General features: G+C 41.8%; 1 protein-coding gene across 4 annotated transcripts; it reads left to right on the plus strand.

Annotated features, from left to right (window-relative positions):
• Positions 1-44,153: 44,153 nt before the first annotated feature.
• Ap1s3 (adaptor related protein complex 1 subunit sigma 3) lies at positions 44,154-99,984 on the plus strand. Of its 4 annotated transcripts, none has more exons than XR_002385410.2 (6): positions 44,154-44,279; positions 85,169-85,347; positions 86,600-86,708; positions 93,309-93,446; positions 94,496-94,690; positions 98,041-99,984. XR_002385410.2 is itself a non-coding variant. In XM_040753234.1 (5 exons), exons 1-5 carry the CDS (start codon positions 64,818-64,820, stop codon positions 98,074-98,076), a joined length of 543 nt encoding a protein of 180 aa, XP_040609168.1. In that variant the 5' UTR covers positions 64,803-64,817; the 3' UTR covers positions 98,077-99,984. The 4 variants fall into 4 exon arrangements, 1 of the variants encoding a protein (XP_040609168.1); XR_005879878.1 differs by lacking the exon at positions 44,154-44,279 and adding an exon at positions 64,803-64,898; XR_005879879.1 differs by lacking the exon at positions 44,154-44,279 and adding an exon at positions 64,803-64,898 and having other exon boundaries at positions 94,499-94,690.
• The last annotated feature ends 44,195 nt before the right edge of the window (positions 99,985-144,179 follow it).

The raw sequence follows: 144,179 nt of genomic DNA on the forward strand, positions 1-144,179 counted from the left end.
TGGAGGCCAACCTGCGTGAGACCCTGTCTCAAAAAGCAAACAATAAAATAAGGTTCTACTTAAGTGCTGTTCAGTCTACTCCTACCACTCAGAGAAAGTCCCATTAGACTTCCATTGTATGTCTTCCCAGCGTTTTTGATGCATTGCCGTTCTTCGTTGCTGTGTGTGTCAGGCTGTGTGTTTTCTCGGCTCTTGCTGCAACCGTGTTGTCTAACACCCTGAGATCTGCTTAGCAGTAGGGAAGAAGCTTCTCATTGTAGTCATGGGAGCACATGGAGAAAGGACAGTATGAGCCAACCGTAGAGCGCTGCTGCTCTGGGCCTAAGATGGACGCCATGAGCCAGAAATGTAGCTTGATTGTTTGCATTCATCGTGGTAGAGGTGTGCGGATTTGGGGCGGGGGAGGAGGCGTGGGTTTCAACAGCGGTGTGTTCTAGTTTGTACAGCAGTGTTCCGTTTTCACATCTTGAAATTCTATTTTCTCATTTCCAATATGCACCATAAAGCAGGAAGAACTGGGCCTGGGGAGATGGCTCTGCAGTTCAGGACAGATACCGCTCCGGCAGGGCCCTGAGTTTGGTTCTTAGCACCCGCATCAAGCTGCTCATAACAAACCGTGACTCTAAGGGTTCCTTGCCCTCCTCTGGCCTCCGAGTACCCCTGCACTCATGCATGCATACCCCTCTCGCTCTCACCCACATACACATAGTCAAAAATGAAATACATACTAGAAATAAAGAGGAGGCAGAGGCATTTTTAGAGAAGAGAGGATTTACTGACTCTGGGTTTTAGGGAATGCGTCATGATGGGGCAGCAGAAGCTTGTATTGCGCATGTTACATCTAGGCAATAGACCAGAAGCAGAGAAGTTGGCTGACACACTATTTTATTTTATTTTTTAATGTTACCATCATTAGCTCTTAGGGAAATACAAATTAAAACTGAGATTTTTCTGCCAGTCAGAAAGCCAAAGGATCACAAATGTTAGTGTCGCTGTGGGAAAGGGGGACACTTATTCACCGTGGGTGGCAATGCAAACTGGTGCAGCCACTATGGAAACCAATATGGAGGTTCCTCAGAAATCTAGGAATAGATCCTCACATGAGCCAGATGCCACAGGCTTGCTGTTGTTTGTTTGTTTTTGTTAGGTGCTAACACCGGAAGCCCAGAACATGCTAAGCACATGCTCTGCCACTAAACTAAACCCTAGTCTCTTACTGGATGCTTGAACTAATGACCTGAGACTAAGCACATGCATGATAACAAGTAGCACGCGCGCACACACACATACACACAAACACACATACACACACACGCGTGGGCACACACATGCTTCTTCCTTTGCATGAAAGCTTCTTGAAGTAGGAGCCAGCCTGTCTGTGTCTTCAATGGCCATCACACAAGACCTCTGCCCTGGAAGCCTTTAGCCCTTTGATTTCCTAGATCTCTTAGATGTCATCCGCTTATTCACAGAACTAAGCACCTTTCTTCCCATTCGTTGAGATGCTGAATCTGAAGAAAATCTTGTGCCGTTTTCCTCAAGCAGTTGGAGTCAGAGGAATTATTTTACACACTAAAAGAGTGAAAATTAGTGATGAATAAAGCTAGGCAGGCTTGCAGACACAAACCCAGCGCAAAGCCTGTCAGCTGTTCCTTCAAGAAATAGCTCAATAGCAGATACTTCTCACCCAACAGCTTCTGTCCCCATGTGCGGGCCACCCTCTCCATCAGTCTCCCTGCTCCTGTCAGCCTCCCATCTACACAGCTGGGGCAGCGTGTCTCCAATCATGGTGTCCTCTGTAAACCCACTCAGCCTGCCCCATTCCCAGTGGGCATTCTAAGATGGTCTCGTGTCCCTCCTTCTTCTCCAGCTATATCTTTGTCCTTGTCATCATCTCTCTAACTTGTAAAACAAAAAAGTTTTTACAATTATCTGTTGGAGGGGAGATGTGTGGATGCTAAGGCACACCCACTGAGACATCTTGGCAGCCCCTCTAACTATTAGTAGGGAATTTGTGGATAGCTTCATGAACATATTGTCAGGCTCAACAAAGAGATTTGAGTGGTGTTTCAAGGATGTTGTTCAGTGGTAAAGCACTTGCCTGAGAAGTTCAAAGCCCTGAGTTCAAGCCCAAGCCGAAGGGTGGGTGGGTGGAGGGGAACACGCTTGCCATTCACTGACCCTTAGCCTCTTTGTAAGTTGGTCGTTAAAGCACAGCAGCACATCTTGTTTAAAATAGTAGTGGTACTTGAGTTGTCTGCGTCAGGTGCTCTGTGGAGCAGTGAAAATAAGTGAGGTGAATTCTCTCAGGAAGTGAGCCCGACGTGGGGCAGTTGGGTGTGAATTCCTCAGAGCCGTCATCCGCACCACCCCCTTTCCCTGGCAAGCTGCTGGCACATCTGTCAAAGGCTTGAAGTGGCGGTCAGATGGCGGTACAGATGGGTTATAAAGGTGGGCCATGGGGGCTGTTCTGAGGTGTTTCTGGCCTTCCTAAAACAGCAGTCTGCTTTGGGAGTTCGGCTTGTCATGGGAACCCTAGGAACTCTACCCTCAGCTTCAAGATTGTGTGGGTGCTGTTGAGTTTCTCAAGCTATTTCCACAGAACTGCAGATCTTCCTCCTGTGAAGGCTTGGCATCTGTCTTTTTCCCCTTAAAACTGGACAACTTTCAGTGAACATGGTGACTCATTAGGCTAACCTTGGTAACTGTCTGGGAAACTGGTAAAAGAAACTATGCGATTCTGAGGCTAGGCCAGGAAAAATGTCACACAGTTCACGTCTGTCTTTGGGAAACCAGACAGTTCCATTTGGCAGCCAGTGCAAGCACCCAGCTTGAACATCCAGTGCAGCTATGTGGTTAGGTTGCTGCAGATACAGCCAACAACATCTGGGATGCCATGAGATACCAGAAACACGCCCTGCAGTGGGATCCTGCTCTCAGATTTCCGGACTCACAAAGCTATAGACAATCAAAAGATCTTTTAAAGTCAGAGTGTCCGGAACCTGGGGCTACCATCTCCCAAGTTCACACTACCAGCCTGCAGAGCTGTCTCCCCTAAGGAAAGAAAAGCTGTGCCACACAATGACAGAACACAGATGAGGGGCATCTGCAGAAGCCAGCTACTTTTCCACAGGGCCAATTGAGGCCAGCAGGCCAACGCCCTTGTCATTTTCTCCTTCAGATTTATTCCCTCTACCATCCCAAGATTTTGAAATTTTTTTTCTTTTAACCATATTGATGCCAGTTTTGAACCCAGCATAGGATTATCACACGTAGATTATTATACTAGCTAAATATAGAGGGACTGGATTTTCACAGTGTTTGTAAATTGTGCATCATGATTAGAACATTCAAAAATGTTTAGAGTTACTGAATTCTCTGTCGTGAAGCTATTGTCTACTACACATGATTTTTATCTTTTAAGCATTGTGGTTTTTTGTTGTTGGTTGTTTTGGTTTTGTTTGAGTGTTTGTTTTTCAAGACAGTGTAACCCTGACTGTCCTGGAACTCACTCTGTAGACCAGGCTGGTCTCGAACAGACAGCCCGCCTCTGCCTCCCTAGTGCTGGAATTAAAGGCGTGCGCCACCACTGCCCCACAGCATTGTTTCTGTTGACACCCAGTTCACTTGGTGAAGGGCTGAGCTCCCCGCTGTGGTGAACTTACATTGGTGCAGAGTGAAAACAGTGACCCAACAAACAAGTAATTTGTACAGTGTTCCAGGAAGTAATAAATGGAAGGAAGCAAAGAAAGGGACCTGGCTTCTGGAGATGGAAGGCAGATGGTGGGTGCGGTAAGAGGGCAACTTGCCAAATCAAACTGAGCAGAGTGACAAGTCTACAAGAATTCAGAGGAGGGTGAGGGAGATAGCAAAGCTGGAAATGAGGGAAGAGGAAATCGCTCCCGTGGGTGATTAAGCTGCGCCCCAGACAGCATGTGGCCAAGGAGCTAGGAATTAAGCCCAGCACAAAGTTGTAAACTTACTTGAATCGCTGAAGCTTTCTTTTCTCTCACAATTTAAAACACTTGGTTATAAAGTTCTCATGCATGAACAATGAATACAACAGCATTGTGATGTGCTGTCAATGGGGCTGGGCATGCCTGGGAAAGCAGGGGATCCAGGCCCTCACTGCATGCTCAATGTGTCTGGAGAAGAGCACTGACCTAGAGTGAGACAAGTGAAGGGGAGTCCCTCCAGAGCCTGTGAAAGCTCAGGCAGGGATGGGCTCATCATGCAGGAGCATTGCAAAGCCCGCTTTTCCTAAGCATAGTAACCTGGTGTTGGTCTTGGGTGCCAGACCAACATGGTTTGACTTGGGCATTGTGAGTAGGCCACGCTGGCAATACTCCACACAGTTTGTAAGGGGTAAGTATACAAACAGATGGTGCTGGAGAGGCTTCGTGGGTGGCCCAGGGGAATCAAGGATGGGGCAACAGGAAACACAGGGAGGGGGTAGAATCGTGTGTTGGGTGTATTTTGGTGGAAGCATGTGCATGACTTCCTGATGCCCTGGCTAAAAAGTCTGAGTGAAATCAGGAGTCATGACCTAAGGCTTGGCCTGAGAAATGGCAAGGTCTGAGCTGGCGAGCCACTGGAGGCACAGAGTTGAGCTGTAGCTTCCAGCCAATCTGCAGAGGACAGGACCACAGAGTCAGGCGTAAGGCCAGGTCTAGATGGAAGAAGGGGTGGACAGAAAACATGATTCATGGACCTGTTCAGGAACCTGCGATTATGCTAAAGTCAGTTCCTTGATGCACACATAGCACCATCACAGTGATAGGTGTCATCTTCATGGGAAAAGGGAGGTGGGTATTGCACTCTCCCTTGGTCTGGTATGTTTAATGATTTTGGGGGGCCTGGATTTTCATGTATAGTTTTAATAAACCCATGTGTTCTTATGGTCCCAGTCTACCTTGGTTTAGGAATAAACAGTCTATGCTTTGTGGGTGATGCTGGTCAGGTGCTAGTGTCTACATGCACAATGCAAAGTTATCTTGCACTTATCATGTATACTTAGAATGAAACCAAATGCTACTTCTTGTAAAACAGTCATCCAGGGTGTTGCTGAAGTTATTGGTTCAAGTCTGACCTCAGGTAGCCCTACGCATCCCTATTATACCAGTTAAAGAGACAAGTAACAGTGAAAAGAAGAGAAAGGATTCAATGGGCGTTAAAGCCAGGTGTGGTGGCATAGGCATACACAGTCGGATTTCCATGAGATTGAGACCAACCTGGTCTACAAAGCAAGTTTTAGGACAGCCTGGGCTGTTTTACACACACACACACATAGGCGGGGGGGGGGGCAGCTCCCCAAGTACAAATTTAACATGAGGTTTAGGTTTAAAGAGAGCACAAGAGGTATGCATAGCTAAGCAGTCCTGGCTGGGGTATGATCTGTCACTGATCCATCAGATCTGCTCCAATGTGTCTTGCAAGGTAGTCATCAGATAAGTTGTCAACCTGTGTGAAGTCTTCCTGGACAACAGGTTTATCATTTGCTGTCATGAGAGCTTCAGCCCTTTCTACTTTACCTTGTAGGAGATTACCTGGGAAATTGTAGTTCTTTAGGGTTCGTTGTTTCAACAGCTGGACAGCACAATTGTCTCTCTATAAAATGTCCTGCCTGCATGTGATAAGGTGGAAAGACATTACAACACAGGGAGTGGCTTGCTTCCCTGTTCCCAACAGAGCTCTTTTGTTGAGTTTGGGATGCCGCCATAGTTACAGTTCTGTTGCTGTGATGAAATCCTATGACTGGAAGTCATTTATGAAAGGATTTGCTGTAGAGAATCCATAATCACAGGGACTGCATGGCATGGTGGTGGGACTAGAAAGCTAGTTGATCCCTATTCTCAATCTCACACCAGGAGCAGAGACTCAAGAAGTGCAGCAATGCTGTAAACCCTCCAGTCCCGCCTCCAGTGACGTACTTCCTCTGGCAAGGCTCCACTCCTTTTTTTTTTTTTTTTTTTTTTTTTTACGAGACTGGGTTTCTCTGTATTGTTTTGGAGGCTGTCGGTCCAGCCTGGCCTCGAACTCACAGAGATCCGCCTGCCTCTGCCTTCCGAGTGCTGGGATTAAAGGCGTGTGCCACCACCACCCGGCTAAGGCTCCACTCCTAAAGGTCCAATAACTTCCACAAACAGCAGCACCAATGGAGACCCAGTGTTCAATGCTCCCTATGGGGACCATTTATTCAATACCTGTAGGTGTTTTCAAATAGTCCCATCCCTTACTCCTAAGTAAACTTTTGTCTCCTTAAAGCTTGGGTGTCAGTGTCATGGTTTTAATGAATTCAAGGTTTTTGGTGGGGTTTTTGTTGTTGTTGTTTTTGTTTGTTTTTGCTGTCATATTTCAAATATAACTTATGAAAGCCAACAAATGAAAATTATCAAATAAGAGCCGGGCGTTGGTGGCGCATGCCTTTAATCCTAGCACCCGGGAGGCAGAGGCAGGCGGATCTCTGTGAGTTCGAGACCAGCCTGGACTACCAAGTGAGTTCCAGGATAGCCTCCAAAGCCACAGAGAAACCCTGTCTCGAAAAACCAAAAAAAAACAAAACAAAACAAAAATTATCAAATAAGTATTCCAGCCAAGAATCATAGTGCCTATCTTTGTTTCTAGTATGCAAAACACCAAAGCAGGAAGATCATGTGTTCCTGTCTTAAGAAAGAAAAATTAAACAAACCAAAGATGTTTCAACTTAGTGGCTTTTCAACTCCTTATATACAATTATAAGTATAATTTAATTTTTTTCTTTTTCTTTTTTTAGGGGGCAGGATGGGGTTTCAAGACTGGGTTTCTCTGTGTAACAGTCATGGGTATCCTGGAACTCTTTTTGTAGACCAGGCTGGCTTCGAACTTACAGAGTTCTGCCTGCCTTTGCCTCCCAAGTACTGGGAATAAAGTCATGCACCACCGTTGCCTGGCTTTAAAATTTAAATTTCTAATTACACAATAATGTTTATGCCTGGTATCTAGAAATGTGAGACATATACCTTTCACAATGTTGGGGGAAAAAACATTAACAAATTCCAAGAAACTAATGAAAATGCAGCAGTTTTTAATACACAATTCTGCAGGAAGGGATGCCAAATAGAGAAAAGACAAAAATGCCTGGTGCAGTTGTTTTATGCAGGGTTGGTTTTTAAAGAGCCAGATGGTGAAAAATTCCTGTCCTCCCATAGGCTGAGACTTGCCCCTTTCCTAGATTTCAGGACCCAGATAATTATTGATTACTAAATGAATATCTGGAGCTTGAGACTGATATCCCTTTTCTGATTGTAGCTGTCACTTAGAAGACTACCTGTAACTTTCTGTTGTTCTGACTTCTGAGACAATCAAATGGCCACTGCTTCCAGCTAGGGGGAGGGGTCTACTGTGTTCTGTTTGTCTAACTCTGATGAACTCTGACCTCATATTGAAAATGGACCATCACAGTCTATCTCTTACAGTATGGATCCTTAGAAAAATTAAGAAAACATTTAATTGTTACAAGCTAATATTAAGCAGACTATAGTTGTGTAAATTTGAGTCGTTCACCCCATATTGGGGAGATGAGAAGAAATTTTCCTTTTCTGATTTTTAAAAGGCAGTAGAAGATAGCCTTCTGAGAAGTCTAATGTTTCCTGTGTTAACTGTATTTCATGAATGATAACATCTGACTGTGTAGAAAATGCAATTGCATATTGTCTACACATGTTTTTGCTAGTCACAAAGTTGCTTCCATGTTCCTGCAGTCCTTTCAGATATCCTTGGTTCTCATGATTTAAACTGCCTGCCATGTCCTCATGAGTGTGAGGCTCTAAATGTGCAGTGGTTGATTGATCTACACCTCATGAGTGTGAGGCTCTAAGTGTGCAGTGGTTGATTGATCTACACCTCTTTCCAGTATCTCAAAAACAAGACACAGCCAAATCCAAAGGTGAATGGCATTTAGAAGGCAAAATACCATTATAGATGTTACCTGGTGTTTGCCCCTAGTATTTGGAATTTGAAGCTTATTGGAACATAAAAGACAGTGCACCTATTTCTTGTAAGTCTTGAAGCGTAGCTACTTTCTTCTGAAACCAGGGCCTTATGAGTTAGGTCAATGAAATTAAACAAATATTCTTCTTAGGAATTTCTGGTGAAGTAAAGGAAATTATATATTACCTAAATTTGTTGGTGAATCTTGTTACTAAAGGCTTTAGTGTCAAAGTGTGATCCTGGCAGCCCCGACAAGCTAAGCTTGGTTGTTCATCCTCAACAAGTCAGTCATAGAGGTGAGTAATAGTGAAAATCAGAGAAAGGGGATTATTCAATGTGGTCGTGTTGAGGAGAACAAAAAGTGACCCCCTCAAGTCTTGGGTCCTGTCACAAGGTTAAGTTTTAAATAGAAGGCAAGAATATTTAACTAAGCAGTCAATGTCTCCTTTAGTCTGTTCACCACTGAGCCACCCTCCTCAACATCTCTCCTTCAAGGTGGTCTATAAGTTGACAACACTGTCTGAGATATCTTCCTGGGAGACAAGTTCCTCCTAAGACTGGTACCATGGTTTCAGCTTACCCCCTCCACCAGCAGGAGATTCCTCGGGAAGTTGCAATTCCATGTTCCAATGTGGAAGAAGTTTTTATAGTAACACAACAAATAAACTTAATTCAAGACCCTTTTCAGAGAACGTTGGTGGACACATCAGAGAGGCAGGGTGCATCAAAGTGGGAACCCTGATGCCACTCAACTTTTGGTTGGTAGATGTTAGCAGTCTGCTAAGTTAATTCTGTCCAGAGGAAAGCCAGCATTGCCTTTGTACATCCCAAGTGGCTTACCTAATGGTCACAAAGCTGTTAGGTCAGGTACAAAGGAGAGAAATCAATGGCTATGAAGAGGGCTAAAGATGGCCCAAGACAATTTGTCTCTGGTGTTGCAACATCTAAACTCTATACAATCATTAAGTTGTAATCGGTTAACCAGCCTTGCAGAAGGATCACCTTGGAGGTACAGCTTCTTCCGGGAAACATTTGTTCACACAAGCTAGGCTTCTTGGCTAGTCTCAATAGACCAAACTGCACCACATTGGGAAAAGGAACAAATTCAGAGGCCCAGTGACACCCCCTCTCCCAAACCCCTCTTCAGGGTTCTGAAATGAGGTTTAAGTTTAAAGAGAGGACAGGAAGTTTGCATAACTATGTAGACCTGGCTGAGGTGTGGTCCTGCTCATCATTATTGTCTAGGCTACTTGAGGGCTACAGTCCCCCATGTAAGACAGTCTGACCCGTTCTCGGAACTGTGTGAAGCCTCTTTAGGAGACAAGCTTCCCCCCTGGTTGGCACCAGTCTTCAGTCACAGCAGCCACATTAAAAATATAAGTTGTGAAAAATCAACAAATGCCCTGGAAATTCCAGTTCCTTAGGGGTTTAAACATTCCTTTAAGATACCTTCATTTGGGGGCGTTGGTGGCACACGCCTTTAATCCCAGCATTCGGGAGGCAGAGGCATGTGGATCTCTGTGATTTCCAGTCCAGACTGGTCTACAAAGTTAGTTCTAGGACAGCCAAGGCTGTTATACAGAGAAACCCTGTCTCAACAAAACAAAAACAAACAAAAAAAGCTATCTTCATTCCAATCCAGGTGTGGTGGGTCATGACAGTAATTATAGTACTGGAAGACAGAGGCAGGTAGATCTCTATGAGCTCCAGACAAGCCTGGTCTATATAGTGACTTCCAGACCAGCCAGAGATGCACTGTGAGACACTATCTCAAAACAAACAAACAAACCAAAAGCCAAACAAAAACAACTTTATTCATATTGCTAAAATCAAGGAATCTTTTCCTACTTGAGCAGTATTGGAATCCTATGAAGGGAAGAGAGGAGATAATGGCTATGGAGGGTCAGAGCATGACATCTGGCATACCTTGAACACCAGGAAACTATTTTTATTGTTAACTAATACTTAGGGACAGTTTGGATTTTTTGGATTTTTTTTCTCAACATGCTGAAGGATTGTCTTTTGGGTTCTCATACTGAAATAAAGAACTTAATTCCTTCTGATTCCTTTCCCTTATTTGATCTGTATCCTAGTTTGATTTCTATTGCTGTGATAAAGACTGACCGAAAGCAACCTGGGGAGAAAAGGGGATTCATTGTAATGAAAGACCTCGGCATCAAAGCGCCGGGCACTGAACAGAACCCTCTGCCCAAGAACCGGGGCCAGACCACTGGCTGCAAATGCAAGAGGTGATTTATTGAGTACCCAGGCGCCTGCAGATGCTACTGCAACTCGGGTGCAGAGCATACCTGGCGTGCAGGGAGCACAATATTTATAGAGTTTTAATGGTTACATAAGTAACAGGCATTTCATTGGCTCATCTTGGGGGCAGGGGTAGTTCCCACGGACTAAGTTTCCTGGTATTACTTTATGAAAGACCCTAGCACGCTTCAGCAATTATTATCTGGGTCCCATGACTACTATGGTGATCATAGACACAACTGGGGGTAAGGGTAGTTGCCACGGACTAGGTGTCCTGGTATTGCCACATAAAAGACCCTGGCACGCTTCAGCAATTATTATCCGGGTCCCATGACTGCTCTGGTGACCACAGATCCTGTTTGACATCCTGCCAGCTGGGTGAGGCACCTGGTCTGAGTTTCTTTCATTAGGCAACGGCCTGGCCTTGCTTTTCTTTTCCTAGGGGGTCCTGGGTAGGGGTCTTTCAGTAACTTACAGTTGCAGTCCACCATGAAAGAAGTCAGGGCTTGTACCATCCACCCACAGTGACCTGGGTCCTCATGTCAATCATTAAATCAAGAAAATGCCACACAGACTTGCCTACAGGCCAATTTGATGCAGGCAGTTCCTCTATTGAGATTCCGTCTTTGCTGATATTTCTAAGTTCGTGTCAAGCTGACAAAATAAAACAAAAAAAAATAAAACAACCCAACTAGCATGACTTTGTTTTATTATACACCGACTACCTCCTTAGTATTCTGAAACTGCTAAGGGAGTGTGTTCAGATGACTCTTCTTTTCCTCAGTGGATCCCCACAACCTGACGATTTATTTCTTTCAATTCTGGGAAACTTCCCTGAATTATTTCACGATGTCTCCAACGCATTCTCTTTGTTCTTTCTGTTCTTCTATCTTTGGTGGATCTTCCAGTTCCCCCTCATTTCCTGCTTTCCATCGCTCTGTCATCGGTCCTATTTTCTAGATGGTTTCTTAAGCTCTCTGTTACAATTTTCTATGGAATACATCATTTAAGGCTTTTAGACAGGCAGTTTCCTAGAACTCTTTGTTACTCTCTGAATGTTCAAAGCACCTTCATTTTACTGGCCTAGCTGCATAAATGCAAAGCCGCTGCTGAATCCAAGGGCGTCTTTTTTTCCTTTGCTTCTCTTTCTCAGGATCCCTGACTGTTTCTGCCTGTGATTCATGCTAAGAGCTTACCTGCAGTGTCTGGAGACCACTGGCTAGCTGCCCGTATTTCAAAACAGCTCTAAGAAGCTAATGTCACTGCACCTTTTGGGGACATGTGGCCAGGCTGCTTCCTGGGAACTGCCAGTGGTCCTGGCCCGTGGATCTGGAGTTTCCCAGTCTGCCTGGGGCTGTGTTACTGATGGGTGTAAGAAGGTGGCACCTCATTTTCCAGATACAGAAATGTACAAAAATCCCTGTTTTCTGGGTCCTGAGACAGAAAAGGGAGTTGGTAGGGCCAATTGCTTCTCATCTATCCCTGTAGTTAACTCCACCGACGCAGGCTCATAGGAGGCTTAGAGGAGAGTATCCACATTGTAGTGCTCTGGAGCAAAGTAGATAGACACACACACACATAGCACCTACTAAAGAGAGAGTTTAAGACAGAGTACACGTCCAGCATTTACCCTGGCCACACTCACTCTGTCCCACTCTATTGTCCACTAATGTAGTCACTTCTACCCTAGTTTTCAGAGATACCCCCAGCTCAGACTCCTGAGTCCTCAGAGAGACCCCAGCTCAGACTCCTGAGTCCTCAGAGAGACCCCCAGCTCAGACTCCTGAGTCCTCAGAGAGACCCCCAGCTCAGACTCCTGAGTCCTCAGAGAGACCCCCAGCTCAGACTCCTGAGTCCTCAGAGAGACCCCCAGCTCAGACTCCTGAGTCCTCTAGGGGTTCTGTTTGTAGATTTGATTGGTGTTGTTACCTTCCCTCTGAACTATGAAGTCAGCTAAACAACAGCTCTTAAGATTTTCTGTGGTCAATAGCGGTCCTTTTTTTTCTAATGTTTTTTAATTGTTTTAAGATTAATTTTTAAATATTAACTTTACATATAAAACAATAAGTTTCATTATAACATTCCCATACTTGTATGCCACTGTACATTGTTCATATTTCATACTTGGGGAATAAAACTTTGTTATTTGTAAGACCCCTTTTAGAAATTTCAGGAAAAAATCAAGAGGAGGTATGTGAAGGAAAATGAATATTTGGGCTACTTGACTGACACTCGTATTTACACACACAACCCTAAGAATACATTACAGATGCAGACATAAGGATGTGAGTTGGGAACCATGCAAACCACACTCTATGCCAGAGAGGCATTAGAAATGCAAATTTAAGCAAGTCTTTTATTTTAAATCTATAACCTTTCTTATATTAGTTCCTTGTAAATACAGTCTTAAAAGAACTTCAAGAAGAATGTTTCTTTCTAGTTGAAAGTTATATTTACATAAAACTAAAGTTGAAATTATATGCCTCCATAGAATTGTTTTTTATATCCCAAGAATAAAGGAACACATAGGATGCATCTCCTGGTGTGCTGTTTTTAACTCAGGTCTTGCACTTCAGCAGGGGAAAAGTTAGGACATTTATCTGGATACACAGTGTTTCTAGTGTTTTATATTCTTCCTAATTTACTGTTTTCTCCTTGCAATTCATCTGTTTGATTTTAGGCAATTCATTAAAAAAATTGAACAAGAACTGAACTAATTTCTCTATTCAAAACACATTTGCCGTCAGCCTATGGTTTTAGATTTTGTTCATTTGAGTCCACGCCTGTCTGGATACAAAGTTGTACAAATATTTGCTGTCAGCACATGAGTTGAGACTGCATATTTGAGGTCAGACCTGTGTGGACGGGGGCAGAGGTATGTACCATTTCTCCCTCAATGCTGCTGCTGCTGCCCCAGCATTTCTTGAATACCTTGATATTACCAATTCTTTTTTTTTTTTTTTTTTTTTTTTGTTATCAGCGAGCTCTCTGGTCTCTAGACTGAATCAAGACTCCATCTCCTGTTACGAACCTCCACAAGGTTTTGTTTTTTTTTTTTTAATTTTATTTTCCAATTTAAATTTAGATAAGAATCAAGGTTGCTTCACAAGTCAGTTCCAGGTCCCTCTCCCATTCCCTCCCTTCCTCCCGTGCCCTCCCCCCCCCCGTTATCCTCTCATTTCTCCAGGGAGGGTGAGGCCCTCCATGGGGGTGTCCATAGTGTGTCATTTCATATAGGGCAGGGCCTAGACCCTTTCCCAAGAGTTCTGGGTGAGAGTGCACCTCACATTGTTCTATTGGAGTCCAAAGTCCGTGTGTATACTTGGGATGGGTACTGATCTGCTGCCCAAGGCTCAATAGATTCCTTAGGCCTCTTCACTGACACCCAGATTCAGGGGGTCTTGATCAGTCCCATGCTGGCTTCCCAGGCTAATGCCTGGGATTCAAGAGTTAACCTTTGTCTGGTCAGCTGTTTCTGGGGGTTAAACCAGCCCAGTCTTAATCCCTTTGATCATCAGTCCTCCCTCTCTGTTACTGGCTTTCTTGAGTTCAGCTCAGTACTTAACCAAGGGAGTCTGCCTCTTCTTCGATCAGCCACTAAATAAAGTTTCTGTTTCCCAGACTCTCTGGCCATAGGATTGTAGGCTGGCACTCCCCAGATCTATGTCTAAAATCCATATATGAGAGAGTACATGCCATGTTTCTCTTTTTGTGACTGGGTTACCTCACTCAGGATGGTTTCTTCTAGTGTCATCCATTTGCCTGCGAATCTCATGATTCCATTATTTTTTTCTGCTGAATAGTACTCCATTGTGTAGATGTACCACATTTTCTCTATCCACTCTTCGGGTGAGGGACATCTAGGTTGCTTCCACGTTCTGGCAATTACAAATAAAGCTGCTATGAACATAGTGGAACAGACCTCTTTGTTGTATGAATGGGCATCTTTTGGATATATGCCTAAGAGTGGAGTTGCTGGGTCTTGTGGTAGGTTTATTCCCATTTTTCTGAGGAATCTCCACACTGATTTCCAAAGTGGCTGAACCAGTTGGCACTCCCACCAGCAATGGAGGAGTGTCCCCCTTTCACCACATCCTCTCCAGCATAAATTGTCATTGGTGTTTTTGATTTTAGCCATTCTGACAGGGGTGAGATGGTATCTGAGAGTTGTTTTGATTTGCATTTCCCGGATGGCTAAGGATGTTGAGCACTTTCTCAAGTGCCTCTCAGCCATTTTAGACTCCTCTATTGAAAACTCTCTATTTAGTTCTGCAGCCCACTTTTTAATAGGGTCCTTTGGTGTTTTGGAGACTTGCTTCTTGAGTTCTTTGTAAATTTTGGAGATCAACCCTCTGTCAGATGTGGGATTAGTGAATATTTTTTCCCATTCTGTGGGCTGCCTTTTTGTCTTGCTGACTGTGTCCTTTGCCTTACAGAAGCTTCTCAGTTTCAGTAGGTCCCATTTATTAATTGTTGATCTTACTGCCTGTGCTACTGGTGTTATGTTCAGGAAGCTGTCTCCTGTACCAATTCGTTCAAGGGTACCACCCACTTTCTCTTCTATGAGGTTCAGTGTAGCTGGATTTATGTTGAGGTCTTTGATCCATTTGGACTTAAGTTTTGTGCATGGCGATAGACATGGATCGATCTGCATTCTTCTACATGCCAGGCTCCAATTATGCCAGCACCATTTGTTGAAGATGCTTTCTTTATTCCATTGTATATTTTTAGCTTCTTTGTCAAAGATCAGATGTTCGTACGTATGTGGGTTAATACCCGGGTTTTCAATTCGATTCCATTGGTCTACCTGTCTATTTTTGTGCCAATACCAAGCTGTTTTCAGGACTATAGCTCTATAATAGAGCTTGAGGTCAGGGATGGTGATGCCTCCGGACGTTGCCTTGTTGAACAGGGTTGTTTTGGCTATCCTGGGTCTTTTGTTTTTCCATACAAAATTGATTATTGTTCTTTCAAGGTCTGTGAAGAACTGTGCTGGGATTTTAATGGGGATTGCATTGAATCTGTAGATTGCTTTTGGCAGGATTGCCATTTTTACTACATTGATCCTACCTATCCAAGAGCATGGGAGATCTTTCCATTTTCTGAGGGCTTCTTTAATTTCTTTCTTTAAAGATTCAAAGTTCTTACGATACAGGTCTTTCACTTGTTTGGTTAGCGTTACCCCAAGGTATTTTATGTTGTTTGTGGCAATTGTAAAGGGTGATGTTTCTCTGATTTCTCTTTCAGCCCTTTTATCATCTGTATATAGTAGGGCTACTGATTTTCTTGAGTTGATCTTGTAGCCTGCCACTTTGCTGAAGGTGTTAATCAGCTGTAAGAGTTCCCTGGTAGAGTTCTTTGGGTCATTGATGTAAACTATCATATTGTCTGCAAACAGTGAAAGTTTGACCTCTTCCTTCCCAATTTGTATCCCCTTGATCCCCCTTTGTTGTCGTATGGCAATAGCTAGGACTTCAAGTACCATGTTGAAAAGGTATGGAGAGAGTGCACAGCCTTGTTTTGTTCCTGATTTTAGAGGAATTGCATTGAGTTTCTGTCCATGTAGTTTGATGTTGGCTGTTGGTTTACTGTATATAGCTTTTATTATGTTTAAGTATGTCCCTGTTATCCCAGATCTCTCCAAGACCTTTATCATGAAGGGGTGTTGGATTTTGTCAAAGGCTTTTTCAGCATCTAGTGAGATGATCATGTGATTTTTGTTTTTCAGCTTGTTTATATGGTGGATTACGTTGATGGATTTTCGTATGTTGAACCATCCCTGCATTCCTGGGATGAAACCTACTTGATCGTGGTGAATGATTGTTTTGATGTGTTCTTGGATCCGATTTGCCAGTATTTTATTGAGTATTTTTGCATCAATGTTCATGAGGGATATTGGTCTGAAGTTCTCTTTCTTAGTTGTATCTTTGTGTGGCTTGGGGATCAAGGTTATTGAAGCCTCATAGAAAGAGTTTGGCAAAGACCCTTCTGCTTCTATTGTGTGGAACACTTTGAGAAGAATTGGTATAAGCTGTTCTTTGAATTTCTGGTAGAATTCTGCACTGAGGCCATCTGGACCTGGGCTTTTTTTGGTTGGGAGACTTTTGATGACAGCTTCTATTTCCATAGGGGTTATAGGTCTATTTAAATTGCTTATCTGTTCTTGATTTAGTTTTGGCAATTGATAGCTGTCCAGGAAGTCATCCATTTCCTTTAAATTTTCGAATTTTGTGGAGTACAGGTTTTCAAAGTATGACCTAATGATTCTCTGGATTTCCTCAGAGTCTGTTGTTATGTCCCCCTTTTCATTTCTAATTTTGTTAATTTGCGTGTTCACTCTCTGCTGTTTGGTAAGTTTGGACAAAGGTTTGTCTATCTTGTTGATTTTCTCAAAGAACCAACTCTTCGTTGCGTTGATTCTTTGTATTGTTTTCCTGGTTTCTACTTTATTGATTTCAGCCCTCAATTTGATTATTTCCTGGCGTCTACTCCTCCTGGGGGAGTGCGCTTCTTTGTGTTCTAGAGCTTTCAGCTGTGATGTTAATTCTCTGGTATAACTGTTCTCCTGTTTCTTCATGTGAGCATTTAGCGCTATGAACTTCCCCGTAGCACTGCTTTCAAAGTGTCCCATAGGTTTGGGTATGTTGTGTCTTCATTCTCATTGAATTTGAGGAAGTCTTTAATTTCTTTTTTTATTTCCTCTTTGACCCAGGGATGGTGCAGTTGAGCATTATTCAATTTCCATGAGTTTGTAGGTTTTCTGCAATTTGTGTTGTTGTTGAATTCTAATTTTAAAGCATGGTGGTCTGATAAGATGCATGGAGTTATTCCAATTTTTTTGTAGCTGCTGAGGTTTGATATGTTGCCAAGTATGTGGTCGATTTTTGAGAAGGTTCCATGTGGTGGTGAGAAGAAGGTATATTCTTTTTTATGTGGATGAAATGTTCTATAGATATCTGTTAATCCCAGTTGGGTCATTACTTCTATTAGCCCTTTTGCTTCTTTGTTGAGTTTCTGTTTGGTATTCCTGTCTAGTGGTGAGAGTGGTGTGTTGAAATCTCCCACTATAACTGTGTGGGGCTTTAGATGAGATTTAAGTTCTAATAATGTTTTTTTAACGAATGTGGATGCCTTTGTATTTGGGGCATAGATGTTCAGAATAGACACTTCCTCTTGGTGGGTTTCACCTGTGATGAGTATGTAATGACCTCCTTCATCTCTTTTGATTGATTTTATTTTAAAGTCTAGTTTGTTAGATATTAGGATTGCTACCCCGGCTTGTTTCTTGGGTCCATTCGATTGAAAAATTTTTTCCCAACCTTTAATTCTCAGGTAATGTCTGTCTTTAAGGGTGAGGTGTGTTTCCTGTATGCAGCAGAAGGAAGGGTTCTGTCTTCGAATCCAATCTGCTAGTCTGTGTCTTTTTATGGGTGAGTTAAGGCCATTAATATTGAGGGATATTAATGACCAATGATTGCTCATCCTTCTTCGATTTGCGATGGTTGTTGTTGGTGGAATTATGTGTGGAATTTCACCCCTTTGTTCTTTTGGCTGTTGGTAGAGAGAGATTCTCTAATGCTTATGTTTTTCTGGTTGTAGTTAGCTTCCTTGGGTTGGAGTTTTCCTTCCAAAATTTTCTGTAGGGCTGGGTTAGTGGACACATATTGCTTGAATCTAGTTTTGTCATGGAATATCTTGTTTTCTCCGTCTATAGTGATTGAGAGCTTTGCCGGGTATAGTAGTCTGGGCTGGCATCCGTGGTCTCTTAGTGTAGGTAGAATATCTATCCAGGACCTTCTGGCTTTCAGCGTTTCCATGGAGAAATCAGGTGTAATTCTGATAGGTCTGCCTTTATATGTTACTTGACCTTTTTCCTTAGCTGCTCTTAATATTCTTTCTTTATTCTGTATGTTTGGGGTCTTGATTATTATGTGGCGAGGGGATTTTTTTTGTGGTCCACTCTATTTGGTGTTCTGTAGGCTTCTTGTACCTTCATTGGCATGTCTTTCTTAAGGTTGGGAAAGTTTTCTTCTATGATTTTGTTGAATATGCCTTCTGCCCCTTTGAGCTGGATTTCTTCTCCTTCTTCTATACCTATTATTCTTAGGTTTGGTCTTTTCATGGTGTCCCATATTTCCTGGATGTTTTGTGTTAAGGATTTGTTGGATTTAAGGTTTTCTTTGGTTGATAAATCCATTTCTCCTAGCGTATCTTCAACACTTGAGATTCTCTCTTCCATCTCTTCTATTCTGTTGGTAATGCTTGTATTGGTAGTGCCTGTCTGTTTGTCCAGCTTTTCTATTTTCTGCCTTTCTTCAGATTGTGTTTTTTTTAATGACTCTATTTCAGTTTTCAACCCTTGCAGTGTTTGCATTGCTTCTTGCAATTTTCTGTTTATCTGTTCGTCCGTTTGTTGCCTTTTATGAATTTTTTGGTTTGTTCTTTCTTCCATTTCTTGCATTTTTTGGTTTGTTTTTTGTTCCATTTCTCGCATTTTGTGCTTTGTTTCTTCTTCCATTTCCTGCCTTTTTTGGTTTGTTTCTTCTTCCATTTTTTTCATTTTTTGCTTTGTTTTTTCTACCATTTCTTGCATTTTTTGCTTTGTTTCTTCTTCCATTTCCTGCCTTTTTTGGTATGATTCTTCTTCCAATTCTTGCATTTTTTGCTTTGTTTTTTCTTCCATTTCTTGCATTTTTTGCTTCATTTCTTCTTCCATTTTCTGCCTTTTTTGGTTTGTTTTTTCTTCCAATTCTTGCATTTTTTGGTTTGTTTTTTCTTCCATTTCTTTGAGGGATTTTCCAATATCCTCTTTTAGGGCCTCTATCATTTTCATGAAAGTGCTTTTAAGGTTGTTCTCTTCTGCTTCCTTCCCATTGGAATGTTGGGGTCTTGCTGGTGTGGAGTCTCTCGAATCTGGTGTCATATTTGTTTTTCTGTTGCTGACTGTGTTTTTGTATTGTCTCTTTTCCATCTCTTCTTCTAGTGGGTACAGAAAGAGCCCCTTACTGGTCTGGGGACCAGCGTTCCCTTTTGGTGGGTGCTAGCAAGTCCAATAATCTGGTGGTTCTTCTATTCCTTGTCCGAATGCTGGTCCCGTGGGTGGAGAAGAAGAACAGGAATCTGGGGCGCTTATCCTCTTACCTGGTCCCCTGGACCCTATGCTGGGTCCTGTTGTACTTGATCCCGAACAGCTACTCCCCTGGTCTCCCTGGGTCCTCTGGTTTCCTGGTCTCGTTGGTGGGAGAGAAGACCTGGGGTCTGGGTGCTTGGCTCCCGCCGGGATTGGGAGCTCTGTGCAGTTCCCAGGGGATCTGCAGGCACTGGAGCACAGGCCGGGAAGCCGGCCTGTTTACCTGATGCTGCTGGAAGAACCGCCGCCGCTTCCCTGGACTCCCAGCCTCCTCTCCTTTCCTGGTCTCGTTGGTGTGAGCGAAGATCCGGAGTCTGGGGTGCTTGGCTCCCGCCGGGATTGGGAGCTCTGTGCAGGTCCCAGGCGATCTGCAGGCACTCACCAATTCTTTTATGTGAGGCCCAGCATTGGGTCGCCCGAGTCCAGAATTGAAGGGGATGAGGCCAGGGATTGCTATTATGGCTTGTCATTCTTTTCCAACTCCAGTGCTAAATTATTTACCTGGGCTATTTTATTTAATCCTTTCAAGAAAGCTCAGAGTTGGCAATTATTTTTATTCCCATTTCCCAGATAGCAAAGCATTCCTCAGATTCTACTTTTTCTGACCCCCAAATGTACCCTCTCATTCTGTCTGGGGATTCTGGATGCACAATTATCCAAATAGCTTGAGCTTGGGCTTTGGCCCCAGATTCAACTGTCTTTAAATTCCATCTCTAGGTGTCCCTGGCAATGTTAACACTCTATGCAACCACTGTGGATGCTGGCCGTTCTCATCACCTGCAGAATATGTGCATAATGAGGAAGAAAGCACGCAGAGTAGCTGTAGCTGCCTTGGAATCTGATATGAAGAATGTGTACCAGTTTTCCCTCTCTCCCTTCTTTCCCTTGGAAGTGACAGAAATGGCTTGAGGCTTGAAGTTGCTTTGGGGAGGGGAGTTGGAAGAACACAGCACCCAGGATGGGAGACTGAGAGATCAAGCTCACTCTGTGTGTGTGTGGGGGGGTGCCCCATGCTGAATTCCTTGTTCACTGCCTAGAAAGAGCACAGGATGCTTTTACTTAAGGTCTATGGAGAGTGTCATGCATGGGTTTTCAGACCCAGCCCTTGAGAGTCCTGTTACCTAATTTCTTAGAAAAGGCACCTCATGAAGACTGAACAAGGCTGAGGTTTGAATGGGGCTGTTCTCCAAGGGTAGCCAAGAGTGCACAGTGGGAGAGAAACCCTCCAAGGACAGTGGAGGGACAATGGAGCCGTAAGGCTGAGGACTTCCATTGCCCAGATAGCAGAGCAAGGTGCTGGGGCCTTTTCTCAGTAGGGTCTTGGTGTGGGTTTCATCTTGATTCAGTCAGAATAAACGCACTGAGCACAGATGCTGCAGCTCGTGTAGGGCTTGGAGAAGGAGATGGAGGGCACAAAGAGTGGGTTTCTGGTTGCTTCCCCAGAGCATTGTGTCTTCTATCCTGTGTCTATCAGGTCGGGTGAAAACTTACCTGCAGGGGGTGCTGTAGCAAAAAAAAAAAAAAAAAAAAAAAGCAATGAGCTGTGGCCTGTGGGTGCTTTCAGCATTGTGGGCCACAGATCCCCTCTGAGGAAATCTTATCTACTTCTATGAGACAGAATGGGTCAGATCAGCAGTTTAAAGCCCGATTGCTCCAGTCAGATCAGGGCTTTGCTCCTCCGCAGCCGATCAAGGTCAGGACGGTGCTGAGTGGAGCGCAGTGGAGCGGGATGGAGTTTGAGAACCTCTCAGGGGTTCATATTTGAATCCTTCTCTGATTTCCCTGCTGACCTCTTTTCTTATGCCTTTTCATTTGAGGATAGCCCGCACTGTAATTGGAGGGATCCCTGCCTCACAACCAGGACTGCATCGGATCACAGACTTAGAGAAATCACAGTGATGAGATCTTGAAATTTTGACATTTACAAACTCTGACTTGCATCAGAAGTCCCCAGGAGATCACTAGATCCTGCTCCTTGTATTTGGAAAGGAGCCAACCGTATATACTGAATTGGTGAAGATATTTTTGAGTAGCTCTGGTACATAACGAATATTTATTTTCCCCCATAGAACGCTTTAGATAAAATGTGGGCTAGGGAGTAAGGGGTGGGGAGGAAGGGAAGAGGGAGGGAAAAAAAAAGCAAGAAAAATAGATTTTTACTGGCAGCTATTACTCATAATGAACACTAGATGGCCCCACTGCCATGTTTTGATCTAAAAGAAGCTTGGTCTTTAAATCTCCCAAGACAGAACCCAGTTTTTAAAGGTGACGACGACAAAACCAGAACACGATTCGTTTGATCAGACATCCATCTCTAAGCTAATATCCACATGGCATTTTGCCTGGAAGTGTAGGCTTGAAGCAGGGCCATCTAGGCCCATGTTGAATGATGGCTATAGGGCAGCAATGAAAACCGTGGGACATCCCCAGTAACCACCTCCCAAGAGAAAAGGGTTTCACTTGCAGCATACTGAGTTGTGGGCTGGGTTCCTGCTGACAAGGGCTGGGACCTCCCCCTCCCCATTTAGTTTGCAAATGAATTCAAAGAGAAATGGTAGGAGAGAGTGGTCCCAGCAATCAGTTTAGAAATGCTGTTCAGAAAGGGAAAAGGAGGTACTTTTTCTACACAACCCTGGCCTCTTACCAGAATCCATAAGACCAGGCTCACCTGAGACCAAGATCTTTTTTTTTTTTTTCTTTTGGTTTTTCGAGACAGGGTTTCTCTGTACTGTTTTGGAGGCTGCCCTGGAACTCGCTCTGTAGACCAAGCTGGCCTCGAACTCTAAGGGATCTGCCTGCCTCTGCCTCCCAAGTGCCGGGATTAAAGGCGTGTACCACCAACATCCGGCCTAGAGACCAAGATGTTGTACCACCTGCCTTCATTCAGGTACTCCTCCCAACACCCCACCTGGCTGCCCCCCTTCATATTTCAGGCTAAATTTCTCTTCTGCAGAGTCTCTTCATGAATTCCCAGTCTGGAATGTTTCCAGTTCTACCCTATCCCTGCCCCTGGCTCAGTCCTGGACCTTGCCAGCTTTTCAGATATTCTATTTCTGGTATGTACTGCCTGCCCGTCGACTCCAGCACTAGTTATAAATACCTGTGTGGCAGAAGGACCAGCCCCACCCTATACCTGGGCATGTGTGTCTTGCACCATGCTGGACCAAAGAAGAGACTTGAGAAAACTTCAGCAGGTTTAACAAGGAGATAAATAATGGGGGGTGGATTCCTATGAGCAAGGAAGCTACCTCTAGTAGTCTAATAATTAACTGTTCACTAACTAATAAATAATCCACAGCTTGTAGCCAGGCGTTGGTGGCACATGCCTTTAATCCCAGCACTTGGGAGGCAGAGGCAGGCGGATCTCTGTGAGTTGAGGCCAGCCTGATCTACAGAGGAGTTCCAGGACAGCCTCCAAAACAATACAGAGAAACCCTGTCTTGAAAAACAACAACAACAACAAAAAAAATCCAAAGCTTGCAATCATTATATTTAAAAAAAATGGAGCATGTTAATTAATGCAAATTCCTTATACTCTTTAATGCATAAGAGTGAAATGTGTCCTCTGCCTTCTTATCAGGGATTGACTGGAAGTCACTGAGTATTTGGGACAAAGTGAACTGGAAAGGAACTCACACTGGAGCTTGTGGAATGAGGTAGAAAGGGAAAGAACCTGAGTCCCACTGAGCAGACAGGATCCAAGGGAGAGTTACGCGCTGCTGCAGGACCGAGCTTTACCAACTGTGGTTCCAACCAGAGCTGTTCTCATCACTTTGGCTCAGGGCACTAGACACCTCCTGCCCCTTAGTAAGCACTTTCCAGCTATATCCTGGCTAGCTCTCACAGTGACACTGAGTCAGACACTGCTATCGCCTCCATGTACAGATAAGAAAGCACGGGAGACAAAACCGAAACCAGCTTTACAGTAGTCTGAGGCCACCGCCACCTCACCGGGAGTCTTTGGACTGACTGTACCTGTATTGCACTGGGCCGGTTGACTGGGCAGTGAAGCTGTGGAGTGAGGGAGAAACCCTCAGTGATTCTCTACAGGGCAAAGCTTGAGGCTCAGTGATCTGGGATCTCATGGTGTCTCCTAAGTCTTAGCAGGGTGTTTGAGCTCCATCTTGTAGCCACGGGGACTCTTACTTATTGATGCATGCGTTATCAACTCCAAGTCTCAAGATGGAGAAAGAAATATGGATTTAACATGCAGGCCTGGGAAACCTCTTCAGAATTGTCCCACAAGGGACTGGAGGTGTACTGTTGAGGCAGAGCACTTAACTAGCATGCCAAGGTTTGAATTCAATGCACACAGAAAAACAAAGTCCTCCTGCTATGACTGGCACATTGGATGTCCCTCAGAGACTTAAAGGCATAGTATATAGGGTGGGTCTATTGGGAGGAGCTACAATGTTTTGGAGATGGGGACCAGTCAAGCCCCTTAGTTCACCAGAGAAATGTCCTTGGAAGGGATTGTGGGACCCAGACTCTTTCAATTTTGCTCATACTCTGTGCCATGTGTCTCCTCAGAGGCCCAAAGTGATGGGACCATTGGATCATAGACTAGAACCTCCAAGGCAGTAAGAGTGTGTGTGTGTGTGTGTGTGTGTGTGTGTGGTTTTGTTTTGAGATAAGGTCACACTGAGTAACCCAGGCTCCTTTAAATCTGCCAATCCTCCTGCCTCAGCTTCCAGGGCATTGAATTACAGATGTGAGCTATCATACCCAAGCTATCAGAAAACTGTTGTTGTTGTTCATTTGTTTATTTGAGATAGGGTCTGACATGCTAGCCCAGGCTGTCCTTGAATGAACTACAAGACACAGTCTGGCTTTGAGTCTGTGACTGTCCCCGGCTTTGGCTTCCTGAGTGCTGGGATTATTGGCATGCATTTCATCATTCTGAGTCTCAGTTCCCCCAGGTGTAGGAATAGTGACCTACACAGAACATCTGGGGCATCCCAGCCTTGTAATGAGTAGTGTAAGAAGAAACAAGGGGGGGGGGTGAAGGATGTGGTTAGCAACTCGCTTCCTCATCAGCCTCACACTAATGGCAGTCTACTATTTATAGTAACAGCTGTAACTACTGCGTACAGACTAGTTAATGCTGCCAGCATCTTTAGGTATGTAGGAGTTGTTTTCTCTATTTTACACATGTGGAGACTCTCCTGGCTCGTCAGAGACACTGAATGATCACTGCAGTCCTGTGGCTACCTCTCCTCCTGGGAGGCCAGCTCAGAGCCAGGACATATCTGTGGCATTCTGTTATCGTGGACAGGGATTTGTTCTCTACCTTTCCCCTGCTTTAGGCTTAGAGACTGTGTTTGGCCTTTCTTCCAACTCTGGTTTAGATTTTGAACTACTGTCCTGCGGTTCACTTCATTGTCCTGCGCATGAATTTACCCACTGACTCTGCACTTCATGCTCAGCTGTCACAGGGCCATAAGAGTGCAAAGGGAGGTAATTTTTGTTTTTTTGGTTTTTCGAGATAGGGTTTCTCTGTGGCTTTGGAGGCTGTCCTGGAACTCGCACTGTAGACCAGGCTGGCCTCGAACTCACAGAGATCCGCCTGCCTCTGCCTCCTGAGTGCTGGGATTAAAGGCGTGCGCCACCAACGCCCGGCTTTTTTTTTTTTTTTTTTGGTTTTTTTGAGACAGGGTTTCTCTGTATTGTCCTGGAACTCGCTCTATAGACCAGGCTGGCCTCAAACGCACAGAGATCCACCTGCCTCTGCCTCCCAAGTGCTAGGATTAAAGGTGTGCCCCACAGAAGCCCAGCGGGAGTTGATCTTAAAGCTTCTGAAACATAGGGTGTTGCCATATTACCAGGACTGTGGCACTGACAGTTCTGCTTGCTGTTGAATCTAAATGTTACCAGCCTGTTATAGTGGCCCATGCCTGTAATCCCAGCTACTTGAACTGGACTGATGAAGAGGGTTTGTGAATTTGAAGCCAGCATGGTTGGCCATAAGACCTTGTGTCAAAAGAAACAACAAAACTCCAAACAAACAAAACATTCCATAGCATGGTGACAACGTGTAATGCGATTGTGGCAACAGGGTTGAGGTCAAACTTAAGTCCTTTATGTACATATGAGACTGTCTTCCCTACAGACTCCTAGTTCTGGCCCCAACATCTTCTAAGTCTTAACAAGACTCATCCAGAACACCTACAATTTTTTTTTTACATACCTATCCCAGTTCCCCCTCCTTCCCCTCCTCCAGCTCCCACCACCTTCTTTCACCCCACTCCTTATCTGGTCCCCAGAGAGGGTAAGGCCTTCTATATCAACAAAGTCTGTCCCATCACTTGAGGCAGGACCAAGGCCCTCCCGCCCTGTGTCTAGGCTAAGCAAGGCATCTCTCCATAGAAAATGAGGTCCGAAAAGGTAGTTCAAGCACTAGGGATAGATCTTGGTCCTACTACCAGGGGCCCCAAAAACTGCCCAAGCCATCCACTGTCACCTGCTGTCAGTCTTGAGTCAGTGAGCTCCCAATAACTTGGGTCAGCTGTTTCTGTGGGTTTCCCCATCATGGTCTTGACCCCTTTGCTCACATTATTGCTCCTCTCTCTCTTTGACTAGACTCCAGGAGCCCAGCCCAGTGGTTATTTGTGGATCTCTGCATCTGCTTCCTTCAGTTGCTGGATGAAGCACACCTTTAAATCTAACACTGGGAAGCAGAGGCAGGTGGGTCTCTGTGAGTTCAAGGCCATCCTGGTCTACAGAGTGAGTGCCAGGACAGGCTCCAAAGCTACTCTCGAAAAGCAAGCAAGCAAATAAACAAACAAGCAAATACATCCAACTTTGAATTGTAATCTTTACAACTTCCCAGTACCTGTGAGATGTTCTAGAGGGTAGCACTTGTTTGAATATTCAGAATTCCAAAGTGAGATGGCTGTGGGGGAGGAGGGAGTGGCAGCAGAAGTCAGAGCAGAGTGGGATACTGAAGGTAAGATGGAGGAAGGCCAGTCCCAGCACTGACTTGACAAATCAAAGCTGATTCTCTCACACAGATATGCATCAGTGGCTTTGGAGGCTTCACATCTTAGCATGCATGACCCAGGTATGCTACATCTTACTCTGAGGCTTTAGTTGCCAGCTGATTCCTGAGGTACCATGCACACCACGTAGTGTGTTCCTTTCAGTGTATCGGTGATAACCACCAGCATGCATTTCTGAGGAACTTCATAGTTAATAAGACCAAGCAGATGAGGAAGCCAGTAGCTGCTCCTTCGGAGGCCCACTTATCTTCACTTTAGTTAGCCTTTCACCAGACTCCCACAATAGCCTCTGTTTTAAAGCAAAGACCTGCTTTTTTTTTTCCCAACAAGTCCTGTTTGATAGGTCTGTTTGCAGATTCCAAAGATTGTTGCTAAGACTTCATTTGGCTTGAGGAATAGCCAGAAGACAGAGATACCTATCTGCCTTTGGCTGTGTACTCTTTGTCTGATCTACAGACAATCAAACATTTATAGTGTGATTAAAATACCACCAACCAGTATATAGTGATCAGCTAGATTAAGATACCACTAAACCTCTTATGCAAAGATAAAGGTAGTCATAGGATTGTTATGCCATTCCTTAATAATGTCACATTCTTACTGGCCTGCAATGTCTACACTTAAAAAATATGGGAAATCAGGTCACTGTCAGTGGTACGCATGAAGCTATGTTTTAAGACAGTTGGTGTTGTCTACACACGATAGACAATGCTAACTTATAAATGATCCAGTCTTGGTTTTTACCTGAAATGGATCCACCATGGAGAACAAGCTGGGTGATGATCTACCTGTGACATCTGTCTACCAACTCTGCCATCTTCCTCAAGGTCCTATCTCATCCCCCCTACAACTCTCCCTCTGGGGTTTAGACCCCTTTTCCTATAAAACCAGATTGTAGGGAAAGCATGTTGTAAATGCACTTGTGCACTCATGTAAAAATGAAAACAACTCAAGATTTTGTGTGCTATGTTCTTCGTTGATAAATTTCTAGGGACAATACAAGTATATTGCAAACTCTGTAGGATGCTGTAAACCTGTGTGTACTGTATACATAGATATACATATTTAGGCATTACGTTACACAAATATAATGAATCTCTGTTCCCAATTGATTACTAGGTACTTCTCAAATCTTAAAGATTCATCTAAATGTTCACCAGATATACACATGGTAGTTTGAATAGTTTCTCTACCATTGAGTCCCCATTTTCCATGCCAAATGTCTTCTCAAATTAACCTTCACAGCTTTGTTTCATTAGTACAAACCCCTTACCTACTCCCTCACTCTTTCCATCCTTATCTTGACTCAACACCCTTCCGTACATCCTGCTTGTCTAATGACTTGACTGGTCTCGTGTCCTTTAAAGACCCAAACACACTCTATCTGCTTTGGAACACCCCATTACCTTGCTGTGGTCTGAATCAAGCCAAGCAGACACATGCGGTTACTGCAAGGCACGATTTAATGCAGGACAGTGCAAAGAATAGGGGAAATGGAGGAGACAGATCAGTCAGTGCGGCAGAATGGACTTGGGAGCTGAACTGGGACCCGGAAAGCCAGTTGAAGCAAGTGTTTAAGCACAAAAACCATAAACACTCATTGCCAAGTTACAGTTATAATTTTCACCAATCAGAATTCAAAGATTAGGGCCTTTCCTTAAGTGCTCCATTATTGTCAATCATCATACAATGCAAACTTTGCAGTCCACACAATCGGATTCATTTATTCCTTCTGTTGTTAGGAACAGTCACGATGTGTCTAGAGAACTAAAGCTGCATAATGACGATTTCTGTGGTGTGAGGAGGAGGTGGGTCAACTATTGGAGGGTTTCCGGCTCCTCTAGGGCTTGGGAACCTGAACTTTATTTCACCCTGCAGGTAAAATGGAGTCTGAAGTCAAAATGGCAGTATTTAGGACACGTTTTTTGTTGTTGTTAGTTTTTTGTTTTGTTTTGCTTTGCTTTGCCAGTTTCCAGCATCGCAACATGCCGCGAAGGGGAAGGCAGGAGTAGGCCAGAGCCCCAGATGAAGCATAATACGGTTTACAAGTTTTCAGGGTAAGAGGACTTAGTAAAGGCAAAAGGACCAGAGCAACGAAGCAGGAGTCTGTGCCTGCAGGAGCATGGTGCTTGCTGGTGGGAGCAGAGAGCAGTTCAAACATAATGAAACCAAGAGTGGACACTGCCCATGAAGGAGGGGTGGGCACAGAATGGAAGCCCTCCTGGGAGGGCTTGAGCGGGATGATAGGTGAAGTGTTATACAGGGGAGCAGAAAATGAAGGTGCCCGTTAGAAGTTAAGATGAGGTCAAGGACCTCTTGTTTTCAGAAGATAAGAGGATTGCTGTGTGTTTGAGCAGTTCCCAAACAGGGGAAATGATGATGAAAGTGGAATTCGCCTAGTTAGATCTTTGTCTAAGTGAGGGAGAGAGCAACGCTGAGCTCAGTGGGGACCTCATGCAGATGCTGTTGATTATTGTGAGAGGGACAGTGTGTGAAAGTTCAGGGCAGGGTTGGGGTGCTGGGTGCTTTTGGAAGCAGGAAGTTCTGTTTTGATTGCTTCTGTTTTTTCTGGAATGTGAAGGAAGAGGGATGAGGAGATGCTGAAGCAGTTGCTCAGAGGAGGGAGAGTCGAACGGGAGAAGGAGTGAGGTTGCCAGAGAGCCTCGGGCCACTGAGTTTCATGGGCAGGAACTTAAAGTGAATCCTGCCAACACTGGGAATAGTCTCCTTAGTTTTGAAGGCATGGATACCAGGAATTACATAGCTTTTTTAGTTATAGTACTTGCATATAGCATTCATAAAACCAGGAAAAATCTTTGCTGAGCAATAAAACATACGATGGACTATTTTATATCCTTTAAATATTATTTTTCAAAGTAGAAATTGTTGACCACAGGAAATTCTCACAATGTAACAGTAAATGAAAAATGAAAAAAATCCATTACAGTCCCCTTCCAAAGCCACCACAGCACTTTTCAGTGGGAATCATTTAGAACTCTTAGCCAGGGGTCCGTGTCTTTTCTCATCCACCATTCCTTCTGTTCCCTATGTTCACCTTGTCATGCTACACCAAACAGAACAACTGCTAAATAATAATTTAGTGGCACTTCTAAACCTCTTTCCTCAGGCTTTTCCGTCATGTGAACTTTTGATAGCCTCTTTTTGCTTTGTTTCCTATTCTGAGTTACAGATAATACATTTCCGTCTCCTGAGTACCTTTTATGACCAGATCTTGTCCAGAACCAAATTAGTAACAAGCAATATACCAAACTGGTTCAAGTGACCAAAAAGTTTGGGGCCTGAACCAGGCCTCAGGAAATGCCAACAGGCTTGAACATTTTACTTACTCTTTCTCAATGACATATACATATATTGTGTAAGCATTGCCGTGGCTTGGATCGGATGGGATGGACAGAGATTCTGGACAGGGATTCTGGCACTTGGGATCCAAACAATACCACAGGTCACAGTAAGTGGAGCAGCTTACAGCCCTGCTCCAGGGAAAGGATTCCCCAGTGTAAGAGACTAGCGAAGTTGTTACAGTTCAGCTGCGTCCCCCTCATGTAACAACTCCCGCTTGGATAGGGGAAGGTTCCTCCAGTGAAAGTGTTACAGCCCTGCTCTGCTCTTCTCTCCTCCACTCCATTCCTGAGAAAAGTCTCACCCAAACCTCATTCAAGAGACTTATTGAGGGTGTGGGGGAGGATCCAGGGAAGTGGCTTCCTCTGCCAGGGTGGCAGAGGACAGCCAGACAACCACAAGCTGAACAGGCACATGGTTTATATAGGGCTTCTTAGGGGCAGAGTTTTTCCAGGGAGGAGATTTCCAGGGTGGTGATTAGTCAGATTTCAATTCCTGAACTCAGATTGGCTAGATCTCGTGCTCAGGTATTGGTTGGTTTTCTGCTCAGGTTCAGGATCAGATTTGGCCCTGGTTTCAGGGCCAAAGTGTATTTCTTTTTCTGGTCCTTTTAGCATTTTGGCTCTAATTGTAGGGTTAGGATGTGTTTCTTTGACTCTGCTCAGGGTGGGTTTCTTTGGCTGGCCCTTTTTCCTTACATAATGTATCTCATTCATCTATACCGCAAACTTCCCCTACTCTCCCCAGACACTCCCTAACACATCCTCCCTTTGTCACGTACTCTCCTGTTTTTTTCAGAGTGAATTTGATTCAGTATTTCCATCTCTGATGAATTCTCCTTTCATGTCTTGCATGGCCTTTTGTATTTCATCCAGTTCTTTGTGCCCTCAATCAGGAGCATATTTTATTCTTTGACTTCTTTGAACATACTTGTAATCATGCTTTTGCATTCTTTATCAGGGATTTCATCTAACTCACTCTCTAGATGCTATTTTGTAGGACTAGTAATTTTTGGAGGGGTCTTTTTGTTTTCCATGTTTCTTGTGCTACTGCACTGGTGTTTATGTACCTATTGGTATATCTCTGCCACTCTACCTGGTCTAGTACTCGTGATGGTAGCTCCTTTGAGAAGTGAATTCTTCCTCTGTTTGAATAGCTACAGGCGCACCAGCTTTTCCTTTCATATGCAGCCTAACAGGAAGAAATGGATGTTCTTCTTCCAGAGAAGTCCCCACATATCCCCGAGTTTAGTTTGGTTAGTTTGGGCTCCTTGAGTATGGACATGTGCCTATTTGAGTGTTAATAATTATTATGGTAGGTAATCAAATTTTTGATTGACACAGATTGGGTCACTTGTAACCTATAAAGTTCATGTGTGTGTTGGATCTCCAAACCCAAACTAGGAATTATAGGAGGATGAGGGACTGGTGGAGAAGATAAGTAGCAAGTATCTGGAAGGAATTTCATTATTATGTATCTTCATGGCACCTGGTCCTAGCTTTTCAGAGTATTTGAGTATATTCATGTAAGCCATTGTTTGCTGAATGTATGTCTTCTGCATCATGCTGCACAGTCATCTACAAAATGTATTATTTATTTATTTATTTATTTAGCTAAGTGGTGGGGCATGCACTTGTCATGGAAAGATTGTGATGGTCAGAAGATAACTTTCAGGTTCTTTCTCTCCATCCATCACTTAGATCCTGGAATCAAAGCAGTCATCAGCATCAGTAGAAAGTTTCCTTACCCCTGAGCTACCTCCCTGTCTTGGAACACTTACTTTCAGAGGGATCATGTCTCCTTTTAACACTTTTTTGTATCCTGCACTCATCACAGTTCTTAGTGTAGAGTAGATGTCCAATAAACATTTGTTCAATAACTGAAAAATAAAACAGTGGGATGCATGGCAGTGCATATGTGAGTTTCAATCCACTTGTGTTACTACAACAAATGATCCAAGACTACATAACGAATAAAAAAAATGGGAGTTTATTTCTCACAGTTCCAGAAGTACAGGGGCAAGATGTCAGTAGTTTTGATGTCTGGTGAGGGTTTGGTCTTTTTTCTGAGGTAAAGCTCTGAATGATTCTTACTGTAGAGGAGATTGATGTGATAGACTGGACAGAAGGTCAAAGGGGGGGCTAATCTAGTTCTCCCCAGCTCTTTTATAAGAGCTGAGCCTTTATGAATCAGTTATATCCCCAAAGATCCTACTTCTTCCTTGTCTTGGTGATATAGGATATTACTCTGTAGTCCTAGCCAGTCTGATACGCAATATGTAGCCCAAGCTGGACTTGAAGTCACGGCTATCCTACTGCTTCAGTCTCTTAAGTGCTAGCATTGCAGGTATACAGCCCAATGCCTGGCTTAAGACCCTGCCTCTTATGCACAGGGGAGTTAAGTTTCAACATAAGTTTGGGAGAGGACACATTTAAATCATAGCACCAGGCCCAAAGGGAACCTGAAAACACCAGTCTTGGTTCAGCTCCAGTGGACTACAGAAGGACTGTTGTTGGAGAGATACAAGCTCACAGAGGACTTTCCTTAGGAACCTATGAAATGGGCTTCTGTCTGCCAAAAAAAAGGCATGTCCCTTAGCTATGTCTGTGGTTAAAAATTAAAACCCATGCTAGCCTCTAGCCAATTCCGGTCCCTATTCACATATACATACCTGTTATGCATTTCAAAGTCCACACTAGCCTTTCCCGTCTCCTCCTCTACCCTAAACTCCCAGGCTGCTCTAGTTCAAAGGCATCACTTCCCCCATCTATTCAGGATCCTTATAACCTGCATTTTCCCACAAAAACCTTCTCCCTAACCATGGAGTGTCCAGTTTAGTGATTTCTTTACTGCACCTTTACTTACACATAGGGATATGATTTACATTTTTTATTAAAAAAAATGAAACCTCTTAGCTAGGCAGAGGGGCACTGCCTGTAATATCAGTATTTAAGAAGCCAAGGGAGGTGGGTTGATATTTTAAAGATGGCCTAAGCTATACAGGAAGGCCCTATCTCAAAAGTAAAACCTATTTAAAAATAAACTATTTTATTTTTTTTAATACTCAGTCTTCCTCTAAAGAACACAGATATGGCTGGGCAGTGGTGGCACGTGCCTTTAATCCCAGCATTTGGGAGGCAGAGGCAGGTGTATCTCTGTGAGTTCAAGGCCAGCTTGGTCTACAGATCAAGTTCCAGGACAGTCTCCTAATCTACAAAGAGAAACCCTGTCTAGGAAAACAAGAAAAACAAACAAACAAGAAACATAGACATGGGGGGAAAGGTAATAAATATAGTTGGTATTTCTCAGAGATGGAATTAAAGGTGGTGCTAACTAAAGAGCTGCAAGTATTTTCCAGTTTTACACAGAACCTCTAGAATCTTCTAACTAAACAGTTTCCGAACATGTTCTCGAAATATATTGGGTAGGGTTTTCCATTGACAACAACTGTCTTGTGCAAAGCTAAGAGCATCCCTAACGCACATAAGGCAAGAACAAGTTTCACAGTCACCAGATGAATTCCTTGATACCACAAAGAGACTTCTGTAGATGCTGATTGCCTGTGACATTAGTAGGAGGGCAGAAAAGAAGAACAGAAGCACTGGGCCCAATTAAACAGGCCCGTTGCTGCAGGAACTGCATAAGCTGACTTTGAAGTCGGCCTTCCCTTTGCTTCTCTTGCTGTTTAGCTTGATAGCCCTCAGTTTGTCAAATGTTAATACTTCAATTTACTGACTTTTATTTTGTTTCATTGTCACTCTCTAAGTTTTTTGTCTCTCCTACTGGGAACTCAGGGCTAGTTTACTGAGTTCTCTCTGTGTCTTTGATTACTCCTACATCAAGGTTTCTAAAGCCCTGACAAGGTGTTGAATCACATGCACAAGGCCAGAAATAACCTAAACTAAAACATAATGGCTTTAGGCTCATACTCCAGAGCCCCTTAGGGGTCTGATGAGGGACTCATCTCAGCCTTGAGACATCTCTAGCTACAGGATTTTTGAGTCTTCTTTAAGTAAACATGACAGTTGATGGTCTTGATATAAAACCAGGGATTAAAAAGGGAGTAAGACAGGCTAGGACACTGGAATTCAGGGGGCAGAAACAGGGTTCTGAGTTCAAGTCTTGCCTGAGCTATAGAGTGAATTCAAAGTAATCGTGAGCAAGCTAGTGTCCTAGTTAGATTTCCCTTGCTGTGAAAAACACCATCATCAAAAGCAACTTTGGAAGGCCATGTGTGTTTGTCTTACAGGTTACCGTCCATCGTTGGGGGAAACCAAGTTGGGAACTCGGGAAAGAAACTGGGAGGCAGGAACTGAAGGAGATGCTGCTTCTTCCCAGCTTGCACTTCCTGGCTTGCTCATTTGGCGTTTTCATACATCCCAGGACATATGAGGGATGGCACTGCCTACCGTGGTCTGGACCATTGTTCATCAATCATCAGTCAAGAACACACGTCACAGACTTGTCTACAGGTCACGCTGATGGGAGCGTCTACTCAGCTGAGGGCCCCACTTCCCAAATGACCCTAACTTGTGTCAATCTGACAAAAAACTAATTAGGACACTTTGTTGTTAGTACTCAAACCCTGGACAAATGGCTAATGGAGGTACCTATTTAACATATCAAAGCAGACCTGATTGCCATGTTCTCCAAGCATCTCTCAGTCCCTACATACAACAGCGTCCTTCTGGCTGGCATACCCTACCTTCTACCCCAAACTTCTCCAGCCAGGGGCTGGGCTACCCCTCCCTATATAATCCAGCCAATCAGAGTCATTTTGGCTATGCCAGTCTCTTCACCCAGTGGTTCCTCTCCTCACTCCTGTCCCTGCCTCCTCACATGGCCCAGCTCATGGTCATATTCAATCTGAACTCTCCCAGATGGCTCTGCTGCTGGCTATGCTCTCCTTTTTAATCTACCAAAATCCTTCTCCTCTACCATACCTAGAAGCAGTCATGTTCTTCCTTCTTTATGTTTTTCCCCCCATTCATCAATGAGATCATTTCTCAAAACAAAAAACAAAACAAACAAACAAAAAGTGAAAAGAATGCTGAGGATTTAGCTCAGTGTAGGGGCCTTGCTAGCATGGGTGAGGTCCTGGATTCAATCCCGAGTATTGACAGGAAGAGACGGAGGGAAGTTAAGATGCTGTGGGATATTCTGTCATCCAAGAGCACACTGTCCCTCTCCCATTGCTGGGTGCTGGGTGCAGGAGTCAGCCTGGCGTTTGATGCCTTTATCTCTGTTCACTTTTGTCTCTTACTAGCTGGATCAGCTTTGTCCTTGCCCTCCAGAGCCTTGGGCATTCATATGTACAGCACAGTGGGAACATTTCTCATTTTGATGGCCGATGAGATAACCTACATGAAGTGCTCAGCCCACACTGCAGGCCTTCCTCTTCAGGTGACTGGGTAAGCCGTGAGAATGGGGAGAGAAAGCCTTTAGATAGTAGAAGCCTAAGACACTGTCCACTGCCCATCTCAGCAGGGTCAGAGGGAAGGCAAAGAATGCTTCTCACCTTTAAGTTAATTTCTAATCCCACCCTTTCCACCATGGGCCACACACTCAGTGAACTTTCCCCTGTTTGAGTACTTAGCTTACATCTTAACTCACTGAGATTTCTTTAGCTTTAAAGGTCTTTCATATTCCCACCTCTTTCCCATTACAGATAAAACCTTCCGGGGGCTGCCCTGTTCTCGAAGTGAGTGTGGGCTCTTCTCGACATCCCCCTACTTCCATCTTCCTGGGCCTGCTCCATGCCCACATTGAACCTACCCTGCCAGAAAGGACCACCCTGAATCTGGCCACACCTCAGTCTTGGTCTCCCTCCGCTCTCCCCACCCCTGCACTTTGCTTGAGGTGAGTGTGGGCTCTGCTCAGGGCCCCAACTCCCCACATCCTCTGCTTTGATCTTTCTGGGCGTGCCCCTCACCTAGAGTGTCTCAGACCAACCTGCATCTATCATGAGACCCATCAGAGTACTGGACCTGCTTGACCCATGGGAAAAGAACCTTAGACCTGTATTCACCAGGAGAGGAAGAGACCCCATGAGCTCCCACTGAAAGAAGGGATGGGAAGACAGCAAAATGAAAACACAGTCAACAACAGAAAAACCAAAATGACCCCACCAGAGTCTAGGGACTTTACACCATTAAGAACTGAACATTCCAACACAAATGAAACAGAAAAGAATGACCTTCAAAACAATCTCATGAAAATGATAGAGGCCCTCAAAGAAGATATAAGAAAATCCCTTAAAGAAATAGAAGAAAAAACAAACCAAAAAGTGCAAGTAATAAATAAATCTCTTAAAGAAATCCAAGAAAAAGCAATCAAACAGATGAAGGAAACAATTCAAACAGTTCAAGACAGGAAAACTGAAATAGAGGCAATGAAGAAAACACAAGCTGAGGGATTGCTGGAATAGAAAATCTGAGTAAATGATCAGGAACTACAGGTGCAAGCATAACCAACAGAATACAAGAGATGGAAGTCAGAATCTCAGGCACTGAAGATAAACTAGAGGAAATAGATTCATCCACCAAAGAAAATCTTAAATCCAACAAATCCTTAACACAAAATATCTAGGAAATATGGGACACTATGAAAAGACCAAACCTAAGAATAATTGGTATAGAAGACAAAGAAGCCCAGCTCAAAAGTGCAGAAAACATATTCAACAAAATCATAGAAGAAAACTTTCCCAACCTGAAAAAGGACATGCCTATGAGAGTATAGGAAGCTTACCAAACACCAAATGGACTAGACTTAAAAAAGAAGTGCCCTCGCCACATAATAATCAAAACACCAAACATAAAGAACAAAGAAAGAATATTAAGAGCAGTGATGGAAAAAGACCAAATAACGTATAAAGGCAAATCTATTCAAATTACACCTGAGTTCTACATAGAAACTCTGAAAGACAGAAGGTCCTAGATAGATATTCTACAAACACTTGAGACCACAGACTTCAGCCCAGACTACTATACCCAGCAAAACTATCAATCACTATAGATGGAGAAAACAAGATATTCCATGGCAAAACAAGATTTATACAATACATATCCACAAATCTAGTCCTATAGAAAGTTCTGGAAAGAAAACTCCAACCCAAGGATGATGGGGGAAGTAGTTCTGTAAAAATGTTTGATTGGTATAAGTAAAGCACCATTGGCCAATAGGGAAGCAAGAGAGGTATGACTAGGAGTCTAGGAGGATTCTGGGAAATGTAGTGAGGAGAGTCATTGCCATGTGATCATGGGAAGAGGATGCATGGGACTGTCTCCTTGGAAAGATAAGTCCTTATAAAAATATATATTAGCGATTATGGGTTAATATTTAAGTCAGAGCTAGCTGATAAGAAACCAAGCAAATGGCAAGTAGCTTCATAATTAATACAGTGTCTTTTGTGTTATTTGGGGACTGAAAGCAGCAACAGGAACCAGGAGGTGGGCAGGAAGACCAAATGTTACACAAGGAAACTAACTCCAAAAAAAAAAAGGCAACAGATAATATCACTTTATCAAAATCCAGAAATAGGGCAAAAACTCACATACAATACATTCACCAATAACAAATCCAAAATGAGCAAGAATCAACAATCAGTGGTCATTAATATCCATCAATATAAATGGTCTTAACATACCTATAAAAAGACACAGGCTAATAAAAATGCTACAAAGACAAAAATCCATCCTTCTGCTACATGCAAGAAACACATCTCACTTTCAAAGACAGACATTACCTCAGAGTTAAGGGCTGGGAAAAGGTTTTCCAGTCAAATGGACCTAAGAAACAAGCAGGTATAGCCATCCTAATATCTAACAAATTAGATTTCAAACTAAAATTAATCAAAAGAGATGAAGAAGGTATTTTATATTCATCACAGGAAAATCCATCAGGATGAAGACTCAGTTCCAAACATCTGTGCCCCAAATACAAAGGTACCCACATTCGTAAAAGAAACATTACTAAAATTCAAATCACACATTAAACCCCACACACTTATAGTGGGAGACTTCAACACACAACTCTTACCACTGGACAGGACCACCTTTGCTTAACAAAGAAGCAAAGGAACTAACAGAAGTTATGACACAATAGGGTTAAGCAGATATCTATAGAACATTCCATCCAAACAAAAAAGAATACACCTTCTTCTCAGCACTACATGGAACAGCTCTAAAATCGACCACATACTTGGCAATAAAGCAATCCTCAACAGATACAAAAAAATTGGAATAGCCCCCTGTATCTTATTGGACCACCATGGCTTAAAATTAGAATTCAATAACAACACAAATTAAAGAAACCCCACAAACTCATGGAAATTGAACAAAGTTCAATTGCATCACTCCTGGGTAAAGGAAGAAATTAAGGAAATCAAAGACTTCCTAGAATCCAATGAAAATAAAGGCGCAACATACCTCTGGGGCACTCTTAAAGTAGTGCTAAGAGGAAAGTTCATAGCACTAAGTGCCCACATGAAGAAACTGGAGAGTAGTCACACTAGAACACCTGAAAGCTCTAGAACAAAAAGAAGCAAACTCACCCAGGAGGATTAGATACCAGGAAATGATCAAATTGAGAGCTGAAATCAATAAAGTAGAAACAAAGAAAACAATACAAAGAATCAATGAAACAAAGAGTTGGTTCTTTGAGAAAATCAGCAAGATAGACAAACCTTTATCCAACCTAACCAAAAGTCAGAGAGAGAAAATTAATTAAATAAGAAATGAAGAGGGGGACATCAAAATAGACACCGGGGAAATCCAGAGAATCATCAGGCCATACTTTGAAAACCTGTACTCCGCAAAACAGAAAAACTTAAAGGAAATGGGTGATTTTCTGGGTAGATATCACTTACCAAAATTAATTTAAGAACAAAAAAAAAACAATTTAAATAGACATATAACCCCTAAAAAAAAAGAAGCATCCATCAAAAGTCTCCCAACTAAAAAAAGTCCAGGGCCAGATGGTTTCAGTGCAGAATTCTACCAGAAATTCAAAAAGCTAATACCAATCCTCTTCAAATTGTTCCACACAATAGAAGCAGAAGGATCACTGCCAAACTCTTTTCATGAGGCTATAATCACCTTAGTACCTAAACCACAGAAAGACACAACTAAGATAAGGAACTACTGATCGATCTCTCTCATGAACATTGATGCAAAAATGCTCAATAAAATACTGGAAAATAGAATTCAAGAACACATCAGAAAAATAATCCACCAAGATCAAGTAGGCTTCATCCCAGGAATGCAGGAATGGTTTAACATTTGAAAATCTATCAATGTAATCCACCATAAAAACAATCTGAAAAAGAAAAACCACATGATCATCTCACTAGAAACTGAAAAAGCCTTTGACAAAATCCAACAGCCCTTCTTGATAAAGGTCTTGGAGAGATCAGGGATAACAGAAATATACCTAAACATAATAAAGGCAATATACAGCAAACTGACAGTTAACATCAAACTAAATGGATAGAAACTCAAGGCAATTCCTCTAAAATCAGAAACAAGACAATGTTGTCCACTCTCTCCATATCTCCTCAATATTGTACTTGAAGTTCTTGCTAGAGCAATAAGACAGCAAAAGGAGATCAAGGGGATACAAATTGGAAAGGAAGAAGTAAAACTTTCACTATTTGCAGAAGATATGATAGTCTATGTTTGTGACCCGAAGAATTCTAACAGGGAACTCTTGCAGGTGATAAACACCTTCAGCAAAGTGGCAGGATACAAGATGAATTCAAAAAATGAGTAGCCTTACTATTTTTAGACAATAAATGTGCTGAGAAAGAAATCAGAGAAACATAACTATTTACAATAGCCACGAACAACATAAAATATCTTGTGGCAACTCTGACCAACAGGTGAAAGACCTGTATGACAAGAACTTTGAGTCTTTTTTTTTTAAATTATGAAGCTGTTGTCCATTTGCTATGGCTTCTTAATGGATAGCTCTGACTTAGTTATTAACCCATAATTGCTAATATAAATTTTTATAAAGACTTGTCTTTCCGAGGACACCCTCCTGATGTGTCCTCTCTTCCTTGGGATCACATGGCGACTCCCTACCCTTGAATTCATTTCCCAGAATCCTCCTTGACTCTTAGTCCCACCTATCTTGCTTCCCTATTGGCCAACAGTGCTTTATTTATATATACACAGAAGGACTTCTCCCATTATCTCCTCTTTTCTGTGAACTTTGAGTCTTTAAAGAAAGAAATTAAAGAAGATACCAGAAAATGGAAAGATATCCCATGCTCTTGGATAGGCAGTATCAACACAGTAGAAATAGCAATCTTACCAAAAGCAATCGATAGATTCAATTAAATCCCTATCAAATCCCAGCACAATTCTTCACAGACCTTGAAGGGACAATTCTTAACTTTATATGGAAAAACAAAAGACCCAGGATAGCCAAAACAACCCTGTACAATAAAGGAACTTCAGGAGGCATCACGATCCCTGACTTTAAACTCTATCATAGAGCTATAGTAATGAAAACGGCTTGGTATTGGCATAAAAACAGATATTTAGACCTACGGAATTGAATTGAAGACCCTGATATTCACCCACACACCTATGAACACCCAATTCTTGACAAAGAAGCTAAAACTATCCAATGGAAAAACGAAAGCTTTTTCAACAGATGGTGCTAGGATAACTGAATGCTGGCATGTAGAAGAATGCAGATAGATCCATGTCTATCGCCATGTACAAAACTTAAGTCCAAATGAATCAAAGACCTCAACATAAATCCAGTTGCACTAAACGTCTTAGAAGAGAAAGTGGGAAGTGCCCTTGAATGAACTGGTACAGGAGACTGCTTCCTGAACATAACACCAGTAGCACAGACACTGAGATGGACAATTAATAAATGGAACCTCCAGAAACTGAGAAGCTTCTGTAAGGCAAAGGACACAGTCAACAAGACAAAAAGGCAATCCATAGAATGGAAAAAGATATTTACCAACCCCACATCTAACAGAGGGCTGATCTCCAAAATTTACAAAGAACTCAAGAAGCAAGTCTCCAAAACACCAAAATAATCCAGTTAAAAAGTGGGGTACAAAATTAAATAGAGAATTCTCAATGGAGGAGTCTAAGATGGCTGATAGACACTTAAGAAAGAGCTCAACATCCTTAGCCATCAAGGAAATGCAAATCAAAACAACTTTGAGATACCATCTTACTCCTGTCAGAATGGCTAAAATAAAAAATATTCTAATGACAGTTTATGCTGGAGAAAGGGGAACACTCCTCCACTTTTGGTGTGATCGCCAACTTGTACAGCCACTTTGGAAATCAGTATGGTGATTCCTTAGGAAAATGGAAATCAGTCTACCACAAGATCCAGCAATTATACTCTTAGGTATATACTCAAAAGATGCACATTCATACAATAAGGACATCTGTTCAACTATGTTCATAACAGCATTAATTGTAATATCCAGAACCTGGAAGCAACCAAGATGCCCCTCAACTGAAGAGTGGATAGAGAAAATGTCATACATTTTCACAATGGAGTACTTACTACTCAGCAGGAAAAAAAATGGAATCTTGAAATTGGCAGGCAAATGGATAACACTAGAAGAAACCATCCTGAGTGACATAATCCAGTCACAAAAAGACAAACATGGTATGTATTCACCCACATATGGATTTTAGACATGGAGCAGGGGAGTACCAACCTGCAATACCACTGCCAGAGAGTCTGGGAAAAAGGGAGGACCTTAAGGGAGATATGCATGGTACCCAGGAGAAGGGAAATGGGATGGGATCTCCTGAGGGGATTGGGAATATGGCGGGGAGAGTAGGGGAGAGGAAGCTGGGGGAAAAGGGGGGAGAAGAGGAGCAGAAAGGAGGACATGGGGGAGCAGAAGGTTGAGTCAAGGGAAGAATAGAGGGGAACAAGAAAAGAGACACCATAATAGAGGGAGCCATGATAGGTTTAAGAAGAGATCTGGCACTAGGGAGATTTTCAGAAATCTACAAGGATGACACCAACTGACAATCTAAGCAATTGTGGAGAGGCTACCTTAAACACCCTCCCCTAATAAATGAGATTGATGACTACCTTATAGACCATACTAGAGCCTTCATCCAGTGGCTGATGGAAGCAGAAGCAGACACCCACAGCTAAACACTGAACTGAACTCCTGGAACCCAGTTACAGAGAGGAAGGAGTGATGAGCTAAGGAGTCAAGACATGGATGGTGAAACCCACAGAGGCAGCTGAACTGAACAAGGGGGAGCTCATGGACCCCAGGCTGGTGACTGAGAGGTCAGCATGGGACTGATCCAGATCCCCTGAACATGGGTATCAGGGAGGAGACCTCTGCAATCTATGGGACCTTGGACAGTAGATCAGTATTTATTCCTGGTATACAAATGGACTTTGGGTGCCTATTCTACATGGAGGGATGCTGTCTCATCCTGTGCATCCCTGCCCGGGATGACATGACAGACTTTGAAGATTCTCCATGTAGGGCCTTACCCTCCCTGGTAGTGGAGGGGCATTGGGTGGGGGCTTGGGGGGTTGGGGAAGAGCGGAGGGTGAGGGAGCTGGGATTGACATGTCGAGTAATCTTGTTTCTAATTTAAATAAAATAAAATAAAATAAACCTTCCAGAACAGAAAGCTTTGGATGCTTTGCAATATGCTCGAAAGACAAGTGTGTACAGAACTGTGCCCTGCTCTGGAGTGAGCCATGATGGAAGCTGTCATGAAGGTTCCTACAGCTAGATGAAGTCAGAGCCAAAAGACAGAGCAATGCTGGAATTTAGAAAGCAAACTTTCTGAAGTTCTGCTATTTTTTGGCAGGCAAATCTACCCCATAAGCTGGTATTTAATTGTCAAATAATCCTCTTCCAAGTCCCTGCATGTGTCACAACATCACCTTTAAAAGGACTGTCAGAGTACTAAGCAACTGGAACCCTGGAGGCAGAGAACTTTGTGGGAACTTGAGGCTGGAGTGCCTTTAGCTTGGTCTCCATGCTCCTCCTCCCTGCCTCTCAGATCTCCCTGGCATTGAGCTCCATGCACAGAGGCTGACTTTGAGGTCTGTCTGGGCCAAATCTTTTTCTTCAGTGCTCTGGCTTCTCTATCTGGACCTTCAGCTCCCCAGGGGCAGTCTACCCAGGTTCCTGGTAATTTGCAGAAGCTAATCTGCACCCAGCTATCTCAGCATTTAGGTGCTTCTTAGCACTCCCTGGACTCCCCTACTTGTCTGTCACCTATTGTCCCCATAAGAGACTGTGAGAGCCAGCAAAAAGGGCCTGGCATGGGGGAAATACAATAAACATGTGTGGTAGGGATTCAGGAGCCCAGCAGGATTCTCTTTGTTTTCCTGTCTCTGGATGGGGTCTATATCCTGCAGATGGTTCAAAATGGGATCCTGGGAAGGACTTCTGTTTGAGAGACATCCAGACAAAGGTCAACCTTTTAAGGGTCATTGCCTCCCTTTGGGTTTATGGCAAAGCCTGTCTATTCTACCCAAATTATTTTGTGCTAAAAACTCTGAGACCAGGAAATCCTTAAGAGCATCAATTGAAACCTCACCAAATTGGTTATCCAACAAATGGTCATCTCTGAAACCATACACAGAAGAGTAACACTAAACAGACCTAGCCGGTTGCATTTAGTTAGTTAGGCAAGAATAACAACTAAAGAAAAAGAGGCCATTATTTCGAAAGAAGGCAAGGGAGGCATATATGGGAGGAGTTCGAGGGAGGGAAGGATGTAATTATGTTTTAATTTAAACAACACAAATAATCCTGGCTTAAAAATCAAGAGGAGGAAAAACAATTGGAGAGAAAAAGAAGTTTCAGTACTATAACGTCTTTGAGAACTTTAAGTGGAGAGGGCTATGTATGTTCTTGGATTGCAACTTTTGTAAAAGTGAAACAAAACTCAGATGTAGCGTGTGTGTGAAAAATTTCCATCTATTTGTAGCTCTGTGAACTTCTTCCTCTCTGAGGTGTAAGGCCAGACAGCTTTTTACACTTTTCTCAGGTGTAAATGGGGACACCTGTCAGTCCGACGAACGTTTGTCCAGTTCACGAAGTACACATCCCGACTGCAGAAGAAATAGACTGTGGACCAGGCGAGTAGCTGGGGCTGCAGGTGCAGCTGGAGCTGAAGGTGCGCGCGCAGGTGTAAGCACCGCCCTGGGCGGGGCTAGCGGTGATGAGGGGCGGGGCGAGCTGCGGGGTCCGGCCGGCGCGGGAGAGCAAAGGTGAGGAAAAGGTGAGTGAGAGGGAGTGAGAAAGGGAAGAAGGAGGCGCTGGAGCGGCAGCCTGTGTGAAGAGCAGAGAAGGAGTGAAGCGGGCGGAAGAAGCAGGGAAGAAGGTGAGTGGGAGGGGCGGAGGGGAGGGGCGGCCCGGCGCGGGGAGGAGTCTGCAAACTTTCATTTCAAGGGCATTGTGGGAAGTAGCCATGGTCTGAGGCTGGCGCCTCACCTGTCAGCCGGCCCGGCCGCTGAGCTCTCTTCTGGCTGTCGCATCCTTGGCGATTGCCGCTGTCGCGACCCGGACGGCTGCGGCCACCATGGTGAGTACAGGTGGAGCATCTTGGTGGAACTGGCCCGGGCGGTGCACGCTCCGGGTGACACCTGCGGCTCCAGGGCCGGACTTGCGGCGGGGAGGGGGTGCGCGCCGAGCCTGGCCCCGGGTACCTCCGAGACACACGCGCTGGTGGCCCGGCTGCTCCGGACAGTGCTAGTCTCCCCCGCCTGCGAGCCCCACGGACACCGGGTATCGCGGCTTCATTCATTTCAGTGTCTTTTGTTGATCGCTTGGTCCGAGCCAGGCGCTGGGGATGTCGCAGGGGACTAGGTGCTGACACTCTTAAGAGAGGATGCGGAGGGAAGAAGACTGTGATGGAATGGTGAACTGAAGATACCTTCTCAGAGTGAGGAGGCGCCTCAAGCAACCGGGCCGAGAGGCAACTTTTCAATCGGTGGCCCTTTTTGAGGAGGTGATAGTTGAGTTCTCCGAGATCCTAGAAGGGTGCTGCATTTGGAGGGATTAGCAAAGTGGAGAAACGAAACCCCAGCTTGTGGTTGGATAGGTGGGCGTGGTCCCATGTAGCATGTCTTCTTCATAAACTAGAGTTTTGCTTTTTGTTTCGCTGGAGTATGGACAAGAAAACCGACTTTACCAGTTCAACGCTTCGTGAACCCCTGGGCTGATGGCAAACAATGGACGAATGGACTGTGTGTGTGTGTGTGTGTGTGTGTGTGTGTGTGTGTGTGTGTGTGTGTGAAAGAGAGAGACAGACAGACAGACAGACAGACAGACAGAGACACACACACAGAGAGAGAGAGAGAGAGAGAGAGAGAGAGAGAGAGAGAGAGAGAGAGAGAGAGAGAGAGAGAGAGAGAGAGGAAAGTCAGAAGACCCGCTACACTCAGATCAGAAGTGGATTAAGAAAGATGACCTAGGAGGACAGAAGTCCAGTGCTTTGGCACCCGGACAGGAGCCCAGAGGATGTCCATGAGGTTCTCATCCTGCCCGTTTTTGTTTGTGGAGGGTTCTTGATACATACAGGGTAGTGCAAAAAGGCAGCTGTAAATAATGGAGCAGTTCTCTAGGCTCGCTCAAGTTTCCCAAGGAACAAGGTGACAGTGTGCCTAGGCAGCCAGCTCATTTGTCTAATCGAGGTGGAATGGGGGCCCCGAGTTTCTATGGAGCCCAAAGGACATTTCTCCAGTTTTCCCTCCAGTCCCTGTCACAGCATCCCTCCAACCCCCCCTATCCTCCAGCCCCCCAGCCTCTCCTATCCTCCACCCCAGGCACGCCTGCCTGCCAGGGGCAAATACTGTCACTAGCTCCTGTAATAAGCCAGCTCCTTCCCTCCATGACTCAGGCTACTCTTGCAACCTCCAAACCAGGTGGTCACACCTTCCTTTACCTACAACTGTGTAACCTCCCTCTGCCTGGGTTTGTTCATTTGTGTGTGTGGGGGATAGCAACTGCTCCTAAATGACAGGCGGGTGTTCATTTGTGGCCTGGATACTGAGAGGGGTTCCCAAGGCTTTCTTGGAGGGTCTGTTTCCATTAGGATGCTGAGATGTTATTGTATCCTTTTAAGTAACATTATTTCAAGACTGTAGTGAAGTTTACTTGAGTCCAGATGATCTGAAATATTAGTAACAACAAATCAATTGCAGTAGTTGACAGGGGAGTGAGTCTAACTCTTCTTTTGAGCCAGATTAGAAGGATTTGCCAAGCTCTAATATGTTGCTGCTCTTTTTATTCATTAACTTCATCCCTCTTCCCTCACCCCCTCTTTATTATTTCTAATTAAATTAGTAAATATATGATTTTTTCTGTTTTCTTTCTTTTTTGTTTTCCTGCTTTGTTTTCTAATGCAGTAACTATCAGTGGATATATAGCCCATGGAAACGAAAAGATCTTGGCCCCAGGACCATGAACAAGCAGGCACACAAAGAGCTGTGAGAAGCCCCACCCTTATATGTGCTCAGCAGCACTTCACCTCTCCTGCTCTCCTGTCAGGAGCAAGAGAAGATACGTGACACTGTTCCGTTGCTCACCAGCCCTAGTGTTCAGCCAGCCAGTGACAGCCAGCGACTCCTTCCTCATTCCTAGATCCTATCTCTTGCTGCCTCCTTTAGAAGATACTTTCCCAAAGTGGTCCATTCCACACTGGGCTTCATGTCATGAATGCAGGGGCTGACTAGGGTCAGTTTGTGTCTTGACCAAGCTGTTTGAATCAACTGTAACTTCATTTGCCTTTGTGTTAGAAATCCCTACTTTGGAGGACAATGCTAAGCCGATTGTGCTTAGGAATAGCCCTAACTCCTCCTCTGTGTTTTTAAAATATCAATAGGAACTTACTATTGAATGCTTGTTGATGGAGGAGCATTTTTGGTAATTGTTGCCTTATTTTTCCTTATAATAGCATGGGACAGCTAGAGAGACAGTTGAGAGGCTTTGGGGACACTGTTAGTAAAAAATGAAAGTGGGCCTTGATTATGAAGTCCTTCTAAAAAGTTGCCCTAACTCTGAAAGCCACCAAAGAACATCGTAGAAGAATCATCCCCACTGAAGAAACCCAAAGGAGGTCCCTTTGGAAATGTGAATAATTCTGTCATAAACTCGGTTCTTGCAATGTGTGGTACAGTATGAAGTGAGATAGATTTATAAGACTTATATTAGCCAGTTCAGAGCGATTTTGTGTTTGTAACTTCTTTTCAATTTTTTTAAAGATGAGGTTTCACTATTTGATCTTGAGTAGCTTGGAACTTGGTATGTTGACCACAGGGCTGTCTTCAGATTTGTAGTGATCCTCCTGCCTCTGAGGTATGTGCCACAACACCCAACTTGTGTTTGATTTTAAATACAAGAGAGAACTTGCCAACTGAATTGTGAAGCAAGTTCTCTATCAGACTGGTATCTATTTGAAGCAGTGTAAGTGAACCCTTCTCCAAATCTGATTATTAAAAACAAAACAAAACAAAAAAAACCTTGCTCCTGTGTTATAGGGCATGCAGATGGAGAAAGCAATCTCAAACTGTAGATCCTGTCACACTCCCTCTCCTTGGTATAGCAATGTTACTGTTTGAGACTTAGAGAAATTGAAGTAAGTCTAGAGATATTTTGGCAGTATTAAATTCCAGCTCCAGGAGAGCAGAGTCCATCAGAGTAATGAGTGCTTTCCTCCCTGAGGCTTGGTTTGGGCTATGGCCAGCAATTAGCCTGGGCCTGGGGGACTTGAGAGGAGCAGGGAGAATGCCTTTGGTGGGATCCAGTTGTCACAAGTTCTCACTTATGGCAAGCTCCTCCCCTGTGTCTCCCAACACTACCACTGAGTTTAGTACTGACCCCTGTTCACAATGGTGACTACTTCTTAGCTCCCATCATTTCTTTTTCGTTTTTGTGTTGAATATTGCCATCTTCTTGTAGATTTTGCATGGTGTTTTACTAGCAGACCTAGCGAGAAACAGTTGGTTCAGTGTGTATTTGCAATCTTGGGTGGTCAGTGCCTGTTTTTTGGGAGCTCTATGAATTTTGCCTTTATGAGCTAGGGTATAGCAACAAAAACTAACTCCCTTCTACACACACACACACACACATACATACACACACAGAGTTAAATTCCTTTGAGTCCCCAGAGACTCACACTTCTTGAGGTCCCCATGAATCACTTCTTCAGTTTTATCTTGTTGTCACCATAACTAGAAATTCTTGTTTTTGTTTTTCTGTTTTTCAACAGGGTTTCTCTGTGTAGCTTTGGAGCCTATCCTGGCACTCGATCTGTAGACCAGGGTGGCCTTGAATTAACAGAGATCCACCTGCCTCTGCTTCCCGAATCCTGGGATTAAAGGCGTGCACCACCAACGCCCAGTCATAACCCAAACTTCCTCCAGAGATCAGAACTCTCCTTTGGTGCTTCCCGTCTTGGGCTGGTCCTTGTCTTCCTCATAGCATTTTCCTTTCTGTATATCTTACTCTCCCTGTTAATTCTTCTTCCTGGAGTTCCCAGTTCTTCATGAAGCATGTTAGCCATTACCCAGAAAACTCTCCTTAAACAAAAGCTCTAAGATCTTGTGACTTAAAAGAGATGGCAGGAAGTGCCTTTGAATCATGCTTGTGAACTACCCAACAATCCGGAGAGGTGTGCTTAATAGACACCTTCTGGTAGCTTGATCAGTTAGGAATTCTAACAGCATATGGGAAATACTGCAGATGGTTCCTGCTGGGAATGGAATGCCTTAGGAAGCCAGCCTGCAAAACAATTGCCACTAAAATCCCGGTCTGGAAGCTTCCTGACAGGTAGAGCTGGCTCCCAAAATTGCTTTCTCTAAATAGTTGCTAAAAACTTCCCTGGGGGATAAAGATGGTCACTCATTAGTCATTCAGTGTAATCAGGCATGAACTTAAAGTACATTCAGGCAAGAAGAAGGGCATAAGGAAGTCTATGTTAATGACTTTGCTGGATCTCCTCGCACACGGTTTCTGCAGTGGAAAATAATGGCTTGTGTCAAAGTTCAGTAGACTCCTAAAGGCTAAGGGAGATTTCTAAAGTGAGTTTTTTAAAAGAGGAACCAAGACTGATTTGCAAACTGAGGTACCTGGTTCCTTTGAGTGCTTATTTATAGAGCAGTGGTTCTCAACCTTCCTAGTGCTGAGACCTCCAACCATAAATTATTTTTGTTGTTACTTCATAACTATAACTTTGCTTCTGTTATGAATGGCAATGTAAACATCTGATATGCAGGCTATCTGATATGTGACTCCTATGAAAGGGTCATTTGATCCCTAAAGGGTCATGACCCACAGGTTGAGAACCACCATTATAGAACATCAATGCTAAGGAATAGCCATGAGTCATCCTTGGCTCATTGTTTAGATTTGGAACAAAGTGTTTATATTAAAACACAAGCATGAATGAAAATAAGGATATAACCGCACCTAGGTATGGTTAGGAGGAGTTTTTTTTTTTTTTTTGTAGATATGAGGAAGAATTCAATTAGAGGTATCTGGAAGGATCCAGAGCAGGTAGAGAGAATACACTAGACATGGCCAACAGACTGAACCAGGCCATGAGAGGAGAGATACTGGGGGAGAGCAGGGAGAGCAGGAACGAAGAGAGAGGGAGTGAAGAGAGGAGACCAAGAGATGAAGAGGAGCCAAGAGAATAAGGACCAAGAGAGAAGAACCAAGAGAATCAAAGGAACACATGGAAGAGATAGCTGGGTTTTATAGGCACCAGAAGCTGGGGGAAGGAAAGCGAAGTTTAGAGGCTGGAGAGGTGTAGGGTAGAGGTGGGCCGAGACATGTGGAAAGGAGCCAGGACTCTATACCTTGCAATATTGGGAGAGCCTCGCAGCCAGCATCCACTTTGATATTTTAATAGGCACCTCAGCCATTTATCCTGCTCGTCTTTGGGACCTAACAATGCATATTTAGGTTCAAGATATAAAATCCATACATGTTTATAAAGTACCAAGGCAAAGATGTGGCTAGCTACTGAAGGCTAGACCTCCAGGTCTCACAAGCCTATCAGATTTTCCTTTTTTTTTTTTTTTTCAAGACAGGGTTTCCCTGTATTGCTTTGGAGGCTGTTCTAGAACTTGCTCTGTAGACCAGGTTGGCCTTGAACTCACAGAGATCCACCTGCCTCTGCCTCCCGAGTGCTAGGATTAAAGTCATCCCAGATCGGGACTTCAGAGACTTGAACAGGCCAGAAACTCTCTGGCCTCATGGAATGTATGTTCTTGGTATGGTGGTCACTAAGTTCTGCCAAGACTTGGCTCAGACAAGCAGAAGCGTAGTCTATTATTGTGTGCTGGGCAATGAGAGTGTTCTGTAGCCGATCTTGATGTTGCATACAAGGCACATTCTGGTGTTTCTGAGGCGTGTGCTGTGTTTGGAGCCCTGCTGTGGGACTTGGAATAGCAATGGCTTTCTTTGGAGGCCACTCCCTTCTTGGCCTAAAGGGGTGGGTCCATTCCTCCACCTGGCTTAGTTGCCTCTTGACTGTTTCTTGAGCTAGTTATGGTTGTGTAATAGCATCAGAAGCCATTTCCATCCCCTGGCATTTGGGTTCAGATCTGTGGATCCCTGCTGAAGGATTGGCATGCCACGTCTCTCTGGTGAGCCCTGGGTGTGGGTGCCAGGGCTTCTCCAGCCCTGCCTTGTTTGCTCTGTTGCTTGTAAATGGTATACTTTGTTTTCTTGGATACTCTCACAGTGTAAAACAGAGAGACTGTAAGGCGTGATTGTACATGTCTCTCATCCCAGCACTCAGGGGGCAGAGTCAGATGGACCTCTGTGAGTTCTAGGCCAGCCAGAGCACACAGTGAGACCTAATCTCATAAAAGAGAATAGAATAAAAAGGATACAAATACAACTATATTGGAACTGAAAAGTTCTCACAGGATATACAAGAAGGTGCTTGTTTCTGACAATTGGCTCTACGTGTCTGATGGTAAAAAACACACAAAAAACAAAAACAAAGTAAAACAAAAAAACTTTATTTTTTCAGTTTTTGAGCCTATCTCTTACATTTTCTCAAATTTTATCATCTTGTTAATATTTATGTCTAGTACACGGTGTAGTAAGTCTCATCACAGCATCTCCAAATATGTATGTCATTATACCATGTTCTTATTCTTTCTTTCCCAGACTCTGTAGCTGGGCTCCTTTCTTCCTTCAGTTGGCCCCATCACTTCCTCCCCATGTGGACTCTGTTACTCTCTATGCCCACCTTCTTTAAGATTTCTTCTTCCACTCCTATGAGTGCCCTTTAAGCATACATATTTAAATACACATATAATGTTAGATCTAAGCTTTGAATGAGAGAAAACATGGCAGTACTTGCCTTTCTGAGTTTGCCTTATTTTGTTTAATATTATGATTTTCACATTCATTTTAGAATATTTATTTTTAAAATTATATATTTTTATGCATTTCCTTTTTTATACATAAATAATACATTTTAAATTATATACAAATGAATTTAAGGTAATGTTATATTTTCAGAAAAACACTGTAATGTTTTTTCCCTTTCTTGGTGCTGGGCATGACTGGAGTTGAGATGTAATCAGAAAAGGCTACACAAAGTACATATGTATATATATATGCACACTCATGTATATATATATACATATGTGCATATGTACGTGTACATTTATGTGAACACACACATCCCATCTGTTATCTGCTCACTGGTCTATCTGTTTTGGTTTTGGCCAGACTTGCAGGACTCTTGCCTTCTATATGAGAAGAGAGAGAGAGAGAGAAATCAGAGGAGAGTGGAAAAAAATCTTACGCCTTGTTCCCTCTTACTGACCCATAAGAGACTTTTTGTAATGAGACATGCGTTTCTCGTCTGTTCTTAGGAATGACAGAGATGTTTGTCACACCTTCTGATGTTGGCCTCTGTGTTCAGAAGACACTGAACATGCCTGTAAGATTAAGATAATGTGGTGGTGTATGCTGATAATCTCAGAACTGTGGAGGATGTGGCAGGAGGATTGCTAATTAGAGGTTACCCTGAGCTGCACAGGGAGACCACATCTCAAAAACAAAACAAAATAAAAGGAAACAAAAATAAATCGTTCCCAGAAACAGTCAAAAGGAAGCTATTGGGCTGGGAAGACAGTTCAGCAAGCAACAGAGTTAGCCATGCAAGTTTGAAGAGCAAAGTTTTCATTAGTAGAACACACATAAAAAGCCAGTGCAGGGTGGGAAAGTTGCCTCTGTTCACCAGAAGTTGCATCACTTGGGAGAGCAGCTAGGCACCTCTCCTGCACAGCACAGTAGAGCCAGTTCTGTTGGCAGAGGAGTGGGTGAGCCAGCCCTGAAGTTGTGAGCATGGGAGAGCTCTCCCCATTACTCTTCTGTCATGTGGTGGCATGGGTGGGGGAGAGATGACCTACCTGCCGCCTCTACCCCCATCAATGCCTGAGGCAGGTGGAAGAGCTGTCCCCGCCCCTTATCAGCTGCAGCACTGGGGAGAGTGGTCCCTACATCATGCCTGGGCAACACAGTATAGCAGGCCCTGAAGGTGTAGGTGTGGGAGAACCGACCCTTGTTCAGCCATCACTGCAAAGGGCGAACTGGCCAGGACAATGCAGGACAGCTCATCCTGGTAGTGAAGACAAGGAGAGCTGGTGAGCCGACCAACCCTGAAACTACGCAAGCCCAGAACCAGGGATGTGTGTTGGCCTACAACATCCACCTCATCAGTGATCTGTTGGAGCACATGAAGGGACCTGACCTACAGACCCAAAGCTGCAGGATCTCCACAACATAGGGTAACAGCAGGATATCCAAGAGGAGTTCCAGAGAGGGCCCGGTATCCATGGTGTAGCAGAAACCAGAGGCCTTGAACCAGATCAATGACTCTTTGCAATGAACACTTGCAAGTAAAGATATGTGTATCAAATGGTTTACTACATGATTTACTCTGTCACAATACACCTTCATAATAAGATTTATTTTTCCTTCTCTCTTTTTTCCCCTCCTTTTTCTCTTAAATTTTATTGTATTTTTTGGGGGGAGGTTGCAAGGACAGAGGATAGATTCGAAGGAACAGGGAAATGAATAAGATGGAGATGTATGATATGAAAAACATAAAGAATAAATTAAAAGAAAGTTTAAAAGAATGCCAGTGCATAGCCAATACAACCTGCAATCCCAGTGCTCTTCTTATAAAGAATGTGAGAAGTAGAGACAGGAGAATCCCCAGAAGCTTGCAGATCAATTAGCCTGACACACAAAAGAAAAGCAGCCAGAGACCTTGGTGTCCTCTGACCTCCACACATGCTCCATGACACAGAGGCTCACAGTCATGAGCACACACACACACACACACACACACACACACACACACACGCACGCACGCACGCACGCACCCACGCACGCACGCACCCACGCACGCACGCACCCACCCACTCACGCACCAGTGAGGTCACAGATTCAGATTGTCACTGAATTACCTTTCTTCAGGTTTCATGTCTGCTGTTTAGCCTCCCCATCTATTGTCCCGTGTTCTTTTCCTCCACAACGAGTATAGAACATTTGATTTTGCAGGTGAAGCTATGAAAGGTGCATGAAATGAATGTTACTTAGACGTGTCAGAATCCTGTCTCATGACACAGCACGCTGTCGGAAAAGCTGCTTCTGCATGAACACACTTGGCTGTTTGTTCCCTGTGGAAGTGACACTCTGAGCATCTTTCCTGGCCCTTCAGGACACTCCTTCCTCCCTGTGCACTTCTAAAGGAAGGTGTGGACACCATGTGGTAGAGAGGGAGCTAGCTTGGCAGCTCTGTCCCTGTGTGTAAACCCAGGTTGATCTCACGTTCCTTGTTGACTCTGCTCCAGGTTACCCGAGCACTGGGTGAGATTATCCATTTCAGTTAGTACAGTGCCTGTCACCAGGAACACATTCCAAAGTGTCAGATAGGGTTATTGTGAAGAGGAATAGGGAAATATTTTAGAATGGCTTGTAAGAAAATTAGTTGAATAAACACAATAAATGAAATATCATAGGTGTGGAAAGGTATTATAAGAATACTGGGATGGAGAGATGGCTCAGTGGTTAAAAGCACTGACTGTCTTCCAGAGGTCCTGAGTTCAATTCCCAGCAATCACATAGTGGCTTACAACCATCTGCAATGAAATCTGGCACCCTCTTTTGGCCTACAGGATACATGCAGACACATCTCCCTAAGTTGCCCATACAGGCCTTGAACATTTGATCTGGCCGCCTGTGCCTCCTGAGTTATGGGATTACAGGCCTGAGTCACTTGTCCTGGCTCAGTTTCTTTACTATGCAGTCACATCCTCAGATCCAAATGCAGTGTGTGTAAAGCCTGACTCTCGAAACCTGCTTGATCTCATGGTTTCAGTGCCTTAAGAATGCAGCCAGGCATGATGGCTCATTCCTCTAATCCAAGCATTTGAGAGACAGAGGCTGGAGGGTTGCCATGCATTCCAGGCCAGCCTGGGTTAAGAGTGAGTACCAGGTCAGCCTGGAATAAGGAGGGAGATCCTGTCTCTAAAAACAAAACAAAGCAAAGCAAAACATAACATAACATAATGTCGTCCACATTGAAAAGTCCTTGTAAGGCAAACAGGTGCAGTTTGGGATGTCGCTAATAAGGTGACAGCTTGAATTCTGTTGGTGCCAAACTAGAGTGCAGGGATGGATATGCCACTGTCCACCTCTTCACATATTTTGTGTATAGCTGAAGAATCCCTGTCAAGGCATACATTTTTTTGATGAGTGTCGTAGTCTGAAGTAGGAATAAAATTAGTATTTTTTTTCACTTGCCCTGGCCATGCTGCATGAGTTCTCTCCAAAGCCACTTCCCCAGCCCTGGAGATCAAAGCTCTTAATAAACATTTAAATGTTCATTACTGTGTAGAGTGGTGGGTTTAGTCTATTAAGTGTGGTCTCCTGAACAAAGTTTAAAAATTTCATGTTAAGAATGATTAAATAAGAAGTTAAATAAAAAAAAATCAAACTGGGGGCTGGGGAGATGAGGCAGCTTTTGCAGAGGGCCTGAGTTCAGTTCCAAGGACGCAAGCTGGGTAGCTCACAACCATCTTTAAGTCTAGTTCTGTGGTTTTTTAAAAAATTTTTTTGCCTCTGTAGAAAAACACTCATAGGCACATACCACTCCCCTCCCAACAATTCAATTAAAAAATATATATCTCTAAAATAAGGAAATAACAAATAAGCATTGCTAAGAAATAGGAAAAGGGTCTCAGATTATTATTGTTTTTGTTTTGTTTTTCCAATTCATGTTGGCCTGAAAATTACCCTGGACTTCTAACTCATATTTCCAATGTCTTTCTCCTTTCTCCTTGAATGATTTGAAACAGGACAAAATACAAAGATGTCTAGCTTTTCATTGACCTCCAGAGAAAATCTAGTCAGACCATAAAAAACAGATCAAACAATAGGTGTTGACACAGTCAGAGTTGCTCACTTTGTCCAGGAGACATGGTAAATGGAGAATGATCGTGTTTATCATATGTCAGGGAATTTTCCACTTGTCCATCTTCAGTTCTCAACTGCTATTGTTGCTAGGATGAGGCCATAAGTATAAGATGGTCTCTCAGTTACCAGAAGCTCATCATGGTGTTCAGGAGAAATCACTCACATGCATTGCCAGGCTAGACTAGTACAGAGGTGGGAAATTAACCTCTGAAGTATGAAGCTCGTTTAATTATTACAGAGATTCAGGGAGGAGATGGGAAATTCAGACTTCGGCCTGAGCTCTGAAGGGAGAGGTGATCCTGCCTTCAGTTTTTCAGGAAAGAACATGTGTTAGAGAGTGTCTGCAATGTGGGTGAATAGGGATATAAAGCAGAGGAATGCTTATTAAGGAAATGTAAATCCAGACGAACCCGTATAAGAAGTCGGACTTGTGCCCTGAGCATCTCTAATCCCAGCTCTTTTAAAGATGAGAGGTGGAGGCAGACAAAGAAGCTCATAAGCTAGCTTGGCATGGCAGCAGGAAAACAACAAGGAAACCTTACTTCACATGAAGTAGAAGGTGAGGACCAACACCCAAGGTTGTTGTCTGACCTTTACATACATGCCATAGCTTGCATACTTACTTCACATAGACACACACACACACACACACACACACACACTAATTATATGTGTATAGTGTGAAGCTCTGAGTTCCATCTTATACTGCAAAACTGCCATCAATAAAAAGAATCGGAGCCGCCTTCTATGGGGAGGAAAAGCATCTGTGAATGGAGCAGCTTGGGTACCATCCTAAACTGTGGGTATCTTTAAATAATATCTTTAAATACAGGTATGGTCAGGGTCTTAAAAGTTGTTACAGGTTTGGACTGGTGAGGAGTGTATTTCAGACATAAAGGGGGACAGCTGAGCTGGGTAGCAAACTGGATTCTAGCAAGATGTGTCTTGGGGCCTGCAAGGAAGTTGGTGTGACTACACACAAGAGTTGTGTTTAGTAAACACTACCTTCTCTCCCTGAAAACAAAGCAACATGCCCAAATCCCTAGATGGTTAGAGCCCAAGAAAAAGTGTAGCCATTTGGATGTTGAATGAGAGTAAAATTTCAAAAGATCTGCCTAAAACATATTTTTAAATTTGACAGTCCTCATTTTGTAGGTATGGGATATAAGCAATGTGATAATCCTGATTGGGTCAAGTACTAAGCAGAGTCCTCGCCTACAGTTCCACTGTTTCTGATGGCAGAAATTATATAGGGAGTTATATATGGATGAATAGCTGTTCCTGATTTGAGGCTCCCAAAGTGTGATGTTTGCCTTCTGTTTTACTAGGTACATTGGACAACCACACCTACAACTTAGACAGACTTGAATTTATCTTTGCCTACAAGCCACTTTGAAAGAAAATGCAAGCAACAGATACTTACTGCATGGCTTTATATCAGTCAGTCTAGGATTATTGAATTCCAAACCATTAAACCTATTAAGCATAATAATAAAGTGAGATGTTTGGAAGCATCATGGGTGCAGTATGGAAGCTTCAGTTCTGGTGCCTTGTATAAACATTTGGAAAAGACAATGGACAGTGGTGCATGCCTTTAATCCCAGCACTGGGGAGGCAGAGAAAGATGGATCTCTGTGAGTTGGGGGCCAGCCTGGTCTACAGAGTGAGTTCTAGGACAGCCAAGGCTATATGAAAAAACCCTGTCTTGAACAAACGAAACAAAACAAAAACAGCAAAAACAAAACAAAACAACAAAAACAACCCCCTCCCCAAAAGAAAACCACATTTGGAAAAGACATTTATGGTGTATCAGTTGCAAGACGCCACTTTAGATCTAGGATAAAAACCTTTTTAAACTTGAAATATGGGGTAGTCTGACGTATTTGTAAATGGATATCACAAGTGCATTTTAAATCATGCGAGAAAGCAAATTATAGTGCAATTAGATTATCAAAATCATACAAATAAAACTTACACTGCTGCAATCTCTTCTGCCATAAACTAGTTACAGGGTTGAAAGTTTGGTCTTTTAAAGACCAAACCAAATCTAGCCAAAGTTACATAAGGCTTAAAAATCCCCCAATGGGAGGGCCTAGGTCCTGCCCTGAATGAAATGACAGACTCTGGAGATCCCCCATGGAAGGCCTCACCCTCTTTGGGGAATGGAGTGGGGATTGGGTGGGGGATTGGGAGGCTTGGTTGGGGGGGTGGGGGAGGAGGGGAGGGTGATGGAGCTGGGATTGACATGTGAAGCAAACTTGTTTCTAATTTAAATAAAAAAGGAAAAAAAAAAAGAATTACATATAAAAAATCCCTTAGTGTTTAAATTTTATTTTTTCTAAGCTTATTTAATTTATGCATTTATTTATTTACTTACTCCGTGTGTGTGTCTATTTATGTCTCCAGGCATGGTAGAAAGTGTCTTTGCCCAATGAACTATTTTTCCAACTTCTCAGTTATTTTTATAACTAGTGAAGATACTTATATTATTAATAAGAATTGAGAGACTGGAATAGACCAATTCTGTAGTAATTGTTGTGCTTATAGCAAATGTTTGTAGCAAATGTCCTATTCTAGAGTCTTGGATATAGAAGCAAAAAATTTAGGACTGTGAGCAAAAGTGACCTGACCAGGGGAGAACTCAAAATTCCTTTTTGTTAAATGTGGAAAAATGACATATTTTTAATACCGTGCATGATTGATAATTAAATGCCAGCTTTACTGCCAACTGCTAAAAATTAATTTCTTGGATGCCAATGACTTTATGATTTATTCTGCAATTACACATCACTAAAATTAGGTTAGGTTGCTGCATTTTAAGGTGGTTATTTAGAGTGTTTGGCAAGGGAGAGAACTGAGAAAATACTTTCTGTGGAGCGATGGAGGGAATGATCATTTCCAGAAAAAGGGGCTTGACAACATCTATGACTTTCTCCCAGAAAACACTTCATGAAGTTTGAGTATTTAACAGGTCTGATTAAGATACATACTGTACATGATAAGAGCAAAACAAGACCCTAGAGGGAATCAAATAATGGAATTTGGGTGTGAAACCTGCTGCACTACCAACTAGTTGGTCCTGGGATGACTTTAATGAAATTAAATTAGTTGAAAATAATCCCCCATGATGAAAGCTTATGCAAATGATTCTTAGGTAATGTCATCTTCAAGAAACCATTACTTCTCAGGGTTTTTGTAAGTTAAGAAAACTTTGAAAATACAGTGTTTAGGAGGCTGAGGCAGGAAGATCACTAATTCTAGGCAGCCTGGGCTATATAGTAAAACTTTATATTAATTAAAAAAAAGCCTACTGTAATTTCAGAGTCATTTCTCTACAGCAATGGTTATAATTATCCAGATTTTACATGTATTTTCAGAAAGTCCAGAAATGCCCCATTTCTTCCAGAGTACCCTTCATTGTTGTGTATATTTTATAAACATAAAAGAGTTAAATCTTGCTCAATAACTAGCCCTTCAGTGGCAGGCGGGGTGGAGTGGGGACAACCTCTTAATATCAGTATGTTTTTGTCCTCAGTGTCATATGTGGCATAGGCATGTGGATCTACCAGTATAACACATAAGAAAGTACCCAGCATTATACTGGCTACATGATGGGCTACTTCTTGGTGAATACACGGTTGTGTGGAACATGATGCTCCCATTGGTTGTTCTACATGTTTGAGTCTCTATGGGGAAGAGTCAGAACCTTTCTGGAGAGCAAGTAGAGTCAGAGTAGCAGTAATGGGAGGTTATTTCTAGCTCATTGGTTGCGTCTATCCTCACTCTAAGCAAACATGTCATTAGCAGCTAAATTTCATGTGAGGACACCCGTCGTTGTGGTTTGAGTAAGAATGCTTGTATATTTGAATGTTTAGTTCCCAGAGAGTGGAACTATTTGAAAGGATTATAAGGATTAGGAAGTGTGGCCTTGTTGGAGCAGGTGTGTCCTTGGAGGAAGTGTGTCCCTGGGGGTGGGCTTTGAGGTTTCAAAAGCACAAGCCAGTCTCTTTTTCTTTCTTGGCCTGTTGATTAGGATGTAGCTCTGAGCTACTTCTCACGCACCATGCCTGCATGCTGGCATACTCCCTGCCACCATGCTACCTGCCATGATGGACTGCCATCATAATGTACTAGGTCTCTGAAACTGAAATCAAGCTCCCAGTTACATATAAGAGTTGCTGGAGTTGTGGTGTCTCTTCACAGTAATAGAATACTGACTAAGACACATTTCTTTTGGAGATAATGTTCACAGATACTTCCAGGTAAGCCTCCTTTTCCAGCCATGAACACATCTGTCTTCGGGTAGGCTTTAGTAGACTCCATTCCGGGTCTGTTTTGTCTGATTATCATCCCAGCCCTGTCTTATTGTACTGTTTGGTGGTTTGAGTAGGTATGGTGGTGTTTTACCATTGGTTTAGCAGCTACACCTGAGTCTACTGATATTTTAACTACTGTCTGTGACCCTGCAGCTTCTCTATAAGCACTCCACTGCTCAGTCCTCAGCCTGCACTGGCTCTGTAGCTGCTGCCAAATATAGTTTTTAACTAACTCTTTATTGTTCTTTTTACCAATAAAGACTCAGGAACCAGATGTTGGGGTGAAAACCTGCTAGATAAGAGAGGTCAAAAAGCAACCTGCTTACTTCCCTTTTGGCTGTAGGCCCAGTAAGAGAACATTTCTCCAGCCAACCCAAACCAAACAGACTGCAAAGCTTTTAGTCTCTCTCTGCTCCTTCCTCTGTGTTTTTCTGTCTTCCTGGCTTCTCTGTACTCTCTATAGCTAAATCCTGTCAACTAGTTGCTGGCTCCACCCCCTGATCCAAGGTTGCTTTTTTATTAACGAAGTCCCAGGTTTCACAGTGCAATCAAGTATCCTGCAACAGTATGGCACTACAGAATGCTTGGCCCCTAGGGTGTGGCACTATTATGAAGTGTGGCCTCGTTGGAGGAAGTGTGTCACTGTGATGGTGGGCTTTGAGGTTAAGCCATACCCAGTGTGGGACAGTCTCCTTCTGTGGCCTGTGGATCAGCATGTAGACCTTTCAGCTCCTTCTGCAGCACCATGTCTGCCTACATGCTGCCATGCTTCCTGTCATGGTGATAATGGAGTAAGCCTCAGAAGCTGTAAGCCAGCCCCAATTAAATCTTTTCTCTTACAAGAGTTGCTGTGTCTCCTCACAGAAATAAAACCCTAAGACACACTGTGATCACACCATGTTCCTGTTGATTGAACCATTTCTTGTATAGGAGGTTAATCTCACTGCCTATCAGCTTCTTAAAATTCAATTTGAAATTCTGTGAGATTATGTGTAGTCTTTTGTGAACAATCTGTGGTGTGCTGATTCTGGGGTTCTGTATCTATATGACCATCACTCAAAGGCTTGTGTTGGTGATTAGCAGCCCCTTTCATATGACACAGATGTGATGACAACAGTAGATTGCTGGAAAGTATGAATACTAGGATGGTGGAAAGTCCTCAGGTCACAGTTAGGCATGTGGTGTTGGAATCTGCCACTTCCTAACCTTTAGCTCAGTCATGACACGGACTGTACCTACAGCCACTTGTCCATACACACTGACTGTTCCTTGCAATATTGCTGTGGTGATTTTAATGGCTGAGAGTAACCAATGACTCTTCTCTAAGTAGTGTTTTATGTTCATAATCTGGAACCTGGTTTTACTCAAAAAGGGATCTCCAGTGCATTGGTTTGTTTTTGAGAAATGTGCAAAGTAGTTTTTGTTAGTCTTCAAATGCACAAGGTTGGATGGAGCACCCGTCCACTCCCTGTCATAGAAACTTGCCATCAAGTGTGTTCCATTGCATTCCCTGCATTCTTCATGAAACCAATGGGCCCAGGGGTGATAAGGCTCACTCTGGTAGCATTACGCTGCATGGAATGCAGCGTAGTATGTGGAGGAATGGTTCACAGGCTTGAGTTATTGCCTGTGGAATTAGAAGTATTTAGATTTTATAGACAATCAGGACCCACCAACTTCAAATTTCTTAGAGGGTTCACATGTTGCGCTAGTTTTACACATCTATGCATGCATTCATTGTAGGATAGGACATAGTCCACAGGAATCTATAGACAGTTCATAAAGTTAGAAGAGGAACTGTTAGAATTTGGGAATTGGGTTAGACAACCACAACTTTAGTGTGCCTGGAATTAACTCTGTCCTTGTGCTTTTCTTGGACTGTTTCCAAAGTCAACCACTCTGATGGCTTCTGGAAGTAGCCCCTCCAGGCTTTGTCTCGCTCTGCAGACCAGCCTCTTCTTGATTAAAGACAACTAAGAGTTACTAGCTTTGGGAGAGGAGAATGTTTGGCAAATACAAATACTGTTCCCACAAACAGTAAAAGTCTATAAACTTATACACAGAGCCCCTCGAGATGGTTTACATTCTAAACTTTCAAGTATGTTTGTTTTCTAAGCTAGGTGATGTGTGAGGAGTGATAACGAGGGGTCAGGCAGGTGGCTTACAACAGGCGGATTGGGCTTGCTAAAAAGATCTGAGGGCAAACGAATCAGGTCATACACCTGTCATTCTTCTTATGGTTCTTTATTCTTCAAAAAATGTTCTTCCCAAAAGTTCTATCTCAAAAAGCTCACTTTAAGATTCCTCCTCAAAAATTCCTCCTCTAAGGGCTCTCTCTTAAGGTTTTTTTCTTTAGAAGTTCTTCTTAAAAATTCTCTAAAAGTTCTTTTTAAAAATTCTCCCTCAGAAGCTAACTCTGGTGGGTTGATACCTAGAGTATTAATTGCTACTTCTGCAGGAAATGGTACAGGCTCTCAGCAGAGTGAGAAGAACAGCCCATTAAAGTGTGGGCACTGTGAACTAGATAGGGCAGAGCAGAATGAGAAGTGGAGATCAGCCGCCACCCATGATTGACAAGGGAAACAAAGTGCAGGCCATGGCTCCCAGTGACGCCTGCTCTGCACTGGATCCTCTTCCTAGCAATTTTCCTCTATGTTGCTAAGCAACCTTACTCCTCACTACCAGATAAGGTCAAGACTTCTCGTACTTGGAGAGGCCAGGCCACTTACGTTTCTTGAAGCCTCTAGTATGTGGAAAATGAAGTGTTCAAGTAAGGCTGTACATAGTATATAGCACACTGTAGAGCCTTATGGTTAGAAAATTGGGGCATGATTTGTGCACAAAATGCTCGGTAGTTTCTTTTTGCTTTTTTGAAAAAATTTCAAGTGGATTTATAGAAATATATAGATCCACTGGGCATACCAGGAACTTGGGCTGGTGTATCAGCACACACTTATAGATGTGCAAGTGTGCAGAGTGTCTCTGAGTTTCAGCATCATTGGGAGTTCTTTAGGAGAGCCAGGATAATGCCTCTGTTCTAAACTGTAGACTTTTATGATGATGCAAGTGCGGCTTCTTCTCACTTTTTTTTTTTTTCATAAAGCAACTACTTCTCCTGCTGTGGACTTGTGTGCTGCCCCATATGTTGGTGCTCCTAGTGTCTGTATTTTGGAAAATAGTTTACAGAGGATGTTCTTGGTGGTATCACACTGGATCTAGTTCTATCCTCTAAACACCTACAGTGGAAAAAGGATTCAGAACTGGGGAATCTCCTGCCCTTCTGCCTGGCTGCCGTTTTATTGTTTACAGTTGGGTGACCTTAGCTGGATTATTTCATCTCTCAGCTCTAGTTACTGCTGTGGGAAATCCACCAGAGAAGATCCGCTTGAATAACTGAAAGTCGTTATTAGTCAGCCAGTGACTACACTGGGTGTTGGGGATCCCAGTGCGGCACTGGGCCTTCCTTGGGGTGAGCTTTTCAGCACAAAAACTGCATTTTGGGTGGACACACTTTAGGTAGCAAGAACAGTTAGCCAGAAGCGGAACTGTAGGAGACAAAGAACAAGGTTAGTGCACGGAAAGACATTCCCAGAACTATGGACTTTGATGGATTAGTTCTTTGTTTTCATTTTGGCAGATGGTACCAAGTATGTGCTGACTTTTATGGCTTGAATGGTACTTCCATCATGGGGTCAATTGTGCTAAGATCTGGGGACCTAAAGTCTGGGGCCCTGTTATGTTGCATGAATTCTAGTTGGTCTTAATAACAAACAAAGAGACAGATATTGGGGTTAAAGTTGAAGATCAGAAAAGCAAAGCAGCCAGCCACTAGAGAGTTCTCACCTCTGCCAGTTCTCAGACCAAAAGGGCAATCCTGTCCTCAGACTGCATCTCCGGACTGCATCTGTCTCCACCAAACCTCAGATTGCACTAAATTTCTATATCCTCCCATTGATGGGGGAAGTCCTGTGTATATGTGCTTGTCTTATTGGTTGATTAAATAAAGTACTGTTGGCCAATAGGGAAGCAAGATAGGTGGGACTAGGAGTCTAGGAGGATTTTGGGGAATGTAGTGAAGAGAGTCGTCGCCAGGAGGAAAGGACACATAGGAGGGCATCCTTGGAAATTTAAGTCCTTATAAAAATATATATTAGTAATTATAGGTCAATAATTAAGTCAGAGCTAGTGAATGAGAAACAATAGCAAATGGTCAACAGCTTCATAATTAATATAGTGTCTCGTGTGTTATTTGGGGGCTAAAGCGGCAACGGGACCAAGGCTGCTGGTGGGAAGAATGCACGTTATATATGGCACCCTACATCCTACTTTATATTCCTCTAGTATAAGGATTAAAGGCATGCCATTCCAAGTGTTGGGATCAAAGGTGTGAGCTCTGTTTCTCTTTTAGACTTAGTCACTCTCATGTAGCACAGGATGGCCTTGAACTCACAGAGGTCCATCTGCCTCTGCCTCTGTCTCCTGAGTGCTGGGATTAAAGATGTGACCACCACTGCCTGCCCTCTATGGCTAACTAGTGGCTTAGCTCTTTTTTTTTTTTTTTTTTTTTGGTTTTACGAGACAGGGTCTCTCTGTATTGTTTTGGAGGCTGTCGGTCCAGCCCGGCCTCGAACTCACAGAGATCCACCTGCCTCTGCCTCCTGAGTGCTGGGATTAAAGGCGTGCACCACCAACGCCCAGCGTGGCTTAGCTCTTAACTAGGTGTGTGACTAACTAGTGACTTAGCTCTGCACTCTTGTCTTCAAGCAAGCTTTATTAGGTCATAAACAAAATATCACCTCACTGTTACTGTTACCTCATTTTTGTTTCAGCACCGGTTAAACAAAACATGTATAGCCTCCTGTGGTCCTCTGGAGATGTCAGTCAACTTGTGTGACTTCATAGAAATGATTCTTGATAAACTCTGAACAGTTATGCCACGGTGCCTCCTTGTTGTCTGAAGCTGTAGGCTATTACTGTATTGACTCAAAGTGGGCAGAAAATAAACATATGCCACTATTTAAAGGATATCATGCTTAGAATTCATCGTATACTTCAACTTTCCGCATCTTATGTCCAAGAGGTCATAAGACATAAGTCCAAGTCTACATCCCAGATAACTATTGACACCAAGAAAGTCCGCAAATCTACAGATGGAGTGTTAAACTTTCCCCTGAAGAAAAGCAAATGGCTTAAGTAGCTGTTTCTCTGAAGACTATATACAAAGGAATGGTAAACTCATAAAAGATGTTCAACATTGAAGCCACCTTCAGGTGGTGTACCACAGGCCATGGATGATCGTGTTTAAGCAGAAAAGAAGAAATACTGACGAGAGTATGAGGGGCTTGGAACCCTTGTGCATTGTGGGCAAGCAGGTAAAATAGTGAAGCCACTTATGAAAAACAGTATAGAAGGTCCTTAGACATTAAATATAGAATTATCTACGATGTACTGTTCCATTTCTGGGTACATGCTTTGATGAGTTCAGCGAAGGACCTAGTAGAGATAGTTCCACACCATATTTACAATAATCATAAGGTAGAATAGAAGCTGCTTAGCCTCTGAAGGATAAGGAATGAATGTAGCTATGAGGGAACAGTATTCAACCTTCAAAAGAAGGGGATCCTGATAAATTCTTTAGCATGGATGGACCTTGAGATTGCAGTAACTGAAACAAACTGTCACAAAGCAGTTTATAATTCTACCTATATGAAATGACTAGAGTAGTCAAATATCTAAAGGATGCTATTTGCCTGGGGCGAGGTGAAGCCAGCAGACTTGAGCATGACTGTTTAATATATGAAAGGAATGGTGACATAGGAACACATGCTTCTGCATTTAAGTGAAGAAACAGACTGTGTTTGTTGTGTAAGACAGGGAGTATTACTGGGTTTTTTGGGTCAGAGTTTCAGGCCAGCCGGGGCTACATACTGAGACCCATCTCAAAACAAAAACAGAATCAAAGCAGACTTGTGTAAAACATTGGAGAAGACACACAGCACTCCAGCAGGCACTTCTGCCAAGATAAAAAGAAACCAGACAGTTTGCAACTGAGAAGAGGTCACTGCATCTAAAAGCTCTGGGCCCTAGCATCTCCCGGAATCTGACAGTCAATGTGAAGTGCAGGAGGATCAGGAGTTCAAGGTCATCCTCTACACGGCAAATTCTAGGTCAGCCTGTGCTATATGGGACCTTGTCTCAGAGAACAAGCCTCCAAACGAAGAGTAGCACAGGGAGAATCTAGTTTTTATACAGCTAACGTGACATGAAGTAGCATGCTGTTTAGACTGGAAAGGAGGAGGAGGAGAACCTGGAGTGTGGTCAGTCTTACCCACAGCGTGCACTTCACATTGACTGTCAGATTCCGGGAGGCGCTAGGGCTCAGAGCTTTTAGATGCAGTGACCCCTTCTCGTTTGGAACTGTCTGGTTTTGCTTTTTTCTTCTTTTAGCAGGAGTGCCTACTGGAGGGCTGTGTGGCTTCTTTAATGTTTTACACAAGTCTGCTTTGATTTTGTTTTGTTTTGTTTTGAAATGGGCCTCACTATGTAGGCCTGAAACTTATTGAGTATCCAAATGTAGTTTTTCTAATTCTACACTCCCCACTACAGAGTTGTGAAGTTAAATTTTTCTTTATTACTATTTTTTTCTTTGAGAATTTCACATGTCTACAATGTATCCTCTCTGTGTCTCCTTCTCCTTCTTTCTTCTTCTTCTTCTTCTTCTTCTTCTTCTTCTTCTTCTTCTTCTTCTTCTTCTTCTTCTTCTTCTTCTTCTTCTTCCTCCTCCTCCTCCTCCTTCCTCCTCCTCCTCCTCCTTCCTCCTCCTCCTCCTCCTCCTCCTCCTCCTCCTCTTCCTCCTTCTTGTTCCAATGTATCCAATTAGTGCTGTGTATGGGTGGAATCATCCACTGGAACAACTTTCTGGTGACCACACTACTGAATAAAAATGACTGTCTCTTCTGTGGATACTCTAGATAGGTTAGCCTGGAACTCATTGTATAGCCCTGGCTGGCCTTGGCTTTGTAACCCTCTTCCTCTCTTAGACTCCCGAGGTCTGGGATTATAAGTGTGAGCTGAGTCATCATGCCAGGTTCTAATTTTCATTTTTCAGGAGTTTACAGTTTGGGTGTTCTTTCTGGCTGGCTTTCTTTATTTCTCTGTAATTTGGTAAAATCTCTGCTTAGCAAGAATGCCAACTCTTTTTTTGTTTGTTTTTTTGAGTGCCAACTCTTTTGGATGGGTTTTGATGCTTTTCTAGGCCCACTAGCATTAGAAATAGAGGCTTCTCATAGGCTCAGGGTACTGCAGGCACAAAGTATTCCAATTAAACTTCAACGACTATACTTTCAGGGATCATTTCTATAGTTCATTCAAATTCAACCTCAGCATCACTATAATTTTCTAAATTCTGAGGAAGATAAATAAATTATATAAATACACAGTTAAAATAAAAAAAACAAGGCCAAACCCCAGCTCCCATGAACTTAAAATTTATCATTTAAAACCAAACAGTTGGAGACCTTTGAGAAATGCCAGTTATTTTCAAAATTCATTTTAAAAATACAAGATGTTAGGTTTTATTCTGAACCACAATAAAGCATTAGCATATATTGGTAACATCATTTAGAATGATGCTGGATAAATGTGTAGATTTACTGACAGGTTATTTATCTAGAAGAATAAAGTTGGTAATACAGCATTGGATGCTATAAACATAAGGGTAAAAATACTCATTTTTAGAATACTGAAGCTGGGCAGTAGTGCCACTTTTAATCCCAGAACTTGGGAGGCAGAGGCAGGTGGAACTCTATGAGTTCGAGGCCAGCCTGCTCTACAAAAAGTGAGTTCCAGGACAGCCAGAGCTGTTACATTGAGAAATCTTGTCTAGAAAAACCACAAAAAAAAAAAAAACCAACCAACCAAAAAAATGTAATGAAAAGAAGACTCCCTAGTTAAGAGCTTGCCATTCAAGCAAAAGAAAGAAAGTCTGGATCCCCAGAGCCATTGTGAATGTGGGTAGGCAGGTGGAGACAACAGAGCCCCAACACAAATGATGAGGGGGTAGGTTATATCATGGTAGCTTTGGGTTTGACTGGAAGACCCTGCTTCAGTGAATATATGATGGTAGAGCCACCAAGGTGATCCTCAAGGTCAGCCTCAAGCCTCCACGTGCACGGGCATCTACACACAGTCTCTGCCGTGGTTTACTCGCACAGGCTCATCTCATGGGCTTGTAGTATGTGTATGAACCTGAAGCCTGGCTCCAGCTGGTTTTGGTTAGTTTTTATTTACTGTACAGCTGCCTGCACCATGGGGAGTACTGCTTGGAAATTAAAGCCTTTTCGAAAGTACAGACACTTGAGATGGACATTTGAGCATGGTTTGCAGATCGTGACTTTACTCTTTCTCTGAAAACTCCCTTCTGCTTGACTAGAAGCTCCTACTCTCACCTATGCTCCCATAATGATGAGCCAAGCAGGGTTCCTCACCTGAGGTTCAGCTGAGGAGCGAATTAGTGGTTCTTCCTGCTTGTTCGCAGCCTAGGTCTGCAGCCTCTGATTTGGAGGGGTTAGCGTGTGACACTGTCACTGTGCAAAGCTGTTCCTCTGTCAAGATGGAGTTAGGGAGGGATCTAAATGTAATAGGGGATCATGGACTTAACTGTCTTCTCCTCCTCCCCCAGCACACTGGGGATTGAACTCAGGACATCATGCATGCTAGTCAACCCCTCTGCTACTGAGCTGTATCCCTCAGAGTGGACTTAACTGTCTACACCATGACATTCATGTGTCTTTCCTACTGATTCTCATATTAACCCCGTCCCCCATGATCACTGCTTAACCTGTGGAAAACAGATGTGGTACGGATGGTCTAAAATTCTGTTTTCCTAAGTTGAACGAAGCATCCCACTGTCTCCCCTTGGTGCTCTGCATTCCATTTTCAGTGCCCATGGCTAAGTTTCCTTTGCAGTCGATGCTGCTACTGTGGTGGTTTCTCTGACTCTTCAGTCTCCTCAGTTTTCCCACAGGCATTTCTAAGTCTAGGCTTGCATTTGCCGTCCCAAAGGCTGCCACCTTGGGATTTTGAATAACTTTTTTTTTGAGCACACCATGCTGACCACCATTCTAGGTACCACAGCTGTGAGAACTAAACCATTAATATGAGTGAGGTAAAACCCAATAATGAAACAATGAAACACCATGATTCCAAGTGTTAGAAACCATACTGATAGCATCCAATTTTGTATGCGGTTTTAGTTAGTAGCTCTTGACATAACTTGGATATGAACAAATCATCAGCTGGCTGCATTTGATTTTTAAATTGAGCTTTGATTTTCTAAAGAATAGCATGATAAATGAAGAGTGTCATGATTGAATATGGAAGAATTTGGAGTTGGTGTATGTCAGAGATTCTCAACCTATGGGTCACAAACCCTTGGGGGTCAAATGACCTTTTCACAGGGTCACATATCAGATATCTTGCATTTTAGATTTTTACATCATGATTCATAACAGTGGAAATTTACAGTTATGAAGTAGCAACAAAATAATTTTATGGTTGGGGGTCACCATAACATGAGGAAGATTAAAGGATCGAAGCATTAGGAAGGTTGAGAACCACTGATGAAAGTTGTCTTTATTGAGTATCAATGATTTATAAGAAAACATGTTTTTCTTACTGGCTGGGGTTGATATAATTACTTGCATCTATCAAAATCATAGTGGTCAGGCCACAAAAGAAGGTTGGTCTGTGCTATCAATCAGCATGCAAATTTATGTTGATGGAAATGTTCTAATTTGATCACTGATAAGTAGGCTATAGTAACAGGGATGTCATCTTTGGCTCCTTAATATAATTGGGTATATAGCTATAAATGTAGATTTATTTCACTTTCATATGCAAAAAAGTTTGGTTATTCAGAAATATTCCTGGACTGTACTTATTCTAGAATGGTATTTCTTTTTTGTCTTTTGTTATTGTTTATTATTTGTTTTTCTTCATTTTTTGATATAGTGTCTCACTGTATGGCACTGGCTGCCCCAAAACTCTGATCATTCTTAGTTAGCCTTCAATTCATCTTTGATTAAATAACCTCATCTTTTAGGCCTATGGTGAAAAATCATTGCATCTGCTGTAGTCCAGATTGACCTTGAATGGGCCAATCTCCTGCCTGGCCTTCCCGTTAGCTGAGATTATAGATCTGCACCCTCAGACCTGATTTTTCACTTGCCACGCACTTCCTGCTTCGGCCCTTTTGGTGCTAATACTAGTGATGTACACCAGAGGGCCTGGATCAGATGCCTTTTTTGAGACCTTCGAGTTGAGGAATAGAATAGAATTTCAGAAGAATTGGATGCAATGATGTACACTTATATTATTCTAGCCCCATGGATGTAGTGGCAACCTGGTCAGTGTACTGGAGAGACTGTCTTCAAAAACCAAATCCCAAAAACTCAGAACAAATGCTCCTTCCAGAAATAACTAGTGAGCTGCTGACAATTAATTTCATACTGTGGGCGAGCATGTCTGAGAGGAGATGAAGGGCAAGTTCTGCATTCATCTGAAGCACTGTTTTTTTTTTTTCCCTGTGCAGTGCCACGTCCCACCTAATAATAGAAATCACAGATGTAGTCATGATTCTTTTAAAAGGCTAAATTCATTACTAGGAATTTTATGGGACAAAGACTGTTGATAACCTTTAAAATTTTTTATGTATTTATTTTTATTTTTGAGACAGGGTTTCTCTGTGTAGCCCTAGCTATCCTCGAACTCACTCTGTAGACCAGGCTGGTCTCGAAATCACAGAGATCCGCCTGCCTCTACCTCCCAAGTGTTGTGATTAAAGGTGTGCACTACCACCCAGCTACTGTTGGTAATTTTTGCAGTGTACTTTTTAGGTATGGGTGGTGATGGCTCTCATCTTTAATCCAAGCACTCAGGAGGCAGAGACAGGCAGATTTCTGAGTTTGAGGCCAGCCTGGTGATTTCCAGGACAGCCAGAGCTCCACAGAGAAACCGTCTCAAAAAACTAAAAGAAAAAACAAAACCAGAAACAAACACCCCCAAATATTTATATTTTTGAAAACTTTTTTTGAACTGATGCATTTTATTGGGATTACTTATAGGAGTGTGGGTAATGTCTTGATACCCACAGAATGGGTGTTGAGCAGAATGTCTCAAATATGTCAGCATCACCAAAAGCCCACACCAATACACATGATAGCTCACAAAAAATACTGATCTACTACCAGAGGCCCCATAGATTAACCAGACCTCCTAACTGACACCCAGGTTCAGGGTGTCTGGAACAGTCTATGCTGGTTTCCCAGCTATCAGTCTGGGGTCCATGAGCTCCCCAGGTCAATTGCTTCTGTGGGTTTCTCCATCCTGGTCTTGACCCTTTTGCTCATCACTCCTCCCTCTCTGCAACTGGATTCCAGAGTTCAGCTCATTGGTTAGGTGTGAGTGTTTGCTTCTGCTTCCATCAGCTACTGGATGAAGGCTCTAGGATGGCATATAAGGTAGTCATTAATCTCATTATTGGGGAAGGGTATTTAAGATAGCCTCTCCACTATTGATTAGATTGTAAGTTGGGGTCATCCTTGTAGATCTCTGGACATTTCCCTAGTGCCAGATTCGCCTATAATAGCTCCCTCCATTATGGTATCTCTTTTCTTGCTCTCCTCTATTCTTCGCCTGAATCAATCTTCCTGCCCCCTCATGTCCCCTTCTCCCCTCCTCTTCTCCCATTCTCTTTCTCCTAACTCTCTCTCCTTTCCCCCAATGTTCCCAGTTAGCTCAGGAGATCTTGTCTGTTTCCCTTTCTCTGTGGGACCATGTATGTCTCTTGTAGGGTCCTCCTTGTTTCCTAGCTTCTCTGGCAGTGTAGATTGTATGTTGGTAATCCTTTGCTCTATCTCTAATATCCATATATGAGTGAGTACATACTGTGTCTTTTTGTGACTGGGTTACCTCACTCAGGATGGTTTCTTCTAGTTCCATCCATATGCTTGTAAATTTCAAGATTCCATTGTGTTTTTCCTCTGAGTCCTAATCCACTTTGTAACTGTACCACATTTTCTTTATCCATTCTTCAGTTGTGGGGCATCTAGGTTGCTTCCAGGTTCTGGCTATTACAAATAGTGCTGCTATGAACATAGCTGAACAAATGTCCTTGTTTTATAAATATGCATCTTTTGGGTATATGCCTAAGAGTGGAACTGCTGGATCTTGTGGTAGACTGATTCCCATTTTCCTGAGGAAATGCTATACTGATTTCCAAAGTGGTTGTACAAGTTGGCACTCCCACCTGCAGTGGAGGAGTGTTTCCCTTAAGAACTTAAGTTTTAAGATGCAATTGTTTGTATAAAATCTAATAAATGTTCTTTTCATTTTATAAGTCTAGGAAATGAGTGGTTATTCCAGTTAAAAATATGTCATTCTGGTAGATAATAAATATTTGCTAAGTTGAATGGAATCTATTGATTTTTATCTCAGGAATTTGGCTGATTTTCTTTTATGAGGTTGACTTACAACCAACTAGAAAAATAAGTTTTTTATTTATTTTGAGGCAGAGTTTCTCTGTACAGCCCTGGTTGTCGTGGAACTCCCTTGGTAGGCCTTTATTGAACTCAGATTCATCTGCCTCTGTCTCCTGAGTGCTGGGATTAAAGGCATGCATCACCACTGCCCAGCAATAATTTTAAAACAGAAAAAAACAAAAACTTTGTAAAATTCTAAGTGAGAGACAGACTTTGATTAGTCTGGTAAGCTGCTGTTGCCAAGAAACACAGTTAGGTGATGCAAGCAGCAGAAATACTGACTTTTGGCCTTGCGGACTGGAAGGCATGGTCAGGATTGGTTCCTCTGGAAACTAAAATCTGTGCTGTGTCCTTTTTCCCAGGTCCTTAGGGTTTGCTGACAGCCTTTTCTGTCACCACAGTCTGTCTTTATCTTCACATGACAGCGTGCAAGTGTGCTTCTGAGCTCAAACTGTTTGATTTTATGAGTCCTCTAGTCATACTGGTATGCCTTCATTTTAACTGATTTTTCTCATCTGCAAGTCTGTTCATATATAAGGTAAAATTCTGAGGTTCTAGAGTTTAGGACTTCAGCATATAAATTTTTGGATGACATGATCCCATCCACTACAGGCTTATCCAGTCTTTTGATATAGTCCTCCCTCCCTCCCTCCCTCCCTCCCTCCCTCCCTCCCTCCCTCCCTCCCTCCCTCCCTTCCTCTCTCCCTTTATTTTCTTGGTGGCTAAAGATTCTTAATCCACTAATACTGTATAGCTGTACTGAAGTAAAAAGAATTTTTATTGTTGTTTTGGAGACAGAGTCTCATATCACTTATATTGGTCTTGAATTCCTGTCTCCACCTTTGAAGTTTTGGGATCACAGGTGTCCACTGCTGTGTCTGTCTCTCTCTCTCTCTCTCTCTCTCTCTCTCTCTCTCTCTCTCTCTCTCTCTCTCTCTCTCTCTCTCTCTCTCTCTCTCTCTCTCTCGGTGTGTGTGTGATTTTGAAGTTTCTTATTTGAGAAAGTGCCTACTTATCCTAACTTTCTTTTTTCTTTTGTTCCTCCCTTTCAATAAAGGCTATTGTGCCATATAGGTGGATGAATAGTACTATTATGAGAAATTTCTTCGAACTGAGAACTTCAAAGTTTTACACAAATGACCATCATGTGATTCTTTGTGGCCAGCTTTTTAGTTTTTATATTACTCATAGCTGACACACACCTAACACATATTAATATCCACCTTTGCGTCATTCTTCCCTTGTCCACCATGCCTTTTATTCTATGTTCAGTCTTTCTTCCTCCTCAAGATCAATTTGTCTCATTCACTGAGCACTTTCATGTTATACACAGACAAGTCTGCCACCAGATGGTGTGCAAGGACTGGGAAAGCTTTGAGTGTGCTAGCCAGTGTGATTGCCTTTCTGCATTTTATTTCACGACAAAGGATAAAAATGAGATTCTGAGATTCAGTATTTCATGTACATTTTTCTTTGTATTGAAACAGAACCTAGGCTTGGAATTTCGAGAGGGAATAATCTATAAAGTTTGTTGAATAAATATTAATTGGAGAACCTGGTTTCATAATTGATTTGACAATAATATTGAGATGTGGAAGCGGGATCCTAGACCTAGTAGAGCACTTCAAATTATTAGAGCAGTGAGAACCTTGAGCCGTCATTTGAAGATGTGTGTGTGTGTGTGTGTGTGTGTATATGTGTGCCTATGTTAGTGTAGGTGCTCATGTGCTATGCATGCGTGTGGAGATCAGAGGACAACCTCTGATGTCCGTTCTCACTTTCCACCTTGTTTGGCACAAGGTCTCTTGTTTGCCACTGTGTAGGTCAGGTTAGTTGGTTGGTAAACTTCTGGGGGATTCTCCTGTCTCTGCCTCCAGTCTCATGTTAGGGGCACTACTACCTCCAACATTGCATGGACTATAGGGATTTGAACTCAGGTGTTCATGTTGACACAGCAAGTGCTTTACCCTCTGAGCTATCTTGCCAGCTCTCACCCATCACTTTATTCAGCATGTTAAAGTGAGACCCATAGGAAAAAAGTGGCTCAGAGATCATGTTCTCATATAATGAGTTTTATTTAGCATGATCAGTAAGTTTTTGTTTTGATTATAATTAGTCACCAACAGTAAAACAATTCTGTCATCGTTTAGATGTCAGGCTTCTCGAAGACTTGGCAATAGTACTTGGCACACTTTTCTTGGTAACACACAGCTGCAGCTCTTGGAGTGGCTGCCTCTTTTCTATGGGTCTTGTGATTTAGAGCTGACCCTTTGTCTTTTTCTGTTTTATGACACCGAACCTTTGGTCACATTTGATGTGGCCTCTGCCCAGCCCATGGAAGGTATTTGAGAGGTTGGTGTTGGGGGCTGGCACTCTCCTGAGCACCTCACTTGTCTCCCAGTCCTTCTAACTCACTGTTGGTGGGAGAGTAAATGATTCACCATAAGTAAGGGGTGCAGATACGGGAAAGAATCAGCAGGGAGAGTGTAAGCTATAATCCAGAAACAGCTGCTTTTAATCGTAGATAAAATGACACGAGAATCAGGGAAACACACCTAAAGAGAAGCAAGCCAAAGGGAACAGTAAACCCCTTGTAGGGAACTAGTAGATTAATATACAGTCAGAAGGCCTTTGGTCAATAGGTTAAAGATATTGGTAGGCTTGTACTGTTTCTGGGTAAGTTTACTACCTAAGCATTGGAAAGGTGACTCATACGATGGTGACTGAGGAGACATGGCAGCAGGTCACCTAGATAGTCAGTGGTTTATTCTGGCCCAAAGATTCAGCATCATAGCTTTCTGGAAACCCAAGTAATGGGTGTTGGGTTTCTCTCTCTCACTTTTTCAGTGTAAACAGCAGGAGCTTATTTTTCACAGTTCTGCAGCCTAGAGGATCAAGATCACAGTGAGGAAGGGTGGGCATCTACTTACCTTGCAGATGATGCCTTATTTCAGTTTGCCCTCACACGGCCTTTCCTCTACACGTGTGTTGGAGTGGAGAAGTGAAGCCAAGGATCCTTCAGGTGTCTCTCCCTTTTCTTATCACATCACAGCACTCTATTGGTTTCCCTGAAGTCACACCAGGGTTACGGCTTCAGTAGATGTATTTTGTGGGGGCACGGCCAATCAGAACATGAAAACCTGTCAGTGAAAAATAGTGGGGTAGTGATGTAGACACCCCAAGGGGGGAAGAGGGGAAGATTCTTGCTCACCTCAGGGAATGTAAATGGGAGGAACTGCCTCCTAGGTGAGTTATCAGATATGGCAAGCAAGTGTTGAACTTGCTCTGTGTGTGACTCTGCAGTAAGCAGCTGACATGTATGGTTCATCTCATCTTCTCAACATCGCTGATTGTATAGTTCAGGAGACCAGTCATTGAATGTATAGTACAAGAAACCAAGGGCCAGAAAAGTCGGGCAAGTTCCCACATTTTAAACTCATATGACAGAGTCAAGTTACTAATGACAAAAGTCTTCTCGTTGAGTAACCCACCTGCATTTTTTGCCTGCTGCCCCACCCTGGCCATGGAAGTAGCTATGCCTGTTGATAAATGCCTATCGTGGCCTAACCCCAACTTAAACTGGCCTTTTGATAAGTGCCTGAGCCTAGTCTAGTTTAACCTGTTCATAAATACATAGCATATTGGACCAAACCAGGAAATGCTGATGAGTCACACAAGTTTGGTTGGATGGCATGTAACAAATCTACAAGAACTAAAGTACTGAATTGTGGGATACGGCATGTGTGTTTCAAAAGGCAAATGAATAAAAAGCCTGGAGGATTGTCAATGACCTTCCACTTTACTGGTGTATACAAGCATGCTTGTGAAAACCTCAGAAAAGGATAGCTCATGTGAAGCTTATCAAAGGACTCATTGGAGAGGGCAAGGTGGCTGGAGCCGTTTGAGAAACTGACAGCACCATGCTGGCATAGACACACGCAAAGATGACTATTTACAATGATAGATATTCTGGACATCTTTTTAAACATTATTTATTTAACTTTATTTTATGCGCATTGGTGTGAAGGTATCAGGTCCCTTGGAACTGAAATTACAGGCAGTTGTGAGCTGCTACGTGGGTGCTGGGAATTGAACCCATGTCCTCTGGAAGAACAGTCAGTTCTCTTAACTGCTGAACCATCTCTCCAGCCCTATGCTGTAGATGTTTGTTTTTGCTCTTTTGGTTTTTTTTGGGGGGGCCCACCACACAGCCCCCAAATAAATTACACATGGAGGCATATTCTTAGTCATGAATGCCTGTCATTAGCTTGGCTTGTTTCTAGCCAGTTTTTTTAAAATCTTAAATTAACCCCTCTACCTTTCCCCTCTGGACTTTTATCTTTCTTCTATATTATCTTTACTTTCCTTCTTACTCCATAGCTGGCTGGGTGGCTGGGTGACTCTCCGACTGTGGGCCCCTGCCAGCCCCGCTTATCCTTGTTCCTGCCTTGCTATTGGCCTGTTCAACTCTATCAGACCATCAGGTGTTTTAGACAGACAAAGAATCACAGCTTCACAGAGTTAAACAAATGCTGCATAAACAAAAGCCACATACCTTAAAAAATATTCTACCACACTATGCTGGTTATCTTGACAGACATCACTTCTTCCACTGGGAGCAAGCTTCCTGCAGCAAACGGAGAGGCTGAAGAGGCACAGTCTGGAAGGAAGGATAGTCGTGTGGCTTTCAGAGTGGATGGAAGGGCATGGGGGTTGTTGTTTGCTCCTGCATGTGAATGCAGACTTTAAGCCCAGGAGCTTAAAGTACCCAAGCCAGTCCTGTGTGCATCTTGATGACTGATCTGGCAGGAAGAAAATGGCCAGATCCCTGGGTTTGCAGAAACTCTAACACTTCCAACTAGAGAAGTATCACACCACTTCTGACAAGTTATAGGGAGACCTGGCAAACATCTATGGGTTGAGTTTATTGCACCTGGAGAAAAGTCATCCCAGCAATAAGTTTCTAATGCCCTTGCTTTTGTAAGAGAGCAGTCTAAGAAAAGAAAACCAAAAACCAGAAAAACCACTACCAACATCACTACCACCCAGTCCAATCCAAACCAAACCAAACCAAACCATAGTGTTCTCAGTCCCTAGAGAAAACACAAAGTAACTTTATTTATAAAAGGTTTTACACATGTTATCAATTCTTATGATTAATGTGTGTGTGTGAGGGGGGGTGGGCTTGTGAGTGTGGGTGTGTGTCATTGCCTGTGTGTGAAGGTCAGATGATAACTTGGGGAGTTGCTTCCGTCTTTCCATGTTTTCGAGGCGATGTCTCTCCTTCTGCCAGGAAGCACACTTCAGGATAACTGATGTGTCGCTTCCCAGTGATTGTCCTGTCTCGACTTCCGTCCTCATCATAGGAAACTGATTACCCAGGTTCTGGAGATTGAATTTACCTGTCAAGCCATTGTCCTGGAACATAAAATAATTTTCAACTGAGGTCATGTATGCAGGCCTAGTTGCCATTTTCTCATACTTAACAGTTTCTTCAGTATCTGAATCCATTTTGAACTAGGAGTGGAGTTAGACATCGTTCAAGATATGTGTAAAAGAAATTTGTGATTGGAAAAGATGACTAAGAGGTGAGGTTACTTCAAAGTGAGGGGTACAGGGGGCCCTATAGTGATTTACTAAAATATACTAGGTGGGCTCAGCATTAACAAAGCTCATATCAATCTTTTCTCCTTAAAATTGTATACAGCAGGAGGGAGAATGAGAGCTGTTGGGCAGACGGTGTAAAGTTTCAGTGGGATGGGTGAATTCTGAGATCCAAGACAGGCATGGTCAGTGTATTTATTAAAAGTGTATTGTATGCTTGAAAACGGCCAAGCAGGTAGATCTCAAATGACACACACACACACACACACACACACACACACACACACACACACACACACACTATTTTGGGTGATATTTAACAATATAATAATATCACATTTTGTACCTTAGTTACATATTCATAATGACTGCATGCATGCACACACAAATGAATTTTCTTGCACACACAAAATATTTTTGTCATTTATGCGGTAATAAATTTGGAAAAAGTGTTAGGAACTTTAAAATTCAGGTTAAAACAATCTTCTACACCTTGTAAAATCAGGACATATATCAAATGTGTCCCCAGTATGGAAGCTAGTCAAGTAAGGGCTTCCTCACTGTATGAACTGGCCGAAGGTAAAAACTGCACCGGATAAGTGAGGGATAGCTCATAATGTGTAGTCTAGAACCATCAATGCACTTGAGGCCTTTCCTTCTAAACATTTGTGTTTAACATCAGAAAGGGATGCTAACAACTCAGCATGTGTGTTGGCTATGACTCTTCAAACGGCTTCTTTAAAATGTATTTGTTTTTAAGATTTTGATTATTTAGTATTTTATGTGAATGGGTATATTGCCTGCATGTGAGTCTGTGTACCATGTGTATGCCATATATCTAGCTCTACTTTTTATTTTTTTGATTCAGGGTGGTGCACAGACATTTCCAAAGTCTACTACTGTAAAGTAGTCCCCCCACTTCTGTGAGTGAAGAGTTCATGTTTTTAATTGACAAAATTTCATATGATATATTTTGGTCTTTTCTTTTTCACTTTTGTGTTGTACATTTAGACTTTATCTACGCATAAGTGTCAAATGAGTCTTTAGCTCTTTCCCTCAACTGACTGTGTGTGTGTGTGCTGCACGCATGTGTTGGATGGGGTTGTGTTGGGTGGGGTTGTGTTGGGTGGGGTTGTGTTGGGTGGGGCTGTGTTGGGGAGGATGCAGGCATCTAGTCTTCCAGCCTCTAGAGTCTGAGGCTGACTTGGTTTTCTGATTCATTTCATGAAAACCTCTTGTCTTCCTGGAATCATTGGGCTGCTCACTTTGTCTTGGGTACCCTGGAGTTTTGCACTGTTGTGTTTTTAAAATCTGTTCCACAGCATACTTGGTTATCTTTGCTAATCTGAAGTCTCATCTGTTTAGTTCTAGGGAAAGCCTCAAACAGTTTCATGGTGTTCTTCTTATCTCTTCTGTTAAAGGGTAGAACGCTGTACTTCTTCTCTTAGTACAGGAACTCTATCTTCTTCTACCTTGATGTGTATAATCATTTATTCTCTGTACTATTACTATTTCCAGTGCCCAACATCTTCCTTCTTATCTATTTGATCTTTTATGTCTTTTTATAAAGGTTTATTTATTTTTATTTCATGTGGATGAGTGTTTGCCTGCATGTGCACCCTATGTGTGTCTGTTGCAATCAGAGGCCAGAAGACAGTGTGGGATCTCCTGGAACTGGAGTTACAGATGGCTGTGAGCTGCCATGTGGGATCTGGGAATGGAACCTGGGTCCTTTGGAAGAGCAGTCAGTGCTCTTAACTGGTGAGCCATCTCTCTAGTCACCTTCTGTCTCTTTCTTGTTAGAGGGTTCTAAACTGTCTAATGACCATGAAGTGGAATTCTGAGAGGCAGTTCAGAGGGTAGATGTGGAATCAGTAATAAAACTGAGTGAAGAGATGGGCTGGTTTCATAATGCAAAGATATAGGTGGAGACTGGAAATACTCTCCTCTTACGTGAAAATCAACGGATTTGCTGGCTCTGACTTCTTTTTAAGTTCAAGGGGAGTTGTTGACACCTCAAGGGTTTATGCAAGTCTGCTGAGTGGTGCTATGACCCCCTAGTATGCTACATAACAGTGTTTTGGTTAACAATGAACATTGGTGCCCTAAGACTATAATAAAGCTAGAATATTGCTGTTACCTCATGACATCATAGCTTTGACTACATCATGTTGTGTTAAAGCTGTGCTAAGAGTTTCTCCAAAGGTATGACCTTTGCTAAATTTCTGTATTTTTAACACAGTGAGAATGTAGTGTGTGTGTGTGTGTGTGTGTGTGTGTGTGTGTGTGTGTACCTACATGTGTTCGTGCATGTGTGTTCTCATTTAGCTGTAGTCCCTGGGATTTCTGCTGCTGGTAAATGCCAACCCTCCTACTGGAAGGCTTTTCAGCCATCCTCCCTGTATTCAGAACCTTGCCTTGTATCTGGCCGTCTTTCTTTTGCTAAATATACCCCACAGGTCACATTTATATCTCCTTTCCATATTTCAATGATTGGTTGAAACCTCTGGGCCCCTATTATTTCCCCATCTGTCTCCTACTCTTTGGGGCTTAACACACTTTTGAAACTTCTGATACTGTCATTTTAATGGCATACTGGGAGGGGGAGAGAAGCAATAAAAGTCAGTGCTTAATTCAGTATTTACCCTGAAGTTTCTTTGCATTTCTTATCACCTTTATAAGCTCCCAAGGTACAGGCTACAATGTCCATTTGTGTGTTTAGTATCACACATCATAGGCACTGGTAAACACTAGCCAAATGAGTTAATGATCTGTGTTGACAGGCCTTTCAGAGATACAATTACTTTAGTTATTGATGTGATTATTTCCCTGGAGACCATCTCTGGTTAATCCTGGAATGAGAGAAGAGTACTGACTGCCAGGTGGAGGGTTTTGGAACTGACACCAGTCCCTAAAGGATGGGGTTTTCTCCAGTATATGCAACTGGGACAAAGTTCTGTTTGGCTGTTTCACTAGAACATGGTGATGGGAAGCCATCCATCCAGTGTGTTTTACAGCCTGCTGCACTGCAGACTGCTGTTGATTTTGTGAGTATCATACACATTTCCCTACTCCGTCTTCAGGTCATTTTGTTGCTGGAATTACATAACATTGCCTTAAAATCGAAAGGAATGGTTAGTAGTTTTCTTTCCTGAAAATAAGGCAATAATGATGGATTTTTGTAGTGTGCTTCCCTCCCCCCCCCCAGCCTATTAGCTGGTGTCTTCCCAGCTTACTTCTTAGCCATGTGGTTAAGAGACAGTCTTGTCAGACAATTTTCTGTTTTAAAACATACACTATTTTACAGCCTTTTCAGGTTCATAGCACAGAGGAGCTTACTGTTCAAAGGCTTCCTGTAGACGCAGCCTCCCTCATTATCAACATCCTATGCCAAATGGCACCTCTGCTAATAATTGATGAACCTTTATTGCCACCTGAATCCATAGTTTATGCTAAGGTCCACTTTGGCGTTGGGCATTGTATCAGTTTACACAAATATATAATAACATGTTTCTGCCATAATAATACCGTGCCGAGCATTTTCACTAGCCCAGCAATCATGTCTGCTTTTCCCGTCCTCCATGCACTGGCAGCCACTCAGTACTGCTATAGGTTGCCCTGCACAGGGTGCCACTCTGTGGAGCAAGAGAACCTCAGCATTCACTCAGTGTTAGGCTTTGGATAGAATACTGACTGGTTTTTATTGAACCTGTTAAGATATTTTATTACACATCATACATGTGAATTTTAGAAAATTCAGTGTAGTATGAAGGAGAGGAAAACAATATTTTCTGTGAGATAAAATTCCACTGTATAATTTCCTTGCAAGTATAATCCATTTTGGGTATAATCTTACATATCCAACTTCATGGTTTTATAGTCTATCAACAGAATTGTTAGTTTATTGAAATCAGTTAGTAAATATCACCCAAGCAAGACCTTATCTATTTTTAGATAGTAAGGCATTTTCCAGTTTTAAGTGTGTTAGTACAGAGGACATCTAATTCTGAGCATTTATCTCCGTTTTTCACTTGCATTTTGCTTTTTGGACACAGAGTCCCTTTATGTAACCCAGGCTAACCCGAAGCTCTTGACCTTCCTGCATCTGCTTCTTTAGAGCTAGGATTACAGGCACACATCATACCCAGTTTTATTTACTTCCATTCTTAGACATATTTTAAAGGTAGATCTTTTAAAGTAGACTCACTGGGTTCTTCACTCGGCTGAAGGTCAGGGGTTTTTACAGATAGCCACTGTGTTTTTAAGGACAGAGAAACTTTATTTACCCAGCGTCTGCTTGTACAGAGCTACAGAAGATGCTGCGTTGGTGGGAAATGTAGAAACAATGAAGCACACTCCGTAGGAGGTAAGAAAAGGCTGAAAGGCGAGGACTAAGGGAGATGCTGTATTCCTCCACAGTGAAGGAACACACACTGGGTTAGGGGTGAGTGTGTGGATGAGGGAGGAGGCAAGGAAATCCTCAGATTGGCCTTTATCTTCTCCTCAGGGTTAAGGAGTGAGGATAGATACAGGGACTGTGAGGGACATGGTGATTGATGAGTTAGAACATGTTTGAGAGTTCTTTACATGAAGAAGTATCTGGAATATTCCAAGCTCCACTGTGGACTCATGAATTGACTTAGCAGACAGTCATGGTAGTACCAGTCTGGGAAGTCCTTTGTGATCTAGCTCAGGGGTGCTGGCACCTCCAATAGAAGAAAGGTAGGAATGGATGGGCTGATCTGGGCTGGGACTTTGCAGAGTTGCTATAAAGTTAGCAGAGGAACATGTTCTGAGCATTTATATTTGTGGCTCACGTCCTGAGAACGTGGTGCTCAAGGTGCAAAGGTACTGGGGACAGGGGAAGGTTCCTGGTTGTCTCTTATCGTGTAGGCTGGCCATGGGTCCATTTCATGAACTGAGGTTAAGAGCTAGTAACTTTGCAAACACTAGGAACCAGTGCTGCTATTAGAAGCCTTTTCTATAAATAATGAACAAGAAGTAAAATGCCAACAGTGGTTCAAAGTAATAGAGCCAATGGATTGCCACTAATCTGCTTCATGTTTCCCTCAAAGGCCTGGTGGTGCCTCATCCCTTGATGGCGATCTATAACAAGAAAACACACAAACTATCCAAGCTCTGGGTTTTCCCAGTGAGGTCAAGTCTTACTCCTAGTGGATGCTGAGAACAAGGAATGCTAGATTCATCTGACAATACATCTTTGCATTCCAGAGACCACCTGTGCCCAAACTAGACCTGTCAAAATTTGGCCAATAAAGTGGCCCCTCTTGAAAAGAGGATGACACTTCTGGAGGGGCCCAGGGGGCCAGTGTTACTGTTTCTCCTTTTTCCTTCCTCTCAGTGACATTAACTCTGCTGCTGGTGGTGGAGTGTTGGGCATTGCTTTCTGAAGTCACATGAAGTTTGTTTTGGGCATCAAGTCCACGTTGACTCTACAAATACTGAAAAGAGAAACCCTTTCATTTGTCTTTTTTTTTTGTGCTCAAGATAATGCTAATACAAGACTGTGTTTGATTAACGACTTGAAATGAATTGGTCAAATGTGCCCTGAATGACTGCATCAATAAATTAGATAAAAATTAATTGTAGGAGGCGATAAGCTTGTGAAATCAGTGCAGTTCATGCTGATAGCTTGCCCAACCTCTGAGGAGGTAACTGGTGGCCCAGAGCAAATCACAGAACTTGCCAGGACTGAGTCTTCTAACCTTGACTTATGCATAGCAGCTACTGAGTGTACTTGAACAGATTCCATTGTTTCATTTGAACAGACAGACAAAGACAGAGAGACAGAAACAGCAAGACAGAGAGAACAAAGCACACACACACCTCCCCCCACAGACAAAGAGAGAAAGGGAGAGAGACAGACAGACCAGAGACAGCAAGACAGAGAGATGAAGCACACACACACATGCATATTAATAACAAATAAAATAATTACAAAAAGAAGCCCCCAAATTCTGTAAGTTAGAGGACATTCCAAGATAAGATTCTGGTGTCCCTTCACCTCGGGAATAGTCACCAACCGAGCTGTTAGGCATTAAGAGAGAAACCTCTTTGACAAAAAGAACAGATGATTTGTTTTGTTTTTGCTTTGTCTTTTTTAGACTGTAGTTATTCTTGGTTTGCAGCACATATTGTTTCACTCACAAAACAGTTAACTGAAACAAAGCATCTTATAATTTATTTTCATATTTATTGATTTTATTTCTCAAATAGATATGTTTTGCCTGCACATATGTATGTCCACTACTTGACTGAGTGTCTGAAGGCCTCAGAGTTCAAATGAGGGCATTGAATCCCTGGAAGCTTAGTTATGGATGGTTGTGTGCAACCACGGGGTGCTTGGAGACCAAACCAGGGTCCCCCGAAAGAGCAACAAGTGCTCTTAGTCACCCATCCCTCTCTCCAACTCCACATTTTCTATTAGCTTTCAATCAATAAAAACACAACAAATAAATCATAGACATAAATAAAGATAAGACTTTAAGTCTTCTAATATGATGGAATGAAAAATGTGGCCTTTTGTAAAATAAAGAGTGGACACTTGACTGTCTTTTTAAATAAGTTCTACCCTACCTCTAAGGTACTGGACTTGGACTGTCGACTCTCATTTAAAGTTCTTAAAGGTCAGTAAAATATGAAACTTCATGTTGAATACACATAGTAAAACTGATTTGTAAACAAAATCAAGTTACTTATTGGTAGCATTGGTAACACTTCCTGGTATCTTCCTTGGCTAACATACTCTGTAAACTGTTACCCATCTACGATGCTGAGGAGGCTTGAGGTAGGCAATAGATAGGGGGTAGGTAGGTATCTATAACCTATCTATTACCTACCAGGGGTCACCAAAGGAGCCCCCACACAGCAATGGAAGCTGTGTTCACTTAGGTCTTGTCCTCTTGCTGTTTATTGTTCTTTTCCTCTCTGCTTTCTCTTTATTTTCTTTCATCCTTTTAACATTAAAAATTTTTAAATTAAAATATAGTTACACCACCTCCTCCTTCCACTGTCCTCTCTCGATTCCTGTGTTTTCACAGTTGTGGTATGGAGCACAGAAGGCTGTCACTAAAGTAAATCCTTCCACCAGTGGTCAAAACATTGTTCTTGTTTGTTTTGCTTGTCAGGAGGAATTTGCTTCAAAGAGTACACTACTTCCTTTGATGTGTTTTGTGTCAGTGAATTTTCAACCCTTCAAAGGAATTAAATCCTTTTAAACATGTTCTCCTGGAACTGAAGAAAGGTGTGTGTGTGTGTGTGTGTGTGTGTGTGTGTGTGTGTGTGTGTGTGTGTGTGTTTGGTTCCACATTTGGCTCCTCTACTTGTTAAACGTAGTTTAATAGATGGGATCATTCTCAGGCTGGTAAATATCTCCTCAGTATACATTCCTGGCTCCACCCAGCCCTGAACACCCTGACCTGTGCGGTGAGTGACTTGGCTGACCAAACCTTGGCCTTCTCTGTGTATTTTTATCCTAGATACATTTCATCTTGCTCTTCAGTCGACAAGGGAAACTGAGGCTGCAGAAATGGTACACCACACTCCCTGACAAAGAGAGGAAGAAGATCACCCGGGATATCATCCAGACTGTGCTCTGTCGAGGGCACAGGACAAGCAGCTTCATTGACTGGAAGGAGCTGAAACTTGTCTATAAAAGGTGTGAGTAACTTCAGGAGAACCAACCTTGTCATTGTGGCTTTGGCTCATTTTCCTTCTGAATATTTTAGATTGTGATATCAATATCAACACTTTCTGAGATCTTTGATGAGGGAGTCTAAATATTTGCAACAATGGGAGAGCTTGTAAAGATTCTCCCATTGATTGAAACAGGTTCCACGTGCTAGGATGGATTCTAAATACTTAAGCCATATGTTGGATTTTCATGCACATGCTCAGTGGCATTTTGTGAGCACTGGTTACATTCCAGCATCATTTCAATGCCTGTAGATACAGCAGCAAGTGAATGAGACGGATTATGTTCGTGTTTTCAAGAAGCATATATATTTATTAAGCAATCAGCATATATTCAGTAACAAGTGGTTTGAGAAAGCACAAGTGAATGCGATAGAGGAATGAGAACCGCCTCCAAATGGATTGCTCATGTTACAGTTGTCTATACTTGTGGATGGGTGAACTGAGGACACACCGTTTAAGTAATTACTTCCCAGCCACAGTAGTTGAATGGTAATCAGCAGAGACAGGACTCAAGTCCAGAACTTTCTTCCTTTAAAGCCTGTATTTCTTTTGATGCACCTGTTTGAAGTGGCAAGACCATACTGGTGAGGAATCCTAATTCATAAATGAGAGATCTGAGGCTTGAGAGGTAAAGGAAGGTTTTCAATGAAGTCTCAGTTAATGGATGCCAAAGTTAGGATCTGAACATAACCATCCTGACCCAATGTCCTCTATCAAACTACAGTTTCCAAAAGGAAGAATTCACACTGGGCATCTACTCTAAGAGAATGCTTATGAAACCCAAGGGGAAAAGAAGTGTGCCGTGTGCAGTCTGATAGTTATACTAGGAAGTGCTTTGGCAATGCAGCTTCTGTGGCTTTGAATGGTGATCCATTCTAAGCCACTCAATGACAATTTACAAACTGGAGAGGGGCTAGAACAAACACCCTGATTACCATGGGCCAAAGTTACCATCCTTGTGAGCGTAGCTCTTCAAGGTATAAAGCTCTGTTGAGAGCCTTTCATGTGATTAACTGAAATCATCAACCACTGCAGCACTTTTTATATTCTGCTTTATATTTAAGAAGTGTACTGTTTGCCATGAGCAGCGGTTTTTATCCTTGTAGGGGGAGAATCTCCTGAGAGCAGGAGGCTGCACACCCATTGGGAAAACCCACTTAGGCCTGTTGATTGTCTCATTCAATATTGCTTTTCCTTATTTTTTTCTTTCCAAGGTATGCTAGTTTATATTTTTGCTGTGCAATAGAAAATCAAGACAATGAGCTCTTGACACTAGAGATTGTACATCGTTATGTGGAGTTACTGGACAAATACTTTGGAAATGTAAGTGTCCTTCCAGCCTTTTAGAGTCTATCTATCTCCGTTTGTGTTTCTGCTCATATCTTGTGTTCCTTTTCTCGTTCTCAATTGCATTGTACTAAGGATGGTGCTGGCGCACCATGGTTCAGAATTACAGGATTCCTCCCTACCTGTATTTCTTAGCAAATGAATCACTCAGAAGATGTGGGTGTGTTCTTTGCCTTCAGATTGCCTTGTCTCAGGGAGCCTGAATCTAATTGTGAGTGATCTCCATCCCTTATTTCTCACCGACTTTACCATTTCTTCTCTGTTTTGACATTATGTTCTTTCTTTGGCATTGTTTAAAGTTACAATATTTCTAGTACACAAGAGAAAACAACACCAACCAACCCAGACAAACAAAAGTCCCCAATCCTTTCACTTCATTTGGATATTCTGCAATCTCATTTGCATTTATTTAAATAACATCTGTCACAGCTGCTCCCATCTTCAGAGTCCATCCATTCACTCCACACCAGCTTGCAGCAGGGCCCCCGGAGGTTTCCAGCTACCATTGAGCCCTCCATACTGCTCTGCACCATTGATGTTTCCCAAGCCTTCCCTGCTTTGTCCTCTCTGCAGCACCGGATCCTTATTCATCCTTTAAATGTCCCCCCCCTTTTGCCATGATGTTGCTGTCTGCTGGATCTTGGCCTGTGTATCTGGGGACCCCTCCTTGGTTTTCTTTTCCCCCTGAGCTCTCCCTCCTCTTCTTCCAAATGCTTTGCCTCTAGTGTGTCTGGATTCCTTCTCCCAGACTCTACTGCTGGGTGATCTCCTCTTCGATTATCTTCTTTGCTTACCCGGTGATGGTCTTTGCTGGTCTTCTCAGGATCAAGTACTACGCCTGCCTTTGGCAAGCCTGCTCTTTCTGGTGGTTTGAGTTTGCTATGTCACAGAGCCCTTCACTGCAAAAAGTCAGGGTTCTTTTGCCTTTGTTTGCCTGTTACTAGAACCTACCTGTCTCTTCCATTTCAACCTAAAACTCCTTCATTTCCCTCTCGATAGTGTAGCGCATTTACTTAGGTTTCACTTTCAGCTTCTTACTTGAAAATTTCTATCTCTAATCTCTTTTTTGCCTTTCTGCTTGGCCTGCTGGTGAGTGAGCATTTTTTTTTTTTTAATAAAGCACAGCCCTGGGGGCGGGGTGGGGGTGGAGCATTAGTTCCTATCACTTTTCCTATCCCTCTTGAAAAACTCCACACCTCCTAGGCTATAATGTATGCTTTCACACAGTGACAACACAGCAGACAACTCCCCCACCCTTGCTGTGTTCTTGCCCCTGGGCACCTATCAGCAGCAGCATTCCAGGTTGTACAATAGCACTGAGCATCCCACCAGCTGCAAAAGTTACCCAGTGCAAACCTGGCCCTTCCCTGAGGTCAAGACCTTTGACCTCCCCCACACCCCACTGCTCTAAATACCTCTGGGTCAGATGTTAGCAAATGTTCTAGAGACACCAATAAAACGCACAGTTGCAGGAAAGAAAACTACCAAATGTGGACCAGTTCCTCCAGCAAAGCCCTCTTCATTCCCTTGGTCCGTGGACGTTTATCAAGTGGTGTTGGGAGAATTTACCTTCAGAAGAATTTTTAGCATTCTTTCTCTGAAACTGAACAGGTGACATTTTCGCATTTTCGTCATTGGTTGGGTTGGGTCTTAACTATTTCCCCTTTTTCTTTTTTTCTTTTTTTCTTTTTTTTTTTTTGCAGCAGGCTTCACCATAACCAATATTGGGTGGGTTTCTAAACGAACTTTCTCCCCTATTTTCCTTTGTAAATGATGTTATGAGAGCTAACACGTGCGTTGCTTTGGAGATTTCAGTTATTGTCAGTATTTAGGATTAATAACAAAGCGACGCCATGTTCTCTTCCTCTTGCTGCCTCACCAAGTTTATTTTTATTTTTTTCCTAAGGCATACGTATAAAGTAGCATGCTTTGAAACACAGGAATATCTAACTTCATGCTTTCTTTTATTCTAATGAATTCTGACATGTTTGGTGCTTTCCTCTGAAATGAGCTACACATGTGGCCTTTTGCAAGGGCCTAAAGGAGTTTCTTGAAGTCTGAGCTTTGCTGTAAACTGCTTTCTTGTCCTCATTTCTGAACTCTGGTTTGACCTGTTCTGTTTATGTGGATTAAACCGACTTCTATTGTGTGACTGGAGGTTTAATTTTGATCTCCCTGTGCCTAGCTGAAACTCAATCAGGGATTTCAGAGCATATCACTTCTAAACTCTCGTAGGATGACCGCCACCAGGGTCTAGACCCAGGGAAAGGGTAAAGAGGATCAAAGTAACTTCCTGCCTCTCAAGCATTTGTTCTCCATCCAATTCTGGTACACTTCTACAATCTCCATCTCTGTCATGAATCAAAATTTTAATTCACTAAAACGTTCAATGAATCTCTCATTAAACTAAGAGCACTTCAGGGCTCCAGGCCCAGCAGGTGTTCATTCTTACTAATTAACAGTGATGACCAAAGGCTTCTAGGCTGATCCTTAGTGATATCATCTCAGCAATAAGATATTTTTCTTTGGGTTTCCCTTCCTCTCATGCTAATACCAAAGATTTCTTTGAATTCTGCCCTTAGATTATGCAAGGGGAAACTTATAACTTGAAAATACTGTATTTTGAAGACAGATTAAAAAAAACAAAATCTCTGGTTACTAATTTGGATGATGTGTCTCATAGTACTTTTCAATTCTAAGGAGATTATCAAGGATTGTGTAGTTAATCATTCAATCTTCAGTAAGTAGCATTAACCCCAGTTTGCACATGCTAAGAAGCAGTGCTTTGGGGGTCTCCCAATAGATAAGGGATTTAGACACCTGCCGTATTTCCAGAGATTCTGCATTGCAGCATGAATTTTGATTGATGTGTTCTGAGTGTGTAGATGCTGTTGTCCCAAAAAACTTTTGGATTTGACACAGGGACTTTTTCTACTGTAAGAGGAGGAACACTGAGTGTCTTGATCCTGGTGTCTGATTTCAGACCTGCCATCTATCTCCTTTTTACTGATGAGAATATGACACAAAAAAGGCTGATAAAAATATTTGCTTTGCTAATTTCACTGGTGATTGTGAGGGTAAAATATAACAAGTAGCAAAAATATATAAACGATTGGTTACTACTTATATATTGTTTTTCAGGTAGCCCTGTAGTCATTCTTATTATCTGAAATGTTTCCTTAGTGTAACTTGAAACTTCCTGTATTTACTTTAAAGCGGAGGTCAAGGGCAGATGCGCCTTAGACCAGATCCAAAGGGATTTAGTTGATGAAATGTCAGAAACATGATCACAGTAGTATGTACTCGCTGTAAGAGAAGAACTGTAAGCCACACTAGAGAACACACACACAAAAAGAGGAAGAGGAAGGTAACATGAAGCAGCCATTTTTCTGCTGTTTGTAAGCTGCATGCCGTAGTCTACATACATGGCAGGGCGGGTCAGAGAAAGGTTTGTTTATTAGCAAGGACTGTAAAAGAAGGCACTACATATATAACTCTGTGGTCTCTGAGCATCAAATGCATAGTTCGTATATGCTGGGACAGAGTTTGTAAGTAGTCAAGGAATAGCAGGAAGAACCCCAGTTCTGCAGGCTGCCACCCCTTCTGTTCAGATGGAGGTGGGCTGTAGAGTAAGTAGCTCTTTGGAGTTGTTATGTATGAAATACTTGCTCACCTGCAACGTTCTCCATGATTGTGTGTATCTGATTCTGCATACCTTATTCCCTGAAACTAGATGCATGAAATTAATTGCCCCAGGCCTGTTGAAGGAACCCTTGGGTCTGGGGACAGGTGACTGTTCAGAAGAGGCCACAGAAAGTTCCTAGTGAATTTGTAGGGGTGTTTGTGAGGTCTACTCGTAGGACTCCATTGATGCTTTGTCCTAATGAGTCTCCTGCTTATCTTGAATTTCTAGTCTATACCAGCCTTGAACGCTGAGGTCTCTCTGCTGTAGCTCCTGTCGCTCCTGACTTCTACCTCCTGGCCTCTGGTAACTGGTTCTTCTGGCCTTTTCTTTCTTGTGCATGAATGTCTAATTTTCTGTAAGTTCTTTCTGTTTAGTTTTATTGTTCAAAATTTAAAAATTAAATTTTATACCCTTCTATACAGATAATCTTTTAAGTTTAAACAAATGGATTGTAGTATGCATACTCTTCTATCTCCTTACAAGCCTGTTAGAGATTTTCCCACATCCTTCCGTGTAAACTACCCTATTCTGTCCAAATTGTACATAGAATTCCTATGTCATTGTAGAGATGTACATACATTGTGTCAATAGTTCCCTATGAATGGACTTTGGATTGTTCCCAATTATTCTTATAAATGAGGCCTTCATAATGATTGTTGCTTATATGTATTATTGGGGACTGATTTTAGTATATCATGGGACTAAACCCCTTGTGGAACTGTTGAGTCCAGAAATTAAAAAAATATTTATTTGTTGTTAGGCACTGTATTATTATCATTAGGTATGTGTATAGTGTGTGTGTGTGTGTGTGTGTGTGTGTGTGTGTGTGTGTATAGTGTGTGTGTAACATTGCATGCAAGCTGCATTGCACATGTGGAAGGCAGAGGACAACTTTGTGGAGTTCCTTTTATCTTTACACGGGCTCTGCATTGAACTCAGGTTGTCAGTGTTGTGGGTATCTACCAGAGAATCCTGCCAATAGAAAGTCTTTGTTAGCTGGCTGGTGACTATACTGAGCTTTTGGGATCCCAGTATAACATCAAGCCTTTCTCAGACTGAGTTTTTAAGCACAAAAACCATATCCTGGGTGACATACTTCAGGTAACAAGAATGGTTAGCCCGAAATGGAACTACAGAAGCCAAAAACCAAGGTTAGTACATTTAGAGACTTTCCTAGCACTTTATTGCTTTACTTATAAATTGCTTTTATTATTTTGTTGTTGTTGGTTGGTTGGTTTGGTTTTTTTGAACTCTGGCTGTCCTAGAACTCACTATGTAGAACAGGCTGGCCTCAAACTCACAGAGATCGACCTGCCTCTCCCTCCTGAGTGCTGAGATTAAAGGTATATACACCTTGTACCTGGCCTTATTTTTTTCATATTGTGCTTATGTTAGGTGGGGATTTTGAAGAATTCTTTCTGCATTGGAAATTCCGTATGCTCTTGTCAGTAGGAGAATAAAAGGAAGGGATTTGGGGACCTGTTCAATTCTTTCTGGCATGTGCATGAAAACATGGTGAGCTGGTGGCTTGTGTGACTATGGCAGGTATAAGAGGCAGGCACAGGAAAGCAGAGATGTGTTGTTGAGGTCGGGGTAGGGTGGTGAAATCCTGTCACACTGGGGAATGAAATCTATCTTGAAACCTAGAGGAATGAGAACAGCATCTTAGCAAAGTGTGGCTGACTATGGTCTTGAATGGGTAAAGAGATAACCTAAAAGGTCATTGCTGTAAACCCAATGGGAGGGGTTACAGGCTAGTGCTCTATTTAGATGGTAGAATCAATAGGACTGGTAACCAAGGCAACAGATCAGGACCAAGGGAAGAAGAGGTATTTTAATTAGGGTTACTATTGCTGTGATGAAACACCATGGCCAAAGAAACTTGGTGAGAAAAAGGGTTTATTCAGCTGAGGCTTCTACATCAGAGTTCATCATTAAAGAAGTCAGGACAGGAACTCAAGCAGGGCAGGGACCTGGAGGCAGGAACTGATGCAGAAGTCATCGAGGAGTGCTGCTTACTGGCTTATTCCTCATGGCTTGCTCAGTCTGCTTTCTTGTAGAACACAGGACCACCAGCCCAGGGATGGTACCACCCGTAATGAGCTGAGCCCTTCCACATCAATCACTAGTTAAGGAAATGCCCTAAATGCCTGATGCCCAATCTTATGGAGGCATTTTCTCAATTGAGTATCCCTTCTCTATGATGACTGTAACTTTCAACTAGTTAACATATGGATACAGGAGCCTAGAAGCCTCATCCCTCCATGAAGACTCACATTTTATGTTACAGCACAAAACATCCTATTAGTTACTTTCCCATGGCTGTGATTAAATACTATGACCATAAGCAACTTATGGAGGAGAGTTGATTTGGCTTACAGATCCAGAGAAGAGGTCCATAATGGGAGGGCAAGCATTTTAGCAGGTGACGGGAGCAAGGAACTGAGAAGTCACAGCTCAGCCTCACACAGGAAGCAGGGATGTAGAGAGTGTGTGAACTGGAAGAGGGATGGGGCTATCAACTCTCAAAGTCTGCCCCCACTGACCTCCTTCCTTTACCAAGGCTGGACCCCCTAAAGGATCTGTAATCTCCCCAGGCACTACCAGCTGGTGACCAAGTGTTCAAATACTTGAGCCTATGGGTGGGCATTTCTCTTTCAAACCACCACAGCCTTCTCTAAAGACATGCTCTGCTTTAATAGGATTTGGTTTTACCTTTACTAAAGGTCTGGGATCCTCTCCTCCCATCTTTCTGTTCTTAAAATGCTATGTGGTATTTTGTGTTTGCCTAGCACTTGAATGACAATGTTGTGAAATCTGGAGACAGTGGCAGATGCTTTCCCGATTCTGCTCCAAAGTTATCAAAATGTTTATTTTCTTTTCCTTACCAGGTCTGTGAGCTGGATATTATCTTTAATTTTGAAAAGGCATATTTTATCCTCGATGAATTTATAATAGGTGGAGAAATTCAGGAAACATCCAAGAAAACAGCAGTCAAAGCCATTGAAGACTGTGATATGTTACAAGAGGTCAGTATGGTTTTCTATGTATGGGGAAGATGATGTTGATTACAGCACTAACTATAATGTAGCCACTACTCTGAGCACTGCACCTACATGCTGTGCCAGGCATAGCTTCAACTTTAAACAATTTACATGTATTAGCTCACTCAATTCTTCCAGCAATTCTAAGTAGGTGTTAACCTGTTCAACAGGTGAAAAATCCTGCTCATGTTTGTAGTTAAGAAATACGACATAGCACTTTTAACCCTTGCAGTTTAGATGTGAGTCTTTGCTTGTCCTGTTTGGCTGATCTTTGGGGTCTGAGAATATCCTACCCTCTGAGGGGTATAAACCACTTGGTGCTATTCTTTGCAAACATAAATTTTATAAGATGTATAAAAAGGCTTTCATTAAAATACCTGCTCTGCCTTGGGAAGAGAAAAAGTAATGCATAGTTATTTCATTGCTAGGAATATTAGAGCTATGTTATCGAAGATGGCATTTGTCATTTTAATTGAAATTCCCTGCCTCTTGGGAAGGTCTTAGGTCTATGTGCTCTTGTTTGCATGAAGAAATCAGGAGCACTCATGGCTGGATTGCTGAGATGTTAACAGGTCCTGAAGCCTGTGCTTGGCGCTGCTCCTTACTCTGATGGCGTCATATAATATCCTGGGACTTTTCTTTTTAGAAGCATCCCAGCTGTGAATCAGACACAGTAGGGGAATATAACCTACATTAACCCCTTCAAGGACACTGAAAAACAGCACTGTGTTCTCTGTCCTTTGCCCTCTAAGATGGGGTAGCTCTGAGCAGTCCTAAACCAAGCATGTTTCTGGGTGCTTAGATCCTGTCCCAGGTTTCCCAGGATGTCAGTGGGTCTTCCTTCCCTCCCCTTCCCTTCCCCCTGCTGCCCCGACTCTCCGCTGTGTGTTTGCCTTCTTGGACAGTCTCAGGATGTAACTCAGGTTGGCTTTAAGCTCACCATTCTCCTGCCTCTACCTCCCAAGTGCTGGGATGACAGGCATGTACCACACCTGGCCTCAGTGGGTCTTTCCATCTTCCTGTTTTCATAACAGCAGGTCAAGAGTCAAGAGGATTTCAAGAATTGTAAAGTACCTTTTTAAAATTGGTGCTAAAGCCATTCTTCCTGCTATTTGGAAATAAGAGACTGATTAAGTTATTAAGACATTAGGCATGATTTCCCAGCAACTGTCTTGGCAGTACTTTGAGCTGATTACTTACTCCTGCCCATGGAGGGACTCCATCCTCAGGTGAGTGGACGTGAGAAAGACAAGGGTGGGCTTCCATGAGCAACTCTGTGTGCCTGTTAGGCCAATGCATTCACTGCTAGAGGTGTTATCGCCTCGAAGAAATGCATCAAACCTCTTTGAGTCTTACTCGACTCTTTCCAAATGTCACAAAAGTGGGTTTTATGAGGCTCCGAGGACATCAGTGCTTGGAAATTCCACAAAAGTACATCTATCTAAATACACTGGGGTGGAGAAGCAGTGAGTAGGAAATGGGGGCTCTTCCTAAGACTCTCTTCTTGGTCTTTAAGATGGAAGCTTCCTGGAGGGGAGGCCAACTTTGCACAGGCTCTTTGGCACTTTGGTAATTAAAGCATCCTGCATTGAGGCCAAGACACACCTGTGTGCTTTTCAAGTCCCCCCAGCTGCAGGAAACAGGCTTTTAAGGCTTTTAAGAGCTTTTGGTGAATCTGTGTTCCTAGTTCCCTTTAAATCTTGAAAGCAGGCATTTCAAGAAGTCAGCCCTGTCACAGTAAAGCACTAATTGGCTGGTTCATGTTCCTGGTGACTGAATGGACAGTGTGAATGGGTAGAATTAGGTGTCCCGTGTACCCCAGTGAGCAGGCGAGGTTGTGTCTGTCTTTAAATGGCACCTGTTGAATGACCAGAATCTGTCAAATGAGAGAGAGTTGCTAGTGTTCTCAAGGGCTCTGGTACTCCCCTACCCCCACTGATGTCAGTGAATGTTTGGGAGAGCTTTTTGAGAAGTTGACTTTGTGTCTAGTGTGCTTCAGAAAGCATAGGATGTGTAGGAGAAAATGTTCAAATTGCACAAAAGAGAAGGATTGCCCCTTTATTTCCTGACCTTCTGCTCTTAGTACATATTTGTAACTACTAGAGGTTGATGAAGGCCTCTATGATGTATAGGATGTGTAGGAGAAAATGTTCAAATTGCACAAAGGAAAAGAATTGCCCCTTTATTTCCTTTATTTAGTACACATTTGTAATTACTAGAGGTTGATGAAGGACTCTATGACATTGTCTTCTTTTAGAACAACTACAAATGATGAAATTCCTCTTTGGACTTTCCCCTCAATTATACCCAATAAAAGTTTCTTGGGCCAGGGGAGAGAAACACAAGCCATTTTCACATATTTGATAAGAGGATCAATAGTCTCAAAGCTCCTGGTGCTCAGATCTTAATCTGCATGTAACCAGGTCAGATGTTGATAATTCAGAAAGTCTGATTGGCTGGGGATGACTTGTGGGAGGGGGTAACAGCAATGAGGGTGATGTCATAAAGTTAGAAGCATGGAGACCAAAGAGTAGAGGTTGTAATTCTTAAGGTTACCAGATGGGGGCAGCCATAAGTGAATGATCTTCACAGACAATAGCCTGGCAGGAAGGGAAGGTCAACTGGAGTAAAACCAGAGACCAACCTTCAGAGCATAAGCTAAAACCACAATGCAGTAGAAAGGGAATGTATATTAGGTACAGAATGCATACTACCAAGGTGTGAGAGTCTCCAGATCGGTTCCAAGACAACTCTAGCACGACTCTTGTGAAGGCAAGGGAAGACAAAGATTTGAGACCGTGACCATTTTAAGTCAGTTCCAACTCTTTTTAGTAACAATCTCAAGAAGACAACAAAGTCTTACATCACTCCTTTACGCCCCCGGAGTGATAGACCTCAGAGAGGGCAGGCAGGGCAGCCCTGGAGTCACCTCATGCTAATACAGAGCAGATAACCAGAGCCATGTGGCCCCTTGAGGCTGTGAGGCAATCATTCTATGCCCTTGACCGTCTCATGCTTCTCCAAGACTGCAGAAAGGGTCAGGAAATATGTGCATATAATCAGTTCATTTTAGTCAAATGAGCAAAAGTAAGACATTTTAACTGCAAAGACTACATAGCCGTAGCACACATAAGAGTATCAAACAAGCAGAATATGCTATTCTAGGTTTTATTTTGTCACCTTTTTAATATCGATAATGTGCTGTTGTCTCTTACTCTAAACAAATTTTAGATTTAATTTGTTTTGGATCTTTTTAAATGGGGATAAATACTACAAAACCCACATAGACTGTGGGCCACTGTCGATACCCCAGTCAAGTTAAAAGATAAGGATGGAATATTCAAGAGGAGATTCAGGGCAGATGTGTTTGAATATAAGCCTTTTAGTCCAGTGCTCAGTTAGGAGGCTGACAAGCTTTAGAGAAAGTATGACTGACTAAGCACAAACAATTTCAGCAGTGGTACACTGAGATCCTGAAGAGACAGGGAAAGGAGTTAGAAACCTGATTTCTCATTTGGGTATCTTCTAGAGCAGTAGTTCTCAACCTTCCGAATGCTGCGACTCTTTAATCTCTTTAATATGGTTCTTGTGTTGTGGTGACCCCAAATTCGATTGCTACTTCATAACTGTAATTTTGCTACTGTTATGAATTATAATGTAAATATCTGATATGCAGGATATCTCATATGTGACCCCCAGTTTGAGCTGCTCTAGACAACCTTGCTGGCCAATAGCTTTGATCCCTTTGGCCCATGCTGCCAGTCTTTCCTGAGATGTTGAATGGTGACACACATTTTTCAGGTGCATAATTTGATTGCTAAGCAAGTTGACAGTGACTCCCAGTGACTCAACATATTGCCTAAGGATAACTTGCTGCCTCCTCATGTGCCCCCCACCCCCATGAGCTCTCTTACCGATGTAACCTGGGTCATTGTTTTTCACAAATGTGTGTCTTGTTCAGAAGGAGGGAGTTTGCAATACCACTGTGGAATTCTACCTGTCTCATCAAACACTTAAAGAAAAGATGAAGACAGAAAACTCAATCTTGGGGGCTAGTAGCAAGCTTGATAACTGAAAGAGGTTCTGGATGCTTTGGAGAAATGCTCTTCCAAAATGCGTAGCAGAGATCCCCCAGAATCATGGGATAGTTATCACTTCTGACTGGGCTGTAGCTTTAGTGAAAAGGTTTTGCAAAGTACTAAAAACAATGCATATGTTGCTATACTTGGGGCCTTTATAACACACATGGCTGCATGTGGTCCTCACGGCCATTTAGATACATGAGCTTTCAATCAACTGTGATATCTCCACAGTTGTTGTTTTAACATCTCTTTCCTCAAACATCCATTTCCTGATCAAACTTAGCCTTTTCTCAATTGAAAGCAATGTATTTACAGCCATGGACATGTAGACAAATGATATTCAAACTTGTAGAATACAAAGATTTATGTCTATATATGATTTCAAAATTTTTTCAGTATTGCAAAAAAAAAACACCCAACAGAATGAAAAACAATCATAGTCTGTTAATGCACGGGGTTTACAGGGAAGATTACTCTAACTCACTGTTCTCTTTCAGACAATGGAAGAATACATGAACAAGCCCACATTTTAAGTGTACAGTCTACTTGAAGATTCTGAGTGCTTCGTGTTGTGAATCTACAAATAAGCAACTCTTTGCATCCAGGCTCCACACAGCTTCTGGCACCATGCCAAAAATAACTTAAAGGGATTCTGTGTTAGCTAGCAAAACTTAACATTGTTAGCATAATGTATTTATAGTTACTACATGTCTGTATTATACTCTGTATGCGTAGTCATTGTAGCTCTGGTTGGCTGAAATAATTGCTGCAGACTGAATAGTTGTTTGCAGTGTTTTAAGTCCTTGTGGTATTTTAAGGTAATTTCAAACAGATAAAATATAATGATTTTTGTTGCCACTTGATCTTATTCCTGTAGACTGAAAACTGCTTTGTGCTAACACACAATTTTGAATGTAAAGTGTGTTTTATATAATGAATGCCTTTTCTAAATGTTTTTTAAAAGGTACATGAATTCAAATTTATGTTAATAGTTCAGATTTCATACACGATGCAGCCATTTTTAATATGTTCAATCCTACTTTAATTTCAGGTCAGATACAGTATATCTGACTTTAATGTCTTGAATTCAACTTATTTTTTTTTCAGAATTAGAATAGAACTTCATAAGTGATTTTGATGTCTTAGAAGGTGCTAGATTGAGGTTTTTACTTTATTTTCAATTGAATGAAATAAGGGACATTTCAATAATGTTATGTTTTTATAAACTACATATTTATTAAGGTTTCAGGAGATCTGGAGATAAAATGTAACAGCATCTCCTGTTATTACCAAAGTACTAAGAAAGGAACAGATAGAGCAATAATTGTGATCTCTACCACTACTGTATGTCTTATGTTCCAGTTAATCCTTGTGATCGAGAGACTTCAGAGTGGAATGTACTAGGCTTCCTTAGGGCATTTTCATTGTTCTCTTTATGGGAGGTGATTCTATTCCTTTCCCCTCCTCCTCCCAGGAAAACATTGTCTGCTGACCATTACTATTGTGACCATGTCACCTTCATGCTTCCAAAACAGAAGTTCTGCATAGTCTGGTTCTGAGTGCGCTCACACATGAAGTAGGAAGTCGACTGTAGCATTTGTTCTTGGCTCCTGTGTCTGGAGTTTCGTGTGTGCATTTTCAGTGTTAGTCTCAAGGTCTGATGTCATTCGTATCAGAGTTTTTCCTAAGACAATAGTGAGCTTGATTTTGGAGTCTGTGGATGATCCCAAAAAGTGGCCCCCCCTTAGAGAATGTGTTTGTTGTCTCTGATTCTTCTCATCAGGCATATTTAAGGGATGATGGCAAAACCAGAGTAGAACAGTCAGACACACAGACCTATTCCTCAATATAACCATGTATTTAAAGGCAATAAGAAGTCAGTTTACATATGAGGTAGTAACTGGGCTTTTAGTAGCTGATGTATCTTCAGATGAACAATATGATTACGGCAGTCGGTTGACATTTTGATTCCGGCGGTCGGTTGACATTTGTCCTTTTTGAACGACTTTATTTAGGCAGTCTTCAGTTTTGTTCACTAACTTAAAAAAATGATAAGAATAATCTTTTTTTTTCAAACATTCTGTAAAACTGAACTTTCTGTAATTTCAGAGGTTTTCAGATTCCTTCTCATTGCTTTTGGATGAAAGTATCTTTTGAGCCTCATTAAATGTACTGCTTTTATTGTGGATAATAGCATATTTGACACTGTCCAACTTGTACGAGAATTCTTCCTGCCAATGCACACATAGAAAGTCATATTTATGTGACATACTGGGGTAAATTCAAAGGATTTGAGGAACAGCTCACATGAGCTTTAGTAAAAAATCACTATGTATATTTTCGTTATTATTATAAAATTCTAAGAAAAATACCAAGTGAAAGAAAAAAAATAATACTGAATTTGTATAAAACTCCCAAATAAAATGTTTAAAAAATGTCAATGATGAATTTGAGCATGCTTTCATGACTTCATATGCTATATATATATGTATATATATATTTAAATAACCTTTTAATTCTCGAAATTCTAACTTTAGTTTCTGGTAAAATCCCTTTAGAATTTATTGCTACACCTGGCGGTGGTGGCACACGTCTTTAATCCCAGCACTTGGGAGGTAGAGGCAGCTAGATCTCTGGGTTCAAAGCCAGGTGGTCTACATAGTGAGTTTCAGAACAGCCAGGGCCACACAGAGAAACCCTGTCTCGAGAAATGAAACAAAACAAAACAAAAGCCACACACAACAACAATCAAAAAGAAAACAAGAAGAATATCTTGCTGCTTAGCAATAAGGAGAAACTCTCAAGGCGGAGGTTCCTGGGAGAAGAATGTCTCTTTCTTTCCCCCCTCCTGTTGTTTTAGCATTCCCTCTGTGTGATAACCCGATTTCTTTACTGGCAGCTGAGGAAGCAGTCAACATTTCATTACTTCCATTAACAAATGTCAAGACTTTTTTTGTGATAAAGTAAGTGAATTTTCTCATTGGGAATCTCTTAAATAACAGCAAGGTTTTCAGCAAATACCTTGTGCTTTCGAAACCCAATAGTTCTTCCAAGATGTGTATTATCAAACCTATAAAATATCACTGATGGCCTGCATGGAATTTCACTTCTCAGAAGTCTCATCAATAAATGCATAGGTAAATGTTAGTGTATTTTTTTCATGTGGTCTCTGCATTTTTTTGATACAATATAATCGGATGTTTTGGGACCTGTAAAGCCAGCCAAGGACAAGTTTCCAACAATGGCAAAGTACTTTGTTTCAACTCTTCTTGTGACTTGTTACAAACAGTTGATAAAACTGTCCAGAGAGGACATGGCTTGATATTGGACAGCAGTGATCTGTTTCGTTACAAGTAAAACCAGAAGCATCTAGAGGCATCTAGGGCTCTATTAAAATCACATTTCTTCCCCTCCTCCATCCCTTTCCCCCGTCTCCCCCCACTCTTCTCCCCTCCCTCCTCACACCATTTCTCCTCCTTCCCTTCCCTCTCATCCTCCTTCCCTCTACTTCCTTCCTCCTTTTTGTCTTTCTCTCCTCTTCCTCCCGCTCTGTCTTATTTAGCTTTCTATTGCTGTGATAAAGTGACGTGACCGAAAGCACCTTGTGGAAGAAAGGGTTAATTTCAGCTTATGATTTACAGACCATCATGGAGGGAGGTCAGGACAGGGAACTGGAGGCGGGACCTGAAGCAGAGACCACACAGGAATGCTGCTTACTGGCTTGCTCTCCCAGTGCTTCATCTCGCTTGCTTATACCACCCAGAACCACCTGCCCAGGATGGCACCACACTCAATGGGCTGGACCCTCCCACATTAATTAATTATGAATCAAGAAATGCTACACAGATCTGTGCATAGGTCAATTTGATGGTGGTAATTTCTCAATTGAGGTTCCCTCAATATAGGCAACTCAAGTTTGTGTCAAGTTGACAAAGAACTAACCAGCACACTCACTGGCATTTTTTTCCTGACACACAACCTCATTGTGTAGCCCAAGCTAACCTCTAGCATATGATCCTCCTGCGAGGCCCTGCCACCCAACTGCTGAGGTTATAGGCATATGACACCACACCTGCCTTACCTTCACATTTTGATGTAGTATTTAGTATATAATTTAAACCTCTAGATAGACTTTGGATAAGTTCTCCATGAATGAATTCACATACTGAATCATAGGGTCCTCTTGAATATGGGTCATTGGTCCATAGCATATGCAATACCATTTACTGCTTTGTTTTCTAGTGTGTTTTGGAATATTATCAGATAATGTTCAAACGTTACTTTTGAGTTCATCTCTCTCTTGACTAAGAAGAGTCAATTAATTTGAGATATGTTTGTGTATGACTCCATCATTTTCTTCCATGAAGTGTCACTGGGTATGACAACCACAGTCCAGGACAGACCTCTCTCTCTCTCTCTCTCTCTCTCTCTCTCTCTCTCTCTCTCTCTCTCTCTCTCTCTCTCTCTCTCTCTCAAGTCTCAAGAACATGAACTTGGTTGAGTAGGGAGGAGGGAAGATTTGGGAGGCATTGGGGTATAGAGGAGAACATGATAAACATACTGTATGTAATTCTCAAATAATAAATTATTGAAAAGAAAAAATAAAACAAAAGTTAGGTCATTTACATTCATTAAGATGGAATCAAACTGAGAAATGAAAGTGTGATAAATTTTCAATTAATACAGTTTAAATTTGAATGCTTGAAATATTAATTTTGGTTAAATAAAATGAACTTCCGTATAGGTCTTAAACTATACATATTAGTTTTAATTATGTAGTATTAAATACATTTTGGGAGATTTTATTTTCTATGATGAATTGACTTAATAAAATTACATTTTCCCATTATTAGAAATGAACATTTTGAGGAAAAAAATGCTCAATGACATTTTGTCTAGTCAATTTTTGAGTAATTGTGAGATTAAAGGCTGAGACTAAAATGATGGAGAAATGAAAAAGCCAAAGTAAATTAATGAGAAAAATGACTAAAATCAGTTACATGCTCTACATGGAGCAGTAAGCACATGTAATAATAATATTAACAAAGAAAACAATTTTAGATTATTAATTGAAAATTTTACTAAAATTATAAAAGCATAGTTTGAAGAAAACAAATCTTTTATGTGTACAACAGACTTAGATACATTAAATAATGAAAAAAGCAGATGATTTTGGTGATTTCAGATGTTTCATGGAGACACTTTTATTCTAGCCTTCTCACTCTGTATCCTGATTGGTTTCTTTGTCAGCTTGACACAAGCTAGAATTATCTGGGAAGAGGGACCTCAACTGAGAAAATGCCTCCATCAGATTGATTGTAGATGAAATCTGTGAGTGCATTTTTTTGTGCTAATTGATAGAGGAAGGCCCCGCCCACTGGGGCAGCACTGCTCCTGGGCAGGTGTCTTTGGTGCTATGACAAAAGTGACCTACCACACCATGAGGAAAGTCAGTGAGCAGTCTTGTTCCATGGCCTCTGTTTCAGTTTTTGCTCCTAAGTTCCTTCCTTGAACGTCTGTACTCGCACTGACTGTGCGGCTCCTCCCTAAATGGCTTCTGGTCACTTTATTACAGCAATAGAAACCAGACAAAGACATGCTGTTTCTGTAGTCTGCATTTAAAATGTTATGAGCAAGAACATGTAAGTACTGAAGCTAAGAATTTTTCTGAGGACACCATCCAAATACCATTAAATATAAATAAATTTTTATGAGCTTTCAAACAATAGGAAACAGGGGTTGACTTTTTATCTTTATTATGATCACTGAAAATGAAGCGGTAAGCTATAGCACATGGGCTAGGAAGTGTGATCAGGGAGACTGTGAATCCCATGTGTGCTTAGCTAGAGTTTTACAGTAGGGCTTGGGGACCTTGATGCTAGTCCTGAGTGTCACTGGCAGGATTCCCATGTACTTGCTCTTTGGAGAGGATTATGGGAGGAAGACTGAGGTGAGCCAGACTGACTACTCATTATACACCAGAGGAAAGAAAATGAGAACACTAATGCTCAGGCTTTGATGGGGTCATGGTGTTAAATCATTTGTTTAATTAACCCTCCTTTAGATCAAAAGCATTTCCATAAGAAGGTGTTTGATGAGCCTCTTTTCCTTGTGTGCGATACAAGCTAATGGCTTTCAGGGCACTATTTTCATTCTTTTAACTGATGCGAGTCAAGTATATTGAGTGCACTCTAAATGACTGACACCATGACAAGAGCAGAGAAAAAGCGGCTCCTGGAATATGGACAAGAAGTGAACCGCCAAGTTTGGGTCTGTGAGTTTTGCAGTTGGAACTTCTCGCCTTTCTTTTGTGTGTGTGTGTGTGTGTGTGTGTGTGTGTGTGTGTGTGTGTGTGTGTGTGAAAGAAACAAGTGCATTGATAGCAGAATCTCGTCAACCACATTTCCAGGTCAGCTTTAATTCAATACTGTTTATGCGAAGCCGTTCATCCTGGTGGCAAGTCCATTGTCAACTTTTGTTCTCTAGATGGATGAGCCCCTAGTGGCTTCTGGTTCTATGTGGAAGAATAGACTCTTAAAAATATAGAATTTGTATCCACCCAAAGCCTAGCACTCTCTGTGTTTTTAACTCTTCCTGTAGGCAATGAGTTTAACACAGTTGCTGCAGGGATAGCATTTTTAAAAAGAGCCCGCCCCTGCTTGTTTTTATATATTTTTTTTCTGATTCAGTGAGTTAGGCAGTTAGTTGGTGCTAATTCCCCGTCCTCATCAATCTTCTTTTTGCCTTCTAGCATACAAATACATAGACATTCTTTTTACATAGCCTGTGACGTCTGTACAAATGCAAGTGATAAGAAAATGAAGCCTGGGAAAGCACATATATAAACAGAAAGGGCAGGATTCCTTTAAGGAAATGTGAGTGTCACTCAGAGTGGCAGTTGCCATGGGAATGATCGATGGCCAATTACACTAGATGGAGCTAAGGCATTGCTTATAAGGGACAAGAGAGGTATTGTCTTTTTCTTTTGTTTCCCCTTTTCAAATTTATAGCAGTTGAGCTATTGAGGAAATATTGGAAGTAGTAAAGGAGATCAAATTGCATATTGATCCATGTAAAAATTCTCTGTTCGTTTTGGTTCTCCATTTCATCATCTTTGTTGAGAGAAATACAGCAAAATAAAAATTTAGAGTCAAAAAATTTAGAGTCAAAAATTGTAAAGAAGGTGTGAGCACTGAATCAATCTTTGTTGTCTCCTGAAAGCTTTTTTTTTTTTTTGGACAATTAAGTTTCAGTGTCAAAGGCAAATTATTTATAGATTATAGAAAATGAGGCCTAGTGTCGTCACTGGTGTATTAAATGCACTCTTACAGAGTGCTGTTGACAGTGGATGCTTAGAACCTTAGATCTGGTGTCCCTAGGACTTTGCTGTCTGTGTTCTTACTGATTCTGAAGTCCATTTTCCCCATAGTGTTTAGCTATCACTTCCACAGCTTCAGTGTCTTCAGAGCCCTTTTAGATTCTTGAGATTAAGAGTTGCCTTGGGCCCTCCTACACTCAACCCTCCCAATTCAGAGACTATTGTTAGGTACAAGGTGTATGAATGCAACTAATTAGGTAAATAAAGAGGGAAGGATTTGAGGGAGAGTCTAGGAAGATGCTTGGAAGGTGAAATGCAATACTAGGATTATGTGGGGAGTGGGGATCAACATGACTCAGTAAAGACTCAGCCAAGGGCTGGAGAGATGGCTCAGAGGTTAAGAGCACTGCCTGCTCTTCCAGAGGTCCTGAGTTCAATTCCCAGCAACCACATGGTGGCTCACAACTATCCATAATGAGATCTGGTGCCCTCTTCTGGCCTGCAGGGATACGTGCAGGCAGAACACTGTATACATAATAAATAAATCTTAAAAAAAAAAAAAAGACTCAGCCAACATTTTATTTAGTATACTTCAGGTCTTGTTTTTGTTTATTTTGACTAAAAAAACATTCCCATGCTTTCAATGGAAGGAGACTAACAGTTATGTATATACATGTGAATATATATTTGTCATTAACAAAATAACAATTAGCTTAAAACAAAACTAAAAATAATAGTCATTGTGGGATGACAGGAAAGCAAAATATGTTGCTGAAGAAGAGCATGTTGTTGTATGAGAAAACATTAAAATGATCATACATGTTGTCCCATGAATGCTGAGAATCCAACTCAGGTCCTCAGACTATGGTCCACGTGCCAAATCCAATTTGTGGAGTGTTTTTGTATGGCTACCTTACAAGGTAGGAGGAGGAGGAGGAAATTCCTACTTTCTAGCTCCCTACACAGCATATCTTCTGACTCATGATTTTACCTGAGAAGGAAAAGTCTCAAATGTGGAATATCCTCATGACATTATGATACAGAGTGGGCCTTCTAGCACATTAATAATCATTTAAAAACTGACAGTGAGCGAAATACCTAGGAAAGACAACTGACTGAGTGATGTTCATCATGCGACAGGCTATTTCTCCACCAGTAAGAGGTGATGCTTAGTGAAGATGGTGGTAAAGTCCTACATGTTATAAATTTTAAAAAAGCCGCTCGAGTGAGAAAGATGTCATGTGACAGAGTTCAAGCAGAGGGGTTTTTATTAAGGGAAAAGGGAAGGGGAGACCGGCCTCTAGGGACAGGAGCAGTGGAAGAGAGAAAAGAGAGGCAAAGAGAAAGGGGGAGAGACAGGGGGGAGGGAGGGAGGGAGGGACAGGGACAGGGGAAGAGAATGCAATAGAGGGGGAGAGAAAGAGAGGGCTGGGAGGTGGGCAGGGCCCTTTTAAAAGGGGACATAGTGAATATGCACAGGTTGTGCTCTTAGTGGCAGCAGCTGAGGGCATATCCTGCCAGCACTCCAAAGGCAGGCCAGTAGATGCCTGAATACTAGCACTATGTGTATCAAATCTGTATCTCACCCAGATTCACAGGCACATTCAAACTCTAAATGTCTGATGTGGAATGAGCTACTCACTTCACTAACTCATTGACTCATTAACTGAAACTGATACTCAAGAACATAAAAGTATCACAGGATTGATATAAGTGTATCTTATGTATTGTTTAAATTATGCTAGCTACACTTATATCCTAAAACATGTATCAATTCTCTATAGTGAAAAACTAAGTCCTTTAACTTTTTGAAACACATGATGCAGAATTTCTATTTAGGGTCCCCCTACTGTCTGTTAAAGCATATGTTATAAAACAATAATGTTTGGCCTGGAACAAGATGACCTTTACTTAAAAGAGCCTAACAATTCCTGACCTATGCTCTACTAGAGACATAAAAAGATGACAGTCCACTTGGAGGTATGATCTTTTTTTCCTCTTTACTCTTACTCTTTTCTCTTTGGGCTATTTTGGGGGTCCACCATCCAGCTCCCAAATAAATCTCACACAGAGACTTTTTCTTTCTTACATATGAATCCAGCCCTTAGCTTGGCTTGTTTCTAGCCAGCTTTTCTTATCTTAAATTTACCTGTCTATCTTTTGCCTCTGGGCTTTTACCTTTGTCTTCTGTGAATCTCACTTTCACTCTTACTCTGTGACTGCTGCTGGGTGCCTGGCCTCTAGTGTCCTCTTTGTTCTCTTCCTCTTCCTCTACCTTCTTGCAGATTTCTCCTAATTATCCTCTCTGCCTGCTAGCCCTACCTGTCCTTGCTCCTGCCTCGCTATTGGCCTTTCATCTCTTTATTAGACCATCAGATGTTTTAGACAAGCAAAGAATCACAGCTTCACAGAGTTAAACAAATGCAGCATAAACAAAAGCAGTATACCTTAAAATAATATTCCACAACAGTCCATTTTAGGGCACCCATTTCCCTTCTCTGAGGAACAATCCCTAGTTCTTGACCTGCAGGGTTCCTTCTTCCACACTCTGAGTAACATGGTGTGTGTGTGTGTGGGGGGTGATTCTTATCACCACACCTGATTTGTAGGTTGTTTTGAAACTGTATTGTGAGGCACTTTTCCTAGATATTACTGCATATCACAGGGTGATGTGTGTATGTGTGTGGGGTTGGTTTCAGAGCATTAGCCAGGAATGAAATCAGATATGCTTTACATTTTGTTGATGGGCACCGGATTCAGTTTACATTGTAAGTCTTTCAAATGAAGAAGAATTGGAGAAGAATCTTTAGACCCAATGATTTCACCAGGAGGGAACATAGCTAGAATAGAAGCCACATCCGTTCCCTCTGTGCCTCTGAACTCAGCAGTGGTTGTCTGTTCCTTTTAAGATGACTCCTACAATCCTTGATGTGGAGGCAGGATTTTTCATGATGTCTCCAGCCTCACTGTTGCGCATTTTCCCATCCCCCAACACGGACAGGATGTGCTTTTTCCCATTCCCTAACACTTAGGGCAGGATGTGCTTGGTTGCTTATGCATTTTTGCTTGTTTAAAATATTAAACTTATTTATCTGCCATCTCCACTCAGAGCCCTTGCTTGGTTGCTGAAGTGAGAAGCAATGTTTTCCCCATGGTTATTCTCTTGTCCGTGGCCCTGTTTCATTTCCCTCATGATACTTACATTGTCTGAAATTACCCGTTGGTTTGTTTGGCAGCTTAGGCTATTTATTTGACTACATCTGCACACATTTGTGCATTCACTGTCTCCTCTTCCACTTTTTTTTTTTTTGAGGGCAGTGATTCTACATCTCAGCACCCAGGACACTTCTTAGGAGTGTGTGGCCTCCAGTAGGCTCTCAAAGTGTCCTTCTGTCATCATTCCCCTGAACCTTCCAGGTTGAAGCAGGCACTTCCTTTTTTCTTTCCACACAGATCTTAAGTGACTGTTGCTATAAATGAATGCACAGTATACTGCTCTGTAGAAAAAACAATCTCATAAAGTCAGGGCTAGTCTCTGTATCCACAGCTCCCACAGGATGACATGTCTTATAGGTCGATTTCTTTTTGTTTGTTTTCTTTGTTTTTGAGACAGGGTTTCTCTGTGTAGCTTTGAAGCCTATCCTGGCATTCACACTGTAGATCAGGCTGACCTTGAACTCACAGAGATCTGCCTGCCTCTGCCTCCCTAGTGCTGGGAATAAAGAAGTGTGCCATCACTGCTTATCGAGGCCAATTTCTTAATGCATGCGTGAATAAATAGATAAATTCATAGTTGTCCCCAACTAATTTTCATCAATAATTTTTGGATCCTTTCCTTATATATAGAAAGGTCAAGCATGAAAACCCTCTAGAAAGTACTTTTTCTTCAAGTTATAAAATTTGTGTTTATCAGACAAAGTTTGGTTTATATTGATATAACTGATCCCCTTCCTTTACTGTCTCCCTCTCCTTCTCTTCCTCCTTCTCATTTTTGTCTTTTTCTCCTCCTTAGTCTTCTCTTTTAACAGAAAAACGAAACCTCTAGAAATCATATGGAGGGAAATGCACCAAGTGACCTACCCCTTTCCTTTTTATTGAGGGTGCATACATTCCGGATGAAGTGTTGTCTTGTTTTGGAAAGATCTATGCTTAATCTGGCACTGCTACTGTTGCTCACACATGTGCCAGAATTCCTCTTCCAGTCATACCTCAGGAAAGCCACAGTATACAGCCATGTCATGATGGGATGACATCTGAGCTCCCACTATGGGACACCTGTTCTATAAGAGACCTCACTCTATAACCTAATAATGGAGGCCTGGCAGTTTTTTGACTGGACTAAGGTCCCACAGGCATGAAGAGAAAGACAATGAAATTCTTCCAAAATTTTTCTGACCTCAGATCCCTGGTAAGTATTCAGGTGTTTGGAAGCCAAATATGGTAGATTACTGACTTGAGTGAAAGCCTTTCAAATAAAAATCATGTTAATTTCACAAGATTAGTTTTCATGTGCGATTTGGAAACTGAATTTGAGAGCAATTCCAAAGATTAGTTTTTCAGATGATTAATGAGGAAAGTGTTTTCTGACACCAAGAATATTTGGCATGTAAACACTAGCCAGAGTAGTTATTATATAGGCTTGTTGATTTTAAGGCACAGATTTAATATAAAAAGGAAGGAAGGGATGGAGGAGAGAGAGATGGTGTGCTCAGCAGAGTGGGCAGCAGTCTTTTATTCCATTATAAGGAAGATTAGTAATTATCTGTTGATTATGGACCTGGTTTCAAGAGGAGCTTTTCTTAATGTGCAAGTGTACTGGCTTTGTATTTGGTGGATTGATAGGGAGTTTCTGTATCCAGGGACTGGTGAGTTCTACCTGCTGTTGCCATTGTCAGTCTTAAAAATGGACTTCCACTGCTTTTGCTAGCAGAAGTTGAACCCATGCTGTCACTGACATCCTGGTGTATAAGCTTCTTAGTCTTATGGCTTGGCCTGGTCCTTATGATGTGACTGAAGGACCCTCAGTGCTTGCCATGCTCAGAGAGCATGGAGTGTGTAGCAGAAACATACACCAGCTCCAATAGGCAATAGATAATAGGCAATAGGCCAAGCTAACCTTCTGTTGTGGTCTTAGAATGTTTCCCAAGTGGTGAACATGTCTTACATGCAGTGCTGAACAGAGTGAAACTCATTGGTTACAGCAACAAAGGAAACAAATACCATATGAAGACAGAGACACCAACCTTTCCATGTCACTGTAGTTATCCAGTAGACATCTGTTAGCCCCTATCATAGAGCCAGTGCTTCCAGCAGAAACAAGCTTAAAGTTTCTATGAAGTTACCTGCACAGTTGTTACAACAACCTGTATATCAGAGGGGTTATCAAAACTATTTAGAAGCCAATAATAGGAGCTGGAGAGATGGCTCAGCAGTTAAGAGCACGGATTGACTGCTCTTCCAGAGGTCCCGAGTTCAATTTCCAGCAGCAACATGGTGGCTCACAACCACCTCTAATGAGATCTGGTGCCCTCTTCTGGTATGGATGAAAACAAGCACTCATATACATAAAATAAACAAACAAAAATACACCAATAATGTGATTTTCAAAATTGGTAATTTTAAAATAAAAGCAAGGCTTGGAGGCTTGCAAAAACTCTTCATCATTTGTTTCTTTCTTTTTCTTTTCTTTTTTTTTCAAGACAGGGTTTCTCTACGGCTTTGGAGGCTGTCCTGGAACTAGCTCTTGTAGACCAGGCTGGTCTCAAACTAACAGAGATTCACCTGCATCTGCCTCCTGAGTGCAGGGACTAAAGGCTTCCCTTTTGTTTTTGTTTGTGATCTGTGTGGCCATCTTGAATCCTAGTACTTTAGATTTCTTTAGTCATAAGAAACTTCTTTTTTTTATATAAAATATTTTTTATTTAAATTAGAAACATGCATGCTTCAAATGTCAATCCTAGCTCCCCACCCCTTGTCCCTCCACAAGTCCCACCCCCACCCCACCACCACCAGCCCAATCTCCACATCATTCCCCAAGGAGGATGAGGCCCTCCTTGGGGGGATCTCCAGAGTTTGTCATTTCATCCAGGGCAGGATCTAGGCTCTTCCCCATGTGTCCAGGCTGACAGAGCATCCCTCCATGTGGAATGGGCTCCCGAAGAAAATACTAGTGTACTACCCAAGGCCCCAGAGATTTTTGAGGCCTCCTCACTGACACTGCATTTATGGAGTCTGGATCAGTCCCCTGTTGGTCTCTTAGCCATCAGTCTGGGGTTCAAGAGCTCCCCCTTGTCCAGTCAGCTATCTTTGTGGGTTTCACCATCATGGTCTTAACACCTTTGCTCATCACTTCTCCATCTCTGTCACTGGGTTCCAGGGGGGTCAGTTTAGTGTTTAGCTGTGAGTATCTGTCTTTGCTTCCATCAGTCACTGGATGAAGGTTTAGGATGTCATATAAGGTAGTCATCAACCTTATCATCAGGTAGGGGCTATTAATGTAGTATCTCTGCTGTTGCTTAGTTTTCCAGTTGGTGTTATCCTTGTAGATCTTTGGAAATCTCACTAGTGTCAGCTCTATCCTCAAAGCTATAATGACTCCAACTATTATGGTATCTCTCATCCGGGTCTCCTCTATTCTTACCCCAACTCAACCTTCCTGCTCCCCCATGTCTTCTTCTACCCTCCTCTTATCCCCCTCTCTTTTTCCTGGTTCCCTCTCCTCTCCCCCCATGTTCCCAATCTGCTCAGGAGATATTGCCTCTTTCTAATTCTCTGGGGTTTAATGTATATCTCTTGGGAACCTCCCTGTTTCCCAGACTCACTGGCCCTGGGATTGTAGGCTGACACTCCCTTGATCCATGTCTAAAATCCATATATGAGTGAGTACATACCATGTTTGTCTTTTTGTGACTGGGTTACCTCTCACAGGATGATTTCTTCTAGTGCTGTCCATTTGCCTGCAAATTTCAAGATTTCATTTTTTTTCAGCTAAATAGTACTCCATTGTATAAATGTACCACATTTTCTCTATCCACTCTTCAGTTGTGGGGCATCTAGGTTGCTTCCAGGATCTAGCTATTACAAATAATGCTGCTATGAACATAGTGGAACAGACATCCTTGTTGTATGAATGGGCATCTTTCTTTTGGGTATATGCCTAAGAGTGGAATTGCTGGGTCTTGTGGTAGACTGATTTCCATTTTCCTGAGGAATCTCCATACTGATTTCCAAAGTGGCTGTACAAGTTTGCACTCAAACCAGCAATGGACGAGTATTCCCCTTTCTCCACATCCTGTCCAGCATAAGCTGTCATTGGTGTTTTTGATTTTAGCCATTCTGACAGGAGTAAGATGATAATATCTTAGGGTTGTTTTGATTTGCATTTCCCTAATGGCTAAGGATGTTGAGTACTTTCTTAAGTGTCTCTCAGCCATTTTATACTCCTCTATTGAGAATTCTCTATTTGGTTCAGTCCCCCACTTTTTAATTGGGTCCTTTGGGGTTTTGGAGAGTAGCTTCTTGAGTTCTTTGTAAATTTTTGAGATCAGCTCTCTGTCAGATGTGGGGTTAGTGAATATCTTTTCCCAATATGTGGGTGGCCTTTTTGACTTGCTGATTGTGTCCTTTGCCTTACAGAAGCTACTCAGTTTCAGGAGGTCCCATTTGATAATTGTCGATCTCAGTGTTTGTGCTACTGGTGTTATGTTTAGGAAGCGGTCTCCTGTACCAATTTGTTCAAGGGTACCTCCCACTTTCTCTTCTAATAGGTTCAGCATGGCTGGATTTATGTTGAGGTCTTTGATTCATTTGGAGTTAAGTTTTGTGCGTGGCGATAGGCATGGATTTATCTGCAGCATTCTACATGCCAATATCCAGTTATGCCAGCACCATTTGTTGAAGATGCTATCTTTTTTCCATTGTGTAATTTTAGCTTCTTTGTTGAAAACCAGCTGTTCATAGGTTTGTGGATTAATCTCAGAGTGTTCAATTCGATTCCATTGGTTTACCTGAGGGGCGGGGAGGGGGAGTCAACCTTGCTGCAGTCCCCAAGCCATGGGATCTGAGAGAGGGCAAGTGGCAGGAATTCGGGTCTAAGATGGGGACCAGGTGCTCACCTATGCCCTCTGCCATGGGTGTGGTCAGAAGTGGACCAAGAACTTTCTATTATGCTTGTGGCCTCTTCTGGCATTTCAAGACAAAACTTTTGAGACTGCACAAAGATAGATACAGGGGAGAGTACATATTATATTTTCAATTAACAAGAAATATGCCCTTTAGTACCTGATGTTGGTCATTGCCAATTTCAAGAGGACAAGGGAGCACAGAAGAGACAGAGAAAAAGGAAAGAAAGGGAAAGGAAACAAAAGCAAAGGAGATAAGAAAATAAGCAGCCATCGAGCATACATGAGAACATTTATTACATTGATGAAAGTCAAGATCACTAGCCTGGAAAGGGGTGGGAACCAGGCATTTTCAGAGCATTCACCATCTAGATCCCAGTTGAACTCCTCCTACATAGACTGTTGGGTGTAGTCTGTTCCGAGTTACACAATTGTATTCTCATTGCCCCAGAACTATGGCTGCCAGGTTGTCCAAAGCAGGTCTCCTTTATTCTATATATTTTTGAGATAATTGAAATAAGAAACACAGTTTGGTTCATGCCTCTAAATTAGAATGTGCCCAAATAAATGCCAGCCAAACTCATAAGCTCATTTATTATCCCTCAAGTGGTTGCGATTGAGCTGATACGTTGACAACAAACACTTTTCTAAGACATACATGACAGAGAAGGAAATGGGTCCAGGAGAGTGGTGAGTAAGTGGATGATGAATGTGTTGGAGAGCTGTGCCAAAGAAATGGCTAAGTAAAAGGCCAGATTCTTGGCTCACGATGCTTGTGAAAATGGACATGTGCATGGTCCTAGCTCAGCCAAGAATGCACTTAGGATGGAAGTTGAAACATGAGGAGGAAGACAGGAGAACACTGCTGTAGCATTCAGGAGTTTCAAGGTTGTATCAGATGGTCCTGCACAGGGCTGCTCTGGGGGGCATGGGGTCGAGAAGGAAGGTATGTTAGGATAGAGCTTCCAGGAACTCGGGCTGTGCTTGTGCAATCCTAAGAAACACCTCTTTCGTCCTTGTAGTCCTTGGACAGCCCCTTATGGACATTTCTGCTTGGCTTTACCTTTCATGCTTGCTGCCCCAGAGCAGGTTCCTCTGTCTTGATGTAAATCAGCATGTTCCTTATCTGGCCAGTGCATGAAAGAATTCCTATTCTAGTCAGACCTTGCCTTTCTGTCTGGGCCCTTTCCATAGGCCAGGAAGAAAGAGTATATGGGTATGGAGAAGACCACAGTGTTATAATCCCATGGTTTTCTTGAGCCAAGATTAAGCTCACTTGTACTGCCTGCATTCAACCATTGGCTGTATTCTCCCTCTTCCTCATCATCTTCATTCTTGTTTTGAGTATCTAGTCTCTGACTTCAGTCTTCCCACTTGCTTTCTCCTTGTAGTTTCATGTCCCCCACATACCTTTCTTAGGATTTGGCCTCTTGAATGTAGCCTGAGATTCCTCTCTTCCAAACTCCTTCTTGGGGAGTGGATCTTGTCATTCCCACTGACCTCTACTGCCCCCTATACTCCATCCCTGCTGCAAGGAAAGAACATGTATTAATGGCCAATTCTGCTGATCATTTATAAGGGATCCCTCAGTTACAATGCTTTCATCCAACTATTTTGCAGGATATGAAGCACCAAGATATTGCAGGAGGCATTTAAGAAAAGAGGGGTCCTGTGTCAGAAAAAAAGAGAAATACCTGAGATACATTTTAAAACTTTGCACCATACCTCCTATCGTGTCATTCCTTCTGGAAACCTCTATTATGGAGACCTTTCTACTTAGTGTTGTCTACTTGTTCATCAATTTTAATGAGCTCCGGGAGGGCGTAGAAAGGATTTGATAACTATAAGGCTAAAGTTAAATGTTTTCTTATTAATGTATGTTACCAGGAGACTGTCTTTGATCACTGCCTGCACTGCTCAGTGACTGTACAGTCAGAGTGTTTCTTCGCCAGCTGCTGCTGCCTACAGCTTAAGACTTATACCTGCCTAGGGTCATGTACTCCTCCTCCTAAACTATATATCCTTTCTATTTTATATCTGCCTAGGCTCATATACTCCTCCTCCTAGACTATATATCCCTTCTATTTTATCCTCACAGATTAGGACAGGTGTTAGTTCATGGGACCTAGACATTTTCTGAAGGTATGAGTATATATTCAGGACAGCTGGTCCATTCTGGAATGAATGATTTTTGCTACTACCAATGATGGAAAAAGAGAAAAATCCCCAAATGGAGTCTAAGATGTATTTATGCTCATTTGCTTTGTTTATACAGGCTATCTTTTATGAAAATCAAACTGTTTACATTTAGTAGCTAATGTCTGTTCATAAAGGATTTAACATTGTCCCTGGAGAGGGAATGACGCAGAGAAGTGAGCATGACTGACGTTGATATGTGACTATGTGCCTTAGCCTGCTCACAGGGTATATCTGGCTCCTCACAGTTACTGTTTTTATGGTGTGAACTTGAATTTAAAGGGCTAAATATAGTGTCAAGAGCCTTGGGCAATTTATAAGAGCCAAGACCAGAAGTTTATCTTATTCTTTCTATAAAGCTCTCATTTCAGCCCATCCTGCTTATATTGGCTTCTTGGATCTCACTGTGTCCAGAAGAACAAAAGCAAGGATTGTTTTATTAAAAACATCTTCCTTTGAAGTCACAAAGTGCCTCTACCCACAGCTGCTGCTGCAGAGCATATTCCGAGGGGATTTTATTTGCACTTTTCTCCTTAATCTCTTTTTTCTTCTTTTTTTTAGTGTTTGTTTTATTTTTTATTTAAAAATAATTTTTTATTTTACAAGCCAACCCCAGTTTCCCCCTTCTCCTGCCCCCTTTCCACCCCCAACCATTCTTCAGAGGGGGTAAGGCCTTCCTTGGGGTCAACAAAATCTGGCATACCAACTTGAGGCAGGACCAAGCTCCTCTTCCCTTTCTTCCTATATTATCCCCTCTTGCTTTCTCTTTTGGCTTTTTAATTAAAAAAATTTATAAGCTTGAGCCTGAAACATCAGTAAGGGAGGGTAAGGGCATCAGGACCATAATTGGATCACATGAGATTCTCGTTGCCATGTGGGTCAAGCCACAGGTCAAGCCCTGTTCTGATGGGCAAAAATTAAACGCAAGATTAGGGTGCCCATGAGGGGTCTAAAGCTTTGTCTAGTTTCAGGAAGAGATGGGATCATGGTGTTAAGATGTAATCTGTTACTGTTTTCTGGGTAAGAAGGTCTGAAATTCACTGCCGGAATGAATAACTAATGAACTCATAAATTATTCATAACTACCCGCACTTGCCATTCTCCTGGTGCATGACTGGGAATGCATGTAATTAAAGGAGCTGAAACTGGAACCTCACTCACATTAGTAGCATCTGCCTGGTGAAAGGAGGCCATAAAATCTACTGATGTGCCCAGTATAGTATCTGTTCCACAATGCCACTCAGTAGATGCTAGTTGAGTCTGTGTTTTTCCAACTAGTTATCATCACTATGGCACTTTTATAGAATTCTTTACATGCACTGGGCTCTGTTGTAGCAGCTTCCTAATTCTTTAAAAATGTTTAGGATTTATTTTTATTTATGTGTATGTACTGGTAGATGGCCTCTGTGTGTTGGTATCCTTGTAGACCAGAAGAGGGCATTGGATCCACTAGAACTAGAGTTACAGGAAATTCTGAGTTGCCTGGTGTGGGTGCTGGGAACTGAACTCAGGTCCTCTGAAAGAGCAGCAAGAGCTCTTAGCCACTGAGCCATCTTTCCAGCCTGTGTGGTATCTCAAATGAATTTAGTTTTCACAGTAACATTGTTTATCTAGTTTTACATTTGAAGAAACTGATTCAGAGGGATCAGAATACATGGCTAGAAAGGGATAAAGCCATGCTGGCCTCAGTAGACTCCCCAGTAGGTCACTTAGGGTTGGCTTTGGGAAATGCCTAAGAAGGAGAATTATTGAGTAACTATTAAATGGGAAAGACTTCTATATAAAAGGATTTGATTCAAATTGCAAAGCAAACAAAATTTATTGGATAGAGTTGGAAGTTGAAAAAATAGAAAAAAGAGCTTTCCATTATTCCATCAATCCTATCGTTATAAGGTTTGAGTTACAATTTTAATTCTGTCTCTAAGTCAATTCCAAAAACATATATTGAGTACCTTCTAAGAATGATAAGTTTTCATCTTAGTCACACGTTTTCTTCCAAAAAGAACCTCAAATGCTTAGAAGATTTGGGTCATGGTGTCCATTTGCCCTATAGAGAGGTAAAAATTCATGGTTGAGATTGCTTGTGGATTATCAGAAGAGTAATTAGATGGAGGTTCAAATATTAGCATCTATCCAGATGTGGTGTCTTTACTGAAACAGACTTGCAGTTCTCAGCATTTAGCAGGAAGAAGCTGGCCTCACAAATACAGTTCTCTATTCTGATTGGCAAGCACTGCCAGAGGCAGTTTCCTTTTTATCTGACAGGCCCAAGAGCATACCTTCAAGGTGTGGGCTCAGGGGTGTGTCAAGTCTCCTACTTTCTGCTACAAAGTAATGACAAAATTCTTGACTATGCTGTCATTCTGAAGAAAGAACATGAGCTCCCAGCTTTGATGACGTTGTGCTGGATGACCTTGGATGAGTAGAAAACGGCAAATACTCCCGATACCTTACATAATAAAGCTACGTGTGAGCAGGAGGTAGAATTTCAACTCCTGATTTCAGTTGTTATGACAGCCAAGATACTGTCATGAACACAGCTTATCAGTGTATCTCTATCATCGATCTACCTATCATCTATTTGTCTATTGAGAAATCATCTTTACTTCTATTTATTGATGTATCCATCTATCATCTATCTATCAATCTATCTATCTATATCTATCTATCTATCCTCTGTCTTTACTTCTGAGTAAAATAAGGAAAACAAAAGATTAAGACTGAAAAAGCTTGTTGCTTTCAGCATATACAAATACTCATAGGCAATAAAGAGTCAAACAGTGATTGTTGGGTACTGGAATGGCTAGATTTATGACTTGAACTGACATTTCAGAGGACTAAGAAGCTGATCCATCAGTAGTCACTTTGATCTATCCATCAGCTGTTTAGTCTTCTTGGAAAGAAGAGGAGAGTGTAGAATAGGATTGATCACATGGTTTAAGTAGTTAAGCAGGGGGCACAGATGGGGCAAACACATGGGGGTAGGTGAACTATGTTGTAGCCCAAACCTTCCCAGGGACAAATTTGCTTGACTTTTTCCATGGGACTGTCAGTCCTGAGCTACTTTAGTAATCTGAAACTCTGTATGATAATGTCAAAGTGAACACTGACCAGGCCCTATGTATGACTGGATCAAGTCCTAAGAAATCCTGGAATGAAAAAGAGATAGGAATGGGCACTGTTAGCCCGGGATTGATGGAGGTGATGTGGAAATAAATGGAAGAATAAACCGGTTCCTCCAGAAGCAGATTGCCTTTAATCAGAAAAGTGAAGGACACCTGTCTCCTGGAAGGAGTAGAGAGACTGGATAGATACATGGTGCCCCAGGGGGGGTGGGTCTGGAGGGTTTTTTTGTCTTTTTTATTTTTAAATTTAAATTAGAAACGAGGTTGCTTCACATGCCAATCCCGGGTCCCTCTCCCTTTCCCTCTCCTCCTCCCACATCCTCCCACCAGCCCCCCGCCCCCTCCCCCAATATCCATTCCTTTCCCCAGAGAGGGTGAGGCCCTCCATGGGTGTTCATAGTCTGTCATTTCATCCAGGGCAGGGCCTAGATCCTCCCCCAAGAGTCCAGGCTGAGAGTGCATCTGGCATTGTGAGATGGGCACTCAGAGTCCATTTGTATGTGAGGGATAAATACTGATCTACTACCCAAGGCCCCACAGATTGCCTAGGCCTCCTTACTGACACCCACATTCAGGAGGTCCTGATCAGTACCATGCTGGATTCCCAGCCATCAGCCTGGGGTTCAAGAGATTCCCCCCTTGTTCAGGTCAGCTGTTTCTGTGGGTTAAACAAACCCAGTATTTACCCCTATGCTCATCAGTCCTCCCTCTGTCTCTTGGTTCCTTGAGTTCACCTCAGGGTTTAGTTGTGGCTGTCTGGCTCTGCTTCCATCAGTCATTTGTTGAAGGTTCTATTTCCTAGACTCTCTGGCAGTGGGATTGTAGGCTGGCACTCCCCTGGTCCATGTCTAAAATCCATATATGAGTGAGTACATACCATGTTTGTCTTTTTGTGACTGGGTTACCTCACTTGGAATGGTTTCTTCTAGTGCCATCCATTTACCTGCAAATTTCAAGATTCCATTGTTTTTTTCCCACTGAATAGTACTCCATTGTATAAATGTACCACATTTTTCTCTATCCACTCTTCAGTCGAGGGGCATCTAGGTTGCTTCCAGGTTCTGGCTATTACAAATAATGCTGCTGTGAACATAGTGGAACAGACATCCTTGTTGTATGAATGGGCATCTTTTGGATATATGCCTTAGAGTGGAATTGCTGGGTCTTGTGATAGGCTGATTCTCATTTTCCTAAGGAATCTCCATACTGATTTCCAAAGTGGCTGTACAAGTTGGCACTCCCCCCAGCAGTGGAGGAGTGTTCCCCTTTCACCACAACCTCTCCAGCATAAATTGTCATTGATGTTTTTGATTTTAGCCATTCTGATAGGAGTAAGATGGTATCTCAGAGTTGTTTTGATTTGCATTTCCCGGATGGCTAAGGATATTGAGCACTTTCTCAAGTGCCTCTCAGCCATTTTAGACTCCTCTATTGAGAATTCTCTATTTAGTTCTGTAGTCCACTTTTTAATTAGATCCTTTGGTGTTCTGGAGACTTGCTTCTTGAGTTCTTTATAACTTTTAGAGATCAGCTCTCTGTCAGATGTGGGGTTGATGAATATCTTTTCCCATTCTGTGGGCTGCCTTTTTGTCTTGTTGACTGTATCCTTTGCCTTACAGAAGCTTCTCAGTTTCAGGAGGTCCCATTTATTAATTGTTGACCTCAGTGTCTGTGCTACTGGTGTTATGTTCAGGAAGCTATCTCCTGTACCAATTCTTTCAAGGGTACTTCCCACTTTCTCTTCTAACAGGTTCAGTATGGCTAGATTTACATTGAGGTCTTTGATTCATTTGGACTTAAGTTTTGTGCATGGCGACAGACATGGATCTATCCACATTCTTCTACATGCCAGCATCCAGTTCTGCCAGTACCATTTGTTGAAGATGCTTTCTTTTTTTCCATTGTATATTTTTAGCTTCTTTGTCGAAGATCAGATGTTCATACATGTATGGGTTAATATCAGGGTGTTCAATTCAATTCCATTTGTCTACTTGTCTATTTTTGTGCCAATACCAAGCTGTTTTCAGGACTATAGCTCTATAATAGAGCTTGTAATCAGGTATGGTGATGCCTCCAGATGTTGCTTTGTTGAATAGGGTTGTTTTGGCTATCCTGGGTCTTTTGTTTTTCCATACAAAGTTGATTATTGTTCTTTATGAAGAATTGTGCTAGTATTTTAATGGGGATTGCATTGAATCTGTAGATTGCTTTTGGCAGGATTGCCATTTTTTACTACATTGATCCTACCTATCCAAGAGCATGTGAGATCTTTCCATTTTCTGGTGTCTTCTTTAATTTCTTTCTTTAAAGACTCAAAGTCCATGTGATACAGGTCTTTCACTTGCTTGGTTAGCGTTACCCCCAAGGTATTTTATGTTGTTTGTGGCAATTGTAAAGGGTGATGTTTCTCTGATTTCTTTTTCAGCCCTCTTATCGTCTGTATATAGTAGGACTAATGATTTTCTTGAGTTGATCTTGTATCCTGCCACTTTGCTGAAAGTATTTATCAGCTGTAGCAGTTCCGTGGTAGAGTTATTTTGATCACTTATGTAAACTATCATATCATCTGCAAATAGTGAAAGTTTGACCTCTTCCTTTCCAATTTGTATGCCCTTGATCTCCTTTTGTTGTTGCATTGCTCCAGCTAGAACTTCAAGTTCAATATTAAAGAGGTATGGAGAGAGTGGACAGCCTTGTCTTGTTCCTGATTTTAGTGATACATGTTGAGATTGAGTTTGATGTTGGCTGTTGATTTAGGGTATATAGATTTTATTATGTTTAAATATGTTCCTGTTATCCCGGATCTCTCCAAGACCATTATCATGAAAGAGTGTTAGGTTTTGTCAAAGGCTTTTTCAGCATCTAGTGAGATGATCATCTGATTTTTGTTTCTCACGTTGTTTATACTGTGGACTACATTGATGGATTTTTGTATGTTGAACCATTCTGGAGGTTTTATAGTGACAGGAACTTTTGGATGGCACGTTCCATCTGGACATCAGTTCCCTTGGAGTCTTAAAGTGGGATACGCCAATGGAGGTTGGAGTTCTGATACTCTTACCAGAAGCTGCTTATGTCCTCACAGCTCACAGGTGTTACCAGGCAAGTGAGCTCTCCTGTCTAGACTCTCTCAGTCTTCCTGAAATCTTCAGGTCGTTAAGCCTTCAGGTCTTTAAGCCTTCAGTCATGACTGAGGTGTGGAATGAATGAATGTTGCTATGCTCCAAATGAGTGTGTTGAAACCCTGGCTCCAGTGTGATAGTGTTTGGAGATGAGGACTCAAGTGATGCTTATGTCAGATAGGATGAGATGCTCTTGTCTTCATATAAACAAAACAAAACAAAACAAAAAACCCAGGTGTGGTGGCTAGTGCTGTAATCCTAGCATGGGATCAAGATTTTAAGGTCATCCTCTACTACATAGAGTTTGAGCCTAGCCTTGGCTACAAGAGACTGCTTCAAAAGTAAATAACAAATAAACAAAAATACAACATAAGAAGAAAAGGGTTAAGAGACTAGAATGATTGTTCTCCCCACCTCCTCTTCCCCCTCTCTTGTGGAAGAAGACAGCTCCTTGCCAACCAGAAAGAGGGCCCTCACCCTTTGACATTGGAGTTTCCTGGCCTCAAACTGCAGGGTACAAGCATACTTTATTGAGCCTACCCAGTGTATATCACATATGCTACAGCCGCTCAACAGGACTTGAACCTAAATGGCAAAACGCAAGATACTCCATGAGGAAGAACGGAAAACCTCCAACCCAGCACTCGGGAGGCAGAGGCAAGTGGATCTCTGTGAGTTCGAGACCAAGCCTGGTCTACCGAGCGAGTTCCAAGACAGGCTCTAAAACAATACAGAGAAACTTTGTCTCGAAAAATCAAAAAAACAAAAACAAAAACAAAACAAAACAAAAAACAAAAGAAAAGAATTCCTAACAAAGTAAAAAAAAAAATGTATTACTTGACAGGAAGAGACACTTCTGCTTCTAGTTTTCCAGGTAACACGACAGTGGAATCGAAGTTTCACAGCTTAAACTTTGAGTTGTAATCATCTTTGCCAGGCGGGTGCGGAGGAAGCAGTTCTGACCCACACAGGTCTCAGGAGGGCATTTGGGTCATTCTACCAGGCCATTACCACTCGGCCTCCTCCTCCTCCTCCTTGCAAAGGAAGGAGTCTTTGACGTCAGAGGAATGAGTCATCTCTCCTCCCAGCATCTCCAGCCCGGATTTGCAGGCTCTTTGTAGCATTTTGTTAGTCATTCACACACACACACAAAGCATATTGCTGAAGCAGAAAGGAAATGCTTGAATGAGCAAATGATTAAATTTCTATTTTCATGACTGAGGACCCGCTGGCTTGCTCACAAAAGCAGCCTCATTCAGTATTAGGCACCCTAAGGGCATCTGGTAAATACTTACGAGTTGGACTACAAAAGGATCTTCTGGGGCCTTTGTGAATCTCGGTGGTGAAACTGAATTTTGCAAAATGATTATGTGACTCGTAGAGACAGCCTATTTACTCCTCCGTGCTGCCGCAGAATGTCACCTCGGATTGATCTGATTTACATAAAGCGGTTGGGCACATCTCAGGACTCCACCATCAAGAACATTCTGGAAGGAAATAAATAGGGACCTTTATCTTCAGGGACTCATGTGAGAGTCAATGGGAGGAAAGTTGAACTATGATCTAAGAATTATTTTCCATGTACCTTTAGTAAGACATCAGCAATTCAGTCAATCTCTTCTGCTAAGAACTTGTTAGAAGAAAAAAAAAAAGAATAAAAACATCTCCCTACCTGTCAGCTGTAGAGGGGAGCAAGCAAAGTGAAAAGAAAGAAGGAGTACTAATTAGACTTAGATTCTTCCTCCCGAAGCAGTTTTTATTATGTTTTATCCCTTCTGACTGACAGGGAACTGAGATCCACCCTGGGCACGAAGTCAGGCACTGTAGCCCAGTCCTCCATCCTTCTCCCTCTATCTTGCTGACTTTTCATCTTGTCTATATGCGGATGACTCTTACATTTACTGTCTCTAGCCATGGGCACAGGCTCACACAGACCAGCTAGTGCTTTCCAGCTTTACTTGACGGTCTGATAATATTCAAACCAAACCCCATAATCATCCCTGAACAAATAATTTAATAAAAAAAAGTCAAAACTTGTTCCTCTTTTAGGAGGAACCACCATTTGCAGCTATATGAGCCCAAAAGTCTTGGAATAATTCTGCATTCCTCTGTTCTTCTCCTTCAGTCAAATTCATTAGGAAGTTTAAAATTCTGGGTCATTCCTTCTCTAGGCCCACTGTAAACACCCTGCTATAAACTCTGGCTGTTTCTCATGGAACCCAGTAGTGAATCTGACCCATCTTCTTTCCCTTCTAACTCCAATGGTGCATATTTCCAACCATGAATTCAGGTAAATTCTGGAAATATGACTCAGACACTGCTGAAAGAAAAGGTTTTTGGATACCCGGTATCTTTCTTTGACATCAGGCTCTTTACAAGTCTGTCTGGTCTATCCAATTTCATATCCCCGTTGTGATTGTTAGCTTATTGTCAATTTAACATAATCTGGAATCCAATGGGCAGAGTCTCAGTGAGGGGTTATCTACGTTGGGTTGATCTGTGGGCATGCTTGTGGAGAACTGTTACTTGATGTGGAAAGACCCAGTCTACTACAGGTAGACTGAACTGTATTAAGAGTGGAGACAGTGAACCGATCACAAGCAAGCAGATGAGAACATATGCGTTCATTTTCTGTGACTAGCTGCTTCAGGCTCCTATCACAGTGACTTTACTGACATAATAAACTGTAACCTGGAACTGAAGTAAACCCTCTCTGCCCCTAAAATGAATTATTTTTTAATCAGAGAATTTTTATCACAGCAACAGAAATGGAACCAGAACATCTAGTTTTACTCAGGTTTTTCTCAGTTCCTACACTATGCACGCCCATGCTACCCAATAATTCATCCAGGTTTGCCGTTGCCATTTTCTCTGCTGGAAGTCATCTCCCTTCCTCTTTTGCACAGACTTGTCATGTTTCCATCTTCAGATGTCCTCTAAGGTCTCTCTCCTGAGAAGCCATTTCTAGATACCCTCTGTAAAGAAGCAATCCTTTGCCTCTCTCCTTATCCATATGTATCATACTATACTATTTAATTCCTTTGTAAAGTTAGTCATGTGCTGACATTATCCAGATTCCTCATTCTTGTTACATTTCTATTATCTCCCTGCCTTTTCCCAAGTAAGTTCTATGAGCCCAAGGACTTTGTCTGTTTCAAAAGGAGTGCCAAGTCATGAAGGCATAGACTTAATTCAAAGTCCAACCTTGGTGTTTTCTATGACCCTGGGGAATATTCTTAATTTCTCTGTTCTCTAAATGTCCACTGGTAAAATCATGACAGTAAAAGTCCCTGCCTCATGAAGTGACTGTGAAAAGAACATTCTCCTTTTCTAGGAGAATGCTAGAACATTCTCTAGCACAAAGACTGTCATAAATAAGCAAGCTGGTGTTAACCACAGTGTCTTCTGACTGTGTTGAATGACTAGTGCATGGGTCATGTTTATCCAAGGATTGCTTCTGTTGTTTTAGAACGGGTTTTGGAATGTACCTGGGAAGGGCCTCTTGCCTCGGGACTGATGGAGCACGGGTCACATCCTTGGAAATTGGCAGAGAACAGATGCAGCTGTGGGGAGAGTAGAGGACCATGGGATGGGAGGTCATAGCAATAGAAGCCAAAGTTTATCTTGTATTTATTTTGTGCTATGTACCCAGGCATGTTTTCTATTTTTTTCTATCAAAATTGCTGATAGATTTCATGGCAAGTTGTATCAAGAAACATTCCTTATGTTCACTCCTTACACAAATCTTCCTAATACCACAGAGCTGCCTGAGTTCATGCCCCATGTGCCTTCTAGGTATTCATAGGTCCTCAACTCTCCATGCAAATGCTATTCATTCCCTTGGAACAGCTTCATCCGACTCTACAGAATGTTCCAGATGTCCATGTCATTTGAGCCCATCATCTTGCCTAGTCTTCCCTTGATGCATCATGACTTATCATGATTATTTTATAAATCTGCTTTCCCAGCCAGATGGCAAGTTTGGTAGAGCCAGGCTCTGCCTTGTTTTTCTCACTATTGTGAGGTGAGGGGGCACAGAAAGCCTTCCCAGTGGGCAGCCAGCAAGAAACACCCGATTAAGTTGGTGTCAGCTCATCAACAGAACCACACTCCTAAACTGAACTTCAACTCTTCTCCAGAGGTAGAGAAATGCAGAAGATATTTGATATGAATAAAAAACTTGTCCTTTTCATGCGTGAGCTTCACTTCCTTCCCATCTGAAATTAATCAGAGGTAATGACTAGACAAAATTTTTCTTCAGTTCTGAAAGAAAAGAGCAGTCAAACCAGGCATGGCCCTGTGTGCCCACAGCCCTGGCTCTCCAGAGACTGGGGCAGGACTGTCATGAATTTGAGATCAGCCTGGGGTACAGAGTGAGTCCTAGGGTAGCCTGAACTGCGTTAGAATCAGATTTTTAAAAAAGTTATATTTAAATCAAAGAGAAAATGAAGTTTAAATTGTAGGAAAATGTTAAGTTAAAGATAAAACCAAGATACTTTAAATTCTTTTCCCATATTAAGGATATCTAGGGGAAAATGACTTTTTGTTTTTTTTACAGTTCATCAGATGACGTCCCAGAACCCCATGTGACACCTGTAGAGACAACACTGCTCAAAGGAAGGCTTTATTCTCCTCAAAAATTGAAATTACACTTCAAAGAATTTCTGCTGACACTATCAACCTTACAAATGGGAAAAAAGCCAGAGTAATTGGCATCATTTCTTAAGAGTTTGGCTCAACAACACAAAAATTCCAAACCATGGAAATTCGAAGTAAAAGGGACACTGAGAAGCAGGCTTTTCATGACCACTTGATGAGCAAGCTCATTCAGCACCTTCTCATTTTCATAAAAATAGACATGACTTCACTTCAGCATGATCCACACTCGTTGTTGACAGCTCTTGGTTATCTATGGCACTTTCCCCACACCAAGGCTTATTAGGGAACTAGCTGGAAGCCTGATGTAGTTCAGAGAGAAAATAATCCCACTCAGATGCTAAAATCTTCAGCGATGACAAAGGAGAAAAATGACCAAGAGGAGATATTGTTTTACCCACTGAATTGGTGGTTTCTGAGACGCAGGAGGTCAGAGCTTGGGATGGGAGCTTTCACAAAAGAAAGCACGACAGGTTTGAAATCTAAGACAAATCATAAGACATTTGTCAAACCTGTTTGTGAAGAAAGCTGTTTCAGACATAACGTAATGCCAAGTCTCTTGTCTGGAATTTGAGGACCTTTCCCTTGCTTTTGACAAATTAATATTTCATGCAGGGATATGATTTGTTCATATTCAAGGGAATATGAGAGGTATATTTACTATTTGGGATTAGATGTCAGAACCATAAACTGAAATTACATTATTGATGAAGTTATTAGAAGATCTCAATATGAATTGGCATATCAAAGAAAAGTTTACATAAAAAATCTCCCTTCTGAATCAGTGTTCAACCTAAGAAACATGACTTATATGAAGGGGAGGAAGTGGAAAAGAATAATAATAATAAAAGTGAACATAAAATGAGGACATCCCAAGCAGGAGAGGAATCTAATCACCTCGCCATCGTATTTGTCTTATAAGTTCTCTTTGTCATTCTTTTTATTTAATTTAAATGTAAATTTACCCAGCAACTCAGGAACTTGACTCATTCAACAGAAATTCATATCTGTTCTGAATCTACTTTGGTTAACTTTGCTAAAAGTTTTCCTAGGAAAATGTCCAATTTCTGTTTGGCTTTTAGAATGTTTTTGTATAGAGATCTAAAGGACTGGCTCATTTTTTTTAGAAAGGCATATATTTTAATGGTTATTCCCCTGTTATTAATTCTTCATATTTATTTCCTCTGCTCTTCCCTACTGATTAAATTAGCCAATGTTTATTTTTATTATTATGTTACTACTTGATAAAACCCAACATCATGTCTCAGTGCTTAGATCAAAATTCTTTTTCTGTCTCCCTGATAAACTTTGGCTATGATTTCTCATCTTCTGCTATATTTCAACTTGTTTTGTGTTTGTTGTCCTGTTTCTATAGCTGGGAATTTATCTTCTTTTCTTATTCTTTCATTTTTGAAGTTTCTTCTTACTTGTTCTTTGGGTCTTCCATATCATGCGTCTGGATCCCAATCATTTCCTGTATCCTTTCTCTGTCCTTGCAACAACCCCCACTCTTGTGACCTCAGGGCCAGCCAGCTCTCCTTCCTGCCTCAGACATTGATGGGTGTGTGTGTGTGTGTGTGTGTGTGTGTGTGTGTGTCTCAGCATCTCTCTCCTGCCTATGCCACCACATGACAGGTGAATAATGGGGACAGCTCTTCCATGTTTACGATATCAAGGCTGGCTTGCCCATACCTCTTCCAATGGGGTTGGCTCCATTGTGCTGCCCATGCGAGGTGCAGGGCCTGTTACAGCAGGTGGCAGACAGGGGCAGCTCTCCAGCTCTTCTAACCCCAGGGCCACCTCTCCCATCTGCCTCAGGCACTGATGGGCGGTAGGGGCAGAGGCCTTTCCTTTCCTTTAACAAATAATTTAAACTTTAAATATGTGCCATAGACATTAAAGTGTGTTTTCATGCTCACTCATCCTTACAGAGTTTGTTATCTCAGATGTACATTTCCTTTTTTCTTTATCGCCATTTGTCCAGTGTTATGGCCATGTCTCTGGCAATTTTGTTTATTGATACAGCTGTCATGTTTGGTTTAGTACTTTAAAATTATTTTATGGGCACCACGAGAAAAAATGTTCATACTTCTTTATATAATATGTTATCTTTGCTCTTAAAATATTTTTATTTTCTTATTTTTGAAATATGTACTGTTCCAGTTTCTTATGTAATCTTTTGTTATCTCATTTTTGAGTTTTAAATCATATTCCTTATTACTATTAGCAACTAATGAGTTTGATTTTCCGTCTATCAACACCTTCCTATCCTCCCTTGTTTTGATAGCAGATCATATATCTAATTATTCTTCCATCTTGTTCTGACCTTATTCTTAATTGGACTAAGCGTTTACCATGAATTCATTTTGCATTGTTTCTTTAATTGTCTCTTGGTTGGATTAGGTTCATTTTCTAAGAAGAAGCACACCCTTATACAATAGACCCCAAATTCATCACACTTAAAACTTCTACATCTTCAATACATCAAAGCCAACTTGCCTGGATATAAAATATTTTCATACTTCATTCCCATGAAAATGGGAATGTGTTCCCAGGTGGCTGTCAATTAGAAAAATTGATCTTGGTTGGGAGGTTGTCAAAAAAGTCCTAGATAAATATTTAACCCCAGTTTGAGTCACCTTAGCTGCTTAGTCACCATTAATTTTTTAACTCTTATGAACCAAGTGCTGTGTTTACATTAGCAATCATATAACTTGTCTCTGCTAAGAATTGTATTTTATGATGAACAATTTGGAGTTTTTTGTTATAATAAGATTTCCATACATGGGGTAGGGGTGACTCAGTTTAATTTAATTGGGAGGAAATCACTTACATGAGAAACCGATAACCCGGGATCAGCACTCGGAGCATCCAATCTTAGCTGCCCTCTGAGATCCGACCGGAACCCCAAGAGAGAGCACACCTGCCTTTCCTCTAGCCTTAATCCCACATGCCCTTGTACGCACACCCAAACGGGCATAGTCAGTGTCATAGGTACCTAGTAAGATCTCTCCCTACAATTCCCTTTTTAGTCTAAAGAAAGGATTTAGACTCGATACAAAACTATATACAAAGATGGCAAAATGCAAGTATGTGTGAGGAGAAGGAAAAGTTTGCACATACACCCTCAAGATCTAAAGCCGGTAAACAACAAGAGCAAATGGCAAGAACTATGTATCCAGTCCTAGGGTAAAGGCATAACAGAGATTACTATAGAGCTATCCTAAACTGGAAAGTTTAAGTCTTGTACCTAATATTTCTATCTAGGGAGAGAGAACAATAATTGTGAGTCTAATCTTCAACCTCATCAAAGACCTGAGAAGGAAGATAACAATGCTAGGGTAGGCAGGAAGAGCAGATGAGTAACTTCCAAAGGTGCAGTGAAGACAGAAACAACAGGCTATCTGGACAGCCACCTAAAGTCGCACAGCAGCATAGGGACAACCAGTTTTGGCTAAAGCCCAGAGTAACTGACTGGCCAACACAGAAACAGAAACAGGGAAGTAGAAAGGTTGTCTTACCCTGACATGGCAAGGTTCAACAGTCTTGTAATTTATTTCGTGCAAGCATAGTAGGACAGCATGTCCAAAGTCAGTGGGGGAAGTGGGAATGGGGGCAGTTCTTTGCCCAAGACGCCATTAGCTGAGGAGAGAATGGACTCCAGAAGGAGACGTTAGTACCCAACATTTTCTCCAGAATAGCATCTTGCTGTCAGGAGCAATTGTGTCTCATGTCAACAGAGTACTAATATTAAAACATTTAAGTGCCATATTCTGCAGCTCTATGAAGTGTTTGAAGATCAAAATCTATGTCTGACTAATCTCAAAGATATAAGAATGTAGGTGAAAATATTTGTAATTCTCAGGAACCTAGTAGTACAATGACTTAAAGCTTCCCAAAATAATTTAGCAAGAACCAAGATTGCAACAATATAACTATATACACACATATATGTGACTCTATAAAACAGAGGTAGAATTGAAGTGTCTTAATCAGAGATATAGCTGTATAGTACAGAATTATAAAAATATCCTAAATTGTGTCAAAATACAGCATATCTTAAACATATGTAAAAGCATACATACATAGAATATGATAAGAATATTTGTGCATAAAACATTGTAAATAGAAAGAAGACCTTACACAGTATGACAAAATGTAATATACAAATTATCCAAGAAAGGATACAACTTGATGGCAAATCCCACACACCCCATATGCACCTCTGGCCACGCCCAAATGGGCGTGGTCTGCACCACATGTGCCTACTAAGATCTTTACCTACAGTTTTTAAAAATGGTATATATCGCCGGGCGGTGGTGGCGCACGCCTTTAATCCCAGCACTCGGGAGGCAGAGGCAGGCGGATCTTTGTGCGTTCGACGCCAGGCTGGACGGATAGCCTCCGAAACAATACAGAGAAACCCTGTCTCGTAAAAAAAAAAAAATGGTATATATCACAAGTCATATAGAAGAATTCTAGGCCTGAATTTATCTAAACTTAGATCTATTTTGCTCTAAGGTCTAATTGGGTGACAGCTGAGATGACAGACTATAGCACCAGACCTGCTGGGTGCAAATATGTGTCCAACATTTACTAGTATATTTTTATTGGGAAAATCACTTAGTGTCTCTGTGCTTCAATTACTCTCTCTGTTAAAGGGGACTGACTACCACTTCCACCTCATGAAAATACTCTAAAGTGGAAACAGCTGTAAGGCATAGAATAGTTGCTTGTTTAGGGTATGTAGCTGCCCTAAAGTAGGTCTTATGAAGTGCTATTATTCCACAACATCACCTAAGGAAGGACTGTTCCAGGCAGATGAAAAACTAGTAAGCTATCACCAAGGAACATGAGCAGTTCAACGTGGAGATTGCAAGGACGACTGATGGACTAAAAGCTACAATATTTAATAATGAGGGAGATTTGATAATAGCTTCCCATTTGCTAGGAAGATCTGCTCTGCTTGGTAAAAAGGTCCTAAGTGTTTTTATTTGTCTATTTGTTTATTTATTTATGTTTCTTTACTTTTGGTGTTGCTGGGTATCAAACCCAGGGCTTTGCCTCTGCTAGGGAAATGCTATGCCTCTGAGCTGTATCACCAACTCATTTACTTCTTAATAATATTGGAATGCATTGCCAACAACTTCTAGACACCTTTTCTCCTTCATATTACTCTGCAATATTCTTTCTTAGTTTCTGTGGAAATGTACCCATTCATACAGCAATCCAGTTTTCTATTTATCCATCTGTCCATAATATGATTACTAAACCGTATACACTATTCAAATGTACCACCCTCTTTTATATCACTATTCTTTCCTTTGTATTCATTAATGGATAGGAGAACCCTTTTGTTATATTTTATAATTCATATATTTTACCTAGAACTCAGTTTGAGGGGAACTCATTGGAGAAATTTTCTTCAGGCCCCATACATGCCTCTTTCTCTAGCCTTTCAGGGTGATATTCAGAACAATATCTGGTCACATCTTTTCTACAACTACTGCCACAATTATTTTCCAGCTCAGTTACTACTGTATCACAAGCTTCTAGGCATAATGACATTGTAGTCACCACCACCATCACAAGTGTCTAGGTAGAATGGCATTTAAGTAAGGAAAGGCACTCTGGGGGCAGATATTCTGAGATGCAATACTGATATTAATATTTCTATTTGTTTTGCTGTGGGTAAGCTGCGTAACTCTGCACCTCTTTACTCCTCCATAAAATGGAGATTTTAATGCCCCCACCCTCCTGATAAAAATGAGATAATCCTTTTAGTAAGTTGCTCCTTGCTTAATATTCTAGATACTGATATTATCAGTAATTGAACCAATGAATCTCATGCTGAGTGTGATGATCAGTTTTGATTGTCAACTGGATATCATTGAGAGTCACATACCCCTGAACATATTTTGGATAGTGTTTCCAGAGAGGTTTAAGTTAGCTTGGAAGACCCACCCTGAGTGTGATTAGTACCACCCCATGGGCTAGAGTCTTAGACTTAAACATCTGCCTTACACTCAGGTCACCATGCTTCTCCCACAATGATTTGTAGCCTGAAACTTTGAGCTTTTGTAAAACAAACCATTCTTTCATCAAGTTGTTTTCTGTTAGGTATTTCGTCAAGGTTAGCTAATACATGGGGTTTTACTTATTTTCCTAATCATTAACTGAGGCCGCAAGTCTAAAACTGGAAGTAAAATGGATACTGTGTTAAAATTACTCCTAAAGATGAATGTGTAGAAGAGAACTCAGTTTATGAAACTGTTAATAACCTGAAGGTGATTGACATCTGTGGACAGCAGTATCAAAACTGGTTCAGAAAGGGAAGGGTAAGGCTCAATTTGATGATGAAGAAACTATTCAAGGAGACACTTGAAATAACATGGGAATTCTGTATATTAGATGTCACATTGTCTCTTCAGGACACAGTGGTGCATACCTACAACCCCGGTAATCAGGAGGCAGGAACAGGAGCACTCTACCCAAATGACTCAAGCTATCTTTAGAAGAAGAAGCATTGGATTAAATTATATAGAGATTTACTTTTAAAAGACTAAAAAAAGCCAGGATATATCAGGATATATTGATTTTTAAAATTTTTATTATGTTGATCCTACCAATCCAAGAGCATGGGAGATCTTTCCATTTTCTGGTATCTTCTTTGATTTCTTTCTTTAAAGACACAAAGTTCTTGATATACAGGTCTTTCACTTCCTTGGTTAACATTATCCCCAGATATTTGATGCTGTTTTTGGCTATTGTAAAGGGTCATGTTTCTCTGATTTCTTTCTCAGTCACTTCATCATCTGTATATAATAGGGCCACTGATTTTTTTGAGTTTACCTTGTATCCTGCCACATTGCTGAAGGTGTTTATCAGCTCTAGGAGTAACCTTGCAGAGTTTTTTGGGTCACTTATGTAAACTATCATATCATCTGCAAATAGTGAAAGTTTGACTTCTTTTCCTATTTGTATCCCCTTTATCTCCTTTTGTTGTCTTATTGCTGTAGCTAGAACTTCAAGTACAATATCGAAGAGATATGGAGAGAGTGGACAGCCTTGTCTTGTTCCTGATTTTAGAGGAATTGCTTTGAGTTTCTCTCCATTTAGTTTGATGTTAGCTGTGGGTTTACTGTATATTGCTTTTATTATATTCAGGTACGTTCCTGATTTTCAAAGTATGCCCTGATGATTCTCTAGATTTCCTCAGAGTCCGTTGTTATGTCCCCTTTTTCATCCCTGATTTTGTTAATTAGCATGCTCTCTCTCTGTCTTTTGGTTAGTTTGGCCAGAGGTTTGTCTATTTTGTTGATTTTCTCAAAGAACCAACTCTTTGTTTCATTGATTCTTCTCAGTGTTTTCCTAATTTTACTTCAAAAATCAAATGAGATCTTCTTTATATTTTGACTAAAGACAACACACATATCTTGATGAATTTTCTCTTTTTGTTATGCCTGACTGAACAGGGTAAACCATGATTGTCAAGTTGGTGCTGTAGCACATTGGTAGGGCGCATCCTAGCACGTGTGAAAGGGTGTGTGAGGCCTTGGGTTTAAACCCATCAACAACAATTTAAAAAAGGAACAAAAGATTATCCTTGCCTTTGTTACTCTGTGACATTTAAGAAAGCCTTGTTTTCTTAAGAAGAGTTTGGTGCTGGAGTAAGACTGACAATCTCACAATATCCTTCTTTACTGAGATTTCTGCAATGGAAGGCCACAGAGTTTTATGGGATTAATTTGGTTGACATATTTAAGTTTAAAAGGGACAGCTGCGCCTGTGCCAGCCAGCATGGATTGTGACAGGGAGAAACTTGAAACCTGCCAATTTTGTGCAAAAGTGTGGCTTGGTCAGTGATGGTTTTGCCTGACATTCAAGGGTGTTGGTTCCTGAGATGAAAGATAGATGGTTTCAGCTAGATATTCCTGGACTTTCATGGGGGAACAAATTCCTGGAAACCTCCAGGATATCCCTGGATCTGACTCTGGGACTCACTTACAATATGTACATTCTGATTTACGAGATGCAGGCTTCCCTGGGAGTTAGCGGAGTTGAAGAAGGTTAAGTTGAAAGGTCAAAGCTACAACTTCCTTTTGTGGAGAAAGGTCAAGGCTGCAATTTCCTGTTGTGGATGCAGCTTTATATCCCATGATTTTCCCCTTCCCCTTTCCACCTTCCCTTTCTATTTCACTTGGGCTTCAGAACAATAGTTTTGTGTTGGTGACAGGTGCTCTGGACAAAGGTGTGGTGATGTCATCAAACACCTAAAGGTGTCAGTAGCAGCCACTAGAGGGATTATACTCAAATCACCAAAGACACAGACTCAGACTGGCAACTGTCATCAACTCTTCACCTTTTTTATACTCATGTGCTACTTGGGTTGAGGCTTAAAAACCAACCTTCTCAAGAGAATCTGCTGCACAGGTATTAGATGGAGCAATCTAAGTGTTCAATATGAGTTACTGAAGGTGCTTTTCTGTCTAGACAGCTGATCAGCCCTGTCATGCCAGGAGCTCCCCAAATAGCCACACAGAGACTTAATATTAATTATAAATGCTCAACAGTTAGCTTATGCTTGTTTTTAGCGGACTCTTTTAACTTAGTAACCAATTTCTATTAATCTATGTGCTGCCCAGAAGCTCACTTACTTCATGTACATACTTTCCATCCTGTTAGCTCTGTGTCTCATAGTGTCTCCTCAGACTTTGCCCTTCTTCTTCCCAGCGTCCTCTGTGTCTGGATTTCCTGCCTAAACCTCTTGCCTAGCTCATAGCCATTTATATTTTTATGAAACCAATCCAAGTGACAAGTCTTCACAGTGTACAAAGAGATTATTCTACAGCAAGTTATCATTAAGACATAGACAATACCTTCTCAAACCTCTTTTTTTTTCTTATCCAGTTCCAGGCTTCTTGGATTTGAGTTACACTAGTTAGGTTGAAAGGAGGGGCAAAGAGAATAGAAGGCCATAGAGACTTAACAGGAAAAATAATAGTTCCTAAAACACAGAAGAATGGACTCAGACGATCTTTAGGTTTGGAAATAGAGACAAAGCAGTTGGTAATGTTATGGGATGTGCAGTAAGGAAAGGAACATGCTTGCAGATGAAATGTGAAGAGGTTAATTGTTCATAGGTAGACACTTAGTCATTGGTGGGGCATTTAATACAAATGTCAATCCAGTGAACACAGGGGTTGGGAAAATAATCTTTTATTTACTTATAGAAATTACTAAAGAAATGACTATAGTATGAGTTTGATAATTTTTTCTATATAAACACACACACACATATATATATAATTCTTATTTATTTGTATTTTTGAGTAAAACATTTACTTATTTTTCTTTATGTGTGTGAATGTTTTGCTGGCATATATGTCTATGTACTACGTGCATGCCTGGTGCCCATGGAGGCCAGAAGAAGGCATTGAAATATGAGCCAGAATACTCCTTTCCTACCTTCAAGTTACTGCTTGAGTTCCTGCAGATTACTCTATCAAAGCAATAGGAAAAGAAAGTAAGCCGGGTGGTGGTGGTGCACGCCTTTAATCCCAGCACTCGGGAGGCAGAGGCAGGCGGATCTCTGTGAGTTCAAGGCCAGGCTGGACCGACAGCCTCCAAAACAATACAGAGAAACCCTGTCTTGTAAAATCAAAAAAAAAAAAAAAAAAAGAAAGTAAAGAAAAGAAAAGAAAGTAACATAATTCCTTCTGAAAGAATCTATACATTTCTGCCAACACCTATAGAGATGGTGGTTGGTAAAATGTCGCAAGTGATTGTGAGCATGTTCAACGGTTGACCTTGTGTATTGAAGTTTATTACCCCCTCCCTCATTTTTCTAGTTATACATTTAACTCTGTACAGCATTGCCTTCTGGGGGGATGTACGTAGGACACGTACCAAAATATCTACAAAACAAGTTCAAATATTACCTCTATTAACTGCATGACCTTGACCAATTTGCTTAAACTCTACTTCTCAATTTTATCACTTAGACTGAGACTAAAAGTGTCTAAGTATAGTATATTATTAGACCATGAGGAAGTGAGCATCTCTGTAAAATATTGTATTTTAGTAAAAAGAAGTTTGGAATTTGGCCTAATTGTATGGGTGAAATGGATGTCTACAAGATCAAAAAATAAAAAAAGACAGAGATACAATATGACTGCTGTTGGAATCATTTGTGTTGATAAGGTCCTGCCCTGGATGAAATGACAGTTATTGGAGATCAACCATGGAGTGCCTCACTCTCCTTGGGGATTGGACTGGAGATTGTGTGTGAGACTGGGGGACCTGGTGGGATTGACATGTGAAACAAGATTGTTTCTAACCTAAATGAAAAGAAAAAGAAAAAAAGATAATTCCTACAAAGGACCATAATTTGATTTTTTGAGGTTTTGTTTTTTTAGTAAAAACTTGTAATTAAAATATAATTACATAACTTTCCCCTCCAATTCTTCTTTTGCCCCCTCCCCCAACATCAATACTTCAATAAAAAATTATTAATGCCCTTATGCCCTTGTATTTGAAACTTTGTAAATATTTAATAAAATAACAAAATATGTGAGGGGCTCAAAGACTAGATTTATATCATAAAATTTATTTCACAGAGATGAGATTTTGGAAAAGACCTAGAGGAGACGAACTGTTGGACACAGTATGATTGGAAAAGATTGTCAATTATTAACTCATTTTAATTTTTCCAATTTTTGAAACAGCTGATTCTATTAACAGGCTATTTTTATAATCCCTAAATGTATTTTGCTTTCATAGGAATTGTTTAAAATAAAAACATTTACTCCAAAAAAAGGGCAGAGAATTATCTCACATCACACATTTCAGCTATATTAAACAACTCTAATAACATGAAAAATCATGAAATGAGAGAGAAGTTCTTATAAACATTAGAAAATGTTCCTAAAGGCCCAAATCTAGAAATGATGAAGGGAAAATTGCAAACTTGAGAATGTGATGTTTGAAAAACTCTAGAGGAGTAAAATGGACCATGGGCAAAATTGAAAGACTATGAGAGTGCATTTTCAACTGGAGGGGGCAAAAAGTTGTGAAATGTATTATAAATCAGCAATTAAGAGGAAAATAATCACACACACACACACACACACACACACAGAAAACAAAAAAAAGGATAGAGATTGCTCAACTGAATGTCCAACAATTATGATGCAAAGATGTTGAGTTTGGAGAGAGATGGCTCAGCAGTTGAGAGCACTTTCAGAGGACTTGGATTAGATTCCCAGCATTCACATGGTATCTCATCAGTAACTTCAGCTCCTTGAGATCTGATACCTTCTTCTGGCCTTCTCGGTTACTTCATACGCATGATGTACAGACATCATTCCAAATTTCTGTTACAGTGTTTCATAAAGACTAATGAAAACATAAGGGGATATATACCTGTAATCCCAGTGTTGTGGATACTGAGTCAGGAGCATCATAAACTTGAAGCTAGACTGGACTATATAATGAGACCATGACTAGAAAAAACAGAAACAAGCAAAGATAATGGATGTAGTATTCTTACTTGTAATTCTAACACTCTGGAGGTAGAGGCACAAGGCAAGGAGTTTAAGGCCATCCTCAGTGAGTTCAAGGCTACCCCTCAGTACTTAAGACTGTCAACTTTACACATCTTAGAGAGAAATTTCCTAACCAAACTTGTCTATAGGGAATTGTCATGATTGTTAATTTATGTGAGAGGGTACAGTCCACTGTGGGCTGTACGTCCATGGACAGGTGGTCCTGGCTGTATAAGGAAGCTAGCTGTGCATGAGCCTGTGTTCGTCACCAGACAGCATTCCCTCCATGGTTCCTGCTGCACTTCCTTGGTTGTGAGTAAGTGTCCTAGTTAGAAGATGCTGCATTCAAGTTTCTGCTTGAACTCATATCCATTGACTTCCATTAGTGATGATAGGACTTGAAATCACAAGCCAAATAAATCCTTTCTTCCTTTGCATTGCTTTAAAATTTTTTATTGTTTCTTGGTGGATTTCATATCATACATTCCTCCCCCACTTATCTCCCCATCCCCTCGCATCCACCCTCTGCCCTTGAAATCTCCCCCCATATCGAAAACAAATTTAAAAGAAAAATCAAAAGCCAAACCAAACAAACAGAAGGAGAAGAAAAGGGAGGAGGAGGTGGTGGAGGTGGAGAAGGAAGAGGAAGAGGAAGAGGAAGAAGGAGGAGGAAGAAGGGGAGGAAGAGGCATCTTGTCATGGAAGCTGTAGTGTGGCCATTGAGTCACAGTTTATCCTTTAGTCCATTCATCTTTACTTGCAAGTGTTCATTGCCACAAGTCATTGGTCTGGCAAGAGCCCCCCAGTTTCTGCTACACCACCAATAATGGTCTCTCACTGGGGCTCCTCTTGGATACCCTGTTGTTGTCCTGTGTCATGGAGATCCTGTGTTTTGGATGTGTAGGTTCTCCCTTTCACATGCTCTAGCAGGTCATAGATGAAGGTCGGGGTGGGCCACCTCATAGCCCTGGTTCTGGGCCTTATAGCTAGGTTACTCAGCCTGCAGCTTTCCTTCATCATTATTACCTAGGTGAGATCTCCAGCACTGCCTCGGCTAGCTCACCCGAACAGCAACAAAGAGCAGGGCCAGTTCTCCTGTTCTCAGGTCCTCACATCTGGGTCACCCACACTCACATCACTAGACTGCCCAGGCAAGGTGCAGGGCCCTCTCTCCTGATTGCTAGAGGAGGCATAAGAGGAGAGCAGCTCCTGCACCCCACCTGGCATCACACTAGAGCTGACCCTGCTATTGGAGGCACAGGTGAACTAGTTCTGAGGGTGTGCCAGCAGGAGAGCTGACCCCTCAGTTGCTTTTGGTCATAGTGTTTTTTTTATCACAATAATAGAAAGCAAACTAGAAGTCAAACAAAACATAAGCACTTGGATATAGGGAAAGAGCATACTTTCTTTGGTGAAGGAGAATGAATGATACAGATTTGTTCTTTTAAGGGAATTTGGCAGTTTCTGGTAAAATTTAAAACATGCATACTCATAAGAAGTAGTTTCCCTTCTAGAAATATGTATGTGTTTATAAATGCAGAAAATAAAAGTAATAATCAGTGGTTCAGCTGTAGCTTCCATACAGTGAGCACTTCAGGCTGGATTCTTTTTTTTTTCCTTCTTTAAGTTAGAAACAAGCTTGTTTCACATGTCAATCCCAGCTCCCTCTCCCTTCCATCCTTCCCTGCCCTCCCCACCAGGCCCCCGAATCCCCCATCCAATCTCCACTTTGATCCCCAGGGAGGGTGAGGCCCTCCCTGGGAGATCTCCATAGTGGAATACATTCTGTTTTTATGACACTATGTGTTACATAAGAAAAAAAAACATGACAAATAATTCAAGTCACAAGCAACAAGTACATTAAAATTTGTTTGACTGTTAACTATGGATTGAATATAGTAGCCCCAATCTAAGAAAACACATTCAAATGTTAGATGACTTACTATTTCATAAGGATGAGAAGTGGCAATATTTTGAACAAATGGAGACATGTTATATCAATTGCTAATTCATCTGGTGCGGATAACAGTTGCTATAGCAATACAGAGAAGGAATCCTAGTACAGTACATGCTAGCTTCTGTGTCAGACAGAATCTATCTCTATGATTCCTGCTGCTCTGAACTTCTCCAGTTTCAGTATCTAATGTTGCCCGGGTGGCTCAGTAATACAGCTATGGCTGTTGATTCATCTGCTCTATAATTGAGGCCTCCATTTCTTCTGGCTCAGGTTTAAGTCACTACTGTTCCTTTCAAATTACAATCAACACCTAAAGTAACCGCAGACTACAGACATAAGAGAGAAATATGGTGCTTTTCCCTGTAAGGTTTGCTGACCCTGTTTCTAGAAACACCATTTATCGTAAGAAGTTTCCTTTATAATCTAAACAGGGCCCTATAGCACACTGCTCAAAGCAGACTCTGAGCTAGACTTGAATGCCAGCAGTCCCACTTCTTAGCTGTCTGACATTAACAGTCTATGGTCATCCATGTTTTCACCTCATTCTCCCTAATATAGAGACAATAATACATGCTTCATGTACTTGCAATGAAGTCCAGTTGAGTCAATCTATAATACAAAGTATTTAGAATGGTGCCAGCTAGAAATAAAAGCTTTAGGATACACCTGCTGAAGAAGCTTTAGTTATTGGATGTTTCTGGGGGTTCCTGCCTCATCATGAAACTATCTCTTCAGGGATGTCGGTTGTGGTCTGTTCTTAACAACCCTGACAGATGATCTGGCAGATTAAATCGTATGTTATCCTCTGGCACTTTTTTTTATTATGAGCTTGACTCTTTGTTGCTGGATTCAGATACTAGTATTTCATTCAGACTTGGGCATTGCAGCTACCATTTCATTCATTCAATTGGGAAAATATGGAAGGTATAGGAAGTTAAACCGAGAGGAGCAAGGGAGACTCCAGTAAGTTTTAATGGAAACAAAAACCTAACAGAGACAACTAAGAATGTTTTCTGAGACTATTTGAGCAGGTAATAAGCATAGCTTGATAATGAGTTTTGTTACCAACTAACTTTGTGTGTGATGGGATCTATCTACCTAACTATGCTTGAGATGAACTCAACCTCAAACTTGAGATCCTCCTGCTTCATCCTCCCAAGAGCTGAAACTGCAGGGATCTGTCACTAGCCTAATTTTAAAAGTCAGTGATGACTCAGAAATTTGGCATGCTTCCTTTACTTGGTTGTCATGGAGACAGATGAAAAAGCCACAAAATAGTAGAAGGAGACAGTAAGTTTGATAGGAGCACAAGAGAGTTTCCTAATTGTCTCTATGGGTGATATGGCATAAATGCCCCAATAGAACTCATGTTGAAATTAAAACCTCATTGTGAGTTATGAAAATGATTAGGTCACAAGGACAGAGCCTTCATTCATGAATGGATTCATTCATTCATGCATTAATGGACAAGTAAGCTACTGCATCATTTCAAGAGTGGCTCTTTGATAAGAGGGAGTTTGGATCTATCCCTCAAATGTGCCCATCTTACCTGATGTGATGGCCTACTCTTTCCCTGGAGACCATGCAGAAAATGCCTACCAATAAGAAGCTGTGTACCAGATGTGGCTTCTCAGTGTTGGCCTTCCCAGATGCCAACAATGTAAGAAAAAGCTCCTTTTATAAGTTGCACCATCAACAGATTTAGTAGACTTCCTTACCCTCTCCGTGAGAAGATGGGAGGAGGGGGGAGTGGAGAAAATGGGAGGAATGGAGAGAAGAGGAACTGGGATTGGAATGTAAAAAATAAATTAATAAAAAATAAGTTGTCCCATCTTAGGTTTTCTGTTCTATTGTAGAAGCAGAAAATAAACTAGGACAATGGTTGTTCTTTGTCTTAAAAGAGATGTTTATTTTCACAACAGTATTTGAATGAATGTAAGAGAAAAGAAGATCACCTTCCTTCTAAATGATAATTTTATATTTTATTGAGTAAAACTCATAAATGTTTTCTCGACCCTGAGGTGGTACATTTTATGATGTTGCCTATTGCATAGTTACTGTGATTGTTCTTTTAAATTATTAATTTGGCTTCTTTTAAACATGCATTGCTTTATATACCTCCTAGAGAGAAGGCATAGCTTATCTCTTTGGGTTTAGGTGTGTTCTATGATTTAGTATATGCTATGCTTACTACAGATGTTTATCAGACAAAACCAGAAGACTATCTGGACTTCTGAAAGAGAACTTCATGGTAAGACTGGATCAGAAATCATAGGATTCAGAAATACACTTCATGTTAGAAAATAATGATCTTAATGTTAACATGTCGTCACTAACTTTGCTTCTCAGCTTCAAACTATAAGTCAGGTTGGCTGGATGTAATGCCAAAGCTCAGTTGGGCACACCATCCGGTGACTCATTTCCTTCAGCTACTGACTCATAGTTCCCCTTTGTTCATGTGGATCTACGCAAAATGTCTCAAGATGAACTTGAAGAGCCCTGTGTTCTTTTGTGAGGAAGTAGGCAAGCACTAGCGACACTTCTATTGTCTCTGGGATATGTGTTGTGTTTTATGGGTAGCATTGTAAGGGTCCACTGAGTGCCACCCACAGGGTTCAAGTCTCTTTATTCTTATTTTCCATTCTTCAAAACACTCTCTTTCACAGTCTTATTGATTCCAGGATGAGAAAGTTAACCTTGTTTCATGGAACCAATTGGAAGATCCTCTACATGGGAAACTGTTAAAGGAGCCAACTACCTCCTTCCTTTCAATGTTCCCTTTTCATGAGTTACCTGCCGGTACCTCACCCACTCCCGAGATTTAGTTTGCAGCTCCAGTGTTACTTTTCTCTTTTCTTGAATCCTGGTGTCCCTCTGCCAGCCAGGTTAGTTGCTGAGGCAGGCCAATAGAACCATTCCTCAGGAAACATGGTAACTGAACTGAAAACAAAGAGTAGTTATCTTGGACTCACCCTTGTGATCAGAATATATAAAAGGCATTATTTTTATATTTATGGGCAAACTTTATTGCCCCTTCTCAACCCAACTTCCTCTATTTGAGAAAAAACTTTAGAGGAAATTGGGCTGAAAGGCCAGGAAATAATAAAAACTAGGAAAAATTTTTATGCAACTGGGGACCTTAAAGGAAGCCAGTTCTGGGAACTGGAAGAAGGCTCACTGAGTAAAGCCTGCTGTGGAACCTTGAGGATTCAAGTTAGGATCCTTAGCACAAACATGAAAGTTGGTGAGGAGGGTGCACTTGTCACTCCACTGACGACAGGTTGGTGATGGTGGAGAGGATATACAGAGACAACCAGATCCTGGTTACTCCAGTGTAGCCCAAATATAAGCTAAAAAACCAAGTGTAGTTCAAAAACTGAAGTGGAGGCCAAGCAAGGCATCTGAAGTTGACCTCTGACCTCCCACATGTATACACAACTGAGAGCCAAAACAGATAGATTTTAAAAAAGAAAAAGAAGCCAACTCTAAATTGGGATATATTCTCTAACAGTGATTGCACTTGTTTGTAATGAACAGTGTGCCCTCCTTAACTAGAATGAATTGTAATTTGAAGAAGAAAGTCCAGAGAAAAGATAGAGCCTTAGATTCAAGACAGTATCCATCTTGGCTTGTTCCATGAGTCAACACAAAATCAGCTTGGAGACAATCTGCTATAGTATCTCCTACAGAGGACTGACGGATGGCTTTATTTAGTGAGCACTTAAATCCTGGACTGACTGTTAGAAGCATAGCAGGGGAAGATGAAGTTACACAGTTGGTCTTGAGCATATTCTGCTAACATAGCTACTTTCCGACAGCATTTTAATAAACAGTGATGTGTCAATGGAAAGGGCATGCTGAGAACATGCTACAAAAAAAGATAAGACTACAGAACAAAGAAGCCATTCACAGAGATGAGAGACATATCCTACTGACACAGGAAATGGACCTCTATCCTGCCCAACCCAGTCCCAAGGATTGCTCCCACAGAAACTTGTATTTAACTGTGCCTTAAAAGATGATATGGATACAAAATGTCATCTAATGCCAGCATCAGATATTGGGGACATAGTGAAGGTGGTGAAAAAGTATATTCTTTCTCAGAATTTTTCCCATAAGATTATCCATCAAAGAGAATGTCTCTGCTGGTCCAGGTGTACACTGTGTTATGACCTTGGCAGTGAATTCCTGTGTCTTTCTGTGAGTATGTCCTTGCCTTTGTTAAATGAATGTTTTTTCTCCTTGTGATGACTGAAAGCAATCTTTCTGCTTCTCCTTAGTGATCCTAATACTGATGAGAACCTAGTTTGTTCTAAATCCCAGAGGCCAGATCACAGTGTTCTTCAAAGTGAGTCATAAATGAAAGCTAAATGCATTACCTGGTCCTTAATGAAACAGTGGGTGTGAGATCTCTCTGGAGTTCATATGATTCATAAGAAAGAAATGAAAAAGGCTCACAGAACAGCATCAATGCGATCAATTGTGCCTTCTCTTGGTAATTACAAAACCCCAATCCTATTTGGGCTGGCATGGTCAATGAAAGATCAGTTTCTATAGCAAACCATTTCACTTAAATACATGGGCCAATAACTAGAA

Source organism: Mesocricetus auratus, unplaced genomic scaffold, assembly GCF_017639785.1.
Source record: "Mesocricetus auratus isolate SY011 unplaced genomic scaffold, BCM_Maur_2.0 Super-Scaffold_100010, whole genome shotgun sequence".
In the NCBI taxonomy this organism is placed as follows: Eukaryota; Metazoa; Chordata; class Mammalia; order Rodentia; family Cricetidae; genus Mesocricetus; species Mesocricetus auratus.

Excerpts from the sequence above, each read along its gene's own strand:
- Ap1s3 (XM_040753234.1), top strand. The coding sequence starts at position 64,818 with ATGATCGTGTTTAAGCAGAAAAGAAGAAATACTGACGAGAGTATGAGG. Across the intron at positions 64,899-85,168 it reads TGTGCATTGTGGGCAAGCAG|ATACATTTCATCTTGCTCTT; the intron begins GTAAAATAGTGA and ends TTTTTATCCTAG. Across the intron at positions 93,447-98,040 it reads ACTGTGATATGTTACAAGAG|ACAATGGAAGAATACATGAA; the intron begins GTCAGTATGGTT and ends GTTCTCTTTCAG.